This window comes from Enhydra lutris, unplaced genomic scaffold (genome assembly GCF_002288905.1).
Source record: "Enhydra lutris kenyoni isolate GAN:26980312 unplaced genomic scaffold, ASM228890v2 scaffoldscaffold7, whole genome shotgun sequence".
Lineage (NCBI taxonomy): Eukaryota > Metazoa > Chordata > Mammalia > Carnivora > Mustelidae > Enhydra > Enhydra lutris.
The window spans coordinates 6,687,091-6,831,269 of NW_019154091.1; positions in this window are offsets into that span (position 1 = coordinate 6,687,091).

The following is a 144,179-nucleotide window of genomic DNA, read 5'->3' on the forward strand; positions in this document are numbered from 1 at the left end:
AACACAGTATCTGCTGTCATGTGTGTCTTTGCTCCCTAGTTTCCAGAAGCCCGCAATTTGACGTCAATACTGCAGGCAGGGGCTTTCTTCTCTAGTATATGGATTTTAAATTAAATTAACTCTGATCTTCAGGTCGTCTCCTAGATTATAAATGCTGAATGCCTCATTAATGATGAAAACAGTAGGAGTAAATGCATTGGAGCAGGTTGAGCAATTTAAGTGCTTTGAAATACAACTAGTCCAAAACAAAGATATTGCAAGCTATGCAATTAGAGGTTGATTCCAGGCATGCTGATGTGGAAAAACTACTTGAGCAGAGTGATTCTGGGGAAATCGTTGGGATCTTGTGAAGACAGCTCATTTCTTGCCCGTTATTCTTTGGGTCTTTCTGCTATGCTCACATGAATCTTGTTTTCCACCCAGATCATGATCAGCATCTTCTTCTGCCACATCCTCCACTTTCAAAAGAGTCTATCAGTGATCTATTGCTGCATAAAAATTACCTCAGAATGTAGTGGCTTGAACCAACAATGTGTATTATCTTATAGCTCCTGCAGGTCAGGAGTGTGGGCACGGTTCAGCTGGATCTTCTGCTACAGGATACCTCCCATGCTGCAGGCAAGGTGCTAGAATCCTTTTGAGGAGAGATCCACTTCCAAATTCAATTATGTGGTTGTGGGCAGATTCATTTCCTTGCAGGATTTGAACTGAGGGGTCTCAGTTCCTTGAAGACTGTTGACCAAAAGCTGCCCAACGTTCCATGTGACATGGGCCTATTCACAGGGCAACTCAAAACATGGCAACTTGCCTCATCAGAGCAAGCAGGCAAGAAAGAGCCAGGGGGAAAGAGAGACAGAGACAGAGAAAGAAGAGACAAGAGACAAGAGATAGCAAGACAAAAGTCACAGATTTTTATAATTAGTTTCAGAAGTGCCATTCCAACACTTTTACCATATTTTATTCATTAGACGTGAGTCACTTGGTCCAGCCTACCCTCACAGGGAGGGGATTTCACAGGGCATGAATATCAGTCAGCGGGGATCATTGGGAGACATCTTAGAAGTCAGCCCAGCACGGGGGTGCCTGGCTGGTGCAGACGGTTAAGCATCTATTCTTGTTTTCAACTCAGGTCGTGATCTCAAGGTTATGAGATCGACCCCCGGGTTGGGACCCAGGCTCAGCGTGGGGTCAGCTTCAGATCCTTTCTCTTTCTCCCTGACCCTCCAACTTGTGCTTGCTCTTTCTCAAATAAATAAATCTTAAAAAAAAAAAAAAAAAAAAAGACCAGCATGAAAAGCAAATGCATGGTTGCAGAAATTGCTTCTCAAACTTTTTCTTCAACTCTATCCCATTAGAAGAGGATTGAAATATCAATGGATATTTGTTATTGAAACAGCTTTCTGTGAGTGAAAAAATTCTATGATATGTTTTAATGTTAAAATTAAAGGAATTTTCCATTTTTTATTTCACCATGTAACAATAGTTAATACATACTCAGGACTTATTATGTGCCAGGCACTATTCTGAGGGCTTCACGTGCAGTCTATGCTATTTGTTATGGCAGCCCTCATAAATTAATATACATGTCATCAGGAATATTAATGTCCCAGGGTGACCTGCCATATAATAGCAGTGTTTTCCAGTATCCCCTGACACATCCCAGTTTCACTAGCTCAGGTGTGGTGGAAAGCACTTGGGATTTGGCAGCCAAAGCAAGAATGATCTTGAGCATGTAAAATTAGTCCAGCTCCATAACTTCCTGTAAAATGAGGCTAATAAGACCTACCTCACAGGGCTGTTGAGGGGATTAATGAGATAATGCAAAAGTGTCTGGCACAGTAGCTGACATACGTTAAACCCTTAGTAAATGTCATTTATTGCTTAAATGGCAAGTCACATGTTATGGCAATTACTAAAGACACATAACAGAAGCATGGCCCCTGTTCACTCTCTCTCTATGTTCCCTGCTGTTCTGGGAAAAGATGGGGAAAAAATTCTGTCTTTCTTCAGTGCAGGCATTCTCTTTATTGGTCCATTGTAATTTTTGTCCATGCTGCCCCAGATCTTTACTACTATCTTCATTGTAAATGTAAAAATATCAGGAGAATTCCAGAATGGTCCAGTTTCCAGTGTTCTATGAACTCTTTAGACTGAAGATGATTCAGAGAACTATAAAACTCAGTATAACAAAGAACTCTGTGTTTACTGAGTACGTAAAATACCAAGGAGTAAGCTACTTGCCCATAAACTGCAATCCAATGACTAACAGTGAACACAATCTCGGTTTGTATGGAAGCAAGAAGAGTTACAAGAACAGAAAAGATACTAATTCATGTACATTTCATATTGATCAGATCACATTTGCAGTGTTGTTTTCAATTGTTGACACCCCTTCTAAACATAGAAATTAGCAAAGTATATGGTAATGTTCAAGGGATGGTGAGAAGTCTAGGTGAAAAATCATTGAAATAAATGGGGACATTAAGCCTAAAGAGGAGAACTAGAAAGGACATTTCCAATGTTTTAAATTCTTAGAAATCTATTATGTAGAGAGAGGTCTCCTCTCTGTTGCTCTTGGTAACAAAATTGTGACTTATAGTGAGGACAAATTTACTTCGGTAAAAATAACAATGTTTGCTGTGGACCAAACCTTAGGTGTTGAAAACCTAAGCCCCCAATGTGACTATATTTGGCGGTAAGGCTTTTAGGAGCTAATCAAGGCAAAATGAGACGATAAGGATAATCCTATAGAATCAGTGGCCTTTTAAAGAAGAAAAAGAGGGAAGTCCTTTCTCTCCCTGTGCACATACCAGGGAAGAGTAATGTGAAGACAAGTTAGAAAACGGTTGTCTGCTTGCCAGGAAGAGATCTCTCACCAGGAACTGAATGGGCCAGAATCTTGATCTTGGACTTCCCAGCTTCCAGAACTATGAGAAAATAAATCTCTGTTGTTTAAGCCAAGCATCATGGTATTTTGTTGTGGCAGCCTGAACGAGGACAATGTCTAGAAATTGAAATAGAATAATTTAATGAGCGTTGAGTAGCCAACAGAGGCCCAGACGCATGTGTGCTAGGGCCCGTTATAGAAGACATTTCCAGAGTGGTTTGGATGTTGGAGTGGCTGATATTTCTGGTCCCTTTCTCTTCTGAGATTCTATGATTTCACAAGTCTTTAAAGCCATATGGACATAGAACCATGTTCTCATTTTGTGGAGGACCGAGACTAAACAAATTGGTTTCATCTCTGTGTCAACCCTGCTTAACTGGCAGTGACTACCTGAAACACTGTTTTGAGAAGGATTTTTGAAGCTGTGTGAGAAGAAGAAATCTGTGATAAAGAGAGCTAATGCTTATTGGGTACTTGTCATGCATCTGTCCCTATTCTAAGCACAGTATTTGTATTAATTGACTTTATATTTGCAACAACTCTAGGAGCTGGATCCTAGTAGCTTCAATGATTTTTTTGTTGTTGGTTTTTTTTTTTTTAAACATGTTAAGGCATAGAAAAGTAACTACTCCAAAGTCACATATTAGGAAATGTCTTCAGACTACAAACCTAGTAGACTGGCTTAAGAGATTTTGCCGGTAGCTATTACAATAATACATACTTCCCCCACAATCCATTTGCAATATTTAGTCTGAGTGAAGGAGTTTAAAGTCCTTACCTTGGGATCTGTTTTGGGGGAAAGTCAAACTAAGACAAGTAGACATAACATTTTCTTTTGAATGCCATCACCATTCAGACACGCACCAGAAGAAATTTAAAGACTCTCATAGGGGAGTAACAGATTAGTGTTCAGCATTTCAGATTCTGCAAATTATATGGAAACAATGTTTGGAATTCCATTATTTCTTCCAGAATTCTGGGACCATGTTCTCCCAATTCATGCTATGACAGGTGCTAGAAATAGGTAACATTTGTTATTAAACCACACTTCTTTGGCTCTTCGGCCATGCATCACTGCAGGGATACCAACTCCTTTCTTAATTAACTCCCACCCTCACATAGCTATTTATGTAACTACCTTGAGGATCATGTATGCTTAATACTCTCTCCAGACACTTCTTCCTTCCACAACTCTCTCCTTCTCATAATTATTTGTTGTTAAGTTTTCTTATGCAACCTCTTGTTCAGGTTACCGACAGCTGCAAAACCATTTCCTGTCCTGTCTTGACACCCAGCTGTGTCTGTTGAAAGTAATGTCATTGTCTCTCTCTTCTCTGGTCTAGATTTGGTCAGTCTGCTCAGGTACCCAGGTCTGTTGAGTACTCCATCATCTGACACATAGGAATAGGCTCTTCCCCCAAGATAAATGCTGCCTTCTGTCCCGTTAATCCTATCATGCCGCTCAGGATCTGACAGGCAAGCATTGAGAGGCACCAGAAATTCCATGTCTATCCCTGCACAAGTCTCCATGTGTCTCCATTTAGAATTTATTTAGAATAATCCTTCCTATCAAATTGGCCTCAAGAGTCCTGCATCTTTTCTCCTTCCAGAAAATCCCTGTGTTCCCTTTATTGTAGAGATGGCTAAGGAAGATGATAAAAATCTACAGTCCTTGATCCTGCATTTTAAAATGCAAGATGTTAAAATCAAATAAAGTAGGTCAAGCCTTCTCCGTATTTAGCAGAGACTAGCACTTTCCTGTATCAGCAAATATTAAAGTTGATAGGCAATCAAAAGTGCTATATCTTCCTTTAGTATAAGAAAATGTTATTAGGAAGCTAACATTCTATTTTTATCTTAGCCAAAGAAATGGAACAAATCCAAGTATATAACTTTATTGCTTATGATTTTGTAGATGGTTATTTTGTACAGTTAAGTAGAGGTACTTTATTTTGCATTTATTTGGATAATGAGTAATAGTTAAACACATTCAACTAATTAATTATAAGTCAAGTCTGCTTAAATGCAGCCTGTGGTTGAACTTATAAAACCCTCAGAGATTTGAAGCAATATTTAAAATTGGAAGATCTGATAGAACAAAATGGAGGAATGCACAAGGAGGAGTAGTATTTGAATTCAAAGCTAGAAGTACCTGGGGAAAACTTTAAGTCTTTTGTTTATTTTGAGATTGAAGAAAGTTATGAATATCCTCCTTTATTCTGGGGCATAATAGCACTCAGTTGGACAAATATAATAAAATGTGTAAGTAAAATTAAATGATGCTGCTATTCTTCCTAATAATAGCAACGGTAACATCTGGGGCACATGCTACATTCCTTTAATGAAAAAAAAAAAAGAATATAAAAACCTCTAAAGCAGGCTAACACTATTAATACAATGAACTATTTCATAAAAATTCACCTCACTCACATCAATGGATAATTTTAACAACAACTTGCAAGGTAAAGAGAAGATGTTGCCATTAAGTTAATGGAGACAATCATTGGGTTGAAGAGCTTTATCATGGGAGGGACTGTAATTTGAACCCTTGAGTCTTTCATCTCCTCCCAAATATGGCACCCAGACTCGTAATTATGCCTCTTTGAAACTGGAATCACTGCTCAGTGAGGATTTCACAAACTCCACATCTAATCTGTCTCTTGGAGTCCATGCTGCTTCTCAGAAGATGGAGCCTCTTATCTCTGTTATAGCCCAGCAATAGCCAGACCCAATCCTTCAAAGTAAGGAACACTGGGTTTGGAGCAGTTGGGGCATTGGCTGCTAGCTTGGCCCTGAATGCCATTTGTGGGTTACTACCCTTGACTTCAGTTTTGTATCTCTGATACTATCTCCATTTCAGTTTTGATCTAGGTCTTACACTGAACCTACATCTCTGAGTGCTTCCAGGGAACTCATCTTCCATCCCCCAATCCCTTGACTTCCAATCTCTCATTCAGACTTCAGATAGGTCTCCAAATTTCCCTGCCCTGTTCTTTGGCTTTTTGTAAACATGTATATCTGAATGCCTCCCTTGTACAAAAAATTCCTCCAACCCTAACCAACTACATGCAATTTGGTCTTGACATTCTCCTAGTCTAAATCAGGGACTCCAGATCTGCTATTTGCCCTGGGCCATCCTCTGATACCACAAAAGAGCAGCCCTACCTGGAAAACAGGTTGGCCTTTTATTGGCTGAAATTACTCTTCTTGGTGCATTTGTTTTCCTTATCCCTTTCTTTTGGACAAAATGAAATCTAAATGTATAGGACTTATCAAAGGAAGAGGAGGAAGTGGGGGGAGGAAGAGGGAAAATAGGAGGGGGAGAGGGAAGAAGAAAAAGATGAAGCTGTGAACATGCAAGAAAGAATTGCTGTGAAGGTCACTAACATCATCATGCATGTGATGTGCTTAAACATCCTGACCACTTGATAGAAAAGAAAGCTCATGGAGTAGCCCAATGGGAAAGACTTTTATCAGCTCAGACTTTCCCCATCCCAATAAGTAAATAGTCCCCAAGGAAGAAAGAGCTTTAAAATATCTTTCTTCACTGCAACATCAAGAAGGCTGATTTAACAAACAAAAAGCAGGATCATAAAAAACATAAACACAGGTCAAGTCAGCTAAACTCTGTGTGTGTGTGTGTGTGTGTGTGTGTGTGTGTGTGTGTGTGTGAGAGAGAGAGAGAGAGAGAGAGAAGCATACACACAAAGAAAGAGAGACACCTCTGTCAGATGTGAATTTAAATTCGAGGAAACCTAAAACTTTTACAATTTAGGGGGCCTACTTTAAGGAAAAGAACACAAAAATATAAATGGCAACTTAGTTATTAGCATAAATATTTATTTAGAAAAAGAATAGAGGGGGACCCAGATGGCTCAGTCATTTGGGCATCTGGCTTCTGGTCAGATCATGACCCTGGAGTCCCAGAATCCAGCCCTGCATCAGGCTCCCTGCTCACCAGGGACTCTGCTTCTCCCTCTGCCCTTTACCTTGCTTGTGCTCTCTGGCACTCTCTCTCTCAAATAAATAAATAAAATCTTTAAAAAAAAATAGAGCAAGAATAGAAGTTGCAACAAATGATAAGTTTTTGACAGCTGCCAAATACCACAAAAATTGCAAAAATAACAATGCTTTTTATTAATTAGCTGCCTGACATATCTCTCTATGATTTTTGGCTGTGTACTCTCTCATGACTTCTTCATATAACAATTATTTTGACATGTAATCCTTCCTAGAGAAAATAGAAAATAATTAGTCTTCTAGCATTATTAATATTTTTATTATCAATAATTCAGAATAGTTTCTTCTACCTTTACCATCAATTACTGGTAACATTTCACAAATTTGAGTAATTTTGTCAAGTTTCCTTTACAAGTAAGCATTACAAATGTACTTACTATTTGTAATACTGATACAGTTTTGGGCCCTACAAACACAGGAATTCTGATAATTTCTATTCCTCACTATTACCTTCAAAGAAGTGAGTGTTTGGTACATTTGTAATTGCATATGCCACATTATGAATATCTTCCTTATAGGAGAGAATTTTGGTTCTGCCCAGACACCAGTGAGAACAACTCCTCCATTTTCAGTTTTACATGTTTGCTGACTGAAAGATTTTCCACAGACCAACTTCCGACTGCACCTGTTTCGAACCATGTTTCTCCTCCAGGCCCATGTGCTTCCTGAACAATTGTGACATGCCCTCCGGCCTTGCCCCCTCGTGTGGTGAAGCCCAGTGAATTAGAGTTATGAAGGACAAGAGGATGCCTGGAAGCCATTTCGTCTTCAGGAAGGCCAGCATTATTTTAATTATTTATGGCAGAGACCATGAGCCACATAAATATATCCTATTAAACACAGATTAATGTATAGACAACTCAGTCTCCCCTTAGTTGGATCTCTAAACAGCTACAGGACCATTGACACTCCCTGCTTTGAAGGGAAGCATTACAAAGTGGAGGTTGGAGTGGCCTTAAGCAATTGTGGCTATATTATCTTATTCGCGCAAATTTTAGACATTTACAAGGCCTCTCCCAGACCCTGGAAGGGGCTATGCAGTTGAAGTGTTCTGAAGCTTCACTTCTTTAGCTTTATGGTAAATCCACCTCTCGCACCAGGCAGCATTTTCTTGAGTATTTAAGAAATACGGGAAGCCAAGGCCTCCATAAAAATTAATAGATAATGACTTAGTATTTGGAGACCATCTGATGAGAAAAGACATTATTAAAGATAAGACTAGAGATAAGTCATGCTTAATAATTATGGTCCTACACCAAGCTATAGACATTTCTCTGAAGATATCAACTGATAGGAATGGCATGGAACAGATTGCAAGAGAAATCCAGAAGGGTACTGAAACATTCCCATAGATCTAGTTCCTTATCAAAGAGAAAGTCTGTTTTGCTGTCAGAACCCAAAGTATCTTATTCATCAAATTTTGATAAGAATATGTTTCAGGACATGTGTTATTTTTTGTCTTATAGGATGTATTTCAGGCATTCTCAAATTCTGCTGTTGTTTCTGTAAACCTTTCAGGCAGGTAACTGATCTCTATGGACAATACAGAACTGTCACAGTCCTAGGTTTTGTGGCCACGTTGGGATAAGCCAGGATAAATGGGCCCCACATAGAATTCCATCTTACTGAGGCTTATTTCTGGGTATGCCACAAGTTACAGAAGAAGAAAATATCCTAAGGACTGAGACAATCACTTGTATTATGAATACACTATTTGCAGTAGCTAAAACTGCACGTCCCGTGCTGAAAGTTTCAACTCTAAAAGTGTGGTGGCTCTTCAGGTAATACATGGAAATTGGAGCAAATGAAGAAAACGATGATGATAGATTGAAGCAACTGATGATCTACGGTACAACAAAGTTTAAATGAGACTTAAAATGACAATTATAAGCTCCACGACTCTTTGTGGTAAAATAAACCACTTCTCTATTATGAAGGAGGGGTATCAAAACACCATGAATTTCTGGGAGAAAAAGAGATTACTTTATTGAATAAAACTAAACGTTAGAGATGGCAAGTCAGGAAGTCAAGGTTCTGACTCAGAATAGAAAGAAATAGAAGCACAAATGACCAAGACAGCATTCTAGGGCATATCCTTTTGCTTCTTCTCAAAAGCCTATCTCAAGTTATTGGGAGGAATCAGATTTGCTTTATACATTTATTCATTTCTTACGTGTATAACAAAGAATTTGTTGAAGAAATACAGGGCTGAAAACACCAAAATGGGGTTCCCTAATTCATTTTTCTTTGGGATAAAAACATATCTAATCCTAGATAAAAACATTTTCCATTCTCAAAGATGTCTAGAAAAGGAGATTCAGAGCCATGCTTAAACAGCATTCTAGTGTTTACATTGCTCTCAAAGACGAATTCACAGATCTAACTACCTCAGAGTGATCTTGGTTTCCGTTTTGTTCCTGCTATTAAAAAAAAAAAAAAAAAGACTAGCTTATTCATAATCTTTTACATTTTAACTATTCATGCAGTTTTGATGAACTCTCTCCAAGTTCTGTATTTTTGTCTCTGCCTAGGGAAATTCTAGCTGCTTTGATATTTTCTCACATAACTCTTAATCCAATTTTTATGACTCTTCTCTTAATTTGATCCCTCTTTAGTTGTGTGGCTCAGTTTAGTTCATCTTATATAAAAATTTGTTATTGTATCAGTCAGGAATGTATTTGCCTGAAAGTAACAGAAACATCAACAAACAGTATCTTAAACAGGAAAGGGGTTTATTTGTCTTAAAATGCAATAAAAGTACAGAAGTAGGCAGGAAAGGGCCTGTTGGTAGCTCAGTGATGTCATCCAGGATCCTTTCTTTCTCCCCATCTTTCCTCTCTGCTACCCTTAGGCTGAAGCCTTTCTCAGCACACTTATAACCTCCTGGTCACTAGATGACTATTGTAGTTCCAGGTTCATGCTCATGTTACACGCAGGATGATGAAAGAAAGGACTTCACTCCTCTAGTCAGGAGCTGGAGGCTATTTCTCTACCCATTGACTCTGGGTTGGCCTTGTGACTTGCCACAAGAAAAGAATATGAAAGAATTAAAGATATTCTAGTTACAAGCCTAGGCCTTAACAAGTCCCGCACTCTGTCACTCCTTTTTTGGAAACCTGCTTTGATATCATTAAAACAACCTTCTAGAGGATGAAAGACCATGTGGAGCAGAGATGAGCTGTCTCAGTGGAGGCTACATTAGATCTGTAAGCCCTCAACTAACCCACATCTAACCACAGACACTTGGGTGGATCAGCCTAGATTAGGAAGACTGTCTAGATGAGCCTCCACCTAAATTGGTAACCGAAAGAACCATGAGCTAAGTAAATGGTTGTTTTAAGCTTCTACATTCTGGGACCTTTTCTTATGCAGCAAAAGATAACTGATACAGATGAGTTCATTCCTACCCAGTAGTTCCAATGACTTAGATGAATTCATTGCAGTTCTGGCTGAATGCCTACATCTCATTTATCATCAATAGACATCAGCAGAAATTGAGTGGTCCCTTTAGCTTCTTTCTGCAGGATTTCAGTTTTAGTCAAGATAGCAATGAGCCCAGGTGGGTTTCTTTTGTGGATATCCCATATGTGGTCCCATATTTTTTGTGCAGATTAATTTTAGGGGAGTAGATTGCCTACTACAGTCATACCTTCTTGTCTTTAGATGTTGTTGTGGTTGAGAGATCTCAATATGTAATATTCAGATCATAGTTATCAAACTCTCTGAATCACCTTAAACTCCCTTTCTGTTGGCTTGAGGTAAATGGGGAAATAAGGCTCTCACACCTTAGTGAACAGATGGGACTTACAGTACACCAACTGCCCCTAAAAATCCCTATCTAATCTCCCATAACCCAGCCCTTGATACCCAACTTTGGGTACTGGGTTAGGAATCCTTTACCTGAGTTTTGATCATTCTCTCGCATATTCCACATCACAGCCTCTCACTTCACGTTAAAATGTGACACCTAATTCCACTTTGTCATTCTGCCCATTGATAAAAACTGAAAACTCTGCATGCGGAGACTACTTTATCAGAAAATACTGGAGTCATTTTGGGTTGGAGGGAGAGAGGGGAGGAACTTAGGTAACTGCTTTCCAGAATTCAGAATTTAGCAGAAAGTATGCCACATCTTACCTCAAATTTTCACCAGAAAACTTTACATTCACTTTAATAGGCTCCTTCTCACTTGGGATTCATAGCTACCTGAAGGACCATAAACAAAATGTAATGAATGCCCGGGAGAAGGTGTCATAAATGTTGAGAGGACTCCTGGTGGGGTGCTGCAGGAAGCAGCTGCCCTGCAATGTCTGTTCTTTTTTTTTTTTTTTTTTTTTTAAGATTTATTTATTTATTTATTTGACAGAGAGAGTTCACAAGCAGGCAGAGAGGCAGGCAGACAGAGAGGAGGAAGCAGGCTCCCTGCTGAGCAGAGAGCCCGATGCGGGACTCAATCCCAGAACCCTGAGATCATGACCTGAGCCGAAGGCAGCGGCTTAACCCACTGAGCCACCCAGGAGCCCCGCAATGTCTGTTCTTATTTAATATCTCCATTCACAAGCCAGAATAGGGAACAGACAGCACACTGATGAAATTCACAGATGGTACTCATTTGGGAGATATTATGAATACCAGGGATATCAGAAAAAATGATACAAAAGGACCCAGAGAAGGAATAACAATGAGACTTGACTTTGAAAATGCAAAGCAATGTGTCTGAATATAAAAAAAGAAAATCTTCAACATTGAAATAGAGGGGAGAAAACCAGAAGTCAATGTTGAAAGTGACATTAAGTTGGGATAATAGAGTTAAATTTTAAAATGGGCCCTTGGAAATCCAGCAGTAAAATTACTACTGTATTTCTTAATCTTCTGTGATCTCTGGAAGACGAATTAGGTGTTGCTGTTTTGTGCTCCTGTATTTTTAGCTTATCACATTGTTTTTATAAATCACCTTTGGATTTGTATATCCTTCCTCATCAGATTCTATGTTTCTTGAGCACAAAGACTGGGTTACATTACTTGCTGTAAACCTTGGGCCTGGCTCAGTGCCTGGCACAGAGTAGGCACTGGAAAAATATTTCTTGCAGGTAAAAATGAACTGCTTCCAACAGCATCTCTTTGAATGAGATGAGATGGCAAAAAGTTGTCAGGTAGCACTTGGATTTCAGGGCTCTAAAGAGTTACCCAGAAATCAGGAATAACAATAACTACCTTTCTTTTGTATAGAACTTTCTTAATCAGTCTTTATTTTTTTCTCTTCAAACAGTAAGTTGCATATTCAAAAGGGACAGAGGGGTTGAATTCCTCACTATGGAGATAAAAGTGTTTGAGAATTGGAGATCTCTGTCTGATTTGTAAAAGCTACTTCTGTCAGTTTGAGCATTACATCAGACGTGCAAGGCATGTTAACCTAGAGTGGAGAATGGGGAAGTCGATACAGTTCCCTGAGTACTGTCTTGAGACCTCTACTGGTCCTTAAAATTCTTTCAGGGTGTCTACAAGATCAAAATTATTTTCACATTATACTATGATGTTATTTCTTTCTGTTAGTCTCATTCACTTTTGAGTGTATAATGGAGTCTTCCACAGGCTAAATAATGTGAGAACATCATTGCACTAAAGGTTAATGGAGTGTTTGCTTGTGTATTCTTGTGTTTTAAACTTTTTGCTACATGAATTTTTAATGCAACAAATATCGATAGATAGGACACACAAAAACAAAAGGTTTGGGGGGGTCCTCAATAAATTTAAAAACTGTAAAGCCATCCTAAAACCAAGAAATGTGAGAATTACTTGCTTTGAATTCAGATTTGGGGCTCAAACAGACATAGGTTAAAATTCCCATTTCACTGACTGCTTGGGTATTTACCTTTCCTAAGTCCCAGTGTTCCTGGCATAAGAGTGACATTTACCTCTTGGAGCTATTGTGAGGATGAAATATGAAAATATGGACAAAGAACAGAGCTCAGTGCTGAGCACACAGTCAAGCCTTAATAAGTGGTTTATCATCATCGTAAGGGAAGGATAACGTGCAGTGACTTCCAAGAGCATTTTTATGACCCTTTGGAAACCAGGTTTCCTTTGCAGGACTGCATCCATCCTCCAAGGACAGTAGAGGAGAGGAGTTAAGAGGGCAGAGCCCTCCTTCCTCCTCCTTGAAATCAATGAGAAATTGACGATTCTGCGGCTTCTGACTTCTGGAGGCTGTGGGTTCATTAATTTCAAAACTGCCGCTAGAAACTCCTGTGTGTAAATCAGAACATGAAACAGATGATGTCTCCCTTCTGGTGGTTAGAGCAGGAGGGCATCAATTTCGAGCAGAAGGAGCAAAGGGCTCCATGTTTCTTACCAATGGCCCTGTACAAAGACAAATCTTTGCCACTGACAATAGTCCCATGTGGAGGCTATCAGGGACCATGCTTTGCTTTTCTTAGAGAAACTGGTTCCCAAGGACTACTGCATTCAAAATAGTAGTACTGATACAAATATAAATCATAGGGGTAATCAAATTTACATTTCTCTAACAGTTTCCAATTAATGCTTTCATATGCATAGATCTTTAACACCACAGCTAGAAGGTTCTTGGTGATTATCTAAACTAAGCCTCTAATATAGAATTAACCCAGGAAAATGGGACCCAGACAATTTAAGTTACTTGCCCAAGATTATACAAATAATGGGAAGTACCATGATCTTATTAAAATTCATGATAACTTGATATGTGGAGAGTGCGTGTTATTTATTACATCCAATTTGCAGATGAGAACAGATGTAATATATTAACTCTGGGGAAAGAGTTTAATCTAAATAGCATGGCCGAGATTCTAGTCCCAGGTCATCTGAGGTCGGGACTTCACCACTTTATCTACAGAATTACTGTCATATTTTTGGGGATGCTTACTTCCCAGAAAAACTGTGGGGGTAATGATTCAGGAAATGTTAGTAGTAGCACCTCTACCCTTCCCCTTCCTTCTTCCACCCAACATCATCATCCTGCTGTCCTCTTGCATGGACCTGTGCTATCTTAAAACTCCTCAGTAAATCCCTACCTCGGACCCTATACATCGAGGAGAATGAATGTATTCATGGGAGATACTGATACCACAGCGGAATTGATCTTCCTTAGGTAAAGTTGATGAATTTCATACAAGAAGCACCTTAAGCCTCTCTTGCTTGGGGTTTTTTCCCTCAACTATTTTGCTGCGGTGGTGGAAATCACCCCAATACCCATTTATTTACACTAGATTTCTGAAGACCTTTACTAAAATAGCAATACCATTTTGGTGGGATGACGCATTAACTGTATGAAACACCATAAACTGGCTTTTCAAATCAGTGTAGTTTCATCCTGTATTACGGTCAGAAAGGAATAGGGAACTATTGTAAGAGCTCTGGTGGGCAACTGGAGGGCACTGAGTATCAGGGGAAGTCTTACCGTAGTTTCCTCTACTCTGATTTTATGAGAAGATCTTCTCCTTTGATCTCCAAAGCTATCAAAGCTGGCTCATCTGTGCCATTTCCATAGGACCTTTTACATAGCTCTATCTCAGACCTTCTTGTCACTAATCCTTCAGTCTTGCTTCTTCCAGTTCATTGGCTAACCAGGAAGCCCATTTGTACTGCCCAGAAGTCCTTGTGTATCCATTCCCCAAGCACCTCTCCTCCATACTCAGTGTATGACCAGTTGTAGAAACTACCTGCAGCTCTGCACACAGGGAGGGCCTCAGGCTCAGCCGTACCAAGGTTATCATGCAGCAGTTTTCTGCCTGATATTGTAAAAGCTCTTCATTTTTTTTTTAAAGATTTTATTTATTTATTTGACAGATAGAGATCACCAAGTAGGCAGAGAGGCAGGCAGAGAGAGAGGAAGGGAAGCAGGCTCCCTGCTGAGCAGAGAGCCTGATGTGGGGCTCGATCCCAGAACCCTGGGGTCATGACCTAAACCAAAGGCAGAGGCTTTAACACACTGAGCCACCCAGGCGCCCCAAAGCTCTTCATTCTTAAGTGTATCCCCTAATTATGGTACTTCACGTCTATTCGTGGACATGAGGCTTTGGATCAAGGCGTTTCTTTGCTTCTTCTATACTTTATGAACCTGAGTAAGTTATTTGACCTCCTGAACCTGTTTCTTCACTTCTAAAGTGTGAATGATAAATACTATTTCATAATGATGAGTCCTAGTTCAGCCGCTATCTCTTAGTCAGGATGAACTAGGTTATGCTACGATAATAAATCAGTCTCAATCTCAAAATCCTGTGTTGTGTTAACACAACAAAGTTTTTTCACTTATCCTACATGTCTACTATGGGTTAGTGAGGGCCATGCTCAGTTACCCAGACTGACAGTCTCAATGCTATAACTCAGCCATAGGAGACAGGAGCCTCTCTCAGTCACCCCAGCTGAGGAGGGGAGATCTGGAGAGTCTTGGCACCAGCAATCACAACCTCTGGCCCAAAAGTGACACATGTTTACTTCAGCTCAGAGTCTGGTGGCTTAAGTGATCCTCATGAACTCACCTGATGGCATAGTGCCCCCCTATAGTGGAATCCCAAGATATGTTTGTTGAATGAATAAATGAAGGAATAAAACAATAAATAAAAATAACAATAATTTATACACGGCACAATTCCTGGGTGCTCAAAACTGTGGTTTACACACATTTTTCTTATTTAACGATGAAACAGATACAACTGGATACAAGGCTGGCTGTGGATACATTGATATAAATGTATTTTTAGAATACATTATTTTAGAAAGGTTTTAAATCGTTCTTTTTCCTTCCTTTGCAGCATTAGTTTAGAGGATAACTCAAACGCCCTGAAGCCCCGAATTTGGTTTGTCTCATTTTAAAACTACTCAAAGGAATTTGACAACGACATTAGGTATCTCCATCATGGCTTCATAGATCAGTTAATGTGAGCTTGCTTTCAAGTTCGAATCTGAAAGTCCAGGTACATCTTAATCTGAACCCTTTGAAGTTTACCCATCCTCATTTAATGTGATAATGTAATCTATATGTTCAGAACCCATTTGAGGGGCAGGAAAGGGAAAATGGCACGCAAAAGGAAAGATGAACTGTTCTCAGGGGTGAAATCTATCTTGCACATGCATTTATCTTGGGCAGACACTGTTGTTTAAACTAAAAATAATCACAGCCAGTTCTCTGACATTAACCTGCTTAGTTACTCCTGCATAAAACTGGGAATGAAAATGAGGGCGAAGGTTAGCAGTGAGTCTGCGGATGATTCTATTTCTATGCTAACACTGTTTCATCATGCCTGGAGGAAAATGGTGCCTATGTGTTACACGCTCACGTTGATTTCTCGAGTTATAATTAATGTACTTGGGCTGTTACATATAAAAGATTAGAATGTTGAATACTCTACTTACTCTCACAATGCAGCCAGATTACCACTTAACGCTCAGAGAAGACTTTGCTGTTACTGGGAGCTCCATGTTATTCAGAAGACGGCCCTGACTCATCTTATTGTCCTTCTCTTTCACCATATTCTAAATAGGTAAAAAGGTAAACATATTAATAGCCTTAATATATACCTCTCCACCCCAAAAGAACGTGCATAATAACATCTACCCCAGAAAAAGACAAAAGAGAAGAAAACTCATTCAGAAAAATAAAGGGGAGGGAGATAAGCATTGAAACCAAAGGGGGAAAAAAGGAAGCTGAACAATAGAATTTACATAATGAGCAGAGGAAAAAGGTTAAAGCCTTTTTTTTTTTATTCACATGCTGGCTCTTTTTAAGAATGCCTCAAGGATTAGAAGAGACATTAGTCATATTCATACCAAATATGAGGAAAGCAAGTTTAGGATATTCCTTCTTTTTATGCCTCAAGAAACAAGCAATTATTTCTTATCTATGGGGTGATCTTTTGGAGGTGGGGGTGCCCAGTAGAAAAACAAAAAACACCAAAAAACCCCACAAAAAACCCAAAAACAAATACCAAAATACCCAGAAACCCTGAGGAAGAAATGTCTCACACTTCAAACATTTTGCACAGCTCCGTTTGTTGTTATAAAGTGATCCTGTCAGGTAGTCTTAAAATCTTTTTAATTCCTCCTCACCCAGTTTCCCACTTCAAACGAGGAATTATCTACAACAAAATGACAGTTTTCCAAAACTAAACAAACTGGCAGTTGTTGGCACAACAGTTGGTCTGTTCAGACTGACTGCAGCAGACAAAGTGAAGGGGAGAAATCTCGAATAGTTGTTTTGTAAGGTGAAGGGCTCCAGAATGTCCCACCCTCTCAAAGTGCCCCTGCGATTTTAATCCCGGGTCCGGGACACATTTCTTAGCTTCTCTGATGGACTCTGATGCCCCTTTTTGTGTTCTAGTGGTCCTGTGTGTGTCTCCTCTGTAACTAACCACCACGGGGATTTTATGTTGACTTGTATGATTGTTTTAGTCATGTTCATGTTCCTTACTCATTTGGCTCTCTGAGGACAGTGAACATGCCCTTTCCTTGTTCACCACTGTATCTCCGCCTCCTAGCAAGTGTCCTGGTAAATGCAGACATCTGATTCATCTGTGTTGCAGGCATGGAGGTAGATAAAACCATTACCTAATCCATGTCAAAGATGGGCACCCTGACTACCCGTATCCCTTCACCAGTTTTCTCTATTCACTACATCCTTAATCTGTGTGCTCTTTACCCAGGGACTGTCTTCAGTAACTTTTTCTTATATACGTAAACTTTATTTTTAGAACACTTTTAGATTGACAGAGAAATTGCAAATATAGGACAGAATTCTCACATGCCTTGAACCCATTTTCCCTACTATTAACTTTATATTAGTATTTGTTATGATTCAAGAACCAATATTAATATTATTCTTAACTGTTGTTAACAACATTATTATTAACTAGAGCCTACACTTGGTTCAAATTTCCTTAATTTTGACCTAATGTCCTTTTTTCTGTTGCAGGATCCCATCCAGCGTGCCACATTACATTTAATCATCAAATCTCCTTTGGCTCTTTTTGGCTTGTAACAGTTTCTCAGGCAGTGCTTGCTTTTGATGACCTTGACAATCTGCACGGTCCTGGCTAGGTATCCTGTAGACTATCCCTCTACTGGGATCGGTGTGAAGGTTTCATGATTAGACTGGGGTTATGGATTTGAGAGAGGAAGACCACAGAGGAGAAGCGCTATTCTCATCACATCGTGCCAATGGTACATATTATTAACATGACTTATCGCTGAGGCCATTAACTGTTGATCTCCCGGCTGAGGTTCGATTTGCCTGGTTTCTCTACAGCATACTGCTACACTTAAGGATCTGGGAGTTATGCTCCACATTCTTGAGAGGAAAAGGTCTAACATGACTTGGAACTCTTCTGCATGGGAAATTTGCCTATTCTCCCCCCTTTGTTTATTCAGTTCTTTATTTACATCAGTATAGCTAATGCATATTTATTTAGTATTTAAGGTTATAGCCAATACTACACTGTTTTATTTAGTCGCTTAAACTCTTCCAGCTTTGGCCACTGACAATATTTTTAGTTGGCTACTGTGTCCCTTTGGCATATGCTCATCCTTGTGATGTTTTGTTTTTGTTTTATTTTTTTGAAGCACCTGTTTTCTGGCATTATAAGACATTCCAGGCTCATCTTGTCCTCTCCCTAGAATCAGCCATTTTAGTCATTTCTTCGAGGAGCATTTGTTCTTTTTCTTGGAGAATGGTATTTGAAACCACGACGGAGCTCTTAAATGTGCTCATTATTACTGGGATGTAATTACTTCTAGACCGTCTCCACTGAAACAGCAAGGACACGTATGTGTGTATAAATCTACAGATACATACATATCTGTGCATACTTTTATATGGAACCGTGTGTATCTATGTTAAGCTCAACATGAGTTGATAGTGTTATCTCCTAAGTCATGGCAACATGGGTCATGCCAGCCTCCTCCCTGTGCGTATCTGTAGACTTCCCCTCCAGCGGTAATGAACGTGGCTTTCATCATCCACTATCCCTTTACTTGACGGTTCCAGGCTACATGTACAGCAATATCAGAATTGTTAACTCATACCTTTATGGACTAGGACTTTATCAACTAGAACACAGGGCTTCCCTATGCTCATTCTAGAGTTATTTCCGGCCTGCCCCTCCCCCCTCCACCTCCTCTAGTGAGGTTGTTTTTGAATATTTGCATTACAGTTGGATTGTTTTGTGACATTCTGCTTTCCATCCTGTGATTGCCAGACCTCCTAAGTAGTTTTTAAATAATTGGCAAAAATTACAACACACTCCTTCTGTTGTAAAGTGCAATGAATTTTGATAGAAGCGTAATATCATGTATTTACAAGGACAGTATCCTACAGAATTGTTTCACACCCTAAAAAAAAAAAAACACTATGCTTTGCCTATCCAACCTTCCCTCCCCTTTCCCTCAAATCTCTTGAAGCCACTGACTTTTTTTTTTTACCATTACTAGATTTTTGCCTTTTCCAGAATGCCATATAATTAGAATCATCCAGTGTAGCTTTCTTAAACTGCCTTCTTTCACATAGCAATACACATTTAAGATTCATACATGTCTTTTTGTGGATTGATAGCTCTTTTTCTTATTACTGGATAATATTCCATCATATGGATGTACCACCATCTATTTATTGAAAGCCATACAGGTTGCTTCCTGTTCTGATGCTTATGAATAAAGTTGCTATAAATATTCACTTGCAGGTTTTTGTATGGACATAATTTTCAAATCTGTTGGGTAAATACCTAGGAATGCAATTGCTGGATAGGGTCTCCAGTAACTTTTAATAACTACCAACTAAATCTCATTGAGGGGTTAACTGAAAATATATTTTTAAACGAACATTTACTGAATACTGATTATGTTCCAAGCTTTGCAGCAGGGACTTTTACATTCCTTATTTATTTACTCATTCTGAAAATATTTATTGAATCTCTAGTACTATGGCCAGACTCTTCAAGGCATCGTGGAGGGAGCCATGAACAACAATAATCCTTCCTTAAGGAATTTTTATTCGAGTTGGTGGAAATATTATAATTGAATGAATGAATGAGTGTATAAAATAACAAGTGAAGATGAGCATTTATAACAAAGCCATGGAAGGATAAAGTAGATTCAAGCATCAGAAAGGCTGTATTTTATGTCAGGTGGATTGGAAAGGCTTTCCATGCAAGGTGACATTTGCTCAGACACTTCACTGAAGAGAGAAAGTCAGTCAAGAATAGCTGAAATTCTATCCACAGGCCGTGAGGCTGCAATAGACCTAGCATGTTCACATTTCTGTGAACAAGGAGGCCAATGTGGATGAAGCCAGTAAGAGAAGACAAGGATGTGAGGCAGAGCGAGAAGAGAGAAATAATTTAGGAGAGCAGATCACATAGGATCTTTAGGCCATGGTGAGGATCTTGCATTTTTCTTCCAACTAAGACAGCAAAGTTGGAGCAGAGGAGAGATGTGATCTACCCAACACTTGCAATCGCCCTCCCTTTTTTGCTCACTAGTGAAGTTGTGCATCAGGGAATGGTCCACTGGAAAATAGTCAGTATGGTATGATTCCAGCAATATCACTTCGAAAGTACAGTTACAGATTTTACTAGAAGGATGTGCCATGAAGGAAGGGTGTCTGAATCCTGCAAGCGCAATCACAATGCCGTCACCAGGGAACAGCTGTAGAACAACTTCTGTTCTTCCAATGTGACATCATGTGCATCTTCTCACTTTCATTCTGTGCGTTAGTCAAGGAAGACAAAGTCCTATGTTAAATTCCAGGAGATTTAGGCATAATCATTTAAAAAATCTTAGCCTGTCTTTCATATTTAATAAGCACTTACTATATACTTAATGTTTTTCTAGAATAGATATATTTTTTCTACAATATATAGATGGCTTAACCTACTTAGTCTTCAAAAATTCTATGGATTGAACCATTGTACAGAGGAAGGAACTGAGTTACAGAAGGATGATGTGTCCTGCTCAAAGTCATACAGCTAAAACACGGGAGAGGCAGAATTCATTCTGTCTGGCACTAGAGCCCTAATTCTTAATAGACACTCAGTTGGTTCAAGGTCCCACGGCTTGTAGACAAAGAGACTTGATTCTCAGTTTCTTTCCAGAAGGGCAACTATAACTTGATTCACTCACATGAATTCAAGACGCTTTCCTCGGGAGGCTCCTCCCCCTGACCCCCATAGCCTATTTACATTGTTGACCTCTATTCCTACATCCAGGAGTGTGCATATGACTCAGCTCTGGCCAGCTGTCCTGAAAGAGTGATGGGGAGGTGACCCAAATTGCCAGAAAAGATTAAATTTGGAATCTTTTTCTGTTGAGAAGAGAGGATCCTTCTTTCCCCTGTGAAGCTATTAGCTGGAATCTTGCCAGCAACTGAAAAGCCAGAGAATCTGCCAGCATGGAGTCAATGGTCAAGAGAGTTTCTCCTGAACATTTCCATTATTTGAACCAATAAGTTCTTTTTGCATAATCCAGTACGACTTGGGTTTCTCTTATCTAGGTCTAAAGAATTTTCGCTGATATAACAAGTTACCAAGTAAATCAGAGTTACACAGCCCTAAACAAAGCTTCATTTTTCAAATCTCAAGTTCAGACCTCTGAATTTTGCTGGCAAATGTGGCTGACAGAACACTGGAGAGAGAGGGGCCCTAGCATGGAATTAGAAGACTGGGATCCAAATGCCAGCCCTGGCAGGTAGTTGTTAAGTAGTTTCTGAGCAGGTGATCTATTCCTTGAACTTCTTGTTGTCCTGCTGTAAAATAGGAACTCTGCAAAATACCTTGAGTGTTATAAATGACATAACATACATAAAAGCATCTATCTGAGTACCTGGTGCATAGTAGGAACTCAAAAAAAAAAAAAAAAAATCAGCTGCCCTGCACCAAAAAACAGCATGTTGACTGGCAGTTTTCTAAATTCTAAGACTAACAGCTTCAGCATCCATTAATTGTGCAAATACTGTGCTCGACATTGTACCAGGAGGCCAACATGATATGAGCATAATAGACACTTTTTTTCCTATAAGGAAAAAAAAAAAAAAAGGCTTGGAAGGGCAGAGAAACTTAATCTAAGGACAGCTTGTACATGGCCGAACCATGACTTGAACCAAAGTAGGTGATAACTGAAGCCTATGCTTTTTCTCATTCATTGAGATTCCTCACCAGATAGATTGGGTCACATGAATCAGAAATCCAGATGATAAGCTGAACATGTCTCCTGGTTACAGCACATATCTAGGGAGGCTAAATTTATCCCCATTCAACTAAAAAATCAAGAACATTTAGGAAGACACCCCCCTTTTTTTTTTCTTTTTTACTTTGGAGAAGATGCTGGAAAATGTACACCATTGAGGCCCAACCATTATTTCAGTGAAAAAGAAGAAAATGCTTCTCTATCCACAGTTCCCATTTTCCTCCCAAAAGAAAGGGGGAGGGGTGGAGGAATCCACGTCTCTTCATTAAACTCTCTTCTCTTATTCCCAATCAATCTTAATTTTTAAAAGGATCCTCTGAATAATTAAAGTGGTCATTGTGGAAAGAGGCATTATGATACAAGGAGACAATTGGTTTTATATTTGCCAAGGTTCTCAGGCCTAGGAGACTTGAATGCTCAAATGAGGGAAATGGTAATATATTGCTAAAGAGTTCATTCATCGTTGTTTGTTCATCAATAATAGATACTTTCACTTAGGAAGGTTAAGTGACCCATACGTTATTTGCCCAGCGTGGTTTTGTAGCCTAAAACACACCCAGAAGACAACCGCATTCTTCGCCCCCCTTCAGACCTCCCCTGGCACCTCAAGACTTGTTTTAGCCGGCTTGCTCTGTAACTGGGACTGCAATTTAATGCAATTTCTCGTCCATTTCACTGATTGCCACTATTTAGTACATTCTCAAAGAAAGATGATTACAACTGGCTGGTTCTTAATGCTTAATTTATTTACATGCATGCCTGCTACAGAGTTATTTTATTCATCTCCCAAATGATGGCATAAAATCATTGAAAAATGATGGGCAATAAACATGGCTATTTCGTGGAGTCCTCAGTGGAGAATAACACCCACCGTCACTCCAAACATTGGTTGACCTGTGGTCCACTGCTCTTAAAACCCAGCCATAATGAAGGCAGCACAGACATAAAACTCCTTTATTGCTGCTTTGTTCTGACAATACTTGCACAATAACAGATTATTTTAGTTAAAATAAAACCCGTATCAAATTGGCATTTTTGTGTTGGTAACTGAAGCAAAACCACACATATATTTCCCTTTTCTTTCTCATTCTTGCTTTTCTTTCCTTTTTGAAAGAATGTCATATTAGTTGGAAGAAAGGGTGAATTCTTGGAATCACAACTGCATTCTAACTGTCTCTTCTGTTGTTGCCTGGGCAAGGCTATTCACATTAAGCTGAACCAATTTGCATTTCCAATAAGTGCTAGCATTTTTCGCATTTCTTTGGCAATTTTTGTTTCAGTAAGAACACCTGAGAAGTTACCGGGATTGCTCATCATCCCATCAGGAAGGAGAGGGGAAAAAATGGGATTTTTCTCCAAATTGCAAAAAGTCTTGAATCAGCAGAAAGTCTTTGCTCTTTCTATCTGGGGATTAGAATAAGAACAAGACAATAAAGTGAAACGGGCAAAATGGGTGTTTTCTTTTTTCTTTTTTTTTCCCTCTAACAAAATAGCAGAGGCAAGTTGGTGCCAGCAGTCAGTATTAGCCCACATGCCAGACAGCAGAATGCATTAATGAGTATACTCTCCCTACTACTTCTTATACAAACAGCATCTAACAGCTTTGCATTCCTCCATTAAAAAAAAAAAAAATGCAGCGTCTATTTTTTCCCAACCCAAATAAAATCCACAATCACACTGCCTCTTTCAAAATCACATTATGTTATTATAAATGAGGACAAGACATTTCCCTTTGAGGAGAAGTTGCTGAAGGACTGCCTTGTAAGTACTCTTTGTACTGCAATTACTAGAACTTCTAATGATGTTTGGTTCCCCAAAGATGGTGGAGAGGAAAAATCAAAAGGTAACCTAGCATTCTATCCCCAGCCTCCGAACTTCTGTAGGACAATCATCGCCATTATATTTTCAAACTTATTTCTGATGAGAGCTAGAGTAGAATGACTTTTGCAAATTCAACAGCAAACAGAAGAAGTGGGAACCCTCGTTCCATAAGAATTATACACTTCTTTCCCTTTTTTTAGCTTTGAAAGGATTCAGAATCTGTGAGGCACTTCCGGTCTCACTGAGATAGAGGCACACCTCTGACTTTCTATGCTCAACTCGTCTGGAAGAAGAACAGATTTTCCTTTTTCATAATTTCATAACGAATGTCTCAGTTATCCAAAGAGAGGCACCAAAAACATTTCTTCAGTTTTGTCTAAAAGTCTGACCCAAAGGCAGGGAATGGTTGTCTTTGAAACAATAGGAGGTGATAGGACTATAGCTATTCCATCTGACTTGGACTGCTTCAGGCAAGAAAGGGGAACAAAAATAAAGGGAAAGAAAAGTCTGGTTATTACAGATCCCCCTGTAGAAAGAGAATTTCGAGGGAGAAAGCAGTGAAAATTGTAGAGAGAAGTTGCTTGTCAAACCCATGCTCTTCATCATCCCGTCCCACCTGCCAGGAATTTCCTCACCACCCATCCTTGGTGATTCGCTCCTTTTCTTGGGTAGGGAATGCTCCAAAATGATCATTCTCACCTGGCAAAAGAAGTGGTTGTTTCCCACACAAGCTTGGGCACAGATGTGCGAGCCTGCCTACACATGTGTGCATATTAATTAGGGAGGGGCTGTAAATCAGAATTATCTGGTGTTTTCAGTTGAATGTTGGCCCTCGAAAAGATAGGCCCATGTCCTCATTCCTGGACAATTGCTGGCCCCTGCAAATGTGCGTTATTTGGAAAAAGGATCTTTGCAGATGTGATTAAGTTGAAGTCTTGAGATCAGAATCATGCTCGCGGACCCAAGTGGGCCCTAAGTCAATGATGGGTGTACTTATTCTAGTCACACAGAGGAGAACAGACATACAGAGGAGAAAGTGACATGGGGATGGACATGAGATCGACATAATGTGACCACAAGCCAAGGTGCCAAGGAATGTTGACAGCCAGCAGAGGCTGCGAGAGGCAAGGAAGATCGTCCTCTAGAGCCCACAGCAATTTGATTTCAGACATTTGGGCCCCAGAACTCAGAAAGAGTACCTTTCTGTTGCTCGGAGCCACGTAATTTGTGGTAATTTGTTGTGGCCGCCCTGGGGAACAGATACTCCTGGGGAAAGAGTAAAGATTCTCTTTCCAGGCTGCAGGGACAGAACAGATGAAGAGTCTCTGCAGGTAGGCTCTAAGCATCAGCGAGTTTTTCAGGTCCCTCCAGGCAATTCCAGCGAACACAAAGGCTGACGCCCCGTGACTCTGGCCCAGACTGTTGCACTTGCTTACCAACTAAACCCCAGGTACGCCCGATGGGGGGAAATTTTGCCTTTGAGAGTCTGTTGGTTTGACTTTTCTGATAGAAGAGTCGCTATGTTCTCAAGCTCGCACAAAATGGTCCATTTATCCTACTGTGATGATAATAACAAGATATCAAATACCTACTATGGGCAGGTATTGGGTATTAAATAAACAAGGCAAACTTGATCCCTGCCTTGTGCAACTTACAGTCTAGGGAGAGATGTAGATGTTGCTGTAAGCAAGCAATTGTAATATGGGATGGTGAGCCAGGGGTGGGGAAAGGGCTTTGGAAACTCTTGGGGTGGAGGCCCCTGATGCAGAGTTGGGCATAAGGGAAGATTCCTGGAAGAACTGGCACTGAGCTTAGGCAAGAAAAAGGAAAGCCCACCTAAAATCGGGGTTTTCATATCCAGGGCAAGTGGGAGGTGTCCCAGGCAGAAGGAACAAAGAGCGTGAATGAAAGTGGTAGAGCATCAGTTAGCAAGCTCCGGCCCCTGGGCAGAACATGCACCCCCAGGAATTGTCCCCACCCTCCCATAAGCTAGCTTTATCGGTGTGTGGCCACACACATTCATCTACCTAGGTCTGTGGTTGCTTTGGCAGCACGATGGCAGAGGTGAGTAGTTGTGACAAAAAACACTTGGCCTACGACCCCTGAAAAAATATTGACCATCTGGCCCTTTCCAGGGAAAGGGCATTGTTCTCTGCTCTAGAATCAAGCAAAAGACCTCGGGATAGTGAGAGAGATGCCAGAGGGCTGGAGTTTTAAGTGTGAACCACAGGAGGAGTCAAGGGGGAGTTGGGGACTGCAGTTTGGACTGTATTGTTAATAAACTCAAGAGCTAGGCCTTGAACTCAGAGCTCTCCGGGGCTAGAGGCTGGGCTGTTTGTGTCACTGCAGGCTGACTCTCCGGGACAGGGGCGCTGACGGGAGCCCAAGGTCTCACTGAGAACTGTGTCCCTCTCTCTTCAGTCTGACCTTCAGGCCTGGCAGGAGGGAACTGTGGAAGGTGCTGGGGTCACTTCACAGAGAGAAATAAAGGCCTAGTGACCAGCAGAGAGGCTGCTGGAGGCCGGAAGGCATGATTTGTATTTGTCTCGTCTACAGAGCTCATTTTCTTCTAGGATAAAGCAGGGCAGAAGGGGGTTCAGGAGAGAACGTGGGGAGATGGGGAGGGAAGCACTGAAGTGGTCGGTGGGGGGTCGGTGCCCTTGCTGAGAGTCCACCAGTCGAGAGATTTCTTCGAGTTGTTTGTCAGAGAACTCCCACTCAGTGTCCTGCCCAACCCCTCCTCTAATGGTGTGTGGTGGATGCTGTTCAGAAGGTCAGAGCGGCTTCTGTGGTGCCTACCCACCCTTCCTTCCTGCCTGTCTCCCTTCCTCCCTACCTCTTTCTCTCTTTCTCCATTTCTCTCCACCATCCTCCTTTCCTCCCTTCCTTCCTTTCTATTTGGAAGATAGTGTAGACATTTCTAGTCTATTTGGAAAGTGTAGACATTTCTGCATCTATTTAAATTGGATTTTTGGATTTCAACCAATTGGAGATTTGTCAGTGAATGGAGTAGCAATAAACAAAGAGTTCCAAACTTTTTTGGAGTTTGAAGTAGCAATTTCATCATCATTTTTTTTTTTTTAAACAGAGGCAGTTTTCTGTAAGCCTTTTTGATGAGTTTTTGGAAAAACAAAATCCATGTGGGCTGGAATTCTCAAACTCAGTTTCAGGTTAAAATTAAAGATAAACATTTACTGAGAGTTGATGTTTTGCAAAAAGAAAAAAAAAACAAGTCTTAAAAAAAGAAATTGTTTCAAAGCCATCTACAACTCCAGAAAACTTGGCATGCCTTCTGAATTTCAAACTTTAATGTTGTTAATCTTCCCCAAGCCCCAGCAATGTGACATACCTGAAAAGAACTAGCTTAGAATAAAATTTAAGCAATCAAATTGGTTAACCTTTCAACATCGGCAAATCAGCTTAGCAAATACTATGGCAGGTGTCATGTGTGATGGTTGAGGTGTCCAGATGGGACATCAGCTAATGGTCATGCCTGTCACTGACCCATCACTCCAATGGAAAGGAACAAGACTCATGGTCTTACAGCATTGCAGACACACTCCACTGACTTTAAGCTCCCTTATCAATTGTGTTTTTTAAAAATATTATAGCTTATTTTATCTATTCACCAATGAAAATATAGTATAGGCAATTTAAAAATAGGATAAGTCTACTTGCTGTGCAAGGGACTTTTTGGGTTAAGAAAGTAGAATTATGTATAATTATTGAAGGAGGGATACATATATATACACACAAATCCATATATATATATATATATTTATGTATACATATATCTGGAGATACAGATGAGTAAAAAAGGGAACAAGATGATTTGGAAATCCTCCTCCCTAGTGACCAAAGACAAAGGTGACGTGCTTGCTTCCTTGCTCATAGACCTGGGTTTGAAGGCTATTTTTTAAATTGTGGTTGCCCAACTGATGAATAGGAGAAGGTATTTTTCACCTTTTCTGACATAACAGTATGGAATGGTTTACAGTGAAATGTTAATAATAGAAAATGTTGCACATATTGTTCGAGGTCAGCCATGGAAAAGCAAGACCTTGACCTATGACTGTCCTAGTGCAAACTTTAAAGGGCAAGCACTCTTCTCAGTTGCCATGCTTATAACACAGAAGTTGCAACAGTATAGAAACCCAGTGTAAGAACTGATCTCCCTCACATCAGTTATAGTAAGATGCTTTACAGATTGATCTGAAATGGAAAATGGGAAAATTGAACCATCTGGGGCTTTGCTAAATAGAAACACCATTTTCCCACTCTTGGTTCCCATGTGGAAGAGAGTTTTTCTCTGGCTTCTTTATGTTTACACTGGAGAAGAATAACTGAACATGCTCATCATAGTTCACTGTTCCTCTTGAGGAAGCTGCCCGCAAGGAACATACTTTTGCCTTCGCTTCTCTGCTACTCTGCATGGGAGGGGACAGGGATCCTCCTGGCTCCAGCATTAACATGATGCAGTAGATAGGTTTGCCTAATTACAAAATTGAATAGTTGTAAGTCTACCTGGCTTCCAGAACTGATTTGTCTCTCCAACTTAGTCTCCATCAGCATTTTCATTCTTCATTTCTTTCATTTTCTCAAACTATTCAAAACTTGAAGAGAAACAAAACCCCAACCCTTAGCATGCCTTTTGTATCATCTCAATTAGTATTGGCAAAGATGGTACCAGAAATTCAGTGGTCTCTGAGAAGTTTTATTCTCACCAGGACGTTAGCACTCTAGTAGAGGTCAGTTGTCCCAAAGTCACAGTTCATGAACTCAAACACTGTTGGCAGAATTGTTCCCACAAGAGCCTAATTTTGTCACTCTGTTTTTACCATGTATTAGAGATAAAACAAATCTGTCTCCATGTTGACTTCATTCCCAGAGAAGGCCATGGGAGTTCTTCCTACCCTCTAGCAATTGTTTAGCAATTTGAATGGTGGCGGTTCCAGTCGCTCATGAGTTCTATCCTTTGGCCTCCACAAAATCTTGTGAACATTTTGGTTTTATGCCGCTGTGTCCATCACCACTGATTCCTATCATGAAATTCATTAGGCCTGAGAGAACTTCCTTCCAAAAATGTTTCTACTTCCTGTGTAATTATTAAATTCAAAGTCAACTCAGACTCCTACAGGAAAAGTATCTTTTGAGGTATGAACCAGCCACACAAATTTGAGGTTGGTTCCCTCTCTTAATCATGAAGGCAGCTCAAGGCTGTATACAAGAGGAGCAGAATTTGATCAAGCTATTCTTCCCAAGTTTACCAATAATTATTTACATGGAAAATTATTTCATCTCTGCTGGGGACAAGTGAGTAAGGAAAGTCTTTGAAATGATCCCCTTCCCCAAAACCAGAAGGGAGATGTGGTGCTCAGAACACATTTCACATCACTTCTCGATAAAATTCAATTTTCTTCTTCAAAGCTAACAAATAGAAGGGAGTTGCCACAGGTAAAACATTTGGTAAAATGTCTTCTTGCCTTTTAGCAGCAGCTGGGAAAAATGTCTGCACAAATGCAGTGTAAATAATTGATATACTTTTGGACAACTTCCCAATTTACATTTTTCTCTAAAAAAGGTAAAAATAAAACACACACCGAAAAGCAACCCATGGAGATCAACTAGATGTGTGAAACTCACTTTTTCTAAAGTAAAACAAACCCAATTCTCATCCCAGCTTGGGCTGAAATGGTATGAGTGCTGGCATGTGGATTGGGAAAGACATTTCCCAAAGGGTGAAAAGCAGGAGTCTAGTGCCTATTATTTTAGTAGTCACCTGAACTATGAAAGTTTGAGAAAGAAAGAAACTGGAAAAGATTTAACGGATTCATGCATTTATATCTGGCTGTCCTCCAAGGAGCTCTTAATCCGAGGGCTGTTGGACAGGAACTCCAAGTGGAGGTGCTAACCTAAGGGAAGCTGGGGTACTTGCACAACTGGCAACTAGTAGTTCAGGGCTGTGACTCTGAAATCAGTTGGTTGGGTCAGATTTTGGACCTTATACTTATTGGTACTTTGATCTTGGGCGAATCACTTAACATTTTTGAGCCTCAGTTTTCTCATATGTAAAATGGCAATGCTGATAGAAGGCCAACCTCCCTGAGTTGCTAAGATGAAATGAATGACTATATCTAAGGCACCCAGAGCAGGGTCTTCCACTCCATATCCTATGTTCTTATCAGATGTACCCAGCTAAAACAGAATGGGACATGGTAGAAAGAGGTCAAAGTTAAGTACCAGAGACACGCTGGGCCTGCATGAGAGTTCCAGCTGTGCCACTAACTCAACAATAACTGGTACTAACTACATGTCACTTAACTTCTCTGAGCCTCCGGTTTCTCTTTTGTAAAATGTAGAAAACACAGCCTAACTCCATCGCACTGTCACGAGAAGCAAATGAACACAAAATTTCTGCAAGTCCTATCCTGTAGTAAGCTGTCAATAAATACATTTGTCTTTCACTGTCTTCCCTGCCCTAAATCCCAAAGATCTTCATGTTTTCTCACAATTAAAGTCTAATAGCCTAAAATATCACTACGCTTGCCAAGATGTTGTACTTGATCTAGAATTAACGATGTCAGTGAATTAATGAGTTAGATTAGGAAGTGAGGCAAAAGGTACTTTCTTGTTTCATAAAGTCTTATCTTGAAGGTTGGCCCATCAGAAGCATCACATTCAACCACAAATGTTTATGTTTATTTGTACCTGAGCAAAGCTAGTAGTCGAGGGAGTTACAATAATAAAAATTCCATCTTTTCTGGCTATAGAGAACTTAGAGAAGAGAGAAGAAAAGCTCACTCATAGCTCTTCTGCACGATGACTGTGATTCATTTACTGACAGAAGTACACACCAAATGTTATAGGGGCTCAGAATAGTAAGTGAGACTATCTGGTTTGTCCATATGGAAAAACTTTAAGACAGAGGTAATAACTGATGTGGTCTTCGAGGCTGAGTTTGGATTGGTTGTAATGTAGAAAAAATACATATCAAACCAATGGCCATTGTTATGGAGTGAATTGTATTCCCCCACAAAATTCACAGGGTGAAGTCTTAATGCCAGTACCTCAAAATATGACTGTATTTGAAGATAGGGTCTTTAAAGAGGTTAAATAAAAATGAGGTTATATGGGTTTGCCTTATCCCAGTGTGACAAATGTTCTTATAAGAAGATTAAAACCCAGGCACACACAGAGGGAAGAATGTGAAGACATAGGGCAAAGTTGGCCATCTTGAGCCAAGGAAAGAGACCCCAGAAGAAACCAGCCCTGCTGACTTGTTCTCAGACTTCCAGCCTCCAGAATCATGAAGAAACAAACTTCTTTTGTTTAAGCCACTCCTTCTGTGGTACTTTGTTATGGCAGCCCTGGCAAACTAATATAATCATCAACAACAAAGGCTAGAATTTGGTAGAATGTATATTCAGGGTAAGTGTAATTTTTCTCTTAGATGATCTGAGTAGAGGATTAGTGGCAAATAAGAGTGAAAGAGGGATTTATGCAAAAGAATGGAGAGCCTTGGGCATAAACTAGGAATCTGGAATTTATTCAGTACATGGAGAAGCATCATTCAAGAATTTTGAATGGGGAGTGGCATTATTAGATGGATCCTTCAGGAAGATGACATGGGGGCAGCACCCATTAACATAGGAAAGACTGGGAGGCATAGAGCAATCTGGAGGCCATTTAGGCAACACTTGTGAAAGATACTGAATTGTGAGGTTGAGAGGAGGTGGATGGCAGCAACAAGAATGGAATGCAGCATCATCCATTAGTGATGTGACTGACCAGATATGGTGGTAGAACGGAGTAATGAGACCAAGGGAACTCCTGAGGAGGGAAGTCAGAAGGTAATCTGAGCAATGTTGATGAATTCAAATTTATATAGTGAAATGTAATATAAACATTAGACTTCCCATGTAATAGTGGCTAGAGAACATCTGGATCTGGAGCTGAAGCCAGAAGGCAAAGCTCAAAGGAAGATATAGAAGCTTCCTGAAGAGGGGCGCCTGGGTGGCTCAGTGGGTTAAGCCTCTGCCTTCACCTCAGGTCATGGTCTCAGGATCCTGGGATAGAGCCCCGCATCGAGCCCCGCATCGAGACCCGCATGGGGCCCTCTGCTCAGCAGGGGGCCTGCTTCCTCCTCTCTCTCTGTCTGCCTCTCTGCCTGCTTGTGATCTCTCTCTGCCTGTTAAATAAATAAATAAAATCTTAAAAAAAAAAAAAAAAAGAAGCTTCCTGAAGAGTAGAACAATTGTCACCACAGCAGTGGATGGACAGGCCAATGGAGAGTACAGAAAACCAATGCTTACCTATAACTGGAAGCTGAGGATGAGAAAAGATTTCAAGATGGATTGGATAGGTAACATTGCTCAAAGTTACAAAGATGGAAAGTAGAACCACAGAAAATCTCTCCTTTTTGGTGAGCTTTGAGGAAAGAGTGAGAATTGAAGCCAGACTGCGAAGGATTGTAAGTCAAGCATCACAAAGAAATGCCTTGGAGAGCAAGGCAAGTAATGCAAAAGAACAGGTGGTTTGTAACCTTGACCATGAGTGCCTCCTTAAATTCTGCCCTCTATTTTCCTCTTGCCTCACCCTAGTCCTGGCCCTTTCATAGAATGAAGTGGGCTTGGCATGAGGCAATGGGAATTCATAAGATTGGGCCTAACTGGAGAAAGAGTGACAAGTTCAACTTATTTTTAAACCTACTTTATTGCAATAACATTTATATAAGATAAAACATGAACATCTAAATTGTATAGTTCCATGAGTTTGGATAAATTTTTTGTGACTACCAACAAAATCAAGATAAAGAATATTTTTGTCAACACAAAAGATTTAATCATTTCCTTTCTCATCTAATATCCTCCTTATCCCAAGCCCAGGCAGGCCACCGATCTGCTTTCATTCACTATATATTAGATTTGTCTTCTCTAGAGTTTCATAAAAGTTGAACTGAGCAATAAGGACTGTTATATGTCTAGCTTCTTTAATTTAGCATAAATATATTTGAAATTGACCCACTTTTTGTCACTTTTTTTCTGCTAAGTAGTCATCCATTACATGGTTGTACCATTAAAACAATTATCAAAAAAAATCTATTTACCTATTCATAGACATATGGCTCATTCCCCATGTTTTTATTATTATAAATAAAACTGCTAGGAATATTCATGATGAAATACTAAATGATGTGGTATTTTGAAATTTAATATCCCAATTGTTTATTTTTAGTATGGAGACACACTTAATATTTTGTTGTGTGTATTTCAGCAACCTGTTAAAATGACTTAGTTCTACTAACATTTCTGTAAATGTTTTTGGATCTTCTTTGGGTCCAAGGAAAAACATAATTTTAGTTCTCCCTTTAAATCTGTGTGCCTGTAATTCCTTTTTCTTTCTTGATCGTGCTGGCCAGTACTTCCAGGACAATGTTAAAAAGAAGTTTTAAGAGTGACTGTCCTTGCCTAATTTCCAGTCTTAGTAAGAAAATAATCCGTGTTTTAACTTTAAAGTGTAGTAAAAGATGCCCTCTCTCCAAATTAAAAACTCTTTCTATACCTAGTTCCATCAGTTTTTAGTATGAAGGGATGTTGAATTTTTGCATGCTTTTCCTGCATCTATTTCCTGCATATTCCTCATTTAAGAAATTATATTGGTGAATTACAATGGTAGTGTATTAAGTTAATTGATTTTCAAATGTTAGACCAATCTTGCTTTCCACTTGATCATTGTATGTTATTATTTTTATTTAGTTAGTTTTGATTTTCATACTTTGTTGAGGAATTTTTTGATCCTATGTTCATGAAGAATATTCTGTAGGTTTTTCTTTCTTATAGTGTTTTAGGACTGGTCTTATGTCTTTCTTAAATGTTTGGTAGAATTTACCAGTGAATCCATCTGAATCTGGGGTTTCCTTTTGAGAAAAATTTTAAGATATGAATTTAATTTTCAAAATTGATTGAGGATCTTTGAAGTTCTCTATTTCTTCTTAAGTTGTCTAATTTGTGTCTTCCAAAGAATGTATCCATTTCACCTAGGATGTCAATTTCAGTGGCATAAATTTCATAAACTATTCCCTAATTATTCTCTTAAAATATGAAGCTTCTATGGTGTTATCTTCCTTTTCGTTCTTCATTCCTCCTCCACCCACCATTAAAGATCAATCTAAGTGAGATTTATTAATTTTATTGACCTTTTCAAAAAGCCAACTTTTGGTTTTATTGTTTTTTCTCTGATATTTATCTTTTTCTATTTTTATTGATTTCTATCTTTGTTGTTTCCTTTTTTCCACTTATTTTGCTCTCTTTTTTGCTATTTTCTTCTTAAGATGGAAGTTTAAATAATTTATTTTACACTTTTATTGTCAAATGTGAGCATTTAAAGATATTCATTTTTCGTTAATCATTGCTCGAGTTACATCCAGAAAATTTGATAGCTTTTGTTTTTATTTCCCTGCATTTCAAAATATTTTCCATTTTCTTGTGATTTCTTCTCTAACCAATAAGCTTTTTAAAAGTATAATACTTAATCTCAAAGATTTGAAGATTGTGAAGATATATTTTTTGATATCCAATTTAGTTCTGCATGATATAAAATATATTTCCTATGATTACAATCTTTATCTTTTATGGTTCAGAATACAATATCATAGTGAATGCATATGTGCATTTAAAAAGATTATATATTCTACTCTTAGTGGCTGGAAGGTTCTAAATTTTAAAATTTGGCCAATTTGATTGATAGTGCTCAAGTCTCTTATATTATTCTTAATTTTTTTTGTCTATTCTATCAGTTGCTGAGAAAGGGGTTCAAAATCTGCAACTATAGGGGTTGTTAAGAATTTGCCTTCAGCTCAAATCATGATCCCAGGGTCCTGGGGTCCAAACTTTGAGCCCCATGTCAGGCTCCCTGCTTGGCGGGGAACCTGTTTCTCCTTCTCCTTCTCCTTCTCCTGCTCCCGCTGCTTGTGTTCCCTCTCTGTCCCTCTCTCTGTCAAATAAATAAATAAAATAAAAAATCTGCAACCATAACTGTTAATTTATTTATTTCCTCCTTTCTTCCATCAGTTTTTGTTTAATGTATTTTGAAATTCTTTTGTTAGGTACACACACATTTAAATTTATTATGCCTTTTTCATGAATTGGTGCTTTATTATTAGGTTATGTCCCTTTTACCATTTATAATATCTCTTATTCCACTTTCTCTGATTTCTAATTTAGCCATTCTAGCTACACTATAATTGGTGTTGTGTTGTATATTTTCCCTTTACTTGTACTTTTAAACTATCTGTTTCTTTATATTTAAAGACAATTTCTTGTAGACAGCATGTATTTGGGATTTGCTTTTTAGTCTATTCAGGCTGCTATAATAGAGGACCACAGACAGGTGGCATATAAACAAAAGAAATTTATTTCTCACTGTTCTGGAGGTTGGGAAGGCCAAGATCATGGTGCTGGCATGGTCATGTGAGGGCCTTTTTCCAGATTGTAGACTTTTCTCTGTGTTCTCACATTGTGAATGGGTTTAGGGAGTTCTGCGGGATCTCTCATAAGATCACTACTCCCATTTATGAAGGCTCCATCCCCACAAACTAAACACCTCCCAAAGCTCCCTACCCCGAACAAAACGCCAAAACCATCACATCAGGCATTAGAATTTCAACATATGGATTTTGTGGGGGACACAAACATTCAGATAATAGCAGCTTTCTCATTCAGTCCGAAAAGATCAGATATTTAATGTCATTATCAACAAGGTTCAGTTTATATCTATTATCTTGTTATTTGATTTCTATTTGTTCTACTTGTTTCTGTTCATTTATTTGTTTTTCCTGCTTTCTTTCAGATTTACTGAACATTTTTATGATCACATTTTATCTTCACGATTTATTTATTAACTTTTTTTTCTTTTCATTTTAGTGGTTTCTCTAGGGTTTGCAATCTACTTTATATTTTATATAGACTGTGCTTAGTAAAAAATGTAGATTGCAAACTCTAGAGAAACCACTAAAATGCAAACAAAAAAAAATAAAGTCAATAAATAATTTGTGCTATTGCGGCCATGAATTTTTCCTACACATGTTATATACCCCATGATATATTGTTCTTTTTTACTTTAAAGTATTCTTTAAAGAATTTTAAAAGTGACAAGATTTTTTTTATATATTTCCAATATATTTACTACTTTCTACATTCTTCATTCTTTTTCGTAAATTCGAATTTTCATCTAGTATGTTCCCTTTGCTTGCAGAATCTCCTTTAATATTTCTTGTAGTCTGCTAGCAACAAATTCCATTAGCTCTGTTTTGTTAAAAAATATACTATTTCACTTTATTTTTGGAAGATACTATTACTGGGTATAGAATTCTAGGATGATAATGTTATTTTTCTTTCAACACTTTTAATTTATTATTCCATTTCCTCTGGTTTACATAATTTCCATGAAGTCTGAGATGATTCTTACCTTTATTCTTCTATTTGACTTTTTTCCTTGGTTACTTTTAAGATTGTTCTCTACCTGCTCTAGAGGAATTCAGTTACAATAAATTTGGAGGTGTCTTTTTTTTTCTTTTCTGTTTCTTGGTTTTCTTGGATCTATATATTTATGATTTTTATCAATTCTGAAATTTTTCTGGCCATTATTTCTTTAGGTATAATTTCTTTTCTTCCCACAAAACCTTTATCTTGGACTTTAGTCATAGTTAGATCACTCATTTTCTTTGAGATTCTTGGGCTTTTTGTTTTGTTTTGTTTTTGTCTTTTTACTCTATTGCTTAATTTTGGGGTGGTTTCTATTATCATGTTTTCAAATAAGTTTATTGATTTTTGTTGTTGTTGTTGAATCTAATTGTTATAAATCCTGTCTGGTAAAATTTCATTTCACATATCTTTTCATTTTTAAGTTCACTGGGTTTCTTTTTAATATCATCTATTAATATTTTTGTCACTTTATATTTTTCCTTTAAAATTTGAGCATATTGAGCATATTTCACATCCTTGTCTACCAATCCTATCATCTCTGTCATGAATGGATCTGTTTACATTGACTGATTATTTTTTTCCTATATAAACTCATTTTCCTGCTTGTCTAACAGAAAATTTTTATGGAAAAATGGGCATTATAAGTTTTATAATGTTGAGTGCTTCTTATTTCTATTTATTATTATTGTTGTTGTTATTTTACTCTTCCTTGGAAAGAGCATCATTAGGCTGTTAAGTTACTTATGGATCATTTTGATCCTTATGAGACTCGATTTTAAACTTTTTTTTTTTTTTTTTAGTAGTAGTAAGCATAGGACCAGTTTAGTCCCACTTGTAAACTGTGAGTGTTCTGAAGTGTCTACTGAATGCCCTGTGTATTCAATACAGTCTCTCCATATTGGCTGGCTTCTGGAAACATAAGGAGTTCGAGCCTCCTGTGAGCTCGGGGAACCTTAACTTATAACTTCTCAGAATTCTTTCCTAGAAAATTGTTCTTTGCTGGATTTCATAGTTTTACTTTGTTTGTGGCAGACTGGTATTCAGCCAAAGACTCAACTTGACCCCTAGGTAGAATTCAGGATCTTTCACTTGTGCCTCCATTTTTTCTGATAATCTCCCCCTGAGAAATGTCTGTTCCCTCAGCCTGTGCAATGTGTGATCTCTGTTGCCTCGACTCTGAGAGACTTCAGGGCTCTGTTTAGGCTGCTTCTCTCTGCACAGTGATACAGAAATTTCCTTTGGGGAAAAACCAGGGCAATCTTAGGACTTGCCTCTGATGTTTTCCTTTACTGGGGATCACAGTCCTGTGCTGCTGTGGTCCAATGTCTGGAAACAGTTGTTTATGTATTTTATCCAGTTTCCTAGTTATTTGTAGTGGGAGGATGAGTCTGGATCCTGTTATTCTCTTGTGGCCAGACACAGAAGTTGTTTAACTTATTTTTTCAATGCTGTTCAAAGTAATCAAATACAATGTTTAGGGCACCAATTTATAGGACTACAGAGTGGCATTTTTCTGCTTTTTTAATAACAGCTATTTGTTATTGAGAAGCTTTCAGTATAAGGCAGAGGGCTAAATGCTTTATATGTCTTCCTTATTTTGTTTTCATAATAGCCTTTAAAGAGATGTATTAATGTCACTTAACAAGTGAGGAAAGGGAGGCTGTAAACAATAGGACTAGGGTTAAGATTCAGGCCCAGGACTGTCTAAATGCTGGTGCTGGCTCATTCCCCTATATTCCTCTCCTCCATTTGAGCTGCATAAGGAAGGATAGTGTGGTAGTCCTTGAGGGATTCTCACAGTGCAAAGATTTTAGGGTTAAAGAAAGAACTAAAGGTGAAAAAGCATGGCCCAGCAAAGTCATTATATACTGGCAGCCTCTCCCCACTCTGTGACTCACGGTGCTCTCAATTGCAGCCCCTTTCCTAATCTAAAATGGAATTTATGTTCCTCATTTTGAAAAGTTCAGTTTAGATTCATCTGCCCTCCTTTTCACAGGTTTGCTGCACCATTCCTAACTTTGAGAAAGTTTGCAATTTTTCCTTCTGCTACTTGGAGTCTTTGGTTGGCAAGGGCTGTGCCTGGCCTCTTATTAATTTCCTCTTCTTGTCACTTGGCTATGCCCCTACTGGTTTTCTCTTTGGGATTTTTCCATCTCTTTCTGCTGCTATTATGAAATAGACCTTTGGTCTCTGGGGTTCTTCCTGTAGGGTTTTAAGCATATTTTTGTGATACCTATTATTTAAAAAAAAAAATCCTTCCTCGATCACCAACTTCTGCCTAAGCATGAATCAATTTCTGCACTTGTATTTTTGGCTATTTCCTTGAGAATGGAACTCAACCCTCTTTTTCTGCAGACACATACAATTGCAGTACCAACTCCCCTTCTCCCACATTCCCGAGCTAGTAGTAGTACACAAATAGCATTCAGAGATTTGCTTGAAAACCTCTTACTACTCAAATCAAATAGCTTTTCATCAGCCCTGATTTTATTTAATTTCGCATCTGATTTGGAGATTCAACTGGTCATTAACACCCTTTATCAACTTTAGTTATCCTCATTCTGTTTTCCTGCTTAAGGCTTACCATGCACCCTGGCTAGATTTCACACAAATGGATATTACTTTACATTCTTCTCTCTCTGGATAGTGCTAAATTTAGTTTGGAAATCAAGATGTTTCTTGCATCCAAACTTGTTACCTATATGGTGCAACTCATTCCAGAGGTTTGATCTCTCTTCTTATTAGGATAAAAATTAAATTCAGGATGCCAGATAGGTGGTCTCATGCATGCCAACTCCAATGTAGAGCTGATGAGGACTCTGAGAATTTGTTAAGCTTAAAAGGAAAAAGTGTGGCTATCAATTAGCAATGGCCACCATGTTTATGGACAAGGAGGGTGGTGACACAGATTTCAAATGTCTGGGGATCCTAGAAACATTTCCTTCTTTGCTGACAATGGCTTTTGATAAATAAGCTTTTGTTATGCTAATTCACTCACATATGAATCCAAGGGTTATTTCTTACAGGAGTTAACCTATCATGGACAGTTTTGTTCCACTACCCCGCACAATGAGTTAAAATGCGTTCTCCAGGACAGGCTTTTCATGTTCTGATCCTTTGATTTCCCACCAGTTCTATATGTAAATGCTTCTGTTTTCTAAGTGTTGCTACCTTAATGAGATCACTTCTTTTCCATTTTCATCTATCTGATCCCTCTCGAGGTCTACCATAGTGGCAGCAGTGGATTCCATGTCCTCTAACAGAGGCCTGCCATTTTGTATTGACCTGATTTGAGGTTCTATCTCTCCCTGTCCTCTAAATAATCTCAACCAGAACTTCTTTTCCCATCAAGTGTGGTTCCCCCTTACACTAAATTTCAATTTTTTTTTCACATAAATAGTATTGTCATTCTGACTCCAGGCTGAGGATAAGAAACTCAATCTGTTCCTTTAAAATTGGAATTCAAGTTCATATTTTGTAGGGTTTCTTTCTCCTGGTGTATTGTTCCTTGTTTGGTTGTTTATTTGATATGAATCTTATGTTCCAGACTTCCTGGCATCCTCTGAAAGGAAAGGCACTGCTTAAAGAAGTTTTGTGCTATGCTTTGTCAAACACAAAAATATTTGTGCTTGTTAGCATTCTGTTGTTATTATGGTGTCTATCTGATGCTATCACATATGTTTAATACATGGTAATAATGTTTATGGAATCACTTCATTATAATTACAGTAGGGGTTCATGATCACAGCAGCAGGAAAGAAGCTATAGGCTTGTCAAATCAGATCATGATAAACCAACTGCCCCTTTCTCTATAAGTACATATGGGCAGGCTGGGAGCCTGCTGCCAATACCACCTTGCTGTTAGGCTGTATGTTCATATGGGGCTCAACTTGCATCCCTGGGGGAACATTTCCACACCCCCACTGAGTTATCTCTGCTTAAAAACCCCATGTGATGGGAACGGTGCCCATGGAACTGCCATAGGGGTGCCAGAGATGGGAGCAGTAGAAAGGAATTGAGCCAGTAATAATAACAACAACAATATGTATGTATCTATGTGTGTGTGGTATATGTATTTCATTTTGTTTCAGCTTTCAGTGTGAGACTCAATTCTGTAGAATGTCACTCATGGAAATGCCACTCTATATGAAAAGCAGAGCAAAGCAAATACTAGAGAGGGCAAGAAAAACATTGGCAGAGATGAAACAAGTTTTCTTTTAAGGTTTGTGAGATAAAACTAATGAGAAGTGGAACATTCCAGAGAAGGAATTGTCTGTCCATCCAGGTCAGCATTTCCAAATGTATATTATCTGGAATTCTAGTCCTTGAGAGGTTAATAAGGGCTAACCTAAACAGAGTGTTTTGTGTTCAAATGAGTTTTTTAAAACCTGGGCTAACCAAGTTAAATTGGTTTCTTCTTAGGCCTTTTAATACGGTAATGGACAATTAGACTCTAAGAGAGGGCAAGAGCAGAGGCAACCCAAGGCTGGTTTTGCAGGAACAACTAATCAAGATCTTTAATTACAGAGACAGCCTTATCAAAATAAAAGTTGTATCATTGCCACCATTAACAATGAACAGCAGGAGGCGGTTCTCTGCAAAACATTTTGGCCTGGGAATTGGGATGCACGGAAAATCCAAGGGTTTTTAAAAGACACTTGATTTCGTGTTTGTAATGTACAGGCATAGGCTTTATGCCTTTTTTTTTGAGGCTGTTTTGAAGATAAATAACTGCTCATTCCACACATTGAGTTTATGAGAGAGAAATTGTAAATCTTAGATGATACTGACTTGATTTATTTCCAATTGACTTTCCACATCCATGAGGTTGGCAGAGAGGACAGGGAGCCCCTCCTTGTCACTTTCCTCTTAAGTGAGGAAAAAGAGGTTACTCTTTTCTGGCACTCTTTGAGATCTTATTACCAGCTATATCCTACTATATCCTAGTACCCACACCCTTCTCTGGAACTACCACCATCCCACCCTGTCAATAATCCTGTCTTTGAATCTTCCACTTCTTGTGGTCTCCATCTTTTCTACCTTCTACTGTGCTTCACTATCCCTCAGCTTTATAAAATATATCTTCCCTAGTTACTGCCTTCTCTTTACTACCTCATTTCTCAAAGACAAATCTGCTGTTTCCCGCACTTCTTTCTTTCACCTGACCCCGTACCCTTTACTCACATAGTTTTTTATTACAGTGATGTCTCCAAACAGAAAATATTTGCAAATCATATATTCTGATAAAGGTGTAATATCCAGGACATAAAAAGAACTCTTAACACTCAAAAATGAGACAAGTAACAATTTAAAAATGGATAAAGGACTTAAATAGACATTTCTTCAAAGACGATGTATAACTGGCCAATGAGCAAATGAAAGATACTCAATATCATTAGTCATTAGGAAAATGCAAATCAATACCACAATGAGAAGCTTCTTCATGCCTACTAGAACAGATATAATTGGGGAACACCCACAATAGCAAAACAAGCGTTGACAAGGATGTGGAGAAGTTGGAACCCTTATACTTTGCTGGTGGGAATGTAGAAGGTGCAGCCACAAAAATAGTTTAGTGTCTTCCTTATAATGTTGAGTCACCAATGTTGTGTCCCCCAATAATGGGTCCATGATTAAAGGAGCGAGACTGATACAAAGCGAAGGTCAAGCAAAGCTTTATTTCGCGCCAAACATTGAGAATCAAACTGACCGGCCTGAGCCACCCCTCTTACAGAGAGTGCCACCCTTCCCTGCCTCACAGACTAACTTTTATAGAGCAAAGGCCATGTGGTTGGGCCTGGCCACACACAGGTGGCGAATGAGATTGTAACACACAGAGAAAGCGGCACAGTCATGCTAGGTCACACATTAAGTGACCAGTTGAATTACAATTTACCCTATAGTAGACATTTGAACTAGCCTATCACCTTGGTGAGAATTGGTGCCCAAAAGGCAGGGCCCACACTCCTTGGTAGCTAGGGAGACAGTATGTGCGCTTTACTGTTTGGATGTCTCCACCTGACCCAACTCATCCCTGCATTCCGGCTGTTATCTCTACCTGACCTGACCCACACTTGTATTTGGGCTTTGTTATCTGGGACTGGTTTCCCGGACTTGCTTTTAAGTAAGTTCCCCTGGGGGGACAGGGTCAATTTAAGTTTTACTGCATAAACAACAAAATGGCTGTTCAACCGAGGTGGGGCCGCTCTGGCTAAACAGGCCCTTACAATAACAATAAACATGGAAAATCATATGATACAGCAATTCTACGCCTAGGTATAATCCCAAGAGATTTGAAAAAAGCCAGTTGAACAGATATTTGTAACCTAATAATCATCACAACCTTATTTACAATCACCAAAAGGTGGAAATAACTCAAGTGTCCATCAACAAATTAATGGATAACAAAACGTGGTATATGTAAACAATGACATATCATTCAACCACAAAAAGCAAGGAAATTCTGACATATAATACAATATATATGAACCTGGAACACACACTGAGTGGATAAGCCAAACATAAAAGGAGAAATGCTGTACAATTCACTTACATGAATATATCTAGGATAGGCAAATTCATAGAGACAGCAAATGAATTAGAAGTTACCAAAAGTTCAGGGGGCAGGAGGAACAAGGGGTTATCCTTAATGGTCTAGTGGTTATAGAGTTTCTGTTTGGGATAATAAAAACGTTTAGTAATAGTGCTGATGGTTGCCCAACACTGTAAATGTGATTAATGCCAGTAAATTATGTATGTCAAATTGGTTAAAATGGTAAATTTTATGTTATATATAATTTAACATCCAAAAAAAAAAAAAAAAAAAGACTTTCCAAAGAAATGCTTCTCTTGAAGTGAAACAAGGCTCTGTGTATTCCTGGAAGTCTATTCTTCAGGATCTTTGCCACTTGCTCAGGTGTCACTCTCGGTAAGGCCTTTCCTGAACACTGTATTTAAAATTGCAACCCTCCTCTCCCTTAGCATTCCATGCTTCCCTCCTTTATTTCTCTTAGTCTTTATCCAGCTGACATATTATATATTTTAATTAATTATCTGTTTTTAGTCCACCTCTCCCAGCTAGAATATAAGATCTATGAGGGCAGGATTTTTTACTGATTTTTTTCCCCCTGCTCTACTCTCTCCACAGTTCCTGGGACTGTAGTGAATATAGCGTAGGCTCTCAATAAGTATTTTTAGAATGACAAATCAATGCATACATTCTTAGAAGAAGCTCAAAGCATTCCTGAGAGGGACAAGAACTCTTATTTCACCTTCCTTAGCTGCCCTTCTATTGACACAAGGGTTAAGGAAGTTGAACCAAGGACTGAGAAGAACAGAAATCCATGTGAGATGTAATAAAATGTATTAGGTGAGAGAGCAGTGGGTGGGGTTCAGGACACACCATCCCAAAACATGGCTCCTTGGAATATTGAATATTTTAAGTTGAAGGAATTTGAGAAACAACAGGTACTGGGAAGATTCTCTGACCTTCCCCTAAAGCGGATCACAAACCCTCATGAGAGAAATGTCCTGCCCCTCATCCCTCAGGGAAAGGGCATCCTTATCTCAGAAGACAGAAGAACGCCAAGATGAATCCAAACAAACAGACCTTGCTACGTTTTGTCAGTTTATTACCCTTTCAGCTCCTACCCTTTGTCCTGGCACATCTCTCCGTGATTCTCCATGCTTCATCAACCCTTACGTAAAAACACTCAGGTTTAACCACTTCTTAGGGTCTTCATTTCTTATGAAGGCTCATGTCCCATAAAACTTACATTAAATAAAGCTGTATGCTATTCTCTTGTTAATCTGTCTTTTGTTACAGAGCCCCAGCTGAGAACTTAAAAGGGAAGATGGAAGATATTTTTTCCCCTCCCCTACACACTGAAATTAGATTTTTTTTTTTAAATGTAAAACCAGCACAGTTGCATTTTTTAAAGGATTTATTTATTTATTTATTTATTTATTTACTTATTTGAGAGAGAGAGAGAGATAGAGCGCATAAGCAGGGGCAGGGACAAAGGGAGAGGGAGAAGCAGACTCCCCACTGAGCAGGGAGCCCATTGTGATACAGGGGCTCAATCCCAGGACCCTGAGATCATGAACTAAGCTGAAGGCAGACACTTAAATGACTGAGCCACCTAGGTGCTCCCATAGTTGTATTTTTAAAATATTTGCTATTTTCTCTGCTAACCTAACTGACAGGCCGGGCCCTAAGGATCTCTTATCCCAGACGGGCATACCTACCTTTTCTAGGGATTAAACAAAAACAAGAACAAACAAAAACAGCCGTTTTTCTTTACAAAATGATAGCACTGAGAAAATGGGAGGAAGAGGCAAAGAAGGAAATCCTCACTCAACACCTTAAGTTAATGGAGGTCCTCACCGCCAGGAAAAACTTGGGTTATAGGACACTGAGCCAGGTGTACCCTTATCTGGGTTCAGTTGCCAGTTCCTGCCCTGATGCTTTAAACCCAGAAGAGGCCTCCCTCTCTGGTTCGTGCTCACCAACAGTGATAACATGTCTTGTCCTCTGCATTCTAAGTGCCTAGCTGGATGCAGACCATGTATGCTGCTGCTTCCTTGTCTCCCTCAATCCCTGCCTCAGAGCAGATGCCTCCCATGTATTTGTTGAGTGATTCCAATTGAAATGGGAGTTATAAACAATGACATTAGTCATGCTGCCAGCACAAATCCACAGGCATTCAGGAGGTCTAAAAGTATTTAAAACCTTGTGGCTTGCGGAAATTATTGTTATACTTCAGGCCCAACTTAAATATCTGCTCTGCTTGGAAGGCTTTCCTGAATGTCCCCCACTGTCCTCTCTGAACATGGTGTGCACCCCTCTTTAGAGCTAAATGATTGTGTGTTTGCTCCCTTTCTATTCTGTGAACCTCTTCTGGACAAAAATAACATTTATGTACATCCGTGTGGCCTGTCCCTTGGGTCATGCCTGGTGTAGAGGAAGTCATCAATAAGTAGTATTTATTGAAATTTCTGATTACCTCTGCCCACTTGCCTTCCTCACCCTCATCTGTCCCCTATCCCTCCTTCCTCTGTTCCTTCCACCCAGTTTTCCTTCCTTCTTTCCCCTGTTCTAGGATCTAAATTTAGAACTTCCAATGGACTCTTCAAGAAGCTGGGTCATGAAAGTAAGTGCCTACTAGGATTTGGTCAACTTCCCAGGAATCTTTTTTCTAAACATATTAACCCTTAGTCTATTTCCACCCCTTTACCCAAATTGATGGTTCCTGAAACATGGATTCTTTAACATCAAATCAAAACTCTGTGTGTGTGTGTGTGGGTGTGTGTGTATAGAGTCCAAGGAGTCTGTGAGCCTTGACTCCCCAGGGAAGTTAAGAACCACAGGTCTAGATATTTTATTATAATATAAAAGATGAATTCATTTTTATAAAATAAATACAAGGATGTGAGAAAGATAAAAATCATTTAAAATGCTTCCAGTTTTCAAAGCACTCTTATACCCATAGGGGAGGCATCAAGGGGACTCTTTTGTAAATGTGGAATAGTGACCTGAGCTATGCTTCGTCATATCAAATATACTGTTGAAAACTGCACAGAGCTCTGATAAGCTGTGTCCTACATTCCAGGGAATGTGCAATATTCTCAACGAGATGACAGATTGAGGGTTTGTTTTTTTTTTAATTTTATTTTTTTATAAACATATATTTTTATCCCCAGGGGTACAGGTCTGTGAATCGCCAGGTTTACACACTTCACAGCACTCATCATAGCACATACCCTCCCCAATGTCCATAACCCCACCCCCCCTCCCAAACCCCCTCTCCCCATCAACCCTCAATTTGTTTTGTGAGATTAAGAGTCACTTATGGTTTGTCTCCCTCCCAATCCCATCTTGTTTCATTTACTCTTCTCCTACCCCCTTAACCCCCCATGTCGCATCTCTTCATATCAGGGAGATCATATGATAGTTGTCTTTCTCCGATTGACTTATTTCGCTAAGCATGATACCCTCTAGTTCCATCCACGTCGTCGCAAATGGCAAGATTTCATTTTTTTGATGGCTGCATAGTATTCTATTATGTATATATACCACTTCTTCTTTATCCATTCGTCTGTTGATGGACATCTAGGTTCTTTCCATAGTTTGGCTATTGTAGACATTGCTGCTATAAACATTCGGGTGCACGTGCCCCTTCGGATCACTACGTTTGTATCTTTAGGGTAAATACCCAGCAGTGCAATTGCTGGGTCATAGGGTAGTTCTAGTTTCAACATTTTGAGGAACCTCCATGCTGTTTTCCAGAGTGGTTGCACCAGCTTGCATTCCCACCAACAGTGTAGGAGGGTTCCCCTTTCTCCGCATCCTCGCCAGCATCTGTCATTTCCTGACTTGTTAATTTTAGCCATTCTGACTGCTGTGAGGTGGTATCTCATTGTGGTTTTGATTTGTATTTCCCTGATGCCGAGTGATGTGGAGCACTTTTTCATGTGTCTGTTGGCCATCTGGATGTCTTCTTTGCAGAAATGTCTGTTCATGTCCTCTGCCCATTTCTTGATTGGATTATTTATTCTTTGGGTGTTGAGTTTGCTAAGTTCTTTATAGATTTTGGACACTAGCCCTTTATCTGATATGTCATTTGCAAATATCGTCTCCCATTCTGTCAGTTGTCTTTTGGTTTTGTTAACTGTTTCCTTTGCTGTGCAAAAGCTTTTGATCTTGATAAAATCCCAATAGTTCATTTTTGCCCTTGCTTCCCTTGCCTTTGGTGATGTTCCTAGGAAGATGTTCTGCGGCTGAGGTCGAAGAGGTTGCTGCCTGTGTTCTCCTCAAGGATTTTGATGGATTCCTTTCTCACATTGAGATCCTTCATCCATTTTGAGTCTATTTTCGTGTGTGGTATAAGGAAATGATCCAATTTCATTTTTCTGCATGTGGCTGTCTAATTTTCCCAACACCATTTATTGAAGATGCTGTCTTTTTTCCATTGGACATTCTTTCCTGCTTTGTCGAAGATTAGTTGACCATAGAGTTGAGGGTCTATTTCTGGGCTCTCTATTCTGTTCCATTGATCTATGTGTCTGTTTTTGTGCCAGTACCATGCTGTCTTGATGATGACAGCTTTGTAATAGAGCTTGAAGTCCGGAATTGTGATGCCACCAACTTTGGCTTTCTTTTTCAATATTCCTTTGGCTATTCGAGGTCTTTTCTGGTTCCATATAAATTTTAGGATTATTTGTTCCATTTCTTTGAAAAAAATGGGGGGTACTTTGATAGGAATTGCATTAAATGTGTAGATTGCTTTCGGTAGCATAGACATTTTCACAATATTTATTCTTCCAATCCAGGAGCATGGAACATTTTTCCATTTCTTTGTGTCTTCCTCAATTTCTTTCATGAGTACTTTATAGTTTTCTGTGTGTAGATTCTTAGTCTCTTTGGTTAGGTTTATTCCTAGGTATCTTATAGTTTTGGGTGCAATTGTAAATGGGATTGACTCCTTAATTTCTCTTTCTTCTGTCTTGTTGTTGGTGTAGAGAAATGCAACTGATTTCTGTGCATTGATTTTATATCCTGACACTTTACTGAATTCCTGTACAAGTTCTAGCAGTTTTGGAGTGGAGTCTTTTGGGTTTTCCACATATAGTATCATATCATCTGTGAAGAGTGATAGTTTGACTTCTTCTTTGCCAATTTGGATGCTTTTAATTTCCTTTTGTTGTCTGATTGCTGAGGCTAGGACTTCTAGTACTATGTTGAATAGCAGGGGTGATAACGGACATCCCTGCCGTGTTCCTGACCTTAGCGGAAAAGCTTTCAGTTTTTCTCCATTGAGAATGATATTTGCGGTGGGTTTGTCATAGATGGCTTTGATAATATTGAGGTATGTGCCCTCTATCCCTACACTTTGAAGAGTTTTGATCAGGAAGGGATGCTGTACTTTGTCAAATGCTTTTTCAGCATCTATGGAGAGTATCATATGGTTCTTGTTCTTTCTTTTATTAATGTGTTGTATCACATTGATTGATTTGCGGATGTTGAACCAACCTTGCGGCCCTGGAATAAATCCCACTTGGTCATGGTGAATAATCCTTTTAATGTACTGTTGAATCCTATTGACTAGTATTTTGGCGAGAATTTTTGCATCTGTGTTCATCAAGGATATTGGTCTGTAGTTCTCTTTTTTGATGGGATCCTTGTCTGGTTTTGGGATCAAGGTGATGCTGGCCTCATAAAATGAGTTTGGAAGTTTTCCTTCTATTTCTATTTTTTGGAACAGTTTCAGGAGAATAGGAATTAGTTCTTCTTTAAATGTTTGGTAGAATTCCCCCGGTCAGCCATCTGGCCCTGGGCTTTTGTTTGTTTGGAGATTTTTGATGCCTGTTTCAATCTCCTTACTGGTTATGGGTCTGTTGAGGCTTTCTATTTCTTCCTGATTCAGTTGTGGTAGTTTATATGTCTCTAGGAATGCATCCATTTCTTCCAGATTGTCAAATTTGTTGGCGTAGAGTTGCTCATAGTATGTTCTTATAATTGTCTGTATTTCTTTGGTGTTCGTTGTGATCTCTCCTCTTTCATTCATGATTTTATTTATCTGGGTCCTTTCTCTTTTCTTCTTGATAAGTCTGGCCAGGGGTTTATCAATCTTATTAATTCTTTCAAAGAACCAGCTCCTAGTTTCGTTGATTTGTTCTATTGTTTTTTTGGTTTCTATTTCATTGATTTCTGCTCTGATCTTTATGATTTCTCTTCTCCTGCTGGGTTTAGGGTTTCTTTCTTGTTCTTTCTCCAGCTCCTTTAGGTGTAGGGTTAGGTTGTGTACCTGAGACCTTTCTTGTTTCTTGAGAAAGGCTTGTACCGCTATATATTTTCCTCTCAGGACTGCCTTTGTTGTGTCCCACAGATTCTGAACCGTTGTGTTTTCATTATCATTTGTTTCCATGAATTTTTTCAACTCTTCTTTAATTTCCTGGTTGACCCATTCATTCTTTAGAAGGATGCTGTTTAGCCTCCATGTATTTGGGTTCTTTCCAAATTTCCTCTTGTGATTGAGTTCTAGCTTCAGAGCATTGTGGTCTGAAAATATGCAGGGAATGATTCCAATCTTTTGATAATGGTTGAGACCTGATTTAGGACCAAGAATGTGATCTATTCTGGAGAATGTTCCATGTGCACTAGAGAAGAATGTGTATTCTGTTGCTTTGGGATGAAATGTTCTGAATATATTTGTGATGTCCATCATATCCAGTGTGTCATTTAAGGCCTTTATTTCCTTGTTGATCTTTTGCTTGGATGATCTGTCCATTTCAGTGAGGGGAGTGTTAAAATCCCCTACTATTATTGTATTATTGTCGATGTGTTTCTTTGATTTTGTTATTAATTGGTTTATATAGTTGGCTGCTCCCACGTTAGGGGCATAGATATTTAAAATTGTTAGATCTTCTTGTTGGACAGTTCCTTTGAGTATGATATAGTGTCCTTCCTCATCTCTTATTATAGTCTTTGGCTTAAAATCTAATTGGTCTGATATAAGGATTGCCACTCCTTCTTTCTTCTGATGTCCATTAGCATGGTAAATTCTTTTCTACCCCCTCACTTTAAACCTGGAAGTGTCTTCGGGTTTAAGATGAGTTTCTTGTAGGCAACATATAGATGGGTTTTGCTTTTTTATCCATTCTGATACCCTGTGTCTTTTGATTGGGGCATTTAGCCTATTAACATTCAGGGTAACTATTGAGAGACATGAATTTAGTGCCATTGTATTGCCTGTAAGGTGACTGTTATTGTATATTGTCTCTGTTTCTTTCTAATCTACTACTTTTAGGGTCTCTCTTTGCTTAGAGGACCCCTTTCAATATTTCCTGTAGAGCTGGTTTGGTATTTGCAAATTCTTTCAGTTTTTGTTTGTCCTGGAAGCTTTTAATCTCTCCTTCTATTTTCAATGATAGCCTAGCTGGATATAGAATTCTTGGCTGCATGTTTTTCTCGTTTAGTGCTCTGAATATATCATGCCAGCTCTTTCTGGCCTGCCAGGACTCTGTGGATAAGTCTGCTGCCAATCGAATATTTTTACCATTGTACGTTACAGACTTCTTTTCCCGGGCTGCTTTCAGGATCTTCTCTTTGTCACTAAGACTTGTAAATTTTACTATTAGGTGACGGGGTGTGGACCTATTATTGATTTTGAGGGGGGTTCTCTGAACCTCCTGGATTTTGATGCTTGTTCCCTTTGCCATATTGGGGAAATTCTCTCCAATAATTCTCTCCAATATACCTTCTGCTCCCCTCTCTGTTTCCTCTTCTTCTGGAATCCCAATTATTCTAATGTTGTTTTGTCTTATGGTGTCACTTATCTCTCGAATTCTCCCCTCGTGGTCCAGTAGTGTTTGTCGCTCTTTTGCTCAGCTTCTTTATTCTCTGTCATTTGATCTTCTATATCGCTAATTCTTTCTTCTGCCTCATTTATCCTAGCAGTGAGAGCCTCCATTTTTGATTGCACCTCATTAATAGCTTTTTTGATTTCAACTTGGTTAGATTTTAGTTCTTTTATTTCTCCAGAAAGGGCTTTTATATCTCCCGAGAGGGTTGCTTTAATATCTTCCATGCCTTTTTCGAGCCCGGCTAGAACCTTGAGAATCATCATTCTGAACTCTATATCTGACATATTACCAATGTCTGTATTGATTAGGTCCCTAGCCTTTGGTACTGCCTCTTGTTCTTTTTTTTTTGTGGTGAATTTTTCCGCCTTGTCATTTTGTCCAGATAAGAGTATATGAAGGAGCAAGTAAAATACTAAAAGGGTGGCAACAACCCCAGGAAAATATGCTTTAGCCAAATCAGAAGAGATCCCAAATTGTGAGGGGTAGAAAGGGGATAAAAAGAGGTTCAGAAAGAAAAAAAAAAAAAGAAACAATTAAAAAAAGAAAACCGATAAAGAAAAAATATAAAAGGGAAAATATATATATATATATATATATATTAGATAAACTATTTAAAAAACATTAAAAAAGAAAACGGTAAAAGTTAAAAAAATTTAGCAGAAGAAGAGAAAAAAAATTGAAAAAGAAAAAAAAATTAAATTAACTGCAAGGCTAAAGAATTATGGGGAGAAAGCCATGAGTTCCGTGCTTTGCTTTCTCCTCCTCTGGAATTCTGCTGCTCTCCTTGGTATTGAAACTGCACTCCTTGGTAGGTGAACTTGGTCCTGGCTGGGTTTCCTGTTGATCTTCTGGGGGAGGGGCCTGTTGTAGTGATTCTCAAGTGTCTTTGCCCCAGGCGGAGTTGCACCGCCCTTACCAGGGGCCGGGCTGAGTAATCCGCTCGGGTTTGCTTTCGGGAGCTTTTGTTCCCTGAGCGCTTTCCGTAGAGTTCCAGAGGGCGGGAATGAAGATGGCGGCCTCCTGGTCTCCAGCCCGGAGGAGCCGAGAGCCCGGGGCCCCACTCCTCAGTGCGCCCTCAGAGAACAGTGCCCAATTACTCCCGGCACCCTGGCCTCCGGCCACGCTCCGAGCTGACCGAGCCTGCGACCGGTTCAAGGTAACCCCAAGCTGAGAGCTCACTCCTCGGCTCTGTCCTGTAGCCTGCTTCCCCGTTCTAATACCTGTAAGCTCTGCGACACTCAGACACCCCCGATCCTTCTGTGACCCTGCGGGATCTGAGGCCACGCTGACCCCGCCTGGGCTTCACCCCGGTTAAGCCTCTGGAGCGATGTCCCTCAGTGGAACAGACTTTAAAAAGTCCTGATTTTGTGCTCCATTGCTCCGCCGCTTGCCGGGAGCCGGCCCCTCCCCCCGCGGTCTATCTTCCCGTCGCTTTGGATTCACTTCTCCGCCAGTCCTACCTTTCAGAAAGTGGTTGATTTTCTGTTTCTAGAGTTGTTGTTCTTCTTCTCTTCGATCTCCCATTGGATTTGTAGGTGTTTGCAATCTTTAGATAAGCTATTTAGCTGATCTCCCACTACCTGAAGTAGTCTCAGCCTGCTACTTCTCCGCCATCTTGACTCCTCCCCCAGATTGAGGGTATTTTTTTTTTTAAAGATTTTATTTATTTATTTGACAGACAGAGATCACAAGTAGGCAGAGAGGCAGGAAGAGAAAGAGAGAGGAGGAAGCAGGCTCCCTGTGGAGCAGAGAGCCCGATGTGGGGCTCGATCCCAGGACCCTAGGATCATGAACTGAGCTGAAGGCAGAGGCTTTAACCCACGGAGCCACCCAGGTGCCCCCAGATTGAGGGTTTTATCCAGAAACAAATTATCTTTGTTTGCTGCTGACCTGCAGAAGTTCAAGTTTCTTGGGTTATGTGGACTTGGGAGGCATTTCCCTTTTGAAAAAGGAAGTGCACCATTGCTGCCTCCAACAGATGCAGATTTTTGGTGGGTGTGTGCCTGATACATATGTGCCAAGTCCAAGAAATCATTTTGAGCAATGATGAATAATGATCTTGGATGCCTGGTATTCAATAGTCTGTGCAACCACTGGCATCTTACTTCATATAGACTTTCTCATATCCTATACTCCACCCAGCCCTCCTGGCAGACTAGTTATTAGCCATTCAGAGCTTTAATTAAAATGAACCCAAGACATAAGATCACAGGCTTTCTTTAGAGGACAGACCCACTTCAGAGACTAGCGGAAGAAAGAAACTTCATGCCAAATGAAGGTTCCTTTCTCTTAGTAAAAGTGTACAGTTAAGGAAGGTCATGTAGAAGAGTGTGCATTCAATTTCAAGCAACACCAGAGAAAAGCTTTCTCACCTAACAAAACCAGGGGATGGTGCTCTAGCCACAAGACAGTTGATAAAACAGAAGGATCTAGGTCTGAGGGACAAGGGCACTTGGATTGGGGACCCATCTTCCTTAACCAATCAAGTGGTCTTGGTAATCATTTGACCTCTAACAATAATGGCCACCATTAAATGAGTAAGATATTATCTTTTGTTATCACACTTTAGCCTCAAAAGAGGCTGATGGAGAAAAAAAAAAAAGTGTTGACTCCCATTCTATAAAGAAGGAAACTAGGATGATGTGAAGTTAGGTAATTTGTCCAACATCGTATAGCTCATATGTGGGGAGCATGGTTTCTATCTAACCTCAAAGTTTATATTCTAATATACAACCTTCTACTGCTTCTTTCCAAAGAGTAATCAACAAATCTTTATACTTCTGGATATTTCTTCCTGTTTTTCTTCTAAGCAGATGGTCATAATAATAGGACCTACCTTTCTGTGCATGAGTATATACTTACATTTGGTCAGGTACTGTGCTAAATAAGATGTTTTCTTAGAGATACAAATGAAGAAAGCATAATTATCCTTGTATTGGTCAGGGTTTTCCAGAGAAACAGAACCAATAGGGGATATATATTGAATTGTCTCACATGATTACAGAGACTAAGAGGTCCCAAGATCTACAGTCCACAAGCTGGAAACACAGGAGGGTTAATGAATGGTATACATTCCAATCTGAATCCAAGTCTGAAGGCAGGAGAAAACCAATTTGTTAGTTTGAAGACAATCAGGTGGTGGGGTGGAGGGTAGAAAATTCTCATTTATTCAGCCTTTTTGTTCTATATAAGCCTTCAAAAGATTGGATTAGACCTACCCACATAAAGGAGAAGGATCTGCTTTAGTCAGTCTACCAATTTAAATGTTAATCTCATCCAGGAACACCTTCACATACATAGTCAGAAAAATGTTCAACTAAATGTTTGGGCACCCAAGGACCCAGTCAAGTTGATACATAAAATCACAATCACAATCTCCCAAGTATTTAAGAGGAAGATGAGGTTCTAAGGAAGTTGTCTGATGTCATTTACCTGCAGGGAGGGAGATGCAATATAAAAGCATTGGTTGCTAAAACCTAGTTTTCTTTTGGCTGCTCCTTCCTCCTATCCATACCCATTTGAGAAGGTTTTATCCTTCTTGATAGTGGCAAGAAATGAGGAAAGTAATCAGGGTAGACAGTTATGTAATTCCTAGTAACCCAGGTAAATTTCTAAAGCCATGGGGTATGGATTATAAGCTCTGTCATCTACTTGTCCTGCAGTTTCCTTCCTTGAAAAGATGGCTCCAGCTGGAACAGGTAGGGTATTAAGGAATTACCAACATACACCTACTTCAATAATATCAGAATGAGATGAAACAAGAGATTATTAACCAAGAGAGTCTCGAGCATCCATTGACTTATAACTCAAGTCCATCTCTTCATGGTCTCATCCTTTCTCTATTGCACATATACTTCAACCTTGCAAATTGTATTCTAATACTTCCCCTAAGATGAAGTTAACTAGGTCATGCGATACTTTGCACCTAATTATTGTTAACTTTATTTTCATTTATTTTCAGTATATCATTAATATTAGGAAGAGGCTCATACCCGGGCAACTAGGAACAATACCTAGTCTTTTGCTCAGTCTTTTCAACTCAGTTGGAGCTATTGGTATCCAAAATGTTCTTGGCTTACACTTAGGGTCACAAAAATTTAAACACTCTATAGTGCTTTTTGTTTTTTAAAGATTTATTTATTTATATGAAAGAGAGAGAGAGATAGAGAGCAGGGGAAAGGGCAGAGGAGAGGCCCTGAGCCCAATATGGGGTTCCATCCCAGGACCTTGAGATCATGACCTGAGCCAAAATTAAGAGTCAATGACTGGTCGCTTAACCGACTGAGCCACCCAGGCCCTCCTCTGTAGTGCTTTTTGTATTTGTGGTTTTCTATCAATATTTCTAATTAATTCTAATTAATTTACTGACGATTCCTTCTACTTTTTCCAATTAAACCCAATATATTTTTCTTCGCCCATAACTTTCCTTCCATGTTATTCAACTCCAGAATTTAACCCTTCAGCCTCTTAGAGTGGAAAACCATGATAGCAATACCTGTCCTGCTGACTCCATGGGGTCATGAAACATGCATGCAGGACCTGGACTTCCATGTTTATTTTTTTCATAATTTAATTTTAATTTTGTCTAAATAATACATAGCAATGTTTTGTTTTTAAAGATTTTATTTATTTATTTAAGAGAAAGAGAATAGAGTGAGAGATTGAGAGAGAGAGAGTATGAGCTGGGGAGAGGGGAAGAAGGAGAAGCAGACTCTCCACTGAGCAGGAGCCTAATCAGGGCTTGATCTCAGGACCCTGGGATCATGACCTGAGCCGAAGGCAGACACTTAACTGACTGAGCCACTCAGGTGCTCCAATACATGCAATGTTTTTAAAGGTCAAATAATTACTGATAAACCTGTAAAGAGAAATGCTCTACATCTGATTCTCATTCCCCTTAGGCAAAAAACTTTCAATTTTCCTTTAGTATTTTTGCTTGTTTGCCTGCTATTTGCCTCCATTTTTGCAAACAACCAAGCTTTTTAGGCATCTGGCCAGGTAAACCTATGGGTCCCTTGGCTCAGTTTGCAGGCTTGTATGTAGTTCTATTTTCTGTATGGTTCTTCGCCTTTCAGGAGAGTAAACTTTTCTTATCCTGAAAGGGAAGGAATATACAAGATAATGAAAAGTTCTAATGATACAAACAAAGGTCATCAAACTGTGGCCCACAGACCAAATCTCACCTGTCACCCATTCTTTGTAAATAAAGTTCTGTTGGAACAGTCATGTATTATCTGTGATTGCTTTTGCATTATAAGTACAATAGTAGCGACAGACATATGATACACAAAACCTGAAATATTTATTTACTATTTGGCCCTTTAGAGAAAGTTTTCCAGCCCTATACTTAAACACACTTTCTTTTTTTTTTTTTTTTTAAAGATTTTATTTATTTATTTGAAAGACAGAGATCACAAGTAGGCAAAGAGACAGGCAGAGGGAGAGGAAGGGAAGAAGGCTCCCTGCTGAGCAGAGAGCCCCATACGGGGCTCGATCCCAGGAGCCTGGGATCATGACCTGAGCTGAAGGCAGAGGCTTTAACCCACTGAGCCACCCAGGCGCCCCCTTAAACACACTTTCAATCAATCCACCTATTTCTAACTCATCTTGTGCTACCAACATCAAAATTACCCTGTGACTTCTATTCCTGAAACTTTTCAGGAATCTGTGGGACACTATGAATCAGCCTACTTCTTATCAACATTTCACCATGACATGTACTTGATTTCTGTTTTCTCCTCTCCAATTTGTCAGTTATCACTTCTTCTTCCAAAAAAATTGTTGATATCTCCGCTGCTATTTTAACTCACATTCTCCTTGTTCCTAACAGTTGATTTTTTTTTTTTTTTTTTTTTTTTTTACTGTCATTTTGATGGTGTTCGGGAATTTATCGGTTGGTACTTTTCAGAAAATAATAAGCCACTAAGGTATTTCAAGCAGAAAGGAATTTAATTTAGGAAATATCTATGTTTAGAACAATGTGGTAAGAGCTAGTGTTTCCAAGATCAAGTAAAGTCTCTGCTTGTTCTCAGGCTCATCGTTAGCTTTCAGAGGTAGGAAGTTGCAGGAAGCACAGGAAACCATCTGCAGTGATTTTATAATCCTGAGTTAGGTGCAACACTGCAAACCACCTAGAAACCGTAGACCCACTGAGGCTCCATCTCTACACATTCTTGCCAAAGGACCTATAAAATGTCTGTCTCTTTTCTACATTCCACCTAGCCTGGAAACACTTTGGCAAGGGATTCTGTTAAATGTTCCTGGCAGGGAGGGGGGCGGGAGGTTCAGAAGAAAATGACATTGCATTTCCAGAGGTCTAGGGCAGAGAGCTAGCAGAGATGAGTGAGCGATTTCAATCTGCCATATTTAATTTTTCCACCCACCCCCACCATTTCCTCTCCACTATCAAGGTTTCTGCAAAGCCACTGCTGCCTGCCTACTGGACGGACACTGCATTCTAGGTCCAAAGACACAGGTAGGATTCTTACCATGGTATGACCTTGGGCAAATCATTCAGCTTTGGCTTTCCCTGGTCAGATTGGGAGAAAAAAAAAAAATAACTACTTTATGAATGCTGGGAAGGGAAGTAAGATAGTGCATGTTAAATGTTTAATAAACTGTAAAATGCCACACAAAATGAAAGTAGAACTATGTAGACAAATTAATTCTGGCTTATGTTTCTGACTCCAAAGAATAGCAATGTACGTCTCCAGGGAATATGTCTACTTGGACTTCTTTTTATCTATTCTTTTTTTTTTTTTTTTTTTTTTTTTGGTTAAAAAAAAAATAAGCTATCTTAAACCCTAAATGTAACAAAATGTCACCACTATACTACATTTATTTCATTCTTCATCAGCCTATGGCAGATGTTCTGACAGATAATGAGAAGCCTGAACAACTCTAAGACTTGAGCAAAAGTTGCTCAGATTCTACTTTTTACTACAAAGCCTTGTGTCTGTGTAGAGGCCTCAAGGTTACCAGATGTCATTATTTTTATAATTCCAACTGAGGTTTCTTATTGGCAATATCAATCTCAAGTCTTAAGTTCATGTTACAGCCCCAAATAAATTTGTTAATATCTGTAGTGAAATAATAAAAACCAGCACTTTTACCAATTTGAAAATAGTTCCATTCTTCCCTTTTCAAAGCTAGTTTTCTGCCTTGGTTAGAACTACTAAGAAATTAGAGTGTATTAAAATGTGTAGCAGGATGATGACCCAATGGAAATTAAATTCATTTTATGTTCACTCCTCTTTAGATGGATGGGCCAGAAAACTATGTTGGAGTCATAGGAAGCAGATTCTCTTAGAACAATGAAGATAGAAGGCTTTTAAATTACTGAAAATAACTTTATTCAGAAGTGTGAGCATAGGGTCATCAGACCATTATCAAAAAGAAGAGAAGAAGACATATTCAAAATCTGTGTGCTTTCAGAATTTAAAAGGAAAAAAGTCCCAAACTGTGGGAAGATCCTTGGAGGGGAAGAAAATAAGATGGTAATTCTGGGTTCACATGAAGACAGATGCATGAACCACTTCTTGGATTCTCTGGCAAGGCTTATGCCCCAGGAATCCCTGTCCTGGGTATGGTCCATTGACCCATGGGGACAGGCAGTCCATAAGATCAAAACTATATTCATAATATAGTAAGACACTATTTGCCTCATCCCCTTATTTTAACATTTGCCCACGTGGTGCAAAAACCTTAGTGGGACAAACCACTTATCCTAAGCATGAATCAGGGCAGTGTACCAAACTACTGGTACTTAGGACATTCTTCATAGATATATGCTTACATTACATTATAAAAATGCCAGTTTTGTTTAAGGATGTTTGAATGAGCAGTATAAAGTAATATCTTTATTAAACATTAACCCTCAGGTACATGTCTTTTTAATATTCTGTATGACAAAGTGGGAAATACCCACAAAACATATCTACTGCCTATGGAAGAGTGATGATTATCTGAGAGAAGAGCACTTTGTGATTCTTTGATTTGCTAGCTGAACTAGCTGCTTTTGTTATGGAATACCCTCTTTGCTGGAAAGAATGACTGACAAAAATAGTTACTTTGACTTGAGTAGTTGATGGATATTTTCTCAAAAATGAATGAACCTAGGGGGCACTTTGGTGGCTTGGTTAAACATCCAATTCTTGATCTCAACTCAGGTCTTGATCTCTGGTTGTGAGTTCTTAAAAAAAAAAAAAAGAGAGAGAGAGAGAGAGAGAATGAACCTAGAGTGACACATCCAGGTTTGCCAGGGACTTCCCTGGTTTTAGTGCTGGAACTCTAGCACTTTCCCAGGAGCCCTTCAATCTTGAGCAAAGTGGAATTGTTGGTTACCCTAAGGGAACCTACCATTTCAAGGAAAATACTGACAGTATTTTTTGTTGATGATAAAATTTTGAGCTTTTAAGCAAAAATTGCGATTTTGGAAAACTTGTATTGACCACTGTGAACCTGACAGCTTTCCCACATTTCAAGACTTTTTTGACAAGATGAAAATGGTATTAGTAACTGTGATATTTTAAATACTTTATAATGAAATATTATAAATGTTTGGAAGATCTGCATATCTCTGTGAACCAACATTTTCCAAATGGCCAATGCATGACGTTATAAAGTTTTATATGGATAAAACACCCATTTAAATAAGAGAAGTAAGAGAGTGCTTAAATAAGTCCAAGAGAAATCTAGGAATTTCAATATAACAGAGTATAGTTATTGAAAATAATAGCTATAATGGTAGAAATATCTGAGCTCCAGTGCTTCAAAAGTCTTAGTCATAACTCTAATGGGAATGAGTAAGGGACACCAAATTAACTTAGGGACAGAGCCATCTCCTCCTCAAAATTGATGAACACATGCTTCTCTGTCTTCTTTGTCAAATTACTTCTCTGATGACATTTCTGAAGACAGTAGGCTTATCACTTTAGGGATTGCATAATGTGAAGGAAACCTAACAACAACATTTTTGTCTTGTCCTTTAGAAATATAAATTGTAAATTCATTTCCTCCCTTCTTATCTTTTACTTCATCTGCCTTGTCAGTCTTCAATCCTGGATCAACCCAAACTTCTACTTCCTCTGCCTTTACTCTGCAACTGCTGAGTATAGCTACAAATGATTTCATAACTATGCCAACTGGCATGATGAGCAGTGCATAGTTTGTAAGACCAGCTATGCCCACTGGCTCGTCAACAATTCCTTACTTTGCCCTTGTTAGAAACCTTTCTCATTCACATTTAGTTATTTTAAATCAGTATCCTTCCATTCTATGAAAGATTATTTTAAAGGTAAGTTCTACACCAGTGTTTCAAGGAAACACTATATTCAGAAGAAATCAGCTAACTAGGTTGGTGAAAAAGGATCCTGAGAACACATATTTTTAGAAACACTGGACCAAACAAAAGAAGATAGACTTCTTTTCTGCAGGACCTCTAAGCAGGACTTCACCTGGCTTACATGCATCAAGACATTAACGAGGGTCAAATTGTCTTTCAAACTTCTGACTACATTGTTCTTGGTTCGCAGAGCCTCTAGGACACTTGTGTTCCACAATACACATCTGGGGAAGTATTTATTCCCTCTAGCCATCCCTGCTTTTATTTCTCCTAGTTATTTGCTTTCTAAATCAGTAATGGCTTTCTAATCACTTCCAGTTAAATATTTATAGTCCTAATATTCAGTACACTAGAATGGTGAAGCACATGGATGGTAGAATCAGACATCCTAGGTTGGATTCTTGGCTTAGCCCCTTACTAGTTCTCTGAGCTTGAGAAAATTACTTAACCCCTGTTTGTGTTATAATTCTTATCTTAAAATGGGAACACTAATTGTACTTATTTATATTATAAAGATTAAATGAAACATATAAAGAGTTTTTAGAAAACATGGTGAATACTGTGAAAATGGTAGCTATCATAATAATCTATTTGATATAGTTAGCTTTTGGAGAGAAGAGACCAGTCTCAATTCATTTCTATAGCCCTTTTCCATTCCACAGTTCCTAGAACAAACCAAGAACCCAAAAAAAATTTTTTAAGATTTTATTTATTTATTTATTTGACAGAAAGAGAGAGTGAGCACATGCAGGGGGAGTGGCAGGCAGAGGGAGAGGAAGAAGACGGCTCCCTCCTGAGCAGAGAGCCTGATATGCCCCTGGGTCCCAGAACCCTGGGATCATGACCTGAGCTGAAGGCAGATGCTCAACCAACTGAGAAACCAAAAAAAAAAAGCTTAATCAATAGTAATACCTACCATTCTTATAGAATTTTACAATTTACAGTATACTTTTACACATACTAACTCATCAGATTGTTACAAAATCTTACTAGATAGCCAAAATAAGAATTAATATTTTTATTTTCCTCTAAGGATGAAAAAGAGAAGCAACAAAATGAAATAAAACAAAATGAAATTAGACAATTTCCCCAGGATTACACAGGTTAATATAGGCAAAATTAGAACTAGAACTCTGGTTTTCAACAATTATCTAACACTCCATCTAGCATTCTCCAAAAAAAATATTATAGAAAGTATTGAGACATCCCACGGGGCGCCTGGGTGGCTCAGTGGGTTAGGGCCTCTGCCTTCAGCTCAGGTCATGATCCCAGGGTCCTGGGATCGAGCCCTACATCAGGCTCTCTGTTCTGCAGGGAGCCTGCTTCCCTCCTCCCCTCTCTCTGCCTGCCTCTCTGCCTACTTGTGATCTGTCTGTCAAATAAATAAATAAGTAAATCTTTAAAAAGAAAAAAAAAGAAAGAAAGTATTGAGACATCCCAATGTGACAAAACAATGTTCTGTCATAGATGAAATTATTGCAATTGAAAAAATAATATGACTTTTAACTTCTTAAATGTGTATTGTTTACTTGAGATAGAAGAGCCATCTAGAATAAAAATTATTTTAAACAATAAGAGTAAACAATTTCAAGATGGCATTTAGTTCTGAACAAAGAGTGGCAATTTCAGTTTTATTTGGCATGCAAGGCAGAAAGGCATACAAGATGAATTACAGTCTTCATTCTCTGAGTATAAATGGAATGTCCCAAATCAAACTGCTCTTTTGAATTCTATGAAGAAATTTAGAAACAAATTAACCATGTGGAATATCAATAAATGCACTTCTGTTGAGGGGGCTGAACTCCTGGGCTGAGGGACATAGAGACATGAGAAATTACTGCTTGTTAAAATGGGCAAGATGTTCTAGTACAACGCCATTTTGCTTGTGAAGCATTATCCAACCAATATCATATCTGTCAGCCCGTATCTGTCCATAGAGAATGGTACTTAATATTCTACAGAACACTTGGTTATATGCTGTTTTCCCTTTGAACCAAATTACCCCTTTTTCCTCCTTACCAGCTTCTTAGGTGTTCATCTTGAGACTTCTGCTAGTATCCATCCTCACCCATTTTCTCTTTGGCCTTCCGGACTCTGAACAAGAAGTACTACCAGATGTCAGACACAGTAGCTGTGTGGGCCATCCTGCCAATTCTGATGCTTACATCCTGATTCTGGACTCTTCACGTTACCTACTGGTCATCTGAGATATGCTGAACCTGGGCTTGGTTACTTTTATCTATCATCTATCTATCTATCTATCTATCTATCTATCTATCATCATCTATCTATCTATCTATCTATCTATCATCTATTTCTAAATTTTATTTATTTATGCATACATACATACATAGCTGTAGGATACTTTATTCTATGCCAGGGGTTGGCAAACTATGACCTATAGGCCAAATCTGACTTACAGCCTATTTTTGTAAATTGAGTCTTATTAGAATGCAAACATCTTCATTCATTTTTGTGTTGTCTGTGGCTACTTTTGCAGTATAAAAAAGGAGTTTCTTATTTGCAACACAGACCATATGGCCCACAAAACTTAAAATACTTAATATGTAGACCTTTAAAGAAAAACTTCGCTGATCACTCTACTATACTAACAGAAACCCCAAATGTGGTATTTTGTTCATATTGTTTCTGTCTTCCTGACCTTCCAGCCACGTCCAATACCACCCACAGCTGTCCTGGCCTGCCCTATCCAGAGATGACAACCCATTAGTTGGCTATCACTGATGATTAGGTAGCAGAGGTCTATTAGCAATATCTGTGTTGACTTTTCTTTCAGAATTATGATTCTACTAGGAGAGGCATCTTGACTAGTGCTTCTTCTGTGTTCCTCCTATAGAGATTTTACTACAAAATTTGGTTCATCTCTTGCTTCCATTATTCTTTAACTTTTGATTCCATCAAGAGGAAACAGATTCTTCTTGATGACATCAGCTCTCCTGAGGTACTCAACTCAGGATATCTCCCTTGGGTAATACCCATGACTTCTAATTTTTTTTTTCCTCAGTCCTCTCCTGGTTTCTGAAAACTCTTGACCTAGAAGAAATTCTCAGGAAAAAAAAAAAAAATTATAGTATCTCAAGTGCCAGTATAGGTGTGAATGAATGAAGGTCAGTTTAATATGTTGGCTTTTCTAAGGTGGTTGTGCTTTAAAAGAGCTTATTGTCTATGAAAAGTAATGGTCCATTTGTTCTTAGTTCAAGAGAGAAACTTCTTAGCATCCTTCAGATTTCATTACAAAGCAACCACTTGTGTGTTGCGACCACTTTTGTGTGTAACAACCTAGCTATCACCAAGACTTCTACCAATAGCCTCAGTGTGGCCATTAATTCTGCTAACATCTAGCCTTGATTCTTTCCAAACTTCGTCTCCTACCAAGGGAATGTACTAGTCACTTCTACAACCTTTCCACTTAACAATCCTCTTTTCCTAGCAGGAGAAGCAACCCATTTCTTTCCATGAACTGATGCACTTCATGAACTTGTTTTTCCCAGATGACATACACTAAATGTAAGATTCTTATGGGTAGGAACACGTTATTATTAAGCTTTGAATCTTCATGGGCAAGTACAATGCCCAGGAATGAAAATAAATAATCTCTACCAATTCAATGTAGTCTTCCATGTCCTTGAACTTGTTCGAGCATAACAGCACATTCATCCTCAGCTTTCCCCACTTCACCATCTCCGTTCAGGGCCATTCTTCACAATCCAAAATTGGCAAAGGAAGAACCACATCTCTTGTACTTGTAAGGTACTTTTCATTCATTTTGAACATCTTGGTGTTTTCTGTATGAATTGGTTATATATAAGCCTCCTCAAAGGAGGTTTCCAAGCATTCTGTTTCCTTTTTATCATACTTCTCCATTTAATACAATGCTTTAAACACAGTTCATGTTCTTCTAGCCTAAGATCTATCTTAAAATCACAAGTCTGACTGAGGTGTTTCAAAGATGTTTCTTCTGTCAAAAAATGACTCATTTCATGCTACTTCTGATGACATTGCATACTTTGTAGAGCATTATTCTTTGTATCTTGTAAGGTTTGTCTCAGAACTATGACAACTGCCTCCTAATACCTCTATCTGCTTCCAACTTTAATACATTCTTCACATGGCCACCAGAGCTAACCTGCTAAAGCTGAAACAGTTTGGAATGCCCTGACCCTTCATACCTACTTGACCAAATACTAGTTCTTCAGGAATCCCCTCATATCTCCATGAAATCCCCCTAAACTTTCTTATCAAAATAATGTCCTTGTTCCCTAGAACTCCACGGCACTGCCCATCTTCATGACAGCAGATTTGAAATTCTGAAGGGACACACATACATGAATACATAGGGACGAATAGCCAAATAAAAAAGAAGGTGTCAATCATCAATTGAACCAAAGCATTACATCCCAATTCAGAACTATGGTAATACTTGGTTGCAGATTATAGATTAGTCCCTGGGTCTAAAGAGGGCCTCTCTCAACTAAGTCTCAATAGAACTTCCAAGTAGGTAATGAGGAGAAAGAGTACTGGCAAGACAGTGGGGATCTCTTGTGGCAGGTCTTGGCTCAAAACTCTCATCAACCTAACCCCCATTCACAGAGGAAAATGAGAAAGTGGAAAAGGGTCTCAGGTATATGCATGACAACTTGACATAAAACAAACCTACCATCTAGCAATGAGATCCAATTGGCATCTCATGATCTTACCAGTTCTATCAATATTTTCTATTTTAGAATTAGAGGAGTGGGAATATGACCTGACCACGGGGGACAGAAATCTAACTCTTGCTCTTCTATTTTCCATCTTTTTATCCTGTTTACCTGTGGGAATTTATAGCCTAAGCATTTTCCATGACAGTCTTGACTGCCTCTTTGGAGAAGGAAAACAAGGTAATATCAGAAAATTTGGGCTCCTGTAACATTTACCTCTATTTCTTTGTGCTCCAGGGACTAGAGCCAATGACATTTTATTTTTTTGCTCTCCCAGGTTGCTAAAAGTGGGAGATATAGGACATTAATTAAGTTAGCTCCAAGATCACATTATATCCTGGGCAACATTTAACTGTAATTCTATTTCCCATCTCAAGTTATACTCACTATATATTGGGATAATATCTTTTAAAGTTTATGAATCTTCTCTTCTCTAATATTTATTGAGCTTAATCCCAGTTTACACTCAGAAGTCCTCCTGAGCTTTGGCATTTAATCAGGTTTTCTGAAGTTACATAATGATCATTGCATGATAGTGTGGCTCAAGCCACACCATGTCAGAGGTATACCAATATCTTAAGTTTGAGTCCCCTCAAACTTCCCCCAGAAAAATTAAATCCAAATGATTAAAAAAATACCTGTTGTGGTTGTCCCAGAGTTATCAGAGTCCCATAGAAAATAATTTCTCCAAATTTATCTTTCTCTCAGTCATTTAATTAGATGTAGCCAGAGATTACTTCATTCAGATGTTTGCTCAAGCTTCATATTAGAATTCTTTATGGGTATGTCTCTCTCTTTCTAATTACACTGGACATTCATAGAGGGCAGGGACTATTTTATTTACTTTGGTATTCCTCAGAGACCTGGCATGGTGCCTTCCATTTGGTGGGCACAAGATACATGGCTGTCAAGGAGATAATGCAGGAGGTTTTCAATTGTTACGTCGAACTCTCTGGATTTGGTCTAATGTTTTTACTACTATGGAATGGCAATCAAATTATTGAGAACTTTGGGAATGAGATGCTTTCCCATCTGAGTAACTTTTCTTCATCATCATGAACCATATGATCATGGTTCTATTGGCCATAAAAAAGATCCAGAAGGTTCCAGGATTCAGATACAGCACCACAATGATCAGAACCAGACCCTAACTCAGTGGAGTGCCCAAGAGCGGCTAGAAAAAGAGGAAAAAGGGGTTCCCATCCAAAAACAAGATTGTTATTGTGTGCTTTTATGCACACAACAGCAAGGCTTGAGTCATTTCAGAAATGATGCCTGATTTGATAGAACTTTCAGCGCTCCCACTTATTCATTATAGATAGCTGTGTAAAAAGATTACCCCAAAACTTAGTGCCTAGAACAACATGTATTATCTCACAGTGTCTGTGAGTCAGGAATCCAGGTGCAGCTTAGCTGGGTCCACTGGCTCAGGATATCTCACAGGCAGTAATCAAAGTGTCAGCCTGAGTTGTAGTCATCTCGAAGCTCTACTGGGGAAAGAGCTGCTTCCAAGCTCAGTCACATGGTTGTTGGCAGGATTCAGTTCCTTGCTGGTTATTGGACTGAGGGCTTCTGTTCCTCTGGCTGCTGGCTGGAGGCCACCCTCAGAGCCTTGCTACCTGAGCTTCTCCAGAGATTAGCTCCCAAGGTGGCAGCTGGCTTCATCAGAGCAAACAAGCAGGCAGTACCAGAGAGAGTACAAGTGGAACAGAAGTCACCATGTCTTTGTAAACTAATCTTGGAAGTAACATCCCGTCCTTTCTGCCATTATACTATTCATTAGAATTGAGTCACTGCTCTCGAGGGGAGGAGATTACACAAGGGCAGAAAACCAGGAGACAGAGATAATTAGAGGCCATTTCAGAAGCTGCCTACCATATCCACATTCAAGTGTAAATATGTGCCTACAGCATTTAGCCTTCTTCCAGTGCCCTGTCCCTTTCTTGCTCATCTTATGCTATTCAGGACCAAGATCAAATACCTGGCACTCTTAATAACCAGGCTAGAGCCTCTGTGGTTCCTCGGCCACAGTAGGGGTAACATTTCATTCCATCAGCCAAACCATCCCACCAAGGAGCTACCCTGCATTATTTCCTTTTAGATTCTGGAGAACTTTAAATGTTTAAATGTTTTAGTCTCCGGTTCAAAGCACATTCGTGGTTTCCACTGGAGAACAGAGTTACAAATGCTGCTGAAATAGAGACTTTGACATTAATATCATTTCCATTAAGTTTTTCTTCATGAGCAAGAGAGTAAGGAGTAATGTAATGGTCACCTCTAAGTTTCTTTTTGCATTTTTTTTAAATTACATATATTGTATTCCTTCTTACTCAGGGCAAAAACAAAACTCTATATGCGGAAATCCATCTCCACCACAACGAAGATTTTATTCCAAAGTGTTATCATATAGAAAGGAACGCTTCTGATAGAGGTCTTTGTGTTTGCTTGCTCTCTTCAGCACAATGAAATGAAGATTAACTTTACTGCAACCTAAGCCAGAAATAATACTAATGTTCCTTCCATTGCATCGTTTCCCACAGAGCCATGCAATAAAAGCCCTTCATCCTCACATCCTCCCTGCTATCTCACAACTGACTAAGAGGGACAGTCTGAGCTTATTTCAATGCCGGCTTCCAAATCCTAGGCCACCCCTAATAATCTTCTTATGCTATATTAGCCCTTCAGCCACAGCCCAAAGAGCAGAGAAGTAGAGGGAAGTCAGCTCTGGGATACAAGGAAGAACTTCCAAAATGTCTTTGACTCACCTAATGAAAGATTATTTTGAAAGGATAAATAATCATCGCAATAAGCCAGTTTGCTTCTTCACAGATCAGTCCCTCCATTGTCCCAACCTAGAGTAATTTGTATTTAAGGCAGTATTGATTTTCCATAATGGTTTTTCCTTGTTATTACACACATGACAACATTCTCTGTACTTAACCTGGACAAGAGTCTTATTGACTGATGCGTGGAAACTCTTGCCCAGAAGTCTACTGCTGGCACTGAAGTCTCAAGAAGAGAAGAGTTCAAGTTGCTGTTCATGGTGTTATTGAATATATAAATAAACCATGGAAGTAGCAGAGGGCCAAGAAAGGGAGGGTTGCATTTGTCTGACCTTGTTGGAACCGTTGTGCTATGGGATTCGGCTGCTCAATTAAAATAAGTTTTGTTGGTCTTCCTCTTGGCTGGGGGCCTCCTGTGCTCACTGAATGGTAACTCTGGCCCATCCCGGGAACAGGTAAAATTGAAAAGCCTTTTTATTTCCATAGGCTTAAGCCAAACCCCTCAAAACAGGCTATTCCCGAGCTGAGCTGGAGCAGGGCTAATGCCGCGGTTGGCAGCCCATGCGCGGCCCCTCCTTGACGAGCCGGCCGCCGCTCTTATCCACTTCAGCTGTCTTTTAAAAGCCTCCTTCTCACAAAAGACAGAGCTGATCTCAAGGGCCTGGGAAAATAGAAAATTCTCACACTGTGATGGGAAACACTGTCAAGACCCGAAACTCTGTAGTGAAGCATCAGACACCAGAGTGTACTCACAGATAAAGTGAGGGGATGGGTCTATGTAGGAAGCACGAGAACAACAAAATTAAAATAGACCAGGAAGCTGGAGTTTTAAATGTTGGAGAAGGAACTCAGACCAATTCACTCTTCAGAGAGTGTCCGGCCAATGTTCTAGTCATTTATGAACGAGGGCGTATTTTTTTCTTCTTTTCTTCTTGACCTCTAAATAGAGTCTTAGGGTGTGTGTGTGTGTGTGAGAGAGAGAGAGAGAGAGAGAGAGAGAGATTTCTAAGCCTGATCCCTTCGGCATTTTTGCTAGGGGTCAGAAAGTAGATCTCCTTCCTGGTGGAAATGAATATTAACTGTGAAAATGTATAGTTCTTGTCTTGCTCGTGTCTCGCATTCGGTTTTCTGGTTTTGGTGGGCACGCCATCCGAACAAAGCCACAGCTCAGAGAAAGCGTACCACTTGAAATAGTTATTATCAGGTTGTTTTAAGTATTCATATTTATATCCCCCCTGAGAGGCTGACAGTTTGCATCAGTCCACCTATGTGTTTATGTAGTTCTTATCACCAAAGCACTCTGAAACTCCAAGGATAAAGACAACGTATTCTACCCACACCAGGCGATTAGGATGAGTTGTCCCTGCTGATCGACGGAAAAGTTGAGAAATGTCATAGGCAATGCCTTATTTTTGGGCAAATGCCCTTTAAAGAGATTTTAAATTCTATAAGAAGCAGGTTTCAAAAGCATATTAATATACATGACAATGCATCACACAGCAAAGAGAGTGTTTGAGCTTTCAAATGTTCTGGGACTGCATCTTCCAACAGAAATTGTGATTTCATTAGCGTTTACGACTAGCCTTCCAGAGACGTTTGCCAAAGGGATGAAAGCAGCAAAAAAAAAAAAAAAAAAAAAAAAAAAAAACCCAGCAGCCCTTCCACAGGCCAGCACATAGGTGCTAATTAGTGATCGTTTTCCTTTACAGGCAATGGCCCAGGATGCAGGACTCGGGACCATAGACCTATTTCCATTATGCCTAGGAAAAGAACAAACATGTTGAATGAAAGGAAAATTTTACTTTGTGGAGGCTTTATGTCAACTAATGGCCTCCAAAGCTATGAGGAGCTATTCTGCTGAGGATTCTGAGAAGTTATTTTCTACAGAGGAAATTAGCCCCTGCCTTAGTAAGGTGAGCCTGAATTTTCCAGCAATGAGACTGTTTCCAAACAGAATTGATGAGTTGCAGAGGGAGGTAGGAGCAACATTCCTAGGGTAAAAATAAAAATAAAGTTTTGGCTCGCTCGCTCTCTTTCTCTCATGAATCTATGCTAACTTAGCTACTCAAAACTCCTAATTTTCCAGAATAGATTCTTCAGTGAATCAGTCAATACCAGCGGGACCCATTTATTCACCATGTGAATTTCTTATCTCATTTCCTTCTCATTATAAGGAGGAAGGCATTATTACCCCCACTTTTCAGATGGGCAAGATAAGACTCTGTGAGGTTGGATCACTTCCCTAAAGTCACACAAGTATAACGTGAGCAAGCCAGATCTAAACCAAAGCCTTTGACTTACTCAAATGCAAGCTCTTTATCCATCTGAAAGACGTATGAAGGTAAGACCAACCCTGGCCCCAGATGTTGCCTGGAGCCTGGACAGATTGCATTGTTTGAATGACTAAAACCCTATGCCATACCGCTGAGAAACTTATAAGTAGGTTAATTAAATAACTTATCTCTTCACTCCACCTGATACTGTGAGAGGCGGGGACTCAAGGAATCTTTGAAGCACTACTGTTCATTCCATAATGATATACTGGACACCTACTGTGTCAAATACAGTATCAGTTGCTGAACCTTGGAAAGAGAAGCTTCTCAGCTGGTTTGCTCTCTTTGGCCTATGGCAGTGCTTCTGGGCAGAAGGTAGAATGGTAGAATCCGTGTTCATAGACGAAAAGTGGAGAGAGAAAGAAACAGGATTTGGAGAAGGAGTAGGTTGCGCTATTGAAGAAGACAGGAGTGGGGCTGGCTAAACCTTTGAAAAATATATGCATGACTAACTATCCTTTGAATTTTGAAAAGGGCACATTTAGAAAAGGGCACAAAGCATGTTGTGCACTGGGAATACACTTCTCTCTAAGTGATGATTTAGGATGGAGTAGTAAAACATAGTCCCAGAAGTTTGGGTTATGTTCAGGAAGGCAGCACTGGAAAGGGTTATTGGGGCAAACCCATGATGTTCGTTTGAAGCAGCCATCAAATTTGAGATCCACGTACTTTGTCGAGCCATCTCTAAGGGTCAGCTCAGAAACAGATCCCCGGGCCAGCCAGCAGCAGTCTGACTTAAGTGAGAAGCCTTGTTTTCATGTTCTTAGTTAAACTCACTTGGAAAAACAGGAGAGGCTTCACAGTTGGGATACCCATCACCATTGTAGGTTTTTGCATTCAAATTAGTCTAGAGGTAAATCCCAAGGCTAGTTTAAGTGTGAGAAACTAGAAGGAGGGATATGGATCAGAGGGTGTTGAAATATGGGAAAGAATCCTCCAGAAGGGCCTGAAACAAGGCATGGAAGAAGCTCATTTATTTTGTGGACACATGTGGGAAGTTTTAGGAATGCTTTGGGCCCAGTCAGTGGGTTTGTTTCCTGACCTACCTGTAGAGCTCTAAGCTAAAAACGCTGGTCTGAGTAGAATTTCCAGCCATCCTCATGTCTTTGGAAAACCGTGAAGAAGACTGCTGTACATAATCCATGGAAGCTGTTATAAGTGACCTTAGTCACCACTTTTCCAGTATCTTACAATTTCTTGGACTTTCTAATTCATTTCCCCCTCACACCATTTCATCTCTCTTTACACCTCCATCCCACCCTGTCAGGCATGTGTGAATCCATGAACGTGCTCCCTAGTCATCATACTCTTTTCCCCTTCACTCGACGCCCAGTCTCCGAGGAGAGCACTTTGATCAGGCTTATTTTACTACCACAAACCACCTCCTAGATTAGGTATTTTCTATTCTACCCTACCTTTCAGATTCTGCAACATGGAAGTCCAAAGAATCACTCTGGGAATTTTGAGAATAAAGGAAGGAATAAAACTGATTCACAAAACCAGAATTTCTTTGGGGCAAAAGAGTTGGAAGGCAATAGGCAGGAAGCATCCATAAGTAAACAACTTCATCCCTTTATGCAACGTATGCAAGTAGGCAAGATAAATCCCAATGCAGAAAATGCAACATTTGAGACTACTCTTGTAGGCATCACTGACCCCAGTGAATCCCTGGACAGTGCCATTTATTAACTATTTCAGGAAGTGCCTGTGGAGCCAACAGAACCAAGTGATTTTCACCTACTGGCCTTGTGAGAATGTAACTAATATCATGGAGTGCCCAAACCTGGGACCATCACCATTAGAACGGTCAGCTTTAGGCCTTTGGGATGACGAGCACTGACAACCACACAGAGGTCTTCTCACTTCAAATGATCAGAAACAAGGACCAATGCACATGGCTTCCCAGGGATTAGCAGTCCTGGAGTCAACATGGAAGTTACCCTGTGATTAAATGCTCAGTGAGGTCATCATAGAAAAATGTGGTGAATTACCAAGGAACTGTATTCTGTTTGCATAGAGAAATGCTTTCCAGTGAAATGTTCATGACTTCCTATCAATAATCTATAAGCATATTATTGGAGATGCAGCTTGCTCTCATTCCTGATGAGAAGAGTCAGTGTTCAGAGCCGTAACATAACAACATTCTATGCTAACCTCCTTCCTTCTGCCTATTCTTTAGCAATAACCTAACCAAGTAAGAAGCACTCATAGTATTGTTTGCTCATAGTTCTATGGGCTCTCAAAAACTCACGTCTATTTAATGAGTCTGTTTCCTCACTCAAGGTGCCAGAGTGTGCTTGAGTAATATCAACCAGGGCACATCTCCTCAAAATGAGAGCGTGGTTCTATGCTACAGCTCCAAAGGCAAACACTGAAATTCATTCACTTGTTCAGCAGGTATTTGGTAATGTCTTCTATAAATATTATGCCCTTTTCTCAATGCATGAGATAACAATGATGAGCAGATACACATGCCACTGAGCCTCATCAGACTTAGAGTCCAGCTAGGAAGACAACCATCGAGTAGTTTTGAGTGCTCTAATTACCATCAGGTAAAAACCAAAGGTCAGGGTATACAGAATTAGTCTGGGAGCTTAAGTAGCTTCCTGCCCGCCCCCCGACAAAAGACTGCCCATGTAAATTAAATTTAAATGGAGACCGTGAAGTGCGGGCAAGAGGGTTCTAGGCAGAAGGTCTAGCATGTTGCCCTTCTGTGAGGATTTCACTCCTCTGTAGTGTTTCCTCTTGAGCAACACAAGGTTTATCAACAAGGAGGAGGGTACAGGGAAGATGGAGCACTCTATCTCGAGATGACTGAGATGCGTATGTCAAATGAAATCCTTGACAATAACGTTCCCTTTGTACCTTAATTAATGTGTGTTGAACACTTTTCTATCTTTTGCTCAGATCTGTGTCCCTGTCCAACATTTCTGGGCAGCTTCCAAAATGGTGATAGGCAGACTTCTGACAAAAATAGTTGTTCTGTTGTGTTTTTTTTTTCCTTTCCTCTTCCATTAGCCATGGCCTCTTGCCATGTTGAGTCTCACAAATGGACACAAACCAATCAATCACCCTTATAAAAATGTCAAAATTCATCCTTCCCTACTGTGAAATGAATACACTGACCTTAACACAAATGTAGAAATAAATTAAAAAAAAAAAAATCTATCCCCACAATGGACCCCCGGCTGCCACACACAGATTTCCACACATTTCAGTTTGACAAGGCTGACATTGCTGAGAAGAATTTCTTGCTTCTTTTTTTTTTTTTTAAGCTAGAAGCAGATAAATATGCCCCCAAATTTACTAATAAGAACTTATTTATACACAGAGGCTGTGCCTGTCAAGAAGTGTGGATAGGAAGAGCCATTAACTGTCCAGAAGGAAGAAATGAGAAAAAGATGAATCTAACACAGTGAAGGCGGAAGGGACGCTCATTTCATATTGTCTTTAAAAACAACAAACCATGAGTTTCCTCAATCTAGAGGCCATCTGATATTTAACTGTTCCACTCAGCGTCAGCCTCTAGTTTATGCATCGAAACTCCAGGTAAAGGTAGAAGCCCTGAGCTTGGCAGATGCCAACTCCAGTCCTGGCTCTGACATTGGCCAGCTCTATGACCTTGAGCCCATCAGTTAATCTCTTTAACTCTCAAGTTCTTCATCTGTAAAACAATCCTATCTCCTAGAGTGCTGCAGCAGACATCTCTTATCTACACCAGCCCGGGCATCTATTTCTATTCTTTTGGTGACAGACCTTTAATTATCTTCAGAGAAGTACTCTTTCCAAGCCCCAAGACCTCTGGTTTTAGGGGATGTCCCCACCTCAGGCTCTCGGGAGGGGCTGTGGGATCTGCAACTGGACTTTCAGAACCTTGGCCATGGGAGCTGCTTCAAGGTCATGCAAGTGACATAGGCTGGGACAATGAAACTCCTGCTAAATGTATTTTAGGGCGTTATCGGTGAAAGTGATCTCTGGGTGCTAGAGTAACTGAGCTGTTAGGAATGAGACTTGAAGCTGCTGGAAAACTTGGAAAAAGCCTGCCTCACTAAGCATGAACCTAAAAAGACAAAGAAGGGAGATGGAGAAAGACAGATTTAAATCCCTGGGTCCTCCTATAGCTCTACATTTTCTTGGTTCTATAAGTCAATCATTTCTCTCTTTTGCACTGAGTTGTTTGAATTGGATTTCTGAAAATTTTCACTGAAATAAGCCTAATTTATACAGGACTTTTGAGAATATACATAAGTACCTGGTATAGAGGAAGGGCTCAATCAAAAGTGTCATGCATTGTTGCATGCACACACATATGCATGGGTATGTCTGTGTGTATGCCTGTGTATTTGCATGTTTCTCCCTGTAGCACCGGAAAGTTGATTAAAGGAACAAGAGTCAGAAAAATAGGCCAGGCTTCCAGCAGTGGCTCTGCCCACAGGTACTGTATCCAGCCACCCAGACACTTTGAATCCTGTGTTTAGCAAACAGATCACTTTTCTCAACTTCCCACTCACTTTGTACAATCTGACCACCATGATTTGTAACATTGAAATTTAAGAAAAGAGAGAAAGAAACGAAGGAAGGAGGAAGAGAGGGAGAGAGGACATTAGACAGCAGGGAAGAAGAGAAGAAGGACATACCAGGCATTGTTAAGATTTTAAAGGAAGTATGATTGTCCTGGGGCTTTCAGTCTCATGACTCTGTAATTCTTACACACCCCCTGGGTTGTGTTCTTGCTAGGATCCCATGGTTTACTCTGGATCCATCACATTCTATCTGTGCTCCATTTCCTCTCTAAAAGACTGTTTTCAGAAAATAAATAAATAAATAACCTGAAATCTACTCAGAAGGAAATAACTTGGTCATTGATTACAGAGTTACTTTTTTCATGGAGATTTGCATTTTAAAGGAGCTCAAACCAAAAACAATGTAACATCTTCAGGTGTCAAGGAGAAAGGAACTACTGATTGTGGAACACCTACTGTGTGCTGGGCAATTTACATAGCTTACACAATCTGAAGACCTCTGAAGAGAGGGAGGGATAAAACCCATTTTACAGATGGGGAAATATGCTCAGAGAAGTTCAAAAACTTGCCCAAAGGCACAGAACTCAAAAAGGATGGATCTGGAATGGAATCAATGTTTCACTGACCCAAAGTCTGTGTTTTTGGTTTCGGTTCTTCCTGGTGACCCTGAGGTCCTGACTGTCACTAACTGAATATAACAGGCATTCTGGCCATGGAGGTAGGAGACAGGATTCAGAGAGACTGATCCAGCATCAGGATGACTTGGAGGCAGGACAGAGGGCAGCAGAATGACAAAGTGGATTCTATCTGAGAAGATGAATGTTTAAATCCAATCACAGAAACCACCACAGCACTTTTCGGTTTTTGTTTTTTGTTTTTTAACTTCAGTTAAACTGGTTTTCTAAACTGCATACCAGCACCTAATCAGTTTGGCCCTTTCTTTCTCCCTCCCTTTAATCTTATTTTAGCTTCCCGTCTTGTGTGGTTGTCTGTCGGGGTGGGGAGGGGAGCGAATTCTCTGTACTCTGTGGTTTCCTCTCTGCCATTCTCTGCTTTCTCACACTGTAGTCTTAATCTGATCAGCAGTTATGAAAAGGGAACATTAATCCTGAGGAAAGGGACATTGTTCGTGGCCAGACAGTTTCGGTATTGCTTCTACAGTGAAGTGTTTTGTGCTTGGATATGAGTTTAGCCCCATGGGATGCTGTAACTCCTTGATGTGAGAACAGAAAGAGGGACAAAGTTGCTAAGAAATGAACAGATGACACCTGTGATGAGGGAAGGGCTGTTAGAGATCTTAGCCAGTTCTAGATCCCATCTGAGTCCCGAGGTGAGAGGGGCCTGGAAGATGCTGCTGTAGGAGTATGTGATCACGGAGAGGGGCGGGGGGCGCGGGGGAGTAGGCACCAGTGGGGAGGGGCACATGGAGAGGGATGAGAAAAAGGAAGGCGAGGAAGCATGAGGTCAACCCTATGCATTGTGATAGGCCAGTCTCCTATGCCAGAGAGTGTAAGCCTGAGGAATTTATTAATTATGATTGTGGGTATCATTTATATAGCATTTACAAGATCCTAGGTATCTTTCTAAGTGCTTCATGTGACTATGCCATTTTTATCTTTACAGGAATCATAGAGGTAGGTTTTACTATAACAGATGAGGAAAATGAAGCTTAAGGCTTAAGCAACATGTGCAGGACTTGCCATGCTCTTAATCACTGCCTGTTTCATCTCTTGAGTGTCTATTATGTACCAAGGCCTTGGGCTAAGCTCCAAGGATATAGCCATGAATAAAAAAAAAGTCAGAGAAATCTCAGCCTAGTGGAGGAAATAGGAGAATGAACTAACTATATAATGACAGTATATAGCACAGTGCCCAGCCCATGAAAGACATGAAGTAGATATTTATTGAATGATGGATGGATGGATGGATGGATGGATGGATGAGTGGATGGATGGATGGATAGATGGATGGGTGAATGGGTGGATGGATGGGTGGAGTAAATATAGTGTGATAGCTGCACAGGCAGAGATAAGCATGCTGGGGGAATACAGAGAAGAAGGAACCAAACCCATGTAAAAATAGGTGATGCTTGAGCTGACTTTTGAGTTGGTGTAGAAGTTCACCGGATATTGACAACCACCATATGAGAGTGATGCTCTATATAATCTCACCATCACCTTGCTCCAGTAAAGCAGCCATGAGCTTTTCCCATTATCTGAGAATCAGAGACTATAGAGCAAAGACTAGGTCCCAACCTGCTAAGTCTCCATTTGCTCTCCTTCCCAGGGCACAGGTAAGCCTTTCTCTGACTTTGGTTTTCTCCTTTTTCTTCAGTACGGCTGGGCTAGCTACCAGAAGTGACATATATTGTCAATGAACCAGATAGCTGCATTTTTTGACAAAGGGTCATTAACATTTTAAAAGCAGAATTTTAAGTTTCAGGTCCCCATAGATAATCAGTTCAAGAATCATAACCACAATTAACAAAGCAACAATAGGAACAACATAAAATCTTGGTTATGTTATATAGCACTTCATAACATACAGCGGTCTGTTGATGTACATTATTTAATTGCAGATCTTAGCTCTGGGAGAGACAAAACAAATCATCCTTCTACCATTTGACATAGATGAGATTCATGCTCAGAAGAGATGAGATAAAGTATCTGTTGATCACTTCTATGAGCTGGTTCAATACCGGCTATTGAACATCCTTATCTCGTTGAGACTCATGGTAGCCTGGTAAGTAGGAGGTTGTGTTTCCATTTTGGCACTAAATAAATTGAGGCTCAAAGAGGTTAAGCAACTTATCTGTGGGCCCCAAGGTGGTAAATGAAAAAGCCAGGACTGCAAGCCTAGCTTTTTCTCTTCCTTGGTGCAGTGCTCTTTGCATTCTGATATCTTATTTCCTCATTTCTGAAGAGATTCAGAGAGAGGGGACTAGTAACCAAGAATCTTAACTCCTTAGCGGGTTTGCATAGGCTATGACACATGTTAGGCATCTTTGAAGTCACTGATCCACAGGCCACCCAAATCCAAAGGACTCTGCCTATAGAATAGGTAAGCCTGGACTCAGGGGAAGCTTTGGACAAAGCAGTGAAGTATTTAAAGTTTCAGTGTTGGTCTTGATCTCTTTAATTACCTATCAGGACTATTCTTTTCCATTTTTGTGTTTTGACACTCCATCCCATTTAATATTCTCTTGTTCTCTATACTGCCCTAGGAGTTTTATTTTTTAATTTTTTTAAAGATTTTATTTATTTATTTGACAGAGAGACAGCCAGAGAAGGAACACAAGCACGGGGAGAGGGAGAGGGAGAATCAGGCTTCCTGCTGAGCAGGGAGCCCAATGTGGGGCTTGATGCAGGGCTCGATCCCAGGACACTGGGATCATGACCTGAGCTGAAGGCAGACACTTACCGACTGAGCCACCCAGGTGCCCCTATCCTAGGTGTTTTAAATAATGGTTTGGTTCTTAGGATGTGTGTGTGTGTGTGTGTGTGTGTGTGTGTGTGTGTGTGTGTGTGTTGGGTCCACCCAACAGAGGAGGACTGATTAATGCTTACTAATGAACTTATTAATTCTTCTTAGAATCATGCCACATATGAAAGTAGCACCCGCTGTCACTTGTTAGTTATATCCTAAGAACAATCCACAGGCAATCTGATGTCTCACCCTGGGCTCAGAAGCATCCTGGAATGGTAAGAAGTCAGTTACAAGTCTAGCAGCAAGTGGACTCTGGCTGCGTCCACCATGCAGAAATCCGGCTCCCCAAGAGCTGGGGCAAATGGAAGCAGAGAGGGAACTATGGGCTCAGAAATGTCTCCTTCAGTGCTTACAATAAAAAATGGTGTCACCCACTTCCGAAAGCAAGGAGAAGCTGTGTACCTGCCAATCTTGGGGAAGAAGAATGAGGAGTATGGATGGCCAGGGGAGTTACAGGAAGTTGCAGATCTGGCCCAGGCAAAATGAAGGCATGGGAGGCCTGGAGCAAGAGAGAAGCCCAGTCAGATTCGTACTCTTAAAGGGTCTCTGGCTATGGTATGATATTGGGGTGGAGAGGACCAAGGGAAGAGGAAAGACCAGTAAGGAGCCAGTGCCATGGTAATTCAGATAAAATTATGGGGACTATGAACCAAGGCAGGGACAAGAAAGCCTGAAAGAATAGGAAGCTCAAGATGGTAAGGAGAAGGTCTTTACCCCAGACATCGTCTTCAGGGTAGGACTGAACAAAGGCACTGAACCCCGGAGAAATGAAGGTGGAAACCATCACCGATCAGGAAGACGGGCCCCACAGCACACTTGAGTGACTTCACCAGTCATCTGGTGTTTGAAGCAGGTCTATGAATGACAGAGTGAGGCAGGAGGGAGCTCTCTGGCACTCATAACGGTTTTCTTCGCTATCCTGTCCAGATGGTAGTAACACCTCTGGTCTCATTGGACAATCTAGGGCATTTCCATTGCCATATCTGGTCAGAACTTCTGATGATGTCTGTCCTGTCAGGAAGATCTATTTCCCAAGTAATAGTCAGGTTCCCACTAGTGATTTCCTTCCCCTTGGGACCTGAGTTCGCAGCTAGCTTTGCAGCCCCCCTGAGGCACACATATCACCTAAATATTCCCTTGGAAATTGCTCCTGCAAATATTCTTAATCAAAACCCAATAAAGTGTCTGAGAGCTTGTACTACCCTGAAGGCTGGGAACTGTACACTACAATCATATTCCAGAATATCAAGCAAAACGCCAACTCCAGCCCCATTCCAACAGCACAGATCTTGGGAATTAGAGCTGGGCCTTAATCAGTTAAAGACATGCTTGGTTGTTGAATGAAGAATATTTACCTATAATGTTGAGATGTGTGGAAACACCGCACATGTTAGATGCGCTAAAACTGTATTGAGAATAAGGGGATGGTTTGTGAAAAATTACTATTCAGAGTATTTGTTCCTTTACTAGGATTTTGTAAAAATCCTATTGTATATACTTTCTATAGCAGAACATCACAAAAGCAGATGTTTCTAAAAAGCCAATGTTTCCAAAAGTAGTGATTTTTTTTTTTTTACCTTCTAGTGGTATGTTAATTAAAGAACACTCTACACAGCTGTAACAAAGAATATGGAACAATTGCTCAAGCAAAATAAAAGCTTCATTTCTTTCTTGGGGTATAATAAGGCCAAGCTGGTGAGTGACCCACGTATCCATCAGAGAAGGGATTTTTTTTTTTTTTTCCTGCTTTGCTGATCTCTCATTCTCTTAGACACTGTTGCCCAGTGTGGCTAAAGCATTATTTTTGTGTTTCAGCTCATGGCAAGGATGAAAAAAACAGAGGCCAGCAGACTTCTTCCTGAACGTGGGACCTACAAGACATTCACATCACTTCTATTCTCATCCCTGTGGGCCAGACCTTAGTGACTTGGCAATCCTGGGTGGCCAGGAAGCTGGGGACCATGGCTGCTCCCTGGATAGCCAAGTGCCCCCCCCCATCGAAAAGTAAGGGATATTGGGTAACTTTGGTAGCAGTTCAACCAAAGGGCCTTATTCATTAACTTTACCTGGTGAGCCCTTTCCCCTGCACTCTGGCCACTCTGCATTTCTTGAGCTTCTGGATAGCTCCATGCTGTCTCACTTCTCTGTGTCAGAGTATGCAACTCTTGTTCCCAGGAATACCTCTCTCGACCCGTTTCACTCGTGCCCATCCTCCAAAACTGATGGCAGTTGTTAGTTCCTGCAGGAGAACTTCTCTTGTGTGCTTTAGTTCTCTCAGTGAGTGGGTTTTTAAGAGATACCACTCTTCACAGAGCGATAATACACAGTATGATGTGATTTCTGCATCTGCCTCTAGACTGGCAGGTTCTCAAACCAGGCCGTCCTTTATAATGGAGTCCTCTTGCAAACCAATTTAATTAGAATCTCTAGGGCCAGGACCCAGGCATCAGGGTCATAAAATATTTCCCCCATTGATCCAACGTGCAGTTAAGACTGGAAACCACAGAACTCGCTTCCAGGCAGAAATTTTATCTCTGGACTATTTGTACTTGAAGCAGAAGCTGGCGTTCTGTTGACGTTCAATAAATGTCTAGCGCACGAACAAATGAATGAATGAAGAATGGCTTTCTGCAAAGCAGTGAAACTAGACCCCCAACAAGAATTAACAATTCATATCATTTTCTTGAACACAGAATATTAGCACCAGAAGGGACCTTCATGATGATAGAGATTCATCATGTCTGACAGATGAGGAAACTACGATGAGAGAAGATCTCTGGGTGAACTCACAGCAGAGATAGGCCTCCGGGCCTCTGGACGCCAAGTCCGTCAAATGTCACACTATAAGACGACTTGGTTTTATGAATCCACCTACAATTTTAAACCCAGAAGAATTCTTCTTGCTTCTAAGGCTGAGCTCTAGCCGCCAGACCCCACTGGATCAAAAAAGAAACATTTCCCATTCTCTAGGTTTGTGATCATTTTAGGACAGCCATTCTTTGTTTGGAACCTGCTCATTATACCATTTTACTACATAATGAAGACAAATGTCCACAGTTTAGCTACAGATTTAGTTAATGACAAGATGTATAATAATACAAGATAATAGGGCCAGGCCATTGCTTTCTAATTAAATATTTTTGTCAGATTCTTTCCCTCATTAATCTTCTTTTATTCGCTATGCTTTATGGCTATTTTGCCTTCCACCTTGAGTATATGTACACATGTAATTTTAAGAACAGAAATAGGCTCCAGGATTTTATGGGAATTGGGCTTTCTCCTCTCTGCATCTGTTTATGTACAGAAGTGTCATTGAGTTTAGGAGGGAAGACATCACACGTAACCCAGACAAGGCCTCTAATTAGTATGCTAACCCACGCAAAGCTATCTGATCGCATTCAGTAACTGGCAGGGACAGAGAGCATTTCCAAGGGAAATAATAATCTCACTGTGAATCTGGGAATATCTCTGTAAGAACTGAACGGTAAACACCAGCCTTAATTTTAATGTCTCACATTATGCAAAATTTTCAAAAGACGAGGTCTCTGCTAGTCAGGCCCACCCCACAGGACAGGGAAGTTACATAAGACTGTTGCGGAAGTCAGTGTCAAATTGCCAAGACTTGTAGAGCAGAGGCATTTCCACATCCTCATTTTCTCTAATAAGCAAAAGTATTTACCTATTAAGAACTTTCGAAGCCTGAGACTCCACTGGCTGGCCGGCTGCCGGTAACAACCCCTTTCAGGTCGAGCTTTGATGGGGCAGTGTTTAGGTTCTAATGGCCTTAAAAGCTGCAAGGTGCAAATGTGAAACGATGAAATCCAGACCGCAATGGCCATTTACAGAACGATCCTTGCAAAGCCGCTGAGAGATTTGGTGGTTGATGAGGCATCTCCATCAAAATGTGCTCCCAGAAATGCGTTCTCCGTGATACCTGTTTCATTTAATGGTGATCATTCTCGCCCTCCGCCCCCCTTCCCACAACTAAAGATGATTACTCTGACAGCAAGCTGTGTCTCACCCACCATTTTCTGTCAATTTTCTTGCCTCTGGAAAGGATTCTGTTTGGGTTCTTAGATGAATTCTCTAGGCAAAACACTCGCCTCCTATTCTTGCTATTTCTGTTCAAAATAGGTATCCTGGGAGAGTTCACTGAACAAACAAATCTTAGGCCATGATTTAAACACAACATACCAATTACAAGTTTGGGGAGGGGGCAGCAGAGAAGAGTTCAGGAGTAACTTTCCTTCTGAAGCCCACACTAGACATAGCATGTTGCGTGAATTCAGCCACACGTCTCCGGTGGCTGAGTGCAAGAACTGCTGTGGCCCACCTCTCCAATAATCTAGATGGACTTCCCATCAGTGTCGGAGGCATTGGCTGTATGTACCTGATGGACATTTATGCCTAAGAATAAAAAGAAAATAACAATCACATGCCAGGCACATAACTATTAATGAATGGGTCTTACTAATGAATTAGTAGTCAGCCCTCTCTGATGCCACCAAAGGAGCCCCAGTACACCATTCAGAATATTCCTTAGGACTAATTCTTGGGATTAGAGGATTTCATGTACTGTTGTTTGTGGCTTTTCTTCCTAACACTGAGCGCACTCAACATCTATAAAGATAATGAACCCTCATGCCCAAGACTTCATCCCTGCTTGGCTGAGCTGGGGAAACATCTTTTTCTTTTCTTTTTTTTTTTTTTAAAGATTTTATTTATTTATTTGACAGAGAGAGAGATCGCAAGTAGACAGGCAGAGAGAGAGGAGGAAGCAGGCTCCCTGTTGATCAGTAGCCCGATGAGAGGCTTGATCCTAGGACACCGAGATCATGACCTGAGCTGAAGGCAGAGGCTTAACCCACTGAGCCAGCCAGGTGCCCCAAAACATCTTGACCTATGCAAAAGATACTGAGTGATGAGGGCAGATATGACATTTAAAGGGACGATGGAGAGGGCCAAAGGCAATAGGGGTTGGAATTCAGCCTTATTTGGAAAAGGAGACTGGTTTCCCTGGAAAGCCCTCATCTCTCAATTTGTGGGCCTCCTAGGAGGGTGCCCCTGCTTTCAATCCTCCTTCTGCAAAGGCAATAAATTCTTTGGGAAAATCCAGCTCTGAGAAACCAGGTGGAAGATTTTCGTTGGTGGTGGTGTCAGACAATGGGTTTAGACCTGGGTGTAGATACATTAGTTAAATTTATTAGTTACGTTAAGTGCTTGTTAGGATACATGCTGGGATGTAGAGCATTACAAATAAAAATAAAAATGTACCCACAAGGAAAAGACTCAACATGGGTGGTGTATGGAAATGGTGAGGCTTCACATGCCAAAGTGAGAAGCCCGAGGTATGCCAGGTACTAACAGCCACTTTCAAATCATGTCCCAGGGGCCACGGTATTCCCAACTCCAGTTTGAGAGTCTCAGAAGGTTGAAGAATCTATTCTGCAGTTCCATGATAATGCTATGATCAATGGTGGAACATTTTTCCAAGGGCCAAAGAGTAGGCAGGGCAAAATTTCATCTCGATAGTGTGTTTGATTCCTGAGTCTTCATGAAATGAGAAGAATTCTGATTTTTTTTTTTTAAATGTTATGAGTTCCTCTCCCTCTTCCTTCCAGCCCCACACCATTCCCTGGGAAATTATTTTGGTAAAAGTGTATGTTCCTTATTCTTCTACTCCTCTTTGAGATACTCCCTCAACAACCATAAAAAGGCTCTGAAAAAGCCCTGAATGAAGAAACATATGCAACCCACATTCACTTAATCTGACCGTAGACCCTTCTTTTTTGCAGAATGCCAAATCTTGTGTGGATCTTGTGTCCCAAAAGAATCAGTGGGAAATCCTGGACTGACTCAGAGATGCTTTCACCTGTCCTTACACCACTGCCTGCTTGTGGAGGCTTTGGTTCCTCCCCACTCACTCCCCTCTTACTCTCTACTTACTTCCCTTGATCTTTTGGATTCTCTCCATCTTCACTCCATAGATCACTTCATATTTTACCTTGAGGACTTCATGTTCTTATTTATGTGGCCTTTTTTTTTTTTTCCCATTATGACTTCATCATCTCTCAAACCTGGATTTCTTTTTTCTTCCATTAAACCTCTTCTCCAGGTCAGAGTGTTTCCTCCCAAGCAAGTTCAACGGCCCCAATAAAGCAATTTGGTCTTTAGCTACTTAATTACATTTTACTGCCCCCGCCAGCCACACTTTATTCTTTCTCTGAGGACCTTCCTACCTTTAGAAATATTGCTCTCTAGGGAATAACACGGTGGACATGGGGAGATGGAGAGGAGAAGGGAGTTGGGGAAATCATAGGGCGAGACGAACCATGAGAGACTGTGGACTCTGAGAAACAAACTGAGGGTTTTGGAGGGGAGGGGAGTAGGGGGTTGGGTGAGCCTGGTGGTGAGTATTAAGGAGGGCACATATTGCATGGAGCACTGGGTGTGGTGCATAAACAATGTATTCTGGAACACTGAAAATAAATAAATAAATAAATAAATAAATAAATAGCACAAAACATTAAAGAAAAAGAAATATTGCTCTCTCCATATATCATTTTGTATTTGCTATTTTTTAAATTGAAGTAGAGTTGATATACAGCATGTCCTCATGTTTTTCTTAATATTTTTCCAGCACAACTCTTTTGCCTTTTTAGCATGTTTTGTCTTTATTTTTTCCATTCAAAAAATTGCATAGTGACTATTTTTGTTTCCTACATTATATGCCCGCCTTTTAAAAATTGTACAGTATAATGTCACATACTTGTAAATAAATTATTGCCACAAAGTCCTCCACATATTTGTTTACTTGTGATATTTGATTTAGCTGGTATCATATCCAGAAGTGCTACCTATATTTCTCTAATCCTTTTAAATGAAATCTAAAATGACTTCCCATATTTCTTTGTATTCATGTAAATTGTTTGATGCCTTATAAATCGTAAAATCTTTATTGTTGTGCCCAAGTGCTCTCAATTTAAAAAAACCCTCAGGGAGTTTTATTTTCTTTTGAAGTCCACATTACACAACAATATATGCCAAAGCACCTCCAGTTTCTGAAGTTCTTAGTAATCACACAATCTGTTATACGAGTCATTCCTTATGAGAGTGTTTTCTTTCCATGTGCACTTGGCCTCTGTTTTTTGCAGCACAATAGTATACAGCTTTGAGGGGCATCAGAGAGGGTGTTGTTCTTTTTTTATAGATTACCCTTAAGACTTATAAAAAGAAAAATAATGTAATAGTTACCGTTTATGGAGCATTTGCTATGTATTGCCAACAACTCCGTGCTTTACATATCTCATCTAATTCCTTGCAGTGTGGACAATTTTATCCCCATTTATAGTCAAGAGAGCAGAGTTTCATGGTGAAAAGGCAATTTGCCTAGGGTTATATAGCTTCTGAATAGTCAAAGCGGGATTTGAACCCACTTTTACCTGAGTCCAAAGGCTCTTACCTATTAAGCAAGACTATACTGTAGCTTTACCTGCAAACCTTGAGTTTTCTCCACTAATGTGTCGAAACAGCAATGTCAGGATTCTGTTAGTGATGGAACAGTCCCACATGTGGGGAACAAAGACCTGGAGACAACATATAACCACCAATGTGAGGCAGACACTGGTCAAAAGAGCTGTCTGTATCTTGTAATGGGAGCAAGCTTAGGTTAGATCCTTAAAACATAGTACCCGACAAACATGGCAGTCCAGGTTGGTGGTCAAATCTCTCTCTCTCTCTCTCTCTCTCTCTCTCTCACACACACACACACACACACACACATAGGAGGCACTAGGTTTATTGCATTACATAACCAGAAGTCAGTAACAGACTTGGCTCCAAAAATGGATGAATTCTTAAATAGTAGGTGAATTGTGTTGTTAAGGATGCTCCTTTCTTTTCATCTCCTGACACATCTCCTTTTCATCTCCTGACACATCTCTTCCTAATTTGGCTTCATTCTCAGGCACGTTTATTCTCTTGCATTCTCTAACCATAGTTAATTTTCCCTACAAGTGAAATAGAAACAGGGCACAAAAGACCCCCAAATCATTTCTTAATGAATAGCAAAAGAGAATTTAGCTTAGATACAAACCCTGGCTTCCTTATTTATTTGATATGAAACCAAAGGTAAGGAACCTACCATCTCTGAGCCTCTGTTTCTCCATCTGTATAATGGGGATCTAATAATACAGAGGACTGTTATGAGAATTACATGAGTTATTGTACGTAAACCTCTCAGCCAAGCACATGGCTTGGAGTGAGTGTTCATCAACTGATAACAGGTGTAGCCATTTTTATATGCTATTATTATTATTATTATTATTATTTAATTATTATGGAAGTAAAGATCAGAGAAGGCTAGTGGTTTGCCAAATTTCCCCCAGCTTGTTAATGGCAGGGTCAGGGCTCAGAACCAGTTTTCCTGTCTGTTTGATGAGGGGGCTTACCCTCAGTTTTCACCATCACAAAGACTACAAGCCAATTATGCTTGGCTCAGACTAGTCCTGAAATCATTTCTATTCCCTCAGCACATACCTGCTGGGAGGACAAATATGGCAATGGCAAGAATAATCACATTTGACATTTGTAGGATATTTTAGACTTTTCAAAGCCCTTTTGCATATGTTACCTCATGTGGGATTAAACATTTGCAATGGGTACTCCACTCATGGATAATCAGAATTGGAGTTTTATGCTAGTTATCAGATTTGACTTCCTCTTGCTTTCCTGGGAGACCCACAAATCGGTTTACTTAGTGCCAGATGCATTCATTGCCACCAGTTTTCAGGGAACTTGGGTCAACCAAAATCTGGAGTTTGGTTTGTAGGAGAAAAGTGGCTTTTACAGGGATTTGCTTTGTAGAAGTGGGGGAAGGGGTGCTGGCAGAGAAGAGAACAGGGATGTGATGTAGAATTTAAGCTGTTGCCAATGCCCTGACAGGCACTTCCTGGAGGTGGGGATGCCTCCTCAATTCTGAGAGCTCAGGCTGAGTGAGGTGCATACATGGACCATCTCAGAAGGATGGAAATTGGCATGGTACCCGCTGTCTGCACTCTTCATGCGAGGCAATGTGTACAAGGCTCCCAGAACTGCACATGTCACTTAACAAAATGGCAGTTTGAGGAAAAAAGCAAGTGCTTCTGAGTCCAACAAATTTGATTTCCAATCCCTACTCTGCCACCTACCAACCAGTAATCTTAAGCAAGTCACTTAGCTTCTCTTGTCCTCAATTTCCTTATGCCTTAAATGGACACTGGGGTATCTACCTCATGATACTGTGATGAAGACAAAATGTATTAATGTAGTGCCTGCCTGTAGGAAGTGTATAAAAATGACAGCTATTGTTAATATTAATTTATTATCATTAGTAGCAGTAGTAATAGCAGTTACTACTTCAGCAGGTCTGAAGGCTGAGTTGGAGCCCTTTAAGAGAATGTGCCTCTCACCACTACTAGGGGAGGGCTCTGCAGAGGACCAGCTGGAAGCTGTCTTTGAGGATGATATTCACCCTGGGCTCTAAAACCCAGTGAAACCTAAGAGGTTTGGAGGCAGTTGCCAGGAGGATGGTTCATGGCCACTAGTATGTGTCACAACTGAAGGAAGCTACCTTCAGCAGCCCCACGCTAAATGGGAGCTCCCCAAGTGTGGTCATGGTATCATACCTGAGATAGCCCATGCACAGTTTAAGTCCATGAACAAGGAGTAGCTCTAGGAAGACCTTGCTGTGGGGAGCCACCACCCACCCAGGTGGGTGAGAGACCCACCTGGCGCTGGACCTCTTTGGGATTTCCTCTATAAGAAGCCATTGTAGAAAATCGTAAAGTCATAGAGGCCAGGAGCGATCAAATTCCAGGTTTGAGTGCTGTAAGAAATATTACTATTTGAGAAGTCCAACCCCCTCCACCCACCAAAGACATTCTTTGCACCTAGAGACATGGTGAGTGTGTGCATGTGTCTCTGTGTGTCTGGAATGTGGTTTGGTACGAAGCTAGTGTTTCAGTGCCCCCATTTTGAGACCCACATTTGGATGTACCTAGGCCTGCTAAAGAGATCCTAAATTAACAACCTGACTGTAGGTTCTTGGTGTGATGAGTGGCCTCAGAAGGGGAAGATTCCAGTAACAAAGGAAAAGAGAACCTTGTATTCTACTTGATGGGAAATAACATTAGCATTCTGCAAAGAGATTTCAGAGAAAACAGCCCTGAACTGAATTATCCTGTTTCAAGGGCAGCCGAACTTATTGACCAACCGAGTTGTGTGGAATAACCTTTGTCAGCTCTGAAATAATAAGCCTCCCACCAACTTTACAGAGTGTCTCAAAATTTTTTTAAGTTCAGAAAGAGCCTTTTGCTTCTCACATCTTCACCTTCTGTGGCTGTTGGGGATTGAGGGAATATATTTCAAAGTCAGTCCCTTCAATGGCCAAGGATAAGTTTATTATCTGAGTCTTGATTTTTCCAACGGAGAATCTTAAAAATAAAAAATAATAAATAAAAAATATATATAAATACTTATTTCAAAGTGTATGTTGTGAACACTCAGTGAAAAACTGTAGATAAAGCACTTTGTATAATGCTTGGCAATGATAATCATAACAGTAATAATAATAATATTTATTAAGTGCTTAATATGTCCTACATAATGAGCTTACTGATTAAACCTCATTCCTATCCTCAGTTTAGGTGTTATTATTATTATTATTAACATCATCATCATCTTCTTAATTTGACAGATGAAGACATTGAGACCTTGAGGTCAAGACATATGCCCATAGAGTCACTGCACATGGCAGGTCCACGGGTCAAACTCAGACATCCTGATGATATCGAAGAGCATGCACGTAAACCACTTGGCTCTCCTTGGTTGGTCTATTTAATAATTCTTGCACTGAGTAAGTATTTCCTGTGTGCCTATTAGGTGCAAGACACTGCCAGTGTCCAATCCTGAAGCTCGAGTAACAGCTTTTCTCAAATGATGGTTATTAGTTCAGAGCGCGGCACAGGCACGAGAAGAGGCTGAAGAAACATGGCTTAGCTATTGTCTCTGCTGTTTTCAGAACTGAAAATGAGTAAGTGGCATCCTGAGAGAGGAAACAAAATGAAACCTGATGAGGTAAAAGCACAGGAAACACAATGAGAGGCAGGTTGTACGACAAGCTCTGTTTGTTCGTTTTTTTGTTTTTTTTTTTTATTCTCTCTCTCTCTAATGCCGTATATTTATATCATATCCTTGAAGATATGTTGGAGAATGGAAATCAAGTCTAATTCCCCTCAGGGCCCAGCACACTGCCAGGTCCTCTGGAGGCCTACACATACTTGTGTATCACGTCGAACCGCAGGCATGTTTGGCATCAGCCCGCGGCAGCTCCACTGGGGTGGCGACTTCCAAGAAGCCAGGGAGGGAACTTGGCAGGGATACTGCTTCCCGAATTAGGTACTGTGCTGCGGTGATAACAAAATCTACATACAACCCAGAGCCTTCCTCAGGGGGTAGCTATTTCTGGCGGGGAAACGTCCTCCAGCTGTGGTGCGCAAGGCACGGTGAGTGCTTTCTGTTCTGAGGCAGCCACACCCAAGGCGCTGGCCAGTGGGGAGGACTGCTGGAGAGAGAGCCCAGGAAACCCCTCGGAGGGACATAGGTTTAATGAGGAAGCCTGTGTCCCCTAGAACCCAGGTTCAAGGACAGATACCTCCCAGTGCAAGACCACAAGTGTGAGTTTGGCCTGTCAAGCAGACACCACCTCCTAACTGAGCTAAAGTTAGGCAGGATCCCTGAGCCCAGACTATGGCCTCACGTGCTGTGGAACTGGGAAACTGGCTTCATCTTTTCTGCCATTCAGAGCCAGAATCCAGATGTTCTGTCAATAAGAATTCCTTTCCATGACACCAAAACAATGTCTTTTGAGTCCCTCTCTTTTTCACTCTTTTGAAAAGAAAATCACTCACAAGTATGGGAAATTCGCCACTTTCCTGATACGTGTGAGAGAGTAACCCATGGCTTTCCGGACAAACAAATTAGGCACTGGTAAAAGTTTCAGTAGAAGGGGAGAGGCTTGCCTGCATTTACCAAGTGGCAAAGCTAAGTTATCCTCCCTCTTGCTTTGGATCGTTGCTGCCCACTTGCTTTGTAGTACCAGGGTGGAAGGGCAGCCGCCATATTGAAATCCAATCAATCAGGGCTAATCTCTTGGATATCACAAAGTCAATCTTACAGACAAGGTAGACTACACAAACAGAAATTATGACTTGGGGGGGTGTTGTTAGTTTCCAATTAGCAACAAATAAGAAGAAGTTTACCAATTGTTTATAGTGGTGAGCCACTATCTAGCATTCATAGCTCATAAAATATTTCAGAACATTTTAGATTAAGCAAAGGAAATTGAAGAAACAAGTCCTGTTATAGCCCAGTATTTCTAACTGTCTACCCCAATGAGTCTCCTCAGCAATTATCTTCTCTTTGGTTGATCCCTAACCAGTACCTGGGTTCCCTTGGGCGAGTACGTGTGGCCAAAACTCTCACCGTGCTCTGAGACATTGTTTTGGCAACTGCTGTGTGTCCCTGCACAGGAAGCTGTGAAGAAGACCAAAGGGACGTTAGTGAAAGCCCAGGTTTAATGCTATACCTGCCACCTAGGAGCTATAGGACCTTGGACCAATTACATAGGTGATTGAGCCTCACTTGTCATCACCTATGAATTATGAATTTTAACGTTTACCAAGTAGGGCAATGAAGAGGACTAAATGACCTATTTTGTGATGGTCTGGCCTATTATTAGCATGGAGTAGATTCTATATGACAGTGGTAGAGGTGATGTCTTATACCAGGACATCACAGAGGACAAAGCAATGAGAACCCAAGACCCTTTGGTGACTCCTGAAGGCTGGAAGCCAAGACCATTCAGCATTCCAATGAAGGAAAAAAATCATTCCTTCTAATCAGGATGTTTAGGAAAAGCATCATGAAAGAGGTAACATTCAAAATGCACCTTAACAGGTGAAGACCCAGAAGACTTGGATTTGGCCCACTAGGTCAGAGCCTGCCCACTGGACCTGGGAGCCAGCCAAAATCGACAACAGTGAAACTGGAACTCTGGAGAAGGCCATGAACACATGGTATAGTCTGTCTATAAAGGGTTCAGGTGGACTGCTTGGCAAAGACAAGTCTTTTGGGTTAGGAAGGAATAGCCTTCACCAAGACACACCAGGGGCCTCCATACTGGCAGAGTGTGGGACTCCGGAAGCCTTGCAAGAACTGATTTCAGCTTGCTGACCATGGGATCCTCAATGAGAAACACCTGGGAGTCTTGTTTGCAGCAGATGCTCAGGACTTCAAAAAACAGAAAGTACGCCCATGGAAGGAGCAGGGGGCTCAGTTTTAGGACAGCCCCAGCAGCAGGATGGACAGAACTGGGACACCTTTGTGGTGACACTCCTCTGACAGCACCTGTAACACATCTCTTCTCCTGCGTCTTCACCAAGGGAGCATCAGGGTATGGAACACACTTTAGCTGGTTCAGAGGTCCCTCGCACCAATGCGCATGCCCATCACTCCTCCAGGTCCCGAGAGCATGGCCTCTTCCCAGTATTGGGTCAGTTATCAAAGCAACGAGACGGAGACAAGGTGAAAGTTATTTAAAGCTTTATTTTATGCCAAGCATTAGAAGTCAGATTGATTGGCCAGGGCCGCCTCCGAAGAGAGCGACCCCTCCCAGCCTCACAGACTAATTTTTATAGAGCAAAAGCCTGGCCACACATAGGTGGCCAATGAGATTGTAACACTGCATAATCATGTTAGGCCACAGGCGAATTGAATTACAATTTACCCTATAGTAGCTGTTTGACCTAACCTATTACTCTGGTCAGAATTGGCGCTCAAGGTTGGTGCCCAAAAAGCAGGGTTTACATTCCTTGGTGGTTAGGGAGATTGTATGTGTGCTGCTTATTGATTGGATGTCTCCACCTGTCCTGACTCGTCCTTGTATTCTGGGCTCTGTTATTAGGAAATGGCCGACCATATTTTACTGGCTTCTCAGACTTGCTTCTAAGTAAGTTTCTCTGGGGGGAGGGGCGGGGGCAGGGTCAGTTTAAGTTTTAGGGCACAAACAACAAAATGGCTTTTAACCGAGATGGAGCCGCTCTGGCGAAATAGGCCCTTACACCCAGATGCCAAGGTGCACGTGGACCTGCCAGCTAACTTCGCAGCCCTCTGGTACCTACTCCCACGGGAATTCGGTCCTTGGACCGCCAGGCATGCTCCGAAGCCTTGAGCCCTTCACTGTCCCTGTGCACTCAGCCACCCTGCGTGGGCTGGCCCTGCGCACAGGCAGCGCCTCAGTGTTCCCAGCCTCCCCTCAGTGCTCCCGGCCTCCCCGGGCTCCCAGTGTGCAGGCGCCTACCAAAACTTAACCTGAGAACCTGAAGACAGACAGACTGGTTCGTCTGGTACACAGACGGACAGTCTGTGGCTGCTGAGCTTCTAGCTCCCAAGGATGTCTGTGTTGAGGAAGAAATCTTCCATGCTGGGCCTCCATGATGAAACTGAAGAAATGCTGTAATTCTGTGATGGCTATACTTCAGGAAAACTTCATGATTACCCAAGGAGTTGAATGATGTATACTTGGAGTATAGATTTTAAAGAGAAAACCATTAAATGCATTATTTACTGACCCTTGGAGGGGAAAATGCGCTTTGACAGATATGTAAGATTTTACCATACAGACAGATGAGGCAAAAAGCATTCCAAGAAGGGACATATGGTAACAGGAGAGGTGAGGAAGGGGGAAGCATTGCAATTTGAGAAAAATAGAGTAACTCAGAGAGTCCAGAAAATAGTGTTTTTCAGTGAAAGAAAATGGATATAAAGCTGACAGCGGGGTTAAATCCGAATTGTGAAGGGCCTTGAATGTTGGGGTGAGAACTCGAGTATTATTCGGAAGGCAATAAGGAGCTGCTCATAGTCTTTGAGCAGACAACTGACCCTCGTAGGCATAAATGTTTAGTCCTAGATCCTTATCTTCATTAATTTCCTAACTGGGCATACAGAAGGGTTTCTTACTGTGAGACAGAAGCTGGAAGAATGTCAAGAACCATCAGAACCAGTAAGATGAGGTTTTTATCAATTAATATTTGTAACATCATAAACCACCCTAAAAATTCAATGTTTTAAAATGATAACCATTTCTTTAGCTCTGTGGTCAGTCATTTGGCCTGGACTTAGCTATGTCTGAAATCAGCTGCCAGGTCAGCGGGGGACCAGTCTGTTGTAAGCCAGGGCACTGTGTCTCTCCGCCCAAGTCTTCTCACCTTCCAGCAAGCTAGTCTGGGCTTGCTCACCTGGGGGAAACAGGATTCAGAGAAAACGAGGAGAAGCAGGCACAGCTCTTGAAGCCCGGGCCTGGGACTGGCACCCCAGGATTTCTACCACAGGCTGTTGATCAAAGCAAGTCACAGGGCCAGTTCACACTTAAGACATGAGGAGAGAGACCCACTTCCTGGTGAAAGGCGCTGCAAAGTTCACATTACCAAGCGGCCTGGATAAAGGAGGAAAACTAATTTGTGGCCATTTTTGCAATCAATAAGACTACTGCAATTTAACCAATGTTAAGTACATCCTGTAGACTTATACCCCTTCCCGATTACATATTCAAGCAAATAACATTGAGTCCCAACAGACCTCTCCGTAATAGCAGGATATGGTACTGAATATGGAAAAGCTCCATACATATCGGACACTCAGGAATCCGAAGATGAGTCTGTTGCAGTAAGTTCTAAAGCATAGTAAAGGGCTTACGGCCACTGACCATTTGTAACCAAATGTGTTTGAGACTTCTTACTCAGGACAAAAAAAAAAGCAAAATTTAATGGGCTATGAGGGAAGAATTGATCCATGAAGCAATTTGATACAATTGCCAACAGCTTACTGAGAATTAAAGTAATAACGAAAACTGTCTGAAAGGGTTCAAGAGAATAACCTCCAACGCTGAAAGTGAGATCATTTAGCAAGGAATAAAGAGAAATAGCCAGCATGACAGGGCTGAGACTGAGAATTTTAAAGGAAATTTCAGGGTGTCTTGATTCCTGTCCTTTTTCTTTCTACTTCTTTTATTTTTTTAATGCGCGAGGAAAATCAGACAAATCATCACCAAACCCAGCATGCAATTAAAAGGGCAGACAAGATCACCCATAATTTTGTTAAATAAATGTTTCTCAGTGATGTGTGCAACCCCTCCAAGGTTGGAAAGTGAAGTCTGCTCTTAGCGTATCCATTTCTTTTTTTCTCACAAGCATGTGCACATTGAGAATGGTATTATCAGACTTCTCGTGAATGCCAAGCGCCAAACATTGATTTCCATTTGGGGAAGAGAGTGGGAGGCAGCATTTAGTCAATGAGTTGGTGGTCTTTATCCAGTTCCTAGCATACTGGTGCCCATAGCCCCACTGTGCCATGACAATAGGACCCTTTGTTGGCAGTCTTGGCATGGGCACTAAGGATTAACTGGGCACCATGCCTCGGTCACTCTCAGCTGTGGCTCTGCTCTGTTCAGAACACAACTAAGGTACAGGGGACTGCCTGAGAAGGCTTTATTCGTCACTGCCCGTGGCTCACCACTGCTGGGGACAGTCTGTTGTTTGAAAGTTGTATACTGGATCTTTTATTTCATGCCTAAGCTACATATGGCTCTTCTCCCTTAAAATGAAGGCAGCTAGTTCCATTATTTTCTTGCCAAGAGGTGTTTCCAGTCCAGAACATATACAGGAACACATTTTATTGGGTGACCCACAGCCAAGAAGTTAGTTTCATTGTCAAGTGTGCAGGATGGAAACAAAACAAGTTTTTGGAGGATGACAGGAAAAGCATAAATAATCACAGAGTAAAACTTAAGTCAATCTAGGAATGTTCTTGGCCAGGTTCATCTTAAGATCTCGAGCTCAATGAAAATAGGCTTGAAAGAGACTTTTAAAGGTAGAGTGTCTGTGCGGGGTGGAGGTGCTGTTGTCGTTGTGTGTTTGTCCTGCCTGTCCAGCATGTCTTCCTCTTTTGTTACTAAAAAAACTCCAGTGCAATTTTGGGAGTCACTCACCACCAGCACATCATCATACTCAGGCCCTTGATTTCAGTGAGGCTGACCCAACCCCCTGGCTCCAAGGTTGAGCATACGACTCAAGAATGACAAGTTAGGCTATTCAAACTTCTTACTCTCAGAAACTGGTTTGTGGGTAAGCCCTTGACTCAAACCGAGATAATCAGAGTCAATTTTAGAATTTTGCTAGGACACCTGGGAAAAAGGTCATTATCGTTTCATTGAGGCTATTAAAGAAGCAGGATGTAAATATGAAACTGCTGTGTGGGACAACGTGATCAACAAAAAAGAAAGCGGAGGGGAGGGATGGAGCAAAATAGATTCCAGATGACATTTTGAGCCTCTGGATCCAGCCATGCCTAAAGCTACACCAATTCCTGGACTTCTTTATTATGTAATCAATAAGTCCCTCCCTCTTATTTAAACTAGTTAGAGATGTACTCCTGTCACTTGAAACTGAAAGCACCCTCTAATCCCCAAGGTTTTCTATCTTGTCATCACATCTGGGCAAGAAGAAGGTAGAAGCAAATGGAGGTGATATGCTTTCTTGTAGGTTTCCAGGGATAGACCAGCCTCACATTAAACAGATTAATCTTATATTTCCCTCTCCTAGGAGAGAGTGTCTTTTTAATGTTTAGACAGTTTTTTTCCTGATATAAATTAAGTTCATTTCCTCTCAGAAAGCCATAGAGAAATCCCATGTCCTTCTCCCCTCAAACTGTCATATAGGAGAAGATAAAACTTATGTTATCCTGCTAATCTTTCCTTTAAGGACTGATTTCTTTCCTCTGGTCATCTTGTTCCCCTTTGCTCTACAGACTTAGGTATTGTCTCCGTTAGTTTTTTTGGAGAAGAGTGACACTAATTCGATCCGGTCACTTCCCCATTTAAACCCTTCCCACTGAGATTCAAATAAAGTCCAGTGTTCTTTCCTTGGTATACAAGGCACCTCATTTTCTAGCATCAAAATTACTTGCCCCAGTCCCATTGCTCTCCCTTGCAGCCAGCTTCTGAAATTTATATTTCACAACAGGAAGTGTGCTCCCTCCCCAGCTTTGCCTTGAAGGTAGGCGGTGTCCCAGACAAATTCCCAAGGATTGCTGTTTACATAAACAATATAAATCAGCACCATCCTGGAAACTTGTGTGATCCCAAAAGGAATATCACACCTGTCAGCAAGAGAGATTCGCTTGTCAGATCTCCCTCCTGGAATCAAGTGACAGCTCTGAGGCCCAGGGCAACATCACAGGCTTAAGTCCCAGAACTCCTAGGGGCACCTGAGCAACTCTGCTTTTGGTTTGGAGAGCACCCCCTGAAGCAGAGAAATGGGTACCTGAGAAATTTTGAACAAGGTATTTCTAGTGACTGGGACTCACACAGTGTAGGTCATAAGGGGGAGCTTGGCGCTTCAAAGTGTGGGGACAAAATTTTCCTGCATTATATCATTAATGCCCAATATAGAGCCTGGGATAGATAGAACATGCATAGTAAAAAATTATGAAAGAAACCTGATACTTTTTTTAGTAAAGTTCTGATGAAGATTCCTAAAAGTATAAAGTCTGATTTCTTCTGCCCCATACTTATTTAAAATGACCCAGAATAATGGTAGCTTTTTCACAATTGCAAACCAAGTTTGTGGCCAGTTGCAATCCTTATTAAGCTCCCAACTAACAAAACAGTTCATGTTTGTCTCTTGAATTTTTGTCTTCAGGGCAGAAAAAAATGTCCAGATTTCAGAAATATTAGGATGTTAATTGTTTCCTTCTCTTCTCTTTTCAATTACATGTGAACCCAGTTTTTGCCTTGGCTGCTCTGCTGTCTTCCAGTTACCCTGCTGGACAGATCTAGGTTACTTTTGGTAACAATTCCAAGCCAGTATGTCCTATATGAGTCACACCATTTCTCAAGACATAAGTGTGTCTTACAAATACATCTTCCAGAGAAACATTGAAAGATGGTGGGTATATGAGCTATCTGATCATTTTACTGTATTTTCTTTCTTGAACTTCATTAAAATAAACAAAAAACAATAACAGCACCAAAAAAGTGGAAAAAGTCATATTCAAGTCAGAAAAGAAAAGAACATGACCCAAAGTAAAACAAAACAAAACAAAAAACCATGAAATATATCTGGTAAATACTGTAAAGTACAAGGAACAGATATGAGAAGGGAAGGGAAAGGCCAAAAATAGACCCTCAGACCTTTAGCAGCAAAGAAAGATTTCCCTAAAAGTGAGAGTTTCTAAAGATCTACTGAATAAAGAGAAGACAAAAGGATGTCAAAATTGAGGGAAAGAGAGTAAGATTTTTTAAACACTGAGGTGTTCATGTGCATACCCATAAACCACAACAACCACCAAGACCATCATCCCTATTCCTTGTGCTCCTGTGTCATTCTTTTCTCTCATCCCTTTCCCCCCAGCCACAACACCTCATTTCCAGGCAGACATTGATTTACTTTTTATCACTAAATACTGTGTTGCAATTTCTAGAACTCTGGGTTATAAGTGGAATCGTGCAGAATGTAGTCATTTTTGGTCTGCCTTCTTTCACTCAGCATAATTACTTTGAGAATCATGTAATCTGTTGTGTGTATCAATAATTTATTCCTTATTATTATTCTATGTTTGGATATACTACAATTAGCTTATCTAGTCACCTATTAGTGGACATTCAAATTGTTTCCAAATCTTGCTGTTATAAAAAAAAAAACCTGCTGTAAATATTTGAACATAAATCTGGATATGAACATATGCCTTCACTTCCCTCAGCTAAGAACATAGGAGTTGAATAGCTAGCTCATATGGTAGGTGTATGTTTAACTCCTTAAACTGTTTTCCAAAATGATTATACTATCTTAGATTTCCATCAACAGTCTGTTCCACATCCTTGCCAACATTTGGTAGGGTTAGTCTTTTAACTTTTAGCCATTCTAATAGGTATGCAGTGATATCACACTGTGGTTTTACTTTGCATTTCCCTAATGACTGCTTAGGTTGAAACATAGTTTCATGTACTTCTTTCTTGTCCACCTACCATCCTAGGTGAAGTGCCTGTTCAAATCTTTGGTCCATTTTTAAATTGGGTTGTTCAGTTGCTCATTATTGAGGTTTGCGTATTCTTTATGCATTGTGGATACAAATCTTCTGGCAAGTATGTAACTTGTGACATTCTTTCCCAGTCAATGGTTTGTCTTTCCCTTCTCTTATGAATGCCTTATGAAAAGAAGTTCTTAATTTTGATGACAGTTTACTTATCAATTTTTCTCTTTTTGGATCATGCTTTTGGTGTCAGATCAAAGAAATCGTTACCTAATATAAGGCCACGAAGATTTGCTTCCATATTTTCCTCTATGAGTTTTATAATTTTAGGTTTTCAGTTTAGGTCTATAATTCATTTGAGTTAGTTTTTGTATTTGGTGGGAGGAATGGATTGAGGTTCAATTTTTACATAAGCATATCCAATTTTTCCAGAACTGCTTGTTGAAAAGATTATCCTTTCTCCACTGAATTATCTTTAGCTCTTCTTTCAAAAAACAATCGACCATATATTTGTTTCTTTTTCTGGACTCTCTAATCTGTTCCATTGTTATATTTGACTGTATGTATGCCAATACCACATCATCTTGATTTCTTGATTTCTGTAGCTTTATAATAAGTTTGCAATCAGGAAATAAAGTTCTCTAGAATTTTTTTCTATTTCTTCAGACTTGTTTTAGCATCTCTTGGCCTTTGTATTTTCATACGTATTTTAGAATTAACTTACCAATTTTTATTTTTAGAAAGACCTACTGGGATCCTTAAATTTGGGAAGAATTGTCAACATGTTAAGTTTTCCAATCCACAAATATGGTCTATTTCTTAATATATGTAGGTACTTTTTACCGTCTCTTACCAATGTGTCTAGTCTTTATTGCATAGGCCGTGTGCATCTTTTAGGATTTTCCCCAAAGTATTTCAGAGTTTTGATATTATGAAAACAGTATATTTTTAAGTTTTTAATTACTGATGGGTAATATTATAAAGGGATAAAACTGATTTGGTGTGTTGATCTCATATCCTATAACTTACTAAACTTACTAGTTTTAGTAGCTTTTTTTCTTTTAAGATTTCATAGAGATTATAGGATTCCATAGAATGATCATTTCACCTGAGGATAAAGGAAATTTTGTTCTTTATTTCCAAACTGGAAGCATTTTATTTCTTTTGCTTACACTGATTAGAACCTCAAGTACAATGTTGAATAGAAGTGGTAAGAGCAGATATCCTTGTCTTCTTTCTGATCTTAGGGGAAAGCATGTGGTCTTTCACCATAAAGTTCGGTGTTAGCTGTAGTTTTTTATTAGAAGCCCTTTACCAGACTGAGAAAGTTCCCTTCTAGTCCTAGTTTGCCAGTTTGAAATTTTTATTAGGAATAGATGTGGGATTTTGTGTAACGCTTTTTCTTTATTGACTGATATGTCATATGGCTTGAATTTTTGACTACTTAAAAATTAATGTCACATAATTCAGTAAACTGATAATGTTAGTAAGTTGCATTTATTGTTTAATGTTAAACCAATCTTAAATTCCTAGAATGAGCCCCACTGGTTGGAATCAATGTGCTCAATGTTCCTTAATAATGTCTTTAAAAATTCTTAAGAATTTTTATCAGTGATAACAGCCTTTGGGTTTTTTTTCTTATAATGCATCTGGTCTGGTGTCAGAGTAATGCTAGTCTCACAAAATGGATTTAGAAATATGCTCTCCTCTTCAGTTTTCGGGAAGAGTTTCTGGAAGAGATGTAGTATTAGTATCATTCATTCCTTAAATGTTTGGTAGGAATCACTAGACCTGGAATTTTCTCTGTGTTAAGATTTTTTCCTTCAGATCCAATTGTCTTGAATTGAGCAGAGCTTTTGAGGTCACCCATTGCTTTACAGTCTACTTTCAAGTGATATTATACTATTTCATGTACATTACAGGAACTTTACATTGGCACACTTCCATTTCTCCACTGCTAGTCTTTGTGTTATTGCCATCAAAATTTTCTTCCTACATATGTGTTAAACCCCACGACACCCAGATATTATTTGTGTGTTAAGCAGTCAACTAATATTTGATTTAAATAAGGTCTGTTTACATTTTTTAAAGTCCTTTTTCTATGTATTTAATTTTGAATTATTTCTATTGCTCTGTTTTCAAGTCCTCTCACTTTTTCTTCTGCAATGCCACTAATCATATTCTGTGTATTTTTCATCTCAGATAATGCAGTTTTCATTTCTAAAATGTTGACATGGGTCTTTTAAAAATGTCTTCTTACTTCCACGTAACATAGTAAATCACTCCTCTATCTTCTTGAGTAAACCGAATACTGTTAACCATTATAATGTCCTTGTTTCTTCATTCTATTATTTGTGTCATTTCTGGGTGTGTCAGTCAATTGATTTTTCCCCAGTCTGAAGTGAGATAATAATATACTCCAAAAAATATCATACCAGTGGAAATAACTGTAATCCAAGAAACAGAAAAAATTGAAAGAAAGAAAGAAAAAGAGAGAGAGAGATGGGAGGGAAAGAACAAAGGAGGAGAAAAAATAAAGAATATTCTAATTATTTCCAGAGAAACTTGAGAAGATCTCTTATCAATAATACAATTATAGGATGGTATGATAGACTTCTACTTTTCCTCCCCAAATCCATTCCATCCTTCTTCCTGATGGCATCCACCTTGGTGTTATATTTTACAGTCAGCTGTGACATGCGATAAAGTTTTAGTCCACTTAATGCAACAAGAAGTCATGTGTACAGCTATGTCCTGTAGTTTTGTTTTCCTTCCCTGTGTGGATGTGGCCAGGACCCAGCTTTGACTAAGCACACAGATGAGAACAACACCCTAGTGGCTGACACAGTGACAGATGGAAGGACTTAGGCTCTTGGATGTCTTCAGGTAGCACAATCACTCCAGCCATGTCACATCAGTGACATGAGAATGAGATCCTCTTCTGTATTACTCAGGTCACTATATTTGGAGACCTATTAGGACGATAACTCAGATTTTCATCAGTAGTTTACATAACATGAAAGAGTAACAGAGAAGCAAAATCAATCAATCAATCAATCAATCAATCCCGGTACCAAAAAAAAAAAAAAAAAAAAAGAGGGGGCAATATAAGAGAACAGATAATAGGTACAAAATAAATAATCCAGAAGGTCCACCATCTGAGTACTAGGAGTTCCACAGAAAGGATGAAAAATGTGCATAGAAAGAAATTAGTAGACAGATAATATATTGATTCCATTTATATAAAAGACAAAAACAGACAAAATGAATCTTCTAGTTAGTCATTAGGGTAGTGGTTACATTGGCAACATGATGGGAAGAGCACATGAGAAAGGCTTCTGGGCTGCTGGAATCATTCCATTTCTTAGTTTTGGGGCTAATTACAACATTTGCAGCTTGTGAAAAAATACTAAGTGTCTTCTTATGACTTGTACATTTTTCTCTAAGTAGATTATACATAAATAAAATCTTTAAAATAAAAATAATGAATAAATATGGATAAAAATTTCCAGCATTGAAGGGAGAGGTTTCACATTAAAAATTTTTTTAAAAATTGTATAATTTCTAAAATTTCCTAACATCAAAGATAGAGATCTAAAAAGTCATCAAAGAGAAAAAAAAAGTTAACCTACAAAATAAGAAGCAGGTAATCATCAAACATCTCACCATCAATAGTAAATGCTAGAAAACAATAAAACAGAGCCTTCAAAATCATTACAAAATTATTTTGATTCTATAGTTCTATAAGTAATCAAATTCTCTGAGTTGATTTGTGAATTCCTCTTAAGAAAAAAAAAATAATTCAGTGAAACAAGATGGCATCTCCTAATCCCATGTTTTTCTTCAGTCTGATTACTGAGTTAGAGACACACACTATTGTACTCCTGAGCAGGGAGACATTCAGTGTTTACCTAGTTCTTCTTTCCAGGCAAATCCAGTTCCCTTGACATCATTTTTGCTCCTCCTTCTATCATTTGTGGGCATAAAGTTCGATTATCCAATAATAAATCCTACTTTAGTTTCCCTGTGTTTATCTAATATCCCAAAGCTATTTGTTAATTTAGCATTTGCAATTTAATTTTTCTCAAACCTCAGAGAATGCTTTATGAACAACCCACACAACATTTCTGGAAATACTAGAACAATATTCTCTACATAACATCATATCTTTTGGACGATACTTCTATCTTCATTTATGGCAAGAGCTAACTATTTTTCAGACTGTCATAATTGACTCCTTTTGTTCCATATAATGGTCTCTTATCAACCTGATTCCCAGAGATAAATTCTGCCAAGAGACAGCCAGTTCTTTGAAAATCTATCTTTAAAAATGTAAAATAAGAGTGCAACTGGTTTGAAATAATTAAAGGGTTAGGTTTTCTTCACAATGACAATGTTATCGGTGACAGAATTAGCTGACTGTTACTTCTTTGCCTTCAATTAGATACTGAATTATTTTAGTCAGAACCCCTGGGATTCTATTCCTATTAGCTGGTTGGGGTTGGGGGAACTGGTGTAGAGTCTCTTGCTGTGTAAATTCTTTGTATTTTATGGCTATTACCTTGGATAATATTCATTAATCAAAGAGAGTAGAGTTAAATAGACATTTGTATGCTCTTGTCTTTTCCCCATTTGGATGCCATGGTCCAGCCTCTGGCAAGCTGCTAGAGTTGCCATTTTTCAGGGATTTGTTCGTGGAGTGGCCAATTTACCTCAGGGCATGTGTGGCCAACATTGAGGGGAATAAATGACAGGCATGTCATAGCTTGTCAGCTGCTGCAATTAAGTGATGTTAACTGCCACGACTGCAGAAAAGAGTGGTCTGGAATCATGAAATGTTAGAGGTGCATGGGACCATCCAATGTCGTCATTTTATACGTGAGAAAATTAAGTGCAGAGATTAACAGGTTTGTTCAAGGTCACACAGGTACTTTATCAGGGCTTTGTGGTGCTGTGATTTCTTTATCCTCCACCTGCTCACTCCACTCAACTGCTAGAATGATCCTCTGTCAATTCAGTTTCGTGACATTACTCCCCTGCCTGCAAACCTTTTGTAGCCCCCTATTTTTTCTAGTGTCAGAGCTGGGAGGAGGTAGCAGCTGGCAGAAGCCCAGTGCTCTATCAGCAACCAGACGCCTGCAGTGAGAAATAAATGGTCAGTTCTAGAAGCAGCTGTAGAGGTCACATGACAGGCAGAAAATTTGGGTTCAACTCCCAGCGACATCCTTATTACAAACTGTCTTGACTTTGGAATGAGCCCCTCCAATAATCCGGACCTTGACTTTCTCATCTGCAGAATGAGCTAGTCAAGCTAGATAGACGCCAAAGGCCCCCTCCAACTCCAAGATCTCATCCACAGGGCTTCCTCAGGAGCTTCAAAACTGAGGCTTCACATTCCACACAAGCTTTCCTCTGAGCACTTTCTGGTCTCCCCTTGATTTTTGATCCAGCAATGAAGTGCTTACATTTTGCCAGTCAGAACCTTGTAATTTTCCACTTGTGAAGGCCAGAGGGTCTACAGGAATCATGGAAATGCAACATTATCAGCTTCTGAATGAGCTTATTTCCCCACAAGCCTTGTCCACACCTTCCCTCCTTCTCATAGATTGGAGTATTAGTGCGTCCATCTTTCAATTTCTCTTTTCTTCTCCTTCCATCTTCTTACTCTCTCTCTCTCTCTCTCTGTCTCTCTTCTTTTCTTTCAGTTTTCCAATTCTGGTGACAAACATCACCTGCCTCCCCATCAAAGACAGGGATTATTTTGCCTTCTGGGAGAGAAGTCAGTCAGTCAGAAGAGTTCTCTTCCAAGTTCAACCCAATCTAGACTGTTAAAGAGCAGAAGAGGGACTCTTGAAGGAAGAGAGAAAGGCAATTTTCCCCCAAGATAGAGAACTAAGATTGCTGGCAAGAAATGACCCTGACTTCTGCTCCCTAATTTAAAAGAAGCCTGAACCAGACTGGTTTATTCAACCAGAGGGAATGCCCCGACTGAAATACTCTGCAAACTTGCAGGAAATCCCATTTCTCTGGTTCCTAATGAGTTGGTGCCTAACAAAGGAAAGGGGTGAGGGGGGAAACAGTCTTGCTCCACATTAAGAAAAGTGATCAATCGAAGCTTCAGGCAGGTCCAAAGGCTCTCAGCTGTGCGTAGATTATCAATCACCGAAGGCCACAGCTTCAGGTTCTCCAAGCCTCTCCTCCTGCCTCCCTTGGACCCTTAGCAAGCCCCGTTTCTCCGCAGTGAGAGATGAGAAACGGAAGGGGGTGCAGGAACAGAACACAGAGGCATAAAGGGGAAAAACAAAACAAACAAACAAACAAAAAAAACAGGCCAACAGAGTGGGAGATAATGGAAGATGGCAAAAACTGAAGGACTTTCAAAAAAGGGAGGTATGTTCTGCTGGCTTTACAGAAGGTGTTCTCAGCGTGTGCGTGCTGCAAACACGAGATCGGTTGCGCGGCCGCCGTCAGGGCAATTCCCGAGGCTCCACTAGCGCTGAACGCAATTTCTTTTCCCCGGGCCCGCCTCTGCAGCGGCTCTGGTCCCAGTTTAGGATACTTCATCCGCTTGTGACCTTTCTTTCCTGACACCATGCTTACAGGCAAGTGTTCGTGCCGGTTAACCTTCTCAGTTTTCCCCGGGTGACCTTATGAATTTCCAACAGGAAAAATACAAAATCGCCAATTTGTTTTTTCATTACCCAGAGGATAAACACAAAGTGGGGAAGCCTTTTATCTTGCTGCACCGGCAAACCTTCTCATTACTCAGCATCGAACAAACATTTGCTAAGAGTTAATAAATCCAGCGTGTGGCTTTCTTTGTGCGGGGAATGGCCTACCATCCAAGGCAATCTCTCATTAAGGAACAAGAAATAGAACATACTCATATTTTATTCATGGCCTCAGAATCCCAGGGAAAAAAAAAAATCCAAAAATTTATAGACACAGAGAAATCCAAAACAAAAAGGCTCACACATTCTTATTCCGAATGACCGCCTTCTAACTCTCAGCCCCTCCGAGGAGATCTGATCCACATACACAACAGTCCCAACACCACTGTCATTCCAGCCTGCCCGTCTGATTGCTCAGATGGAGTCCAGTGACCTTTCACCACCTCCTACAGTTAGAAGGGAGCAGGGTTTATTAAAGCATAGCCCTTGAAGAAGGCCAGTGGGTAATACATTGTGTAGTCGTCAATCACAAATATCCTCTCAAGACTCTTCAGACTCTCCGTTCCAGCTTTCCTCGGCAGAGGTGTCCGGACAGAATCTATACTAGAGGCATCCACATAGCCATTGCAGCAATTTTAATTTACCAATGATTCCTTAGTCCTGCTAGCTTAGAAAGGCTCTGGTGATTTATTGGACTTGAGCAGAACTCTCATCCATTATAGTTTGTCTTAACTTAATCAAAGGTATCTTCTCCCTTTGGAGCGGCTAACCTACAAACTCCATGGTCACCATGATAAATGTGCCCGCTTGACTTCTTTTTCTGATTACTGTGAATGAAGCATCACAAACAACTTGATACATCCTGTTAATGCTGTGGCTGCGGGGTGGAGGCGGCTGCGGTTAGGTTACACAGAAGCAGCTATGGCGGGGAGGGGGGCATGCTCTGCAAGGTGATTATTGCACTAGGGTTTTGACTGAGTGATGTAATTAATGACTGGGAGGACAACGGAATTCACAAGGATTTCTGGGTTGTTTCAAAGATCAGGAAAACCGAGCAGTTTCCTGGTTTGCTAAGGGAGACCTTCCTGTCCCTGTACCGATAGCAATACGCATTCCCCCACCCTCTACCAAACACACACGTACACACACACACACGCACATGCTAAGATCACCACGCCTTTCACAGAAAGCATGGCTGATTTAGAACAGTCTTTAATCCAAGTGGTTGATACAAAGAGATCGAGGATTGTATCTGAACAAATAAGAACCTGAGGAAATAACAGATATATTTTAAATTTTTGTGTAAGAAATTATAGCCCAAAGAAAACAGAATCATGAAGTAACTAGGCATTTCTCTGTACGACACAAGGGTCTCGTGTGTGTTTTTTAAGTGACTTATGGGGTAAGTGTTCAAGGTGAGTATCTAGGCTTTGCCTGCAATGTCTTCTTGGCAGACAACAGTTAGAAACCGATGATCATGAACTTACAACGTTGTTCTTTGACTAATTCAACGGAACTCTCTTCAGAGATTCTGAGGTCCTCCGAGGAAGTACTGTTAAATTCGTCTCCGCAACCCCGGCCATTAGGCCAGTGCGCGATCTGCTCAGGATATTCATGAAATCCAAATGTTAGACTGAATCGTTCACATTCAGGATGAGAACGCTGTTCATTTCTGTAGCCGAGTCCATATGAACAGAATTCCAAGCATAACTATGACCCAATAAGGCCTCCAGCTGACTGCTTTGCCTTTAAATCATAGCTTTGTTATAGAGAAATCTTTCCTGAATCCCACTGACCAGTAGCTGTCCCCAGCCCCATTCGAGAGAGTCCAGAAAGACAATGTATAGTCCTCTACTATTTGTTTGTGGTCAACATATTTTATTCTGTTAAATATGTCAGAGAAGAAGGTCTCTGCAGTACAGTATTAAGATGAAAGTCTGCAAAAAGAAAAGAGGCCCTTGAATGACACGTTCCAAGTTTAGATCAGGCTCAGCATATATGACCCAGGTAATTCTGCCCAGAGCTGGTTTTTGTACAGGACAAGAGCTAAGAATGGTTTTGACATTTGAAAAGGGATTTTAAAAAAACAATAACAAAGAATACACAACAGAGACTGCATGTGGTCCTCTAAGCTGAAAATATTTACAGAATATTTAAAATATTTACAGCAAAATTTTACTGATCCCTGATTTAGATGACATTAGTCAATATAAGAGTTTTGACTGAAAGTAGTATGAGCAAGGTTGACTTTTTTAAAAAGGTTTTATTTATTTATTTATTTATTTATTTATGAGAGAGAGCAGTGTGAGCAGGGGGAGGGGCAGAGGGAGAAAGAGCGAATTCTCAAGCAGACTCCCTGCTGGACACAGAGCCCAATGTGGGCCTTAATCCCAGAACCCTGAGATCACGATCTGAACAAAAACCAAGAGTCGGCCACTTAAGTGACTAAGCCACACAAGGGCCCTGAGCGAGGTTGATTTTTAAGTGCGTTAGTCAGACAACAGTGAGAAAGAATCATACTAACAGAGCTTACATAAAATAGTAAATTAATGAAAAGAAGTGAGAAAATGCAATTATTTTCTCTGGCAGCGTATAACTTCCTTACAGGGAAGGAATACACTTACAGATTCTTGATTTTTGGGGTATAGCCATGATTTCATGTAATTACATTGTTTCCTGAATAGGTATTTAATTCACTCTCATTCTTGAAGGAGAATTTAGCGGGATATGGAATTTTAGGATGTCGGTGTCAAGATGGTACGGAGGTAATCTGCATATTTGTCTTGTACCATATCACATTTTCTATTTGTCTCTCATGTTCTGCAATTTTACTAGGACCTACTGAGGAGATTTATTTTTATTTTCTGCAATTTTTTTCCTAATCAGTGTTTCATTAGCCTGTGTGTTTATGTGTTCTTTAATTAAGAAAAATTGTCAACTGTTACTTCTTTGAAATTAGCTTCTTACCTCTCTCTGTAAGAGAGGTATTACTGGAATTTATCATTCTGGCTTTCGCATCTTTAAATGCTCTTTCAAAATTTCTACTTCTTAATCTCTCTGTTTTGCATGCTGGATGCAAATCCATCTTCTAGCTCATTGATTCTCTTTTTGGCATTTAATTTATGCTTTTGTCTGTCCATTTAGTTTTTCATTACAGAAACTCTACTTGGTTCTTTTTCAAATCTTCTTCTGATCATATTTCATAAGATCCTGTTTTTCCATTAATGATTCTGTTCCTTCTTTTATCTCTCCAAATATTTTAAGCATGTTTATTTTATTGTCTCAGATTGTACTCTTCTGTTTGTAGTAGTCTCCTGGTGCTCTCTGTGGGGAAGGTTATAAGGTTTAACGAGAAAAATTATGGGAGTGGGAAGAACATGGTGTGCAGCCGGCAACCAGCTTGATATTTGTGGAATAAATTGTGATTAAAACAAAGAGATGGAAGATTTGAAAGACAAGCTGAGATATAATTTAAGAAGAATATTTTATTAAGTTTAAAAATATTGGAGTTTAATATTGGAGTTTATAATGGGAGCCATGGAACGTTAAGCAGGGAGGTGATCTGGTAAAAAGAGTGTTTTGGGAATCGGTGAATATCAGAATTTTAAGAAACTTTGGCATTTTATCCTTAACACTTTGATTTTGATTACAGGGAAGGAAATAGAATTTGTGAGATAATTTACTTTTCTCAAAAGTGTACAGCTAAAGGAGAGCACTGTATGTGGAAGTGCAAGAGGCAAAATGGTCTAGAAGACCCAAAAGAGCCAGTACAATATGGATGGAGAATAACAAAGTTGGATGACTGAAGCTACCCATCTTTAAGATTTACTATAAAACTATAGTAATCAAGACAGTGTGGTATTAGTGACAGATTAGACAAATAGATCAATGCAATACAACAGAGTGCCCAGAAATGAACTTCCACAAGTTTATTGCTAAGGAGCAAAAGCAATACAATGAAGCAGAAATCGTGTCTTTGACAAATGATGCTGGGTCAGCTGGACATCTACATGCAAATAAGTGAATCTAGACCTTACACCCTTCACAACAATTGACTTGAAGTGGATCATGGACCTAAATGTGAAATGCAAAACTATAAAACTCTTAGAAGATAATATAGGAGGAAACCTAGATGATCCCAGATATGGTGATGCCTTGTTTGATACGACACCAAAGACAAAATCCATGAAAGAGGTAATCGATAATCCAGACTTCATTAAATTAAAAATTTCTACTCTGTGAAGGGTAATGTCAAGAGAATGAGAACATCAGCCACAGACTAGGAGAAAATATTTGCAAAAGACACATCTGATAAACACCTGTTATCCAAAATATATAAAGAGCTTCTAAAACTCAATAATAACCAACAACCCTATTAAAAATTGAGCCAAAGACCCTAACAGATATCCACCAAAGAAGATGTGTAGATGACAAATAAGTATATGAAAAGATGCTCTACATCATATTGCATCAGAAAAATGCAAATTTAAACAATGAGATACCACTGCATGCATATTACAATGGCCAAACTCTGAACATTGACAGCACCAACTGCTGAAGAGGATGCGGGAACAAAGGAACTCTTACACATTGCTGGTGGGACTGAAAAATGGTACAGACACTCTGAAAGACAGTTTGGTGACTTATTACCAAAGCAGTCAAGTTCCTTGGTATTTAACCCAAGAAATTGAAAACTTATATCTGGATATTTATCCAGATATAAGATATATATTTATATATATATATTATATATATATTTTATATATCTGGATATTTATTCATAACTGCCCCAAATCAGAAGAAATCAAGATGTCCTTCAGTAGATGAATGGATAAATAAGCTGTGGTACGTCCAGAAAATGGCATATTATTCAGTGTTAAAATAAAATGAGATATAAGGTCACAAAAAGACAGGAAGGCACCTCAAATGCATAGTACCAGGTGAAAGAACCCAATCTGAAAGGTTAGATATTGTGTGATTCCAACCAAATGATATTTTGGAAAATGCAAAACTATGGAGTCAGTAAAATGATCAGAGGCTGCTGGGTGAGAGAGGGTAGAAGAGATGAATAGGCAGAGTACAGAGGATTTGAGGGCAGTGAAAGTATTCCATATGATGTTATAATGATGGTTGTATGTCATTATTCATTTGTCCAAACCCATAGAGTGTATGATACAGAGAGTGAAACTTCAGGTAAACTACAGATTTTGGGTGATTATGCTGTATCAATATGAGTTTGTTCTTGGTTAAAAAAAAATAAACAAATAAACAAATGTACCACTTCACTGAGTAGTGTTTATAATGGGCAAGACTTTGCATGGGTAAAAACAGGGATTTTATGGAAAATATCTGTACTGTCACCTCAATTTTGTTGTAAAGTTAATACCACTTTTTTAAAAAATGATGTCTTTTAAAAAAAGATGGGCTAGAAAACTGTAGTAACTCTGGTGTGAAATGCAGAGATCTGGTACATACAAGTTAGTACTGTTGGGAATAGCCAGAAAAGTGTAAAGGAATGATTTCCAGGGCTCCTGAATGACCATGTGTAGATGTTTGGGATGGTGCATAATGGAAAAGTAATTCCAGATTGAAAGCTGAGAATTTATGGGCCCATTGACGTTATTGCAGACAAAAGTGTTAATGAAATGTTCAGATTTTTTGTTTTTTTCTGTTAAGATTTTTCAAACAGAATGATGGCAGAGGGAGAAAAGCTTCTTGGCTCATGATAAGCATTCTATATGTGTTTACATTACATTATTATTATTATTATGTATTTTACTGCATGGGGGCAAAGTTCTTGGAAATAACTTGGATTTCTTTGTAGTAAGATATAGGATATGGGGTATGTCATATCCTCTCTATGTCCTAGGTTCCTTACCTTCCTACCCCCTCAGAGAGCTCTTTGGATCTAATATGATAAAGTGGTTAAGAACTTTGTAAATACAGAGCATCATTATTCAAATGAGATAGAGTTTTTCCTGGTCATAGCATTGTACCAGAGTTAGATAATCATAGTCTTCCGGGCATGCATTTTGGAGTAAAAGCAGAGTTCAAGGCCCAACTTAACCCCTATGAGCTTTGTGACATTGGACCATTTCTTTTTTTTTTCTTTTTTCTTTTTCCTGAAGTTTCTAAATCTATAAAACATGTGTAATTAGAGTATGTATGGGGTTGCAGGAGGGATGATATTAGGATAATGCATGTAAAGGAAATGACTGGGAATGCTCTTGAGTTGGTACTCACTGTCCTGATATTGGAGAGCAAGGATATATTGTATGACTGGAATTACCTTCTTGAAGTTATGGAGTACTTGTGGTTCATGAAGACAAAATTCTGCCTGAATGCTAAGAACTAGAATATCTGGAGGCTTTTAAGTTAAAGCTGAAGGATAATGTGATGAAGGTTGAAGAAAACGAACATATATAAGTCTTTGCCCATCAGACACATATGAAGTGATAAAAAAAAAAAGTACATTACCATTCCAACTTTCATAGTTGGAAATGAATCACAGAGGGAATGCCATTTTTTTTCTCTTATATAATTTTGCACTGAAAACGTATTTCTTCTCTTAAAAGATGGATTTTCAGATGATGCAGTTTCAAGGAATCAGCTTCTACCTATTCTATGTCTAATGCTCAATGTGTGTACTGAATTTTCTCAACCTCTGAAAGTTATGAAATGTGAGCACATCAGCATAAAATGTTAAAATAAAGCACTGTGGACACCAGTGCAGCTGGGAGATTTCAGGAATTAACTGTGGCTTAAGAGCATGGAAACTATTAATTTCTAATCGTTCACATTAACCTGACAATCACATATACCCACCAAGTGCTGCCCAGGAAGCTGTGTTTCCTTAGAATTAATGACATGCCCTAATTGTAGCCATTTTTCTAAGTCTCTAGAGTATCTGTAATTAAGAAGTTTAACTGTACTTAAAATGATATAAAGTGTCATTAGTCCCATGCTAAATCATTTCAAATTACTGATTTATTTGCCAGTAAAATTATCCAGGTAATTTCCTCAACCTGACTAATGTAAAGTGTCACACATGAGTGCTGCTACTGGGTAAAGCTTGGGGTCTTTTTTGCAGGGGGGAAAAAGGTTTGCTTTGAAGTGCCACAAAATTATAATGTAAAGCTTTGTTTTTCTCTTCTCTGAGGTAGTTTTCCTCACTGAGTGGGTTTGACTGGACTAGTGACTGCCATTTAATTGGGAAAAGTGGTGGGGGGGGAGGAAAAGTACTTTTTTCCCCCCTTAATGTAATCAACAGAAAGATTCCTTCAAATAAAATCATAATTGAACTGGGATAGCTCTGGCTAACGGAGGAAATCTAAAGAGCCCTATCAATCTCTTGCCCACCCCTACCTAGCCCGATCTCTCTTCAAGCTTCCAGAACTCCCTGGACTCAATAACCTTTAGGTCCTTTCTGGTTGCATTATTCTACTTCTACTTAAGTCTTCCGTCTCAAGTGTCAGATTCATTGCCAGTACTTTCATTCTCTGTATCCTCCCTCTAAAGTAAAAGGTCAAAGAAGTGAGGTACTTCTGATTAATATGGAAAAGAGAAGTAGGATGCAGGCTTCTCGAATGAAGTATATGGTCCAGTTTTTTTGTCTTATAACAAAATGGAGGTGAGTAACATATTCAGAATTACCACACTCTTTTTATGCCAGCAGTTTCTGGTGTGGTATGCTGTTCAACACAAAATAATTCTTTGTTTTCACTTATGTTTTCTTCAATGCATTTAATTTTCTAACTGGCTATCCTAATAAGATACTTAGGTTTACAGGGGTAACCTGATAACCAATCTAGTATTGTATATAGATTTATGCCAGCTTCTACTGGTATGGTAAGAGATAACAGTGTTTTGACACATTTAGGTGAGGAACTGATATAGAATATATATTCTATATGTGTGTGTGTGTGTGTGTGTGTGTGTATGAAATGGAATTACAAATGGTTGGTTTGAATCCAAGACCCTTAAATTTGTATGATCATAGCTCACTGCTCCTTGACAATAAGACATTAAATTTTTTTATGTGGATCTTCCACATTTCATCCTTTCAAGTGATTTTTGTTCCTTCTGTCACTTTTATCTGGGATCATTTTCCTTTTGCCTAAAAGTTAGTATTCCTTCTGTGTTTGCAAGTCTGTTCTCCTCATTTTTGTTTGTGCGAAAACATCATGATTTTGCCTACATTTAAATAGGTATCTTTTTTTTTTTTTTTTAAAGATTTTATTTATTTATTAGTCAGAGAGAGAGAGGGAGAGAGAGCAAGCACAGGCAGACAGAATGGCAGGCAGAGGCAGAGGGAGAAGCAGGCTCCCTGATGAGCAAGGAGCCCGATGTGGGACTCGATCCCAGGACGTTGGGATCATGACCTGAGCTGAAGGCAGCTGCTTAACCAACTGAGCCACCCAGGCGTCCCTAAATAGGTATCTTTATTGAAGTATAGAATGCTAGGTTGACAGAGTCCCGCCACCCCCCTCCAGTTCTTTAAAGATGCTTCATCGTTGTCCTGCTTCCATAATTTTCAACTAGAGGTCAATTTAAGTCTTAACTGTTGCTCCTTTGAAGGTAATGAAATTGTTCCATGCTCTGTTTTAAAGATCTTTTGTCTTTTAATTTCAATAGTTTTTCTCCAGTGTACCCAGGTGTAGTTTACTTGCATTCATCTTACCTAGAATGTGTAGTTTCTTGAATCTGGTTTGAGGACTAGCATTAGTTCTGAAAATTCTTTTCTTGAATGATTATTTATATTCTTATATCTTGAAAGATTGTTCATACCCCATTCTCTCTCCTCTCCTGCTGCTTCATTTGCACGAATGCTAGACCTCTTCACTGTGTTTCATGTCTTATAGGGTCATTTCTATTTTTTCCATTTTCTCCCCCTGCACTTCAGTACAGACATTTTCTAATGACCAGTCTTCCAGCTTACTAATCTTCTCATCAGCTGTTTCTAATCTATAACCAAACCCATCTATTGAATTTACAATTTTTCTGTCCCCAATTTCCCATTTATTTCTATTTTTCTAGTACCAGTTTTCTGCTGGAATTTTTAGATTTTCATTAAGTTTTTAAAATACATTAATCATAACTTATACATTTGGGTCAACTATGGTTCTCTTAGTTTTTTTCTCTTATCTTTTAGTCATTTATCCTGATATGCCTGCTATTTTTCAAAAGTAGTCATGATGTATGAAAAAATTATAGAGATAATTTGAGGCTCTGCATGATGTTATCTTTCTCCAGAGCTACACTGTTCAATATGATGGCAAGGGAGTGCATGTGGTTATTTAAACTCAAATTAATTGAAATTTTAAAAAGCTGAAAATTATTTCCTCAGTCATATTAGTCACATTGCAAGTGCTCAACAGTCACCTGTGGCTAGTTGCTACCTCATGAGACAGAACAGATGTAGAACATTTCCATCACCACGTGAAGTTCTGTCAGACAGCTCTGTTCCAGAGAATTTATTTTCGCTTCTGGAAGACAGTTACCCTAGTCTGTGATTGAGGTGAGGAGAAGCTGGGTTTTACTATTTGGGAATTTTGGTCTATTTCTGGTTTCTCTTACTCAGGATGAAGCCCATCAGGGCTCCCAAATGAAGTCCTGAGTTATTCACCAGTCCTGTCCCCTCTCATTTTTGGTCTCTCCAGCTCCATTACATTGTCCATAGGTCTGGTAAGTTTCTTACTTCCTTTGCTATTACTTCCTGCTTGGTTTCCCAGCTTCTATTTCTAGTGCCATTTATGAAGAGGTGAATTTCTTAAGTAGAAAAGAATTCCAGTATCAAATATTGAGCTTACCTCAATGTATTTCCTTTCTGCATCTTGGTTTCTCAAATACTTTCAGTCTCAGCATATCTCAGATATCTTCAAATAGATTTTTAAAATCTAGCTTTTCTAGTTATTTCATCAGGAGGTTGGTTTGATATGAGCTAAATGGTCACAGCCAGAAGCAGAATCTTCTCATTCTCTATCTCCCTATCTGCTACCTGCTATCAGGCATTCATCCTCCCACTGAAATGTTGAAATATTAAAATATTGAAATATTCCTGTCCAAGCCACTAATGACCTCTCTGTTATCAAATTCAATGGTCAATTCTCAGTTCTCACTTCACATGGACTCACAGCAGCATTTGAACTCCAAATGTATGTATTAAACTTTCTACTAGACTTTTCCAATTAAGATTTTAATAGGCATCTCAAATTTAATATGTCTGGTTATAAACTTTTGATATCCCCATTCTGTTTCTTCCTCAATCTTCCCTCACCTCAGTAAATGACAGATTTATACAGAATTCTAACTGCAATGGCAAAATCTTTGCAGTCATTTCTTACTCTTCTCCAATGACTTTCCATTCCACTCAGAATATCATCCAACCTCATACCATGGCCTACAAGGCCATAAATGATCTGTCTTCTCTCTAAATTCTGATTTCATTTCCTGAAACCCTTTTATCCCCTTCACTCTCATCCAGTAATGTTGGCCTCCTTGCTATTCCTTTAACACCCAAAGAAGCTTCCCTTACCAAGGCCTTTTACCCACTTTTCCTCACTTCGGATATCCTTTGCCCATATATGTATGAAGTCTTTGCTGAAACATCACTCTTCACAAAGGCTTTATCTTCTTTTCCATAAAATTTTTTTCCATAAAAATTGTATCCTTCCATCACTCTCTATCTTTTTACCTTGTATTGCTTTCCTTCTTCGTTCTTATTACCACTCAACAAATCATCTACTTGTTTGTTTTCTGTCTTCTTTGTTAGAATGGAAGTTCTATCAGAACAGGGATGTTATCTCTTTCATTACTGCTCTATCCTCATTGCCAGCCACATAACTGTAGAAACAGCACATCCTTATTTTACAGGTTAAGAAGGGAGGAAACGTAGAGGTGAAACAATTCTGACCCAGGGCACAAAGCTAGTGAATGCTAGAGCTAGACTGAACCTGGCAGTCTGACTCCAGAGTCTATGCTCTTACCACTACGTTGTACTCTCGCTAATGGAGGTTTGAGTTAATAGCCTGGGCCATTTGTCTCCACAAAACTTCTTTTGCTTCTAGGATTTGGGCCTAAAACAAAAAAGAGAACACACAATGGCATCATCTGAAATGCTCCAAATCCTCCCAGAATCCTGCTTGTTTTCTAAAAACATGAAAGTTGAAGAAAAAGAATCCTTATGGTTTTGGGGAGAAAGACTGAGACCCCTTTATGACCACTCATACTTCCAAGGTCAAGCCAAAATAAGAAAAAGATTCAAGAGAAGAGGAGGAAGTAGGAAAGGAGGGAGGGGGATGAGAAAGAGAGAGAGACAGAGACGGAGGGAGGAAGGGAGGCCATGCACCCTAGTGTAGGTTCAGATTTTACTTCTTTTCATATCATACAAAAATCATACTGCAACCTAACCCTATAATTGACTAAATGTACTTTTTATTGATTCTGATTTGATCTAAAGAGAGGTAGGAGGAGAAAAGGGAATAATAGACTCTCCCTAGAAACCAAAACACATATGCCCTCCTAATAGTTACCATTGGTAGAAGAGAGAGAAGAAAAAGCTAAAAGAAGATGATCCCGCTGGAAAACAGAATAACATGTGTTGAGAAAATACTGTGTCAGAAAGACTCCAGGAGCAAGCAGAAGAAGGATGAGTCCAGGGAGGCTAAAAAAACGTGCCTGCACATGGTTAAACTACTAAGGGTATGGCATAAACCCAGAAACCTATGAATAAGAGAGTTTCACAGAGGGTAACTGTCTACTCAGGTTGTGTGTTCGAGACTGGAGTTTAAATAAGCTCTGGTAGAAATGATGCAAAGTCTAGTTAGAAGGAAGAAAGGCATGGGATATCAATTTACATGTGCTTTTATTTCTAAATGTTTGCTCTAAAAAAAAGACCCAAGGAATTTATTATCTCTTGATGCCACGTATTTTATGTATGGACAATTATCTGAGTGTTAGATCATTTACACATGAAGCTAAACTCTGCCTTTCTATAACTTCCCCGACTAACGCTGTTTTTGCTCTGCAGAGTCACATTGGTGCCCATTCCCCCGCAGCTATCAGTTCTTGAGTTATTTAAAGACAGCCCTATAGAACTCATATGTCCTTCAGTCTCTTCTTTGGTTTCACCCCTCCTCGCTCTTGGTAAACTTCAAGCCCAATTCCAATCATCACCAGCTAGACATTTGGATCAGGAATTCATCTCAAATTCAACATGACTAAAATTTAACAAAATCATTCCTGCACCCCCTAGACAAATTCTTCTCTTTCACTTTCTGATCTGCCAAGGAGTCATCTTTGACTATACTCTAATCCCAAATGAAATCAATCACCATGTCTTTGGGAATATTACCCTATTTATTCCATTCTTTCCATGTCCCCTGCCTTGGCTAGAATCCACATCATAATTAGCTCTCCCTTGGACATCTAATTGGCCTTCTCACCTCCAACTGGCCTTTCTTCCAATTCATCTAACATATTCCAGCTAAATTAATATTCTTATTAAAACTTGTCAGTCCTTTCTCATGATCATTAAATAAAAATAAAATACCTTAACCCAGTATTTGAGGTAATTCCCAATATGGTCTGACTCTATGAGATTTGTCTTGAACCAGATCTCTATATCAGCAATAACTCCAAAAACAATAATAATAGTTATAAAATATTGACTACTTCCAAATCCCTTCCATGTCTTACATAAATCATACTTTCCAGAACAATGCTGTCCAACATAGTAGCCACCAACTGCATATAGCTATTGAGTTCTTGAAATGAGGTTAGTCTGAATTAAGATTTGTATTAAGTGTAAAATACACAGTGAATTTTGAATATTTAGTATGCAAAAAACCAAATTCTATCTCATTAATTTTATATTGATTACACATTGGAATGATAATAGTTATATTATTAGGCTAAATGAAATACATTATTAAAATTACTTTTATCTGTATCTTTTATGTTTTCGTAATATAGATCTTGGGAAACTTACAATTACATGTGTGGCTTGAATTTCAGGCTCACATTATATTTCTATTGACTAGTTCTCTCTTAGTATGACAAATATAGATATGTATATGGACAAAAGAAGGGAGAAAACTGTACAAAATAGAAGAATGATGGGTTTCAGCGTGGATTCCTTGTTCTTTTTTTCAAAATAGTTTTCACCATTTTAAGTTTCTGTAATAAAAAGTATGATCTTAATTAAGTTTAAAGATTATCATACCATGCCCTCCAGATATCATTTTCTACAAGCTTTCTTCAAGAATCTCATCCAGAAGTGATTTCTCCTCATTGGATTCCTTATGTGTGTGGTCTGAAACCTGCAGCACATAGAACCATCCAGCGTGTACTTAAAAAATAATAGGTCAATTGAATCAAAGTTTCTAAGGCGAGGGCCTGGCATCAGTATTTTATAAAAGCCACATTGAAGACCACTGACCTATGGCAACAGATCATATGTGTGGCAATTAGTAGTCTCCCTTTCAGTACAGTAATTTGTCTACTTGTTATTTTATCTCTTTCACTGGATTTACGGTGTAGATCTTTGCATCCTCCCTGTTGCAAGGCTTTACACATCACAGATCTTCAATGAATGTTATTAAATAGCTCCGGAAAAGTCAAAAGGATTTCCATAACAGGAGTCCTTGCATTTACATGTAATAAGTTCTGTGTGTCAGTTACTCAATACCTCATGTATTCCTCACCACGGTCCTTTGATGCAGATACTACCCTTATTCCCATTTTACTGATGAGAAAATGGGCCCATTAATCAGTGACAGATTCGGGATTCAAACACATGCTGAATTAATTGCAAAGTACCCACGGTTAATCGCTATTATTCTGGAAACACAGTAGATGTCATTACTCGCTATAGTGGCTATTACCACAGGGCAGCCTGACCAGATGGGTAAGAGACTGGTAAAACAAGAGAGGAGAAAAATTTGCCCCTTTGTGACTGGAGTTTGGTCGTGGCCGAGTGGAGAAGAAAGTTGAGCTTGGACTGAATGGAGGAGCACACCTAGGCATGGTCAGGGAATATTGGGGTGTCACCATTTGCACACTACTCATCCGTGGGCTAAAGCAATTCATACTGCCTCTCCAGCGGCAGACTTCTCAAACCATACCATGCACCCAGATTTCCTGGGGTCCCTATCACAACATAGATTATGATTCAGTAAATGTGTGTGTTGTGTGCGTGTTTGGGGTAGGGGAGATGGCACTGAGATCCTGTATTTCTAACAAGGTAAGGCCAAAGCTATTAGTCCTCAGATTACCTGAGTAGAAAGGCTAGTCTCAACAACCTGTCTGCCTAGAACTTACAATCTGAGATTTCCTCACATTAGAGTAAAAATCTTTGAAGAGTGGCCAACTAAATCACATGTTGGGTGGCATTCAATTCCTTAAGCATTCCCTAAAGGTCTGCTATGTGCCAGGCACAAGCAAGGTCCTGAGCATACAGTAAATTGGTATCCGACACACAGTAGACACTGTGAATGTTGAGTACCCTGTCGAGTTCATGAATGTCTGAGTAGTGATTCGTAAGACACAGTCCCTGCTCAAAAGGTGCTCACTATCTAGTAAGGAAAAGAGTTAAGTAAAGAGACAATTGCAGCACAGTCCGCTATGTGTTATAAAAGAGAGAAGCCCATGGAGGAGAGTAGCATGAGAACATAAAAGGCCACCCAACAGAAGACTCCCTGTGGTGGAAAAGGCCACCGTCTCAAACCTCTTGCATATAGAGGGAAGCTTCCAGCTAAGAAACGCTATGGATCACTTCTGCTTAACATCCCCAGAATCCAGGCGTGTGTCCGGCTATTTTTAATTAGCACTACCAATAGGAAGCGCACGTTATCTTGCAGAATGTAATGCCAACCACACAGGAGCCCAGGAAATAGTAAGCATTGTCCTTAACTCTGTTCTTCCTTCCCAGCCTGTGTTCAGTGGTTGCCAACTCCTGCCTAATACTCCTTCTAAGTAGCTTTCTCATCTGTCCCCTGTTGTCTCCTCCTCCACTGCTACCACATGCTTCTGGTCCTGATAAATTTTCCTGCTTCAGCCTCTTAATGGGTTTCCTTGCCCTTATCTTTTCTTTCCACTCTTGCTCCAGAGAGATCTTCCTGAGAAGCAAAGCTGATCGTCGTTCTCCCTGTCTCTGAATCTTAAGTGGCTCTCGACAGCAAAGATAACATAGAGTTCCATATTTGACACACCCCTTCATGTCTCTACTTGAATCCCCTCTTTTGAAGCTACCTCTTCTATAGCCTGTGCTCGGGACGTTGTGAATTGGAACTGATTGTCGATCTGGAATCCTGTCATAGTGGGTGATGTTTTCACATTTAACATATGTTGCTGCTTCATTCTGAATGCTGTACATTTCTCCTACACCCCTCTTCACTAGGCTCCCTCCTACTTCTTCTTCAAATCTCATCTGAGTTGCTACTTCTTGACGAGTCTTTCCTGCTTGCCAAATCTGGGTAGGGGATGGGTAAGTTCTCCAACAGAGCGGTTATTACACTACATCAGAATTGTTTTCCCCACTTGAGTCTGACGATCTTGTGCTCAAGACAAGTCAGTGCCTATTTCTAATACCAATGCAGCTCCCATCACTTAGTAGGAACTCAGTGAATGCTTGTGTGGGGTAGCCCTTCTAGGCCATCAGGCCCATAACTAATATGTTCTCTCCCGGAGAAGGCACAATGATTTAATTAGAGAGGCTACTCTGGGGAAGCTTACGCAAGTCAGAAGTTGGATGTAGGTTGTAAAGGAAGGTCTGTGGGTGTCCTAGTGAATAGGGACAATAATGCAATATTTATATAATCAGTACTAACTGAATAGACTGGAGAAAAATGAACTTGGAACAAAAAAGCCTTTCTCTGGCCAATCCAGTCAATGTAAACACTGTCCAAACCATCATTTAACTGGCCACCTGGAAATACCTTCTTCCCAAAGGATGCACTGGCAGCCAAAACTGAAGAAATTTGCCATCATCGGTGGGTTTTTTTTTAAACTTCTCTGTACAGTGACAAGAATATAAAAGTCTGAATGTGATATGAAGTTCATATCTCATTATGCATTACATTTTAATTACAGAGAATGCTATCTAAGTTAATGATGTGGAATTTTTGTGTAGGAATTGCTATTATTATCAGTAAAACTACAACACTGAAATAAAATTATAGGAAAGGAAATATCACTCCATTGTTTCTAAAGAATTTGCATTAAGCTCAGAGATAGCAAATAATGAGGAATGAAAGGAGTCTTTGTTATTCAGCAATTTCTATGATCTGCCAAAATGTCAAATAATCCATTTAATCAATCAGAAAATTAAAGAATGTGGCAAACCTCAAGGTAGTTTGAGATTACAGCTGTGCAAAGTATTTCAACTATAGCATGAATCTATGTCACAATAGCAATTACTTAATGACTCATTTTTCTATAACTTTGTGGATGCAAAAATGCAATTTAGGTTTCAAATTAATTGCAGCTGCGATCCTATTTGAATCCTGTATACTTGATTTGAGGATGTTTACACAAATTCTTTCAACTTCTGCTTTAATGAATCTCACGTTTATAGGAAAACCACATCTATTAAAAAGGAACTCGAGCTATGTGTTAGGCAGAAATTGAATTATAATCTTCAAGTCTTTCTTGGAATGTAGTAAGAGCAAGTTCTGGAGAGGACTTGAGAGTTTTGAAAAGAAATATGAAATATTCTGATACTTTAAGCTGGGATAGGAAAATCATTCATTCAATTCTTCAACAAATGTTGAGTTCCTTCTATATAATAGTCCCCTCCATGTAAGTGTTGGGGAAAAACAGGGGCAAGACCAGAAACATTCTTTTCTATCATTGGGCCTAAATTATCATTAGGAATAAGAGCATTAATTAATCACCTAATAAATAATTACAAACCGAGTCAAATCTCCTGAAACACACACACACACACACACACACATTTCGATGGGAATGTGTAACAGATGTGTAACTGATCTAGACTGGGAAGCTGGGAGGGTGGCATCTGGAAGGGGAAGAATCTGAAGGCTGACTAGAAGTCCCTCCCTCGATATGGGGAGGTGGACTGGCAAGGTTGGAGAACCTTTCAGATAAAGACAGCCATGAGTTTGGAGAGGTGGGAAAGGACTAACATGTTTGAATGACTGAGGGTCACAAAATTGCACAGAGCAATAGGGATAGAGAGGTGGGAGAGGTAGACAGGGTCCAGATCCCACAGTACCTTGGAAGGCATGGTGATGACTTTGGTTTTTATCTAATAGCCTGTGGAAAATCCTTAACAGGTTTTAAGCAAGAGAGCAAGATGACACATCAGACTTGAATTTGAGGAGCTACGATTGGCTGCATGGAGGCTGGAGGCTCAGAGACAGTACAGAACAGACCGGAAATGCCAAGCTGTAAGCTACTGCAGTCATTCTGCCTATTGACCTTGACTCATGGCCATGGGGAGAAAGACAAGTGGAGGGATGCAAGAAATACATTCAAGATATGACTCAAAATTAGATTAAAAATGGGGTAAGAACTGAATCAAGCATTATTCCTGGATTTCTACTTCATGCAATGGATATACTTTGCTGGGATAGGAAATTAGAGAAGTCCCAGGTTGAGGGCAGAAGATAACTGATTTGTTTTGAACATATCGCAAATGACATACCTTTGAAACATCCTAGTAGAGATGTGGAGAAGGTAGCTACATACATAAAATGGAACTCAGAAAAGAGACCCAGGAAGAAATTATTGAAGCCACAGCCTTGAAAAGACTTACTTAGAGGGAGAGGAGGAAAAGAGCCAGGACTAAATCTTGAGTAACTTCATATTAAGTCTGTGGGCAGAGATGGAAAAGCCAGCAAAGCAAATGGAGCCATAGCCAGAGACATATGAGGAAAATTAGGAAATTGTCTCATAATGTCAACAGAAGAGAATACATATTTTTAAAAGGCCCTGATCAACTGGGTAGATTGCTATGGAGAAGTCAGGAAAATGAGAACGGAAATGGTTCTTCAGATCCAGCTACATAGAAGCTACTGGTGACCTTAACAGGAGCTGTTTATGGCTATGAGTCATGAGGTTTAAGCAAATTAGAGTAAACTGGAGTAAGTAGGAGGTGAGGTAAAAGAAATGGTGATGGTAATCATAATAACATTAGCATCCATTCATACATTTCCTGTGTTTCGGGCACTACTTTAGATCAGAACCCATTTAGTCCTTCCAATGACCCTATGAGAAACACTCGGCGGCTTTCCTCTTTCTCCACGGAGAGGCTCAATACCCTGTCCGACATCACACAAAAAGACACTTCCCTGAAAAAGTTTTGTGCACAGAGAGGAGAGATTTATTTAGGAAAGTAGTTGGAGGGGTTGACTTATTTTTAACCCTCAGGGGAAAGCCCTTGATTTGTTTATGTGGTGACAGGAAAATATACTTTTATCCCCTCAGAGAAGTGGAGATATGGCTCCCCTTTATACCTATCCGGAGAAACAGAGGTCCTCTCCCAACATAGTTCAGGAGACACTGAGCCCTGTTCCGCTGGCCAAGGGGGGTCAGAATGGGAAATTCTTTGTGTAAAGTTATCTTTAGCCTAAGAATTCCTTTTAATGCTGCCTGTGTGTCTGTGTAAGAGTAAAAGGAATGACCTTGAATCTTTAGTTAGGGAGTGGAAATCAGGGGTGACCGGGTGGCTCAGTGGGTTAAGCCTCTGCCTTCGGCTCAGGTCATGATCTCAGAGTCCTGGGATGGAGCCCCACTCTCTGCTCGGCAGGGAGCCTGCTTCTCCCACTCTCTCTGCCTGCCTCTCTGACTACTTGTGATCTCTCTCTCTGTCAAATAAATAAATAAAGTCTTAAAAAACAACAACAACAAAGGAGTGGAAATGGGGTGGGAGAGTAACAGCTTTGTGTACTCTAGTTTTATGATATTCGGAAGTTGCGGCCTCCCACCCCTGAAACCAGGATTAAATGTTTCTCCAGGAGGCCTTCTCAGATTCTCCCAAGGAAACCTCCATGTATCCATCAAACCTTGGGCAGACCTTCTCATAACACCACCTGTTCAGTCTGTGTCTCCCACCCTCACTCCTGCCATTAGGCCCCACAGAGGACAGTGCCTGCTTTGTTCTTGGGACTATCTCCAGCCCCTGGCACAGGGCTTCACAGGTGAACCAGTGAATGACCTTAAAATCTACACATTAAGTTTCAAGTGAAATTGTATTTTTGCCATTTTGTGTTAATTTCCAACTTAATGACCTTCTAGATGCTACATTTGCAAAGTATGAGCTCATCAAAACATTTTGGCTCACACATAGCTTGAGCTGAGTTTTGTAACAACTTGAAACCAGAAGGATAGAAATTATACCCAAGTTATAGATAAGGAATTTCAGCTTCAAGAGAGGAAGTGAACGTCTCATGGGCACGTGTTTAGCCAGGGGCAGCACTGGCCACTCCACTATAATTCTACTGTCACCTTCACCAACTGTCATTGGATAGTGTCCTCTTTATTCTATTATTGAAAGCTTGCGTAGATTGCAAAAGGATGTCTGAGTCACTTTGAAATACCTACTCCTTCCTTCTCCTTTATTCTTGACGTCACCTGCCCTAGTAGAATTAGGATACAGACCACCCACAACCACACCGTTTGTCCAAGGAAGTGGGGAAGTTGTAGAAAGTGTCCCCACAGGGGTCCAGTGACCCTTGACACTTTGTTTATTTCCTGGGAGGCAGGAAGCTTACTGCTCAGGTACTCAGAGGACACTTTGCCCTGATAGGGACATCCCTGCTTTTTCTAGCATCATTCCTACCTACAGCAAGAATTATGGGAAAATGTTGACAACAGCGGTGAGGAAAAAAAATCAGCTATGGGGGCAGAAATTGGGGGTCCCAAGCTCCTCTCTTTCCTGGACACGTTAGCCGTTAGAGGAAACAAGGAAAGAGGTGTGTGTGTGTGTGTGTGTGTGTGTGTGTGTGTGTGTAGAGTTGGCATGCTGGTTGTGTTGGGCACTCACTCCAATCTCAAACCTCTGAGAAGCAGGAGTGAAAGATTCATCTTGTATCACTATATACAAAACACAGAAGGTTTGGAGCTGAGGGACGATGTCTTAATAACCGGCATGCCTAGGACGAGTCGTGCCCTGGGTCTGAGGACTGACACTGGGGGGATAATGAGAATCCTGTGAAAAGCAGCCTGGTGAATCACAATTTCTCAGTCCCTCAGTTTCCAAACCTGAAAAATAAAAATGAGGATAACGTCTTCCTGGTGAGGTTGTTGAGAAGACTAATCAAGATGATGTATGTAAAAGACATGCGAAAGACAGGTTGTGGGGAGAGTATTGTTTTCTTAGTTCTTATGCACCTTGGAGGGAAAGAGAGTATGGAAATGAAGTGAGAAGGGAAGAGGCTGTCGATGTCTTAAAAGAAGGTTATTTCCAGACTTGAGAGGGTATAGCTGCTGACAGATGTTGGGGGTGTAGCTGGCTTTAAGGATTTGGATTTGATAAAACTGAGAAAAATATTTACTGAAATTGTTCTCTACAATCTCACAAGAAGGAGCCACAACCAAGAAATACATATTTAAAGTAAAAAAAAAAAAAAAGTAAAATAGTGTATATCATTTGTACACAGCCAGGTTTCTTTCAGGTGAGCCCCACTATTTTTTTCCCTTTAACAATTTGTTCTCCTGAAACAAATGGATTCACCCCCATGTACACATCTATCCCATGTAACTACGGTGAACGACTATTAAATTCAGTCATTCTGGGGCGCCTGGGTGGCTCAGTGGGTTAAAGCCTCTGCCTTCACCTTGGGTCATGATCCCAGGGTCCTGGGATCGAGCCCCGCATTGGGCTCTCTGCTCTGCGGGAGGCCTGCTTCCTCCTCTCTCTCTCCCTGCCTCTTTGCCTACTTGTAGATCTCTGTATGTCAAATAAATAAATAAAATCTTTAAAAAAAAATTTCAGTCATTCTAGTTCCCTTGGGAGGTCTCTTGTCAATCGAGTTATTTATTTCACCTGGGCTCTTACATCTTTCTTTAGAGCCATTAATGCCTATCAGTAAATAATAGTGTATTCTCCCTAAGTCATTTGGAATTTCAGACTTCCTGAATTTAGAGTAGGCACCCAGGGTAAGACATATATTTGTATATTAATGATTTTTTTCTAATCAGGTCACAGTGTCCTATTTAAGCTATCAATTGATTCATCCCTCAAGTCTGTCTGGAAATAAAGAGGGCTTTGTTAATTGTTCTTGTCTACCATGGATGTTAACCACTGTTCGATCTTTGGCTATGGCATTCTCATAACAATTCAGTTTATGAATGAAGTATGAATACCTTATCTGAAAAGAAATCTTATGAAGGCATATACACATGAGAAAAAATATATGGGGCCAGTTTTGAGGATTTCAAAGGAAAGGCAATATATAATTCCAAATTTTCATTAGTGTATATTTCTCTACAGAGAAATGGGAGATTATGTGTGTTTATCTAAAAAGATAGATGTCTTCAAAGGTGTACAGCTTTTTGCAAATGTATATGCTGATTTGAATAGTCATCCCCAGAGTCTCCAAATGACAATTTTGTGTTAGCTCCAGAGAAGCACAAGATCTTATTCTTTGGGGAAAAGACCAGCAATCTAATTTTTTTTACTTATATTCAAAGAAATGCAATGAATCCTAGTAATTTCTTGGTTGGCTTGTAATTTTATGAAATTCAGAAAGAAGATAAATGTGAAGGAGCCAGATTGTGTAAGAGAGACTAAGATAAACAAAAGATTCTAGAACAAGTTAACACAACAAGTGGAACAGGTAGTTCAATTAAAAGTTACATCCTACGCACCATAAATATAGCTAATCTTTCAACATCAAGAGATACTCTTGCGGACATTCTGACATTCACGTTAATGAGGAACAGGTAGGCTCTGATAGGTAAGAGCATGGCGTACTCTGATTCCTGTCAATTCCTAACTGACGCATGGTTTTAAAGACCTGAGGGCGGTCTCTCACTCCTCCCCTTGCTTGCAACCCGTAGAATGATCTTGGAGTTGCATTTCCTCATATGTAGAATAGGGGAATTAAAGAATATGATTTTAGACTCCCATTTCTAAAATAATTTATTGCATCCTAGAATTCTAGAATCAAAGTTGAAAAAGCAAATAAAGTAGCACAAGTTGACACTCTAAGGAAGGATAAGGCCAAAGAACCAAGAGAGCAAGGGAATCTGGTTAACCTGGCAGAAGTAGCATAATGCTGATTTTATTTTTGTTTTTTTTGTTTTTTTTTTTTAAGATTTTATTTATTTGACAGAGAGAGAGAGATCACAAGTAGGTGGAGAGGCAGGCAGAGAGAGAGGAGGAAGCAGGCTCCCCACTGAGCAGAGAGCCCAATTCGGGGCTCGATCCCAGGACCTGGGATCACGACCCGAGCCGAAGGCAGAGGCTTTAACCCACTGAGCCACCCAGGTGCCCCCATAATACTGATTTTAAAAAGTGTAACAAAAGGTTTCTGACATCTCTTTTCTGCTAGGAGTGGGAACTGGTACATCACACTTAGAAAGCAATTTGGGAATATATGCTCATAAACTTCTGATATAGTCATTCTACAATTAAGAGACTTATCCTTAGCAAGAACTGGCATAAAAGTGATAGGCAAAAATGCACATCACCGGCACGCTAAGCAGGGAAACTGGAAAAACAAAGCTATATGTCTTACAAGAATATGATGTTTAAAGCAAGGTTAACTCAAATGGTGAGACATAGAAGTGATTCTTTGTTGTTATGATATATGAGGCCAGTATCTTGACACATAAGATGCCAGGAAGCGCCAGATAAGTACTACTTCACTCAACAAATATCTGGGGGTCTATTGTGTGACAGGATACAATTCTAGGCTCTGGGGATAAAGCAGTCTTGGCCTCCTGGAGCTTATTTTCTAGTGAGAAAAGATAATCATCACTCTTTTTAAAGCAGGTAAATATGGAGTGCATCAAATGATGAGAAGGAAAGATGAATGGGGTAAAGTGGTGGGCGTCTGGTGGAAGAGAGGACTTATTATTTTATAGAGGATAGTCATGGCAGGTCTCACTGATAAGGAGACTTTGGGCAGAGACTTGAGGGTGTGAGAAGATATGTAAATATCCAAGAAGAGTGTTCTGGGGAGAGGGAACAGCAATTCCAAAGGCTCTGAAGTAGAAGCACACTTGGCACATTCATAAGATACCACAAAGTCAGTGGGGCTGGACTGAGCGGTTGGACAGGAGATGAGGTTGGAGATTGGGGCGGGGGAGGGAGGGTGAACCCAGGCCAGGTGAGGCCTTGTGGATGATTGCAAAGACTCTGAACTTAAGTGAGCAATTAAGTCATCAGTATGTTTTGAGCCCTTATTTTGTAACCTGATTTTAGGTGACCAGTAAGTCACTTACAGATTCTCTACTAAAATATACTTCCAGAATACTTATGAAATCTCTTGGCTAGAAGGTGTTTTTTTTTTTTTTTCTTAGTGCTTAATTAAACACATGAAAGAGGGAAGAAAAACCTAATGGAGGGGCACCTGGGTGGCTCAGTGGGTTAAAGCCTCTGCCTTCGGCTCAGGTCATGATCCCGGTGTCCTGGGATTGCACCCCGCATCGGGCTCTCTGCTCAATGGGGAGCCTGCTTCCCCTTCTCTCTCTGCCTGCCTCTCTGCCTACTTGTGACCTCTGTATGTCAAAAACAAAAAACAAAAAAAAAAAAACCAAACAAAAAAACAAACCCTAATGGAGTGAAAGAATGAAATGTGGCTAATTTTATTAGCTTAAACCAGCCAGTTTATTTCATTTTCTTGATAAGGACTGAAGGTAGAAAGAAAGGTAAGGGGGCCTGTCATCAGTGGCCTGAGTCTCGAGAACATCGTTTGTCTTGGTGCCTGCTTCCAGTAAAATCATGAGAATCTTCTGAAACCGTATTCCACTCCACCCTTTGACCATCAGCATTTCAAATCCAAGGACAGTCTAATCTAGAAGAACCGGGTCTGGGGCTGCCCTTTCTGGCATCGCTACCCTTGGGCGATCTGATTACAAGAATGGCTTTAGAGAGGGGAAACCTGAAGCTCATGACCAAGAGGGTCATGTTCTGTGGTGCTTACTGAGGTTCAGGGCTTTGGTCTCCTCTGTGCACCCCACTGTGACCCAGAGCTGCTGGTGGGACCTCCCCCTTTGTCACGCCTTACATGTGCATGGAAGTAGCTCTCATGATAAATGTAGGCAAGTGAGTGTGTGGGCGAGCCTGAGCCCATTCCTACTCTGGCAAAGACACCTCAGAGGACACGCCTCCTTGGTGAGGTCCAAATTATGACTAAAAAAATTAGGCTTTGCTATTTGAACCATGGATACAGAGTAGTTGGGACCATCCAAAATATGAGAGAATTTTGAACTCTTTATTTTACCTTCTCAGGGGGCCTCACACTTCCAACAATTGCAACATTTTGGGATTTGGATGTGTGAGACAATTTGGTTTTTCTTAAACTGCCCAGTCCCAGATCCCATGAACATTATCCTCTATTATTAAGATGATGTTGTTGGGGAAAGCTCAGGTCTCCTGCTTGTGCTATAACCACAGGCAAGACGGAGATGGACTCACTGACTTGTGGAGTGAGATCCCTTTTTACCACAACATTCTGTTCCACTGGCCAACAGAGTCATATGCACTTTACCTAGGTGTAACCTGAGATTTATTGCCAACCAATAACCCTGAAAAGGTCAGTGGCAGACTTACTATCCAGAGCTGTTGGGGGATACTGAGCCCTTCTCAAAGGCAACCACTATTGCACAAGTGGCCTCGTAGTTCCAGCAAGTACAAGACAGAGTTTCAACACAAGCACACAAAAATAAAGGAAGGGAGAAACTGAGCGAATAATACATGTCCATCCTTGAAATCACCAGCAGGCTGGCAACTTAGACTCATCCTATCCCACATGGGTGATAGCTAATTGCAGCCCAGTGAGACTCAGCAGTGATTAATTAATCTAAGCAAGTGTGTCCAGTAAAATCTACTATCTGCTTTTAATGGTACTTGGGAAGATATTTAGAAATAAATATGTTCTCCCGGGTAGAATACTTTGTAGGTTGGAAAATTTTCCGAGAACCACTCACTTGGGCTTTTCATAAATTCCTTGATAAATTAATATTTAAATCCTTGACTCTTGTCTGGAAATCTGGCTGCTGTTTTAAATCCTCACATGGCTCTTACCCTGATTCTAGGGAACTTTTCCTGCTCTGGATCCCTATAGTAATTTTGTATACACCATTCATTACACGTTATCTTGACTGACTTAGTAACATTTAGTCACAACAGAATTAAACTCTCCTTCCAGTTCAGCTTTAACTAAGTATGTGTGTTGGCTGTTTTCTATTTGTCTATCCATACAATGTATTTCTTAAGGTGATACAGCCTTCTACTTCTCTATTGCCCTCCATCTTCCTCCTTCTTTCCTTTCCCATTCATTTATTCACAACTCTGAATACCTGCATCGTGCCTCTAAGCATCAGGGACATTATTAGGTTCTGGAATACGGAGAGGGAAGCATGAGGTTTAAAGAACAAATTCGCGGCACCTGGGTGGCTCAGTCAGTTAAGCATGTGACTCTCGATTTCGGCTCAGGTCATGATCTCAAGCTCCGAGTCAGGTTTTGTGCTGGGCATGGAGCCTGCTTAAGATTCTCTCTCTTCCTCTCCCTCTGCCCCTCCCCTCTTTTTAAAAATAAATAAATGGTGACACCTGTGTGGCTGGGTGGGTTAAGCTGCCGACTCTTGACTCTTGGTTTCAGCTCAGGTCATGATCCCCTCGGTCCTGTGACTGAGCCCCATGTAGGGCTCCCAGCTCAGCAGGGAGTCTGCTTGAGATTCTCTCCCCTTGCCCCCCCCCCACTTGCATACTCTCTCTCTAAAATAAACAAATCATAATAAAAAGATAAATTCAATTATAATAAAATAACTGCATACAGATATGGTGTCACTGATTTTCACTATCTTCTATATTTTACACAGCAATACACTAACACCATTCCGTAATTTTTTTTTTAAAGTTTCAGTTATTTGTGTACTTGTGAAATCCTTTCCTTTATTCACAAGTATTCTACAGACTTTAGTGATAAAGTCAAATGATAACTTCTCTGTGTTTAGAAGTTAAACAAGCACCTAAGTTACAACTGAACTGACAAATTTCCCTAAGCACATTGATATGCAAATGCAGGGAGGATACTGCTCAGCCTTCCCAGTGGGCAGTTTCTGAGGAAAAGGCGGCTTTTATCTTACTGGGGCAGCGCAGACATTTTCAGAGCACAAGCTAAAATCCCATTGTGTGGAGGAAATGGAGAGGCAAAAGATAACAAAAATAATCTTTATTAGAATTCTTATTGAAAAAAATACAGAAAACCAGTAAAAGGGAGTATAGGTCAACAGTCATATTAAAACAGTTCAAGGAAAAATACATATACAGAAAAAAGAACAGTGAAATAGGTCAATCATCAACATTAAAAGAGCTCATTTAAAAAAAAAAAAAAGGGAAACTGAATCCAACGGAGGCATTTAAGCCACTTACGGAAAGGAGGTACAGCTAGACATTCTAGATCGGTTTTCTCTCTCAAAGGTACTGCTTTTAGACCAACGTGTGAAGGGAAGGGAGGACATGAGATGGGGAGAGAGGGGAAGGGTAGAGGGAAGAAAGGGAGGAAAATAGAAAAACTAATATTTCACGGGTTTTCCCAACAAGCTCAATCACTTGCTAGGTACTGTATGCATTACTTCATTTAATCCTTACAACAACCCTGCAAGGTGTATTACAGGAGGTTCACAGAGGTTAAATGACTTGTGCCAGGGCTCAAAGTTGAAGTGGCAGAGAGAGGAGAACTCTGCTTCTCCCCAAAGCTCTCCTCCTTCCCTCCTCCAGCAGGTATTTCTCTACCGCACTACCCCTGGACCTGGGGTCTGGAACAAGCTTAGTGCATTGATGGTCTGAGGAGGGGTCCATCTAACCCACGCAACATATACCTTTTTGGAGCTTGGGAGTAGAGCAATCTGGACCACATTTCCAAGAGGGCAAGTCTGATTTGACTATTTCTTCTTTGTTTCAGAAAAGAGACCACCACAGGAGAAAGAAGCCATAGGAGGACTGACCGCTGCCTACCGGACTGGTGGGCTCATAACAGTTCTCCTAGAGCATACTGGTTAATTGAAGACGGAGAAAAATGTATGATAGACGGAAATGTGCAAACCTGAATGTGCATGTAAATTGATGATCACGAAGATGAATCAACTCTCATAACCTAGATTCCTTAGCTGTCAGAAATCTAAGGATAAAGAAACTCAAACACCAAGCATGTAGCAGAGCTATCCGCTAAATCATTGCTTCGTCACGTTCACAGCCGCACAGGCAACGTTTTCTATCCTGATGGCCCCTTTTTAGTTGATGATTTTTCACAATGTATTTCATGGCTTCCATCCCTACATGAGACTTTATTACTATCACATAGGAATAAAAAGCCATAAAGCACTAGAGTGAATTTATCTTGGTCGGATGCAAAACTTATTTTCTTCACATGACTTCACAACCCTTTCAAAGCTAACCAATCATTTCATGCTACATTAAGGAACATTTTAAACTACACATAAGTGACAGGAAGCACACTTAAATTGCGACATCACAAATTAACAAGATGTGATCCTTCAACGACATTCTTCACTACAAGGACCAAGAAACAAGACCAGAGACACTCAGCAACACTCAACCATTGAATTCACCAAAAACAAAGGACACTGGGAAGAATTCCTGGAGAAAAGCTCATCACTTTGACATTGGACTTGGAAACACAGGAGGAAAGACGGAAGACAGACAAATCACTGACGCAAACTGAAACCAGGGGATTTCTTTCAAGCCTCTTACTTCATTCACCTTCTTCCCCAGGAAGCTTTCCTACATGGCCCACTGCCGGCTTTCAGACTTTTCATTCTAGAGCTGGTATACAGGGGAGACCTTAGCACCTGCTTAATACACTAAGTCAGCACTAAGCCTTCTATACCTAATTAAAAAAGAAAAAAGAGAGAGAGAAAGGGAGAAACCCTACAGCACGCTAAGAGACCACAAGTGCTAACAGTTCATCCGCAGACCTCTTGGAGGCTGATGCCATCCCCCCACCCACATCTGTAGAAGCCAATATTGACGCCAGAAACAACACGGTGCACTAAAGCTCTCAGTAATCGAAATAACTCAGGCCCAGAGCCCAAGAATATTCTTTATGCTGCATTAAAGTGACATTGCTCTTGGAGTTATTAATGCACTTATAAGTGAGCACAAGGAAACCAAGTCTCTGTGACCACTGATAACTCAATGCCATTAGTTCCCATGGGTTTCCTGGTCTTTCAGAAATAAACCTGGAATGCCTGTTTACCTACTCCTAAAACAGTGCCCAGACTAATAAGCACTGCCCTTTGCTTTTTAAAAAAGTATTGTATTCTTCAAATACAAATAAAAAAAAGAACTGGAATTTCTCATGAGGAGTAAGCTCTAGGCAAGCTATTTCCACCTGGAGGTTACTCTAATGAAATCTTGGTTTATGTGAATCACAGGGAGGAGACTGGAAATAGTTAAATGAAAGGAAGTGCATACATAAATTCAATTATCATGCATGAAACATGCAAATGATTCAAGCACTGCATCTGAAACTCTACTTTATATTCATTAATCTCAGGTTGCACTTTTGAAGGAGAAAGACATGCTAATTGGGTCCAGATTAATGCACTCCCAAACCTCTCCAATTTGTTTTTAGGTGAGAGTTAAATGATATGTATTAAAATAAACACAGCTGTTCATCTGCCTCCACCTTCCACCTCCCCCACTCCACCTCTACCTCTGCCCCCAGCTGCCTCCCCTCCCTTACCTCACCCACCCAGCTGCCTCCCCTCCCTGCCACAGCCCACTCCAGCTGCCTCCCCTCCCCCACCACAGGCCCACCCCAGGAGGCTCCCCTCCCCCGACACACCCCTCTTCCTATAGGGAAGGAATTCAAAAGCCCCTAACTTCTTTCTTTAGAAAAGATACTAAATGAACCAGCCTCAACTTAGCCTTTTCTACACTTTCCCTTTCCCTGCAACCCAGCAACCTGCAGAAAGAACATCACAGCCTGAGGATGCCGAACTGTGGCATCGAGAATGTGCCCAGATGGGCAAGCTGCCTAGCGTTTCCACGGACAGCGGGTTCCTTCTATGAGTCTGGGCCTGAGTCCTTGGACCAGTATGTACTGAAGGGTAGTTTCGGAGTGTCCCGGCATGTCCTTGCTTGAAGCCAAAGTTGCTGCCGGCTGACATGGTGATCCTGTGACTCGGTTATGTGGGAAACTAGAGAATCGAGAGAAAACTTGGGGTTTTTGGTTGCTGCTCTTCCACTGTGGCTCCCTGGGCTGGCAGAAACTGGCATAAAGCAGAGGGCCCTCAAAAGCTCTTTGGAAAGGATCCCCTGCTTTCCCTCTTCTTCCTCCTCCCTGGCAAAATTATCCTTAAAAGAAGAACATTATTTACATATTTACTTATTTATTTGTTTATTTTGATTTCTTGGAAACATTCGTTTGGGACACAAAGAAATAACATGTTTTGGGGGAAATCGTATCTTGTGAGTAATGACGCTTTTAAAACAGTGAAACAGACAAAAAAATTTTTCTTGGTTTCTTGGACCTGGTCTTTAGAAAAATAAGACAAAAGAAGAGGAACTATGGCCTCCTGGGAGCAGACTTGGGCACAGAGGGGGGATGGAAGGGTCCGCTCTGAAGGAACAGGCACTAAGGAGTTAAACCAGACACAGTGGGGGGCCGGGGTGGGGGTGGGGGAAGAAGCCTTCAAACTAATTTCACAGTGAAAGTGATGTTTAATTTGAATCATGCTCTTCCCAAAGGGAAAAGGTTAGTCTCATCACTGGGCTATCCTCTCCCCCTTCTCCCTTCATATGAATTGAAAATTCAGATTGACCATTAATCATGATGTGACACATTCTTTTTTTCCTGGTCCAAAAATCAAAGGAAAGCCTGGGAGAACATCTGAGAATGCACTGGCTGGCCAAACCCCCCAACCTACGCGCACAACGGAGAGATGACAAGAACAAGGGCACACACATACACACAGAAGTACTGGACTGGCACTCAACAGCAAGACACACAGACACGCACAGCGATTAACAGCCAGCGGCTCAGGAGAGCCTCGCCGCCTAAATTGATTTTTGCACATTTGCAAACGTAAATCGAGTCACAGTAAATAACAACAAAGATGAGGCCGAAATTAAATCTGTCAACGTCCTGACAAATGCTCTGAGCACTCTTTAGCGAGGAAAGACACTTAGGATCGTCAGCGCTCCTAAAAGAGAAAATGATTATACGCTAACCAAACCCTAAGTACAAGCTAAAGATATTCACTTCATGAAGCCATTCCTCAACTAGCCCCTTGGCACTTGCTGGAATTATTCGCAGCATGAGCTCTACTTTCTCATTTTCTGCGGACTCCATGTGGGTAATTTCTTTCTCCTGATTAAAAGTGAGCTTGGCAGATCCTTCAAAGCGTGGCTTTAGGTGTGGTGGGGCTGGAACGCATCCTTTGTCTAAGGCAGGTCGCTAATAATTCATCAGTGGACGGGCAGGCTGGGGGAATATTCACACACCTAAAATGATTTTTTTTTAAAGGCAAAATTTATAGATATCTTCATATAAACATATTTTTATACAGAAACATGCAGCCAACAGATGAAATGAACTGTTTACCTTGGAAAAGAATAGGCAGGCTTTTCTCTTCCAAATAATCACTCCGGCCTTTCTGAATGTCATCCAAAAGCGATTCTGCTTCCTTCGACTTATCCAGCATCTGAGGCTGGGAGATAACCCTTCCAGCACTGGCCTCCTTCCCCAGCCCTTCATTATTAGCCTCCTGGTGGGTGAGATAGAATACAGTGGATGTAATAACCGTACTTCACACAACAGGCTCGCTCTCTCTTTTAAATTGAAAATCCCCTTATTACAAAACAAGGGGTGTTCTTTTTCTTCTACCTTTAAGTAGGACTGCCACATTCATTGCTTTTTACAAAAACGCAGCTGCTTTTTAAGCTACAGATAAATAGAATCTGCTAGGCGGTAATTCGACTCAGTCTGAATCATTATTTTCTAAGACACTTTGGCGAGGGGCTTTTTATTATAAACTGGAATGAACAAGGAAAGTCCTTTTCTCTTCTAATTATGAATGTGTTTTGTTCCCTACTATTAACCTACAATGTCAGATTGATCTCCTTCTTCTTCTTCATCCTCCTCTTTTCTGCAGCCAGTTCAATAATCAACATATTTCCCTTTTTTTCTGGAAAATTAGAGGGCTGATGATTAAGTCTCCATGAACTCCAGTGACAAAAATAAAAATAGCACAAGGGACAAGCAAATGCTGTAACCACAAGACAATGAAGGGGCCCTCTGATGTCCAAGGTGATGAATCCTGTTTTGACACTGAAAGTTAAGATAAAGGGGATTTACATGTTCATTTCATTTTAATTAATGTAATTTTAATAAAATTAAGCTTTCCAGGCATTTGCAAAAGCTAATCTTATTATACTCATTCACTTAAAAAGGAAGATGTAATAAGAGGGTAACAGTTCCACATACAGTGCCCAAACTCTTGTGTTCCTTGTTTACTTGTTCATTACGTGTGATAGTTGGTAATTTTACCAGGCATCCCTCGCTTCTGGAAGCAATGCAGTGAAGAATTAAATAGAGAGGAAACACTGTGATAAAACGTATTTAATTTGAATTTCTGCGGACTTTGCTTTAACTCCAAGGATAAACACTGAGAAAAATGGGGGCGTTCCTAGTAATATTAAAGGCAGTCTGGAAACTACATTAGCCTAGGTGTTGGTTTAATTTTGATCCCTATGTTGATATTTCTGACTTTAATATTACCATAGACCATGGTGGCTATGCTCTATGTCTATATGGATACATCGCCTAGCCAACGGGAAGAAATCCCATGGGGTATCAGTGGGGTTCCAATTAAGGAAAGATAAATACTGCTGCAACCTGGACAGAAAGTGGAGATTGCCAGTATATCACAGAAGCACAGGCAGGTGTCCACAACTAAATCTATAGATTTAAAGCCCATGCCATCAGCTCCCTTCCTTCAGCGGTGATGGAAAGCAAAGTGTTGGAGATGAACCGTGTGTGGCAGATAGTTTCGGAACAATTTCTCCTTGTTTAGATTATTTTGAGTTTATTTCCAGTAAGGATGATAGTGGGAATCGAAGGGGACATGTGCAAACATAAAGGCTTTCATGGAAGAATTCTGTGCTGGGATCCCATGCATATTCAAGAGACCTCAGAGAGACAGAGAGGGAGGGAGGAGGAGGAGGTGCCTTGAAATCATCTTTCCATCTAAAGCCACACCGTGGCCTCTCCTGTGTAGTTCTGTCTGAAATTTTTTAAAGGGGGTACTTATTACAAGTGAGATGCGGTCCAAATTTTCAGAGCACGCACTGTGGGAAGAGATATATTTGCGGCGAACAGTGGTGAGGGATCTTTGAGAGTCTACTGCCCTGCTGAAGATTTGGGTCTGTTTTCTGTCTTCTGATATGCCTGGGAACAAAGGAGCCCCAATAGGATGCCAGCCTCAGTCTCTGTGACTCCTTGAGGCTGTGGCAATAGAAGCAGCCCAGTTTACCTGGAATAAATAACCAAGCCCCTTCACTGAGAAACAAATTAGAGTATATTAGTTATCGCTGTAAGAGTGAAATTGAATCCTCGGGCATCGACATCTCCATTGAGCCAAGGCCTCAATACCACGCCGGCTTTGGCAATCGGGGATGTTTATTTTTGTAATATTGATACGTGAGGCAAATAGAAGAAGCGACCTTCATGAAAGGAGTTCAGTCCTGATTTAGAAACATAATATTTGCAGAAATCGGTTTTGCTGGCTTACTCACAAAAAATATCTTTGTGCCTCTGCTCCCCTCAATCCATTCTTTCTCCCTGGTAAATCATTAGCTCAGATGAAAGACAGATTCGGCCGGGCTGAATGTGAACTTGTCAGGACAGCATATAATCACCATCTTCTGCCATCTGTATGATTGTTTCAGGGTAATCAAAATTACCTTGTGTGAAGAGAATATAAGCCACGAGAGGCAGAACTCTTGGCCCTTATTAAACTTTCAAAATCATTAAGTAAGTAGCTCCATCGTAAGCGACTCTGTGACTAAGGAGAGAAGAATGTCTGCCTGTTGCAGGAGACACCGTGGGATGGTGCTTTAACAATGTGGTCTCCCTTGATTCTCTCTTGGAGAAGAAAAAGGAGGAGAAGCCAAGTGAGAAAGGAGGAGGTGACTGAGGAGGGGGAAAGAGGAAGAGGAAACATTCCAAAGCCCACTGGGTACAAGTGAGTTATTTCCTTCCTTTTCACATAAAAATGATCCTCTTTGCACAATGCCCCTGCCACTTTGACGTAGACTCAGTTTCAACCATTTTAAGCATCACTTTGTGCCCCAGTAAACTGGTAAATTGAGAATAGCTGGGCCCGTCTTACTGGGCTCCTCAGACGATGAAGTGTGTGGTTTTGGGTTATCTAGACGCACCCAGGAAATAGCACTTACCCAACCAGGAACAGCCATTCCTACTCATGGCACTGCTAATCAGCCTTCTCATTCCCCTTGTGCCTCTCCACCTGGGAATTCCTCAATCTTTCTCTAATCCTGCCCCAAACTCTCAGAATACCCAGCAAAACAAAACAACCCATGACAAGTGGACCCTTGCTCCACCTCTTTCCTTTCTTCCACCAAATTCAAATCACTTTACTCTTGCGGTGGAAGGGCTGGACACTGATTTTGTTTTACCTCCATGTCCTGCTGGGTAGGAAAGACCCGAAAAATGGGAAAGAGGAGGTGCTCAATGTGCAAAAATCCAAACCCACAGACCAAGCCACTCCCTGTTCTGAGAGGGTTCATGGGTATAGCCAAGTCGGCCATGCACTAAGACAGGAGGTCCCCAGGGAGAACTTAGAATCCATTTGGTTTTGGAGTTGTTGTCTCCCAGCCCCAAATTCAAGTTAGTGAGCACACCTTGCACATTCCACCCATGGTTGAGCCCCACCCATGGTTGCGTGACATGCAGAGGCACATACACACCTGCATGAACAGCTCTTATGAGTACCACCTGTCAATAATAGGAACAGATCTGCTCCAGGACATCACCTGGAAGTCTTCATTCTGCCCCAGCTGGGGATAAAAACACTGATCCTGAATTGCGAAGAGTGGGTAAATCTGATTTTGCAAAACTGCCAAATACCTCGTGTTTACTAAACAAAATAGCAGCTAACCACTCCTGGGTTGTAAAGGGACATTAGGACAATTGTCCCTCTCAAGGTCCACGTCTACTATCAAGATGGGCTGAATTTCCTAAGATAAAAATAGCAACTTCAAAAAACACTCATATCTTTTTTTACTTTTCTTTTTTCTTTTTCTTTTTTTTTTTAAGTAGGCTCCACACCCAGCATGGATCCCAACACGGGGTTTGAACTCACGACTCTGAGATCAGGACCAGAGCTGAGATCAAGAGTCAGGCACTTAACCAACTGAGCCACCCAAGCACCCCAAAGACATTCATACTCTTAAGCATACTTCGCACGATTCTCTTTAACTTTCACCAACTCCATTATTTTTTTTTAATGAAGAATAAAAGGCTCTTATGAAGATGAACTCTCGCAGAGGTATACTCACTTTCTTTTAAGAAAATAATACATTGCTGCGAGTGAGAAAAATGCCCGCTCTTCCTTCTCTTCCCTCTAAACCTATTTTCTGAAGAGTTGTTTGAAATGATCTCATTTCTATAAAGCCAAATATCTTACAATGATCAAACTTGACAATTATTGTGCAAGCAAACACAGACTCTTAGAAGGGCAACTTCAAAAAGATTTCTCCCTGCTGATGGCTATTTGCCCACGAACAGAGAGGCTCCAGAAAGATGCTCTAAGCTCCACTGACCACAGGAACTTCCAGCCAAGATTCTAATCATCGCTGCACAAGGCAGTGCGAAGGCGATGGATGGGAGCAACAAAACACAGTATGTGTTGAATCTGGTTGTCCTACAAATGAGGAAAACACTGATATCACCCCAGAATCGCATTCAGCACAGAGATGCTCTCAATATGAAAAGTAAGACAAGCTTTTTAACTCCTTGTCAAGGCTTCCTGACATCCAACACTTTCCTGAGGTCAAGAAATGTGTCCCCAGCTTGTTTTCTGTTCTCCTTCAGGGAACACGATGAAGAATGGGGCCGCCCAGCTGCCTTTTAGCAAGTCACACTTGGATGACTCCCATCCTTACGGGGCGGGGGGAGGGGGTGGTGTTGGAGGAGAATGTGTCCACTGCATTTGGACTCACAGAATTAAAAAAATCAAAAATCAATTTAACACAAAAGAAATTCACATATATTTGCCTCTTTAATATTCTACAAAGTGCCTGTGATACAGTTAAGTTGAAAAAGTTTTACATAATGAAGATTACTGAGGCATAAATCACACAGGTAAAAACTGAGATGTAAGACAGAGATGAAACCTACAAGCTAATTAAATTCAACAAGGGCTTCTGAAAAGAAAACATGCCCACTACACTTCCCTTGCCAGTATTTTGTTTTTCAAGGGGCTATAAGTGCAGAGTTGTCAAGGTTGTAAATTCTGTGGTGTGATCCTTTAGCAAAACCTGAGTGGGGGGCCGGGGTGGGGGGAAGATTAGATGCATGGATTTCTGTGCTGAATGGATGCCAGAGCCAAGATGCAGAGAACAGATAAGTTGGAGATTCGGAGGAACTAAATTTGAAGCCAGCCAGTAAAACGGATTGAACCTTATTACCTCTAGTCACTGAGAAATTCCCGAGACAGTTGGATGCAATTTGAAAAGGTCAGAAAAATATTTCCTGCACAGCATTACTGCTTCATGGTTTAAGGGTGTACGTTTGTGAGATGCCAGCTCTAATCATTTTTATTGACTTTGCTTTCCAGAGACAGACGGACAGTCTGGGAAGCAAGACCACTAGATAAGAGAAAGACAATCTTATAAATGAAAATCTCTCTTATTTTGCTCTCTCACTTGTGACTGTGAACAATCCCAAATCTCGCCTATTTGAGGAGAAATCATACCAACTTCACAGAAGAATGACAGAATGCAAAGAAAATCTAGGAAGGTATTGCTCTAATTTTAGTAAAATGATCTCTCTTCCTTGCTGTTTATTTAGCCTCTACTATATGCTAAGCATTGAAAGGTAAAGGGTGCTGCACTTTAATCCAAGTATGAATGATTAAAATGAAACACCATAAAATACACCAGGGTGTGGATGTTAATTTATTGTTGGCATTTCCTTTGAGGACTGGCTTCATGAAAGAGGGAAATCCACAGGAAACAGTAAGAAGTAAATGAAATATGTAGCTATATACTCAAAATATATTAGAACCATTCCAAATACAAAGAAAAAAAGATTTGCCATTTGACTTTAAAAGCAGCTTGTATGCAGTAAGAACCTTTGTTAGCAAATACATTCGCAGGTCTTTTTTGGGGGGCAGGCTTAAGTCAAAACTCAGTTTTCAATACATAATGGCATGATCTCTTCTAACCCTGCGAAGGTTTAATTAACATCTGACTTTTCTGTCTGTGAGGACCATGTGTTTCAGAGGCAAACACAAGACTATTTACTTTTCTCTTGTTTGGCAGTGAGGCTGAAACTTTTTAGTGGCCTACAGACCCAACTGCATGCTTTCTTACGATGTTCTGCCTCCATGAAGATGACCTGGCAGCTCACGAGGGCTTTTCAACTAGCAAGACGGCTTTTCTTATAGAAAGCCTTTGTTCTGATCCCTGGCACGCCTCGCGAAATACAGGAGTTTCAAGCTGTACACCGTAATCAACACGCCACCATTACCAGCAACACACGAAGCCAATCACGAAATGGCTTTTCATAATCTCGGGTACCCCAAAGACAAGGGGAAAATCCAGCTCATGAGTGGGACATCTGAATTCTCGGCAGGGAGGATTAAATGTCTCTCTTCCAAGAGAACTTTTTTTTTTTTTTTCTATTTTACCTGAATCTATCTGGTATTGGTTAGATACAAGCAGTAAAATTTGGTGGACTTCAAATTTTTTTCACCTTGTGTGTTTATGGACACTCTGTGATGGTTCAGAGGCTTCCAGGGAATCACAGTTAAAACTCGAGTTTTTCCACATCTTCATTTCCTGAGCCCTGTGTTACTAGCAGAAAAAGTATCTCATGCGTGCCTCTTTTGGTTTCCACTATCTAAGTTCTCCCAAAGGGAAAATTTTGAGCATTTCTCCCAACCATTAATATCATTAATCATGACCATAATAACAATCCTTAAAGTAGCATCACTAGTAAAAATAATGATAATAGAAGTAGTGACCGTTAGTTGAGCATTCATTAGGTATGGGCACCATGCAAATTTATTGTCTCATTTCATCGTCCCAGTTAACTTAAATAAATGAGATTTTTTTTTCTTCCCATATTAACTACAAGGAGAATGAGGCTCAAGGAGATCAGGAAAGTCATCTGGGTCAGAAAACTAGAAGGTATTCCCGTGGGACTCAGCTCCAGGCTTCTCTGATTGTAGTCCCGATTATTCAAAGCTGTGTTCTTTGCATCATATCCCCTGAGCATGGCTGGACCCAGGAGTCCCGCTCCTCACAGATCACAGCATCTCTGGAGCTGTGTTGAACCAAATTTCATTGCTAATATGGACTGAGTCATGCCCACCAAACACTGGCTGACAGTCCACACAATGCAGCCACCTTCTAGAGCTACTGGCTAACAGTTTTTGATAGATGTCTCTCCTGTCCTTATGGAGTTTAGTACCTGAAGGGAAGAACACACTCATGGCAGCCTCCTTCATCGGATGGCATGGTTCACCCACCCTTAATACATTTTGGAGCCTAATGGTACACAAATTGCTTTTCTATTTGAACTATCTTTGAATTGTGTTCCGAGAAGAGCAAGAAGAGAAAGTTTCTTCTTAGCTGGGGCTGCATTAAGGTTGAATGTGTTCATTCAATGAATCCTTCTTTGAACACATTTTAAAAAGGGTAGATGAAGATGAGTAGCCATTTTGTGTAGTCACGGGCAGATAAGCAGAATGAGAAGAAAAGAATGACAGGTCACAAAGGCTTAGTACATAAACTACTGCAAGTCTTTTATCACAACGGAATGTATGTACCAGCTTCCAACAAACTGTTGGCGTGCCTTTAATTGGTGATCAGTTATTCTAACCAATTCACCAAACGTATCCCCAGCCCCGATTCTACCTGTGTGTGGAGAAGTGGTGACTGTACGTGTTGAAATGCTGGGTGGCGGTCCCCGCACATGCTGTCCAGGCACCTGTCTACACCTGTCTGTATAGTAGTAGGTGCCCGCGGAGCCCCTCCTGTCTGGAGGGGAGCCTGGTGTACTTGTCAGGCTCCCTTTCAGAGAAGACCTTTCTTCCCACCCTGAAAGGAGACTCTCCTCCTGACAAAGCTGTCTTGGAGCTCAAGAGGCACTAACAGGAGCCAAGAGGAGAAACAGCGGCAGCTGGGCGGCACTTCTGACAGAATGAAGTCATTGTTGAGGTTCTCCAAGTGAAAGCATTTAGAAACTAGAACTGAAATTAGGTGCAGCTACGGAGAAGTGGAGAGAGGAGCAGGTGAAGAGGAGGCTGGCACATAAAATGAACCAGAGTCTGGAGGCCGAGCCCCCCAGTGCTTCTGATGCTTTTTTGCTTTCCATAAGTGCAGAGCGGGCAGACAACAATACAGAGAAGTGTGGGCCTTCTTCTCTTTGCACCCCTAAAGTGCTTGGGGACAAAAGGCATCTAGTTCTTAACCAAGGGAGGAATGTAAAAGACCCTCCAAAGTGATCTAAGTTTTAGTATCTCATGGCGAGAAGTCATTTTTTAAGCCTTGGTTATCTTCCAGAGAAGATGCCCGAAAAAATGTTTTTAAGACAGGCTAATGTCTTATGGTTGGTTGGTTTGTTTTTTAATTGCAACCTACTCTCAAAGTACAACAATAACAACAAAAATCTCTGTAAAGAAAAAGCTGGAAGAAAACGTCAGGCTAGCTTATTGTATGAAATTCCTCTTTTACCAGATTCTTCCTGTGAGCAGAAACTCAGCTTTAGGCGTTCATACCATTAGAATTAACGTTCTAGCAATGATGCTAAGAAATGATGACATACAATTAAAATATGGTATTTATAGCAGTAGAAACAGTTACACCTCAGACTCCAAGAGAATGAAAACAGCCTTTCCCTTCTCAGCTCTGGATCAAACATAACAATTTAGCAATTTCTAAAAACCCATTATTAGACTTTTATTTTGATTATTATTCCAACACTTCAATGTCACAATGTT